The sequence below is a fragment of the Cibotium barometz genome, chromosome 8, assembly GCF_041138505.1.
Source record: "Cibotium barometz isolate CiBa-2024 chromosome 8, ASM4113850v1, whole genome shotgun sequence".
NCBI classification, from domain to species: Eukaryota; Viridiplantae; Streptophyta; class Polypodiopsida; order Cyatheales; family Cibotiaceae; genus Cibotium; species Cibotium barometz.
The window spans coordinates 50931253-51075431 of NC_141053.1; the positions used below are offsets into that span (position 1 = coordinate 50931253).

Genomic DNA, 144179 nt, shown 5'->3' on the forward strand with positions numbered 1-144179 from the left:
AAAAGAGTCAATCGGAGTCAGTTGAGAGGCTAGAGTCAGACTGAGTCAGTTAAGTGTCAAATCTTGTCATCTGTGTGTGTAGAAGGTAAGAACTAATCTTTCTAAGTTGAGTGATATCTATTTGTAGTTTGGTCTGATAGTAAGGACTGTCAGGGCTATCAGTTGTAGTCAGAAGGGCTAGTGGGCTGAAGGTGTTTGTGTGTGGCAGGTGTGAGTCAGTTGCTGTTAGCTAAGGGTTTGTTGTATTGTATCCTCGTGAGTTCTATGGTTCGTGAGGGTTTGGTGATGTTAGAGGAAGGGTGTTGAGTCAGTTTGTCAGCTAGGTCACATTTGGGTCAAAGAAGTGTCAGAGCTGAGGGTAGCTAACTGCTTCAAAGAGGCTCTGAGGGTGAGAGCTTGAGGTTATATGATGTTTGAGGAAGGTTGGAGAGCCTAGAGAACCTTTACCTGACTAGAAATCAAGGTCAACATTCTAAGTCAGAATTCAGACAGTTGTGGATATCAGATGGGGTGAATCCAGGTAAAATGGTCAACAAGGAATCAGCAGAGGAGAGATGGCAAGGTGGGTGAAGCTCTGGAGAAAGGTTTTGAGGCTAGCTGACATTGGAAGTTTGTAGAGGAGCCTTGAGGATAATTTTCTGTCTAGGGACAAGTCTCAAGCTTTCGAAGGTAGAATCAGATAGTTCTATGTCAACTGGGAGTTATTTTGGTCAACTAGATGTCATGTGAGGTCAAAAGAGGCTCATAGGTGGAAGATCAAAGCTTTTGGAGGTCTGAGCTAACTTGAACTGAGAGGACAGCATGAGGAGGTAGCTGGATGAGATAGAGAGGTTGGGAGGGTGTTAAGGTGTCCCCTTGAGTCAAAGGGTTGGGAACAGCTGAGTAGATTGGTGCCCTTGGAGCTAGGATTCTAGTGTCCCTCAGTTTTGATCCCATTGTGTCTTCTTCTTGTGTGCCTATTGGTGGTGTAGTAGAGGGCCATCACCCAGCCACCACACATGTTTTGGTGCCCCCACTGAGGATCAAAAAGCTCTTATTAAAGGCTGGGATCAACAAGTTGGAATCCATTCGCTGATCAACTCAAGACCAATGGCTTGTTTTAGATATGATGTGTTCAGAGGTGAGAAAAGTGAGGATGTCACCCAGTTTCTGAGGAGTGTTGAGCTGGGTGCTCTAAAGAACAATAGGGAGAATGATTCCTACAAGCTAAAGATGGTGAGCCCATTGCTAGAGGATGCAGCCATGGATTGGTTTGAATATGAGGCTATAGACATTGAAAGAGGAAGCTAGTTTGGATAGAGAGAAGCCGTGAAGAGGAAATATGGGAGAGTCGACAATCCTAAGGACTTGCGAAAAGAGTTGGGTAGGCTGACCCAAAGACAAGATGGAGTGTTAGATTTTGTGGAAAGATTTGAAGCTGCATGGAGGAGAATGTTGAAGACCTTGGGAGAGAACTAGGTACCTCCTGACTTTTTGAAGAAGGAGAAATTTATTGAATTGCTGTGACTGAGAGGATCATAGAGAAAGTGGAGGTGAAAGACCCACTCACTTTTGTTGAAGAAATAAAGACTATTATGTATCATGAAAAGAAGATGAGGTGGAGGGCTGGTATGTGTATGCCACCCTCTAGGCCAAGTAAAGTGGCCATGTTTGATTTGTTTGATGTAAGTAATTCTAAGGGAAGTTTTTAGGTTGAAGATTACTGTGTGAGTGTTGTGTCAGAAACTACACCGACAGCGGAATAATGTGCTTGCAAAGCTAAAGAGAATGTAGTTTGCATGTCTGTGGACTTAGAGGAGATAGTAGATGCTGACAAAGTGGTGGAAGATTTCTCAGATGTTGGTGAGACTATTATGGAAGGGAAGGTGATCCCTAGTGTGTTAAAGGTGCCATAGGTACCTGAATTTAGGTTTGCTTCATTAGAGGATGCCGGGCTGGAGGTTGCAGGTTTGATTGATGATGTAGTGGATTATGATGCAGGGAGTCTATCAGAGTTGCCATTATATGTTGGTTCAGGAGATGATGATGCTAGCATGCTTTGGGCAGTCTTATGTGCTTGAAAGTATGAATAGTGGCGTGGATAAGGATGCTTGGTCAGATGATGCCTTGGAGGGTTTTTTTTTTTGTTTGAAGAATCGGTGGATCTAGGGATGGTGAGCAGGTTGATACTTGTGTGTGAATGATGAAGAGTGTGTTGATGATGATGAGCTACTGTGGATGCTGTGAGAAAACTGTGGGATAAGAAAGTTGATGCTTTGGCAAGGAGACACAGCAAGTTGCTGATTTGGGCTTTTTGCTTGATGAAGTTCAGTCAGGATAGTTTGGTTGGGACATTTTAGCTATCATTCATCAAAGTGGACATAGAGAGGACATAGACTAGTCCCCTTGAGCCCTCAGGCACGAAAATGGCTCATTACAAGAGCCATTTTCTACACCTCTCACTAGATGATTTTAGCACCCGCCCGGCGTACATGGATGTACACCTATCACATGGGATACATTGTGCCATTGGACAGATCCGGACCTCATCACACCAGCCTGCGGATTGAGACAGGGCGATATGTGCATCAGATATATGTTTCATGGTTTGGGATTTTTTGCCCTATGGGACTAGATTAAGCAGTATCTAATAAAAAAATTCTACATCGGCCGCTTTATAGTTGCAAGCTTGTTGTTGCAGAGCTAATGAATGCCCTTATGGATTCCTTGGGTTTGAGATAATCTTGGGTGTTTACTATTTACCCTTCCTTGCATTCCATATTCCTCATCTAAATGGTGAAGAACTAGAATTGGAACCTGGTTCCATGGTGAAGAAGCTTTTATAATGGGCTACTTGACATGGTGGGACTTATGTTTACATTATATGTGTTTGTTGTTGTGTTTTTTATGGAATAATACTTGTACCTAATGGTACACTGCTTTGGTTAGCTTGGGATAAAACCACCTTAAGATAAACCACCTTAAGATTGACATAAAATGTTTGAAATAATACTTGTACCTAATGGTACACTGCTTGGGCTGTGGTTAGCTTGGGATAAAACCACCTTAAGATTGACACAAAATGTTTGAAATATGGTGGCATTTGACATGGTTTATCCACATCCTGAGGGAGAAAATCTTGAGGTTTCTAGTCCTGCTTTCATGGTCCCTCATTGAAGTTTCGTCCCCAAAGATAAGGCAATTTCATACCCTTTTTGTGCAGTTCATAGTGCTACTTAGATCCAGGTCGTAAATTTGGGGCTCAGACGACTGTGTGGTGGCATCTGTTTCTAGGGATTTCTCCACTCATGTCTATGTTTAGTTAGATCATCTTGTTTAAAAGCTCCTCATTTACAAAGGAGTCTTTCCTTCTAAGGGGAGCACTCTATTAAGTGTTGGTTGTTGGTTTGCTGGGATTGAAAGTGGATAATATTATACTTAATGTCCCAATAATTGTAAAGGATAATAATATTCCTTGAAAAGCATAGATTGTATGATAAGGAAATCCTTAAAGGACATAAGTAGATATGTCCTTACAATTCTCCAAGACAATTATGATTGGTTAGTACAATATTAGGTATACCTACTATCTAGGCTCACGTATGTTGAAACACATCAATTGAATCACATCTATTGTGACTCATACCTCTAGGCTCATGGCTCATGTGTCCAAACGCATAGCTCACGTGTCAAGGCTCATGACTAACATATCCAAACTCACGTATGTTGACTCACATCATTTTTCTTCAGGACTGTGAGCTCACATCTCCCAAACCTGAGAGCAAATTTGGCATGGTTTTGGAGTTTTTAAAGTTTTGAAAGCTTTTTGGACTTAATACGAGGTGATTAAAGTTTTTAGTCCTTGTTAATGGTGATTTTACAAGTGATTAAGTTTTTAAATTGTTTTTTGTTGATTTTGCATGCTCTACGCTATCGATTTCAACAAAGCACTGAAAATTTATGAAAGGCGTGAACAAAACTTAACTATCTCACTCTAATCCACTCTTGAGGGAGCTTAATGCTTATGTTTTCAGAGTGGATTCTACTCCTAATCACATTTACAAAGCTATTTCTTGATTCAATGCAATGCAATTTAAGCCTTGTGGGTTCCAAAATCATACAAATCACTAAGAAACCAAGGTCCCCCTTCAAAAAACAATATACTAACACATACAAAGCTCCAAACCCATACATTTTTGGAGTGTGATTGCCTAATCAATATTGAGTAATATTGGGTAATACTAATAGCTTGGAATGGATGGAAGAATAGAGCTAAGCCCTACGCTACTCCCCGTCTTGACGGTGCCAAATATGTTCTAGTCAAGTGCTTACCTTAGCTTTGCCAAATCATGTAGCATTGGGTCTTGCCTTCGAGCTATTAAATGTCACTCCTTGATGTGGGTTTGTTCGTTGCATCCTCACTCTATTACATTATAGTGGGACCCCGCCTCCCCAAGTGATAGAGCATGATGGAAGCTTTGGGATACTTTGGGTAAGGTGGCAAGGACATGTACTTCACTTGATGATCCCTGCTCTAGTGAGGAATTCAAGCAAGCACTCCATGCATTACCTCAGGTGTCCAAGGGATGATGCCCTTTCACCCTCCTTTTTCGAGAAATCTTAGAATAACTTTGGAGAACATGACAGTATGACCCTTTAGGAGATGTGGAACACATAGAGTATGCATTCATCTCTTATTGAGAATCTCATTCACCAACCTATGCTTTTTGAGTTCCTCAAAGACTTTGGTCAAATGCTCCCGATGCTAAGGCAGTAAGCATGGTTGCATCTAGTATTCTACTATGTTACTCATGATATGCAAAATGGGCTCCTTCAAGGAAGAAGCATCTTTGATAATATCTTCTTTTTTTGGGAGGCGGTTGAATGGGCTAAGCAAAGCAACCAACCCCTAGCCATCTTAGTGCTAGACCTTGATAATGCACATGATAGAGTTGATTAGAATTGCCTTGAAGGAGCCCTGATTTTGTCAAGACTGGATCAGAGGTGTTTATGCTTATATCCGGATGCTCACAATATTGTACTCGCATATGGTGGTAGAGATGTTCTAGCCCCTAGCCATCTTCTTGCTAGACTCTGAGAATGCATATGATAGAGTATCTTGAAGGAGCCGTTAGATGCAAGGAAGTTTCTCAATGGGATTTTTTCAAGACTAGATTAGAAGTGTTTATGCTCGTAGTATCTAGATGCTCACAATAGTGTGCTCGCATATGGTGGTAGAGGTGATCACTTCCAGATCTCTTGCTATGCTTGTTATCAAGTCTATAAGTATATTTCTCTACTCCATTGGTGGAATATTTGAGTCTGCCTTTGTGCATTGAGGACAAGATTTTGGACTCTAAGCGTACTAAAGATATTGCTATGGTCCTCGTTTCCTCACACACATGTTTATGTTCATCAATCTCTCACACAAATGTTATTTTTGGATTGCATTTTTGGATCACATTGGAGGAGTTTTGCCTAAATGTAGGAGCTCTCATTAATTGGCATAAGGTCTTTGGATTAATGACTCGCAAAGAGTCAATTGGGATGCAAAGCTCAGATCTGCTTGGATTGACAGAGAGGTTTGTACTACCAAATATTTGGGGTGTCAAGTTGGGGTTGATATATGGCTTGCACATTAGTTTCACCAAATACCCATTATGAGCATATAAGGAAGAAACTTCTTTATTGGTGTTCTACAAGATTTGGGGTGTCGAGTTGGGGTTGAAGCACATCAGTTTCACCAATACCCATTATGAGCATATAAGGAAGAAACTTCTTCATCGGAGTTCTGCTAGTATCTAGATCCATTATGAGCATATAAGGAAGAAACTTCTTCATTGGAGTCCTACAAGATTGGATCTAGTCTCTGGAGCCTTGGCCATCAAGACCCGCTCCCCCGCACCCCCCAAGTTGCCTAGCTCCCCTTTCAAATGTGGGGATGCTTGTCAAGGCTCTTGTCAAGTGAAAGTTCAAGATGGATGCATGGCACAAAGATGTCTTAGTTGCATGCAATATATGAAGGTATGAGCTACTACTAACTATAGAGATGGTCCGTAACTTTCTTTAGTCAAGTTTGGATGGTACACTTGTTGGAGATTGATGAGATGTCATATGCTCAGGGAAGCACTGGCATATTGACTCCCTCCTAATACTTTGACCCATGGGTCTTGGTGTTTATGGTCGTATGGTGGATGTTTTATCAAATATCTTCATTGGGATCCTACCAAATAAGTGGGAGTGGATTGATGCATTGAACCTTTTTTTAGCTACATTGTTGGTGATTGCCACGGTCCTTCTACTTGGACAAGTTCAGAGGACTCCTACACTCAGGCCACACTAGAAGACTTGTGACATTACCATATTGATTCAAAAGATATTTTAGCACAAACATTAACACTCATACAAGAGAAGCCAGATGTCCCAGTCTTTTGGTTATTTTTACATGGTGGCCTTCCCATTAATCAATGGAGGGATATTTTTAATGCAAACCCCTCTTGGCCCAAATGCCTGACAATTTATGAGGCAATACAACATTACATATGGGGATATAGAGCTACTCAAAGGATTTGGGGCTCTATAGCTCAACCTATGTGAGTAGATTGAGGAGACTTATCTTACTCCGAGTGCTATTGCTTTTGGCACATTTAGTCTAGTCCACATGTTTTTTCGAGAACAAGGATTTCAACAGCACCATAATGATATGGGAATTCTATTTCAACCGAAAAATATAGATGCCCAAGAGGTGGTCAATGAGGTTATGTCTCACAACCAACCCTTTGCATTCTAGGTTCATGAGCAAATTCAGACCTATGTGGAGATTGTTGATATGATGAGTCGGACTCATGAACTTATGCAACTAGACTCCTTGCAGCATACGATAATTAGCATATTAGTATTGATTTGCTAAGGTGTTTCCCAACATTGCATGCTACTAGATATTCCTAGGATTGATACTCCTTGGGAGATCATTGCCAAAATCACAGCTTAGTAAATTTGGAGGCCAAATGCATAGAGGTTTTGGAGGACATTTAAATATACAACACTCTCAGTGCATTTGTTCTATATGGGGAGATATTATTCACACTCTTATGGGGCTACATGGCCTCGTATACAAGGACTATCCAAATCTAAGCAAGCGAAAGCACATTGTTTTCATGGAGGAGGGGAATCTAGGATGATGATTTTTTGTTCTGGCTTCTAGCCATGATTTTGTATGGACTCTTCATACTTAATATAAGTCTCTTTCATTTAACAAAAATCTCTAAGTCAACCATCAAAATATGACTAACAATACACCTCCTTCAAATGTCGAGTCTCTATGTAGACCTAATTAAAAAATTAGCTCCCATGCACTTAGATTTGTGCACTTAGATGATAACATACCTTTTTTTCTCAATGACAACTCTAGGTCACATGCTTGAAGAAGCTTGATATATTACAAAGTTGGACCAAAAAAATCTATCATAGTGTACCACTACATATCCTGATTTATTTGTTTCCTCCATCATTCGAATAATAATGATATGTATAAGCTTTTTTCACCTTAAATATTATATATATATTTGTGTGATAGGTTGTAATTTCACATGTTAGAGCTACTCTACGAGTCAACAAGTAATAACAAACATCACCATGTTGTCAGATCCATGTTTGCATGGAACGGCCTGACCATTCCACACAAATTCAAGGTTCAATCTTGACTTTCTTAGATAAATCTCATGTACAAACCATCACCAACTCGATCAATGCGTCACAAAGGGTCTGACCTTCTACTTTATGTTCACTAGTTATTGCATTGTTCACTTATAAAAGGATCCACCATCCTACCTTTTACTACAGACAAGAGGTGTAAGAAAGTAGCAAATCAGTATATTTTGAGAGAGAATGGATCCAATACGAGAATACCTGCAAGAGGTGCAAAGGGTTGAAGGAGCTAATCGTACAATACAAAGGGTCTTTGACCTTGTACTTCACATTCACTTGTTATTTCATTGTTCGCTTTATAAAGGATCCACCAACCTACCTTTTACTACAGGCAAAAGGGGTAAGAATGTAACAAATCACTTGAAGAGTGAATGGCTCCAATACGAGAATCCCTGCAAGTCACCCGGTGCAAAGAGTTGAAGGAGCTAATCATACATTACCTGTAAAGATTGCTTGCATTGTGGATCAGACCACTATTTTCTTTTGGTAGAGCTTGAAGACACTCTAAACGTGTGAGACTGTAAGATATCCCAATTCCCCCTCTCTACATTCCAGGTCTAGCAGAAGCTACGAGCTAACAGAGTGCTCTGCTAGCTTTCTAACAACTATGCTGCGCGTTGATATGCATGGGCATAAAAGGTGCAAGAGCCTCCCTCTAATAGCAATAGCATACTTGCATGCACTGCAAACAAACCATGTTCATGAAGCGAACACGGACAAGAGAGATGCCCAATTCAAGGAAGATGATCCGATAAGAAAGGCATTTGACATGACACACTCCTGCAGCCCAAATCTAACAGTGCTGGGGTGGTGGTTGCACTTACTGTTGCATTCCCTTTTTCTGTCACAAATTGATCTTGAACACCATAGGTCTTATGACATTGGGATATCATGTTTGTCCTATTTGCTGGTTTTGAAGAGTAATGACCATTCAGCTAATTGACTCATTACTCTTCAAAACCAACAAATAGGACATCTTAATCAAAATATCGACCCTACCTTTTTAAGTAATTACTTATGGTATGATCAGATGAAACTCAGGGTTGCATGGCTCTGTAACATCATACTTACATGCATTGTCAACCGGTGGGACCAAGGAGGTACTAATCTCACCAAGTCTGACATAACCATCAATATACAGTGCTCGAACATCAGACAGCAATCACGTTCATGTAATGCTTTTTCACCGGAGTCCTGACTAGAGGACTAGAAACTGTCGTTTATGGCAAGCAAACAAAACCAATCACGATGGTCATTAAAGAGTATTGTTACTGAGCTGGCTGGCTGGCTGATTCTACTGGAGCATTTGTGCTATTGCAGCATCAAATGACAGTAAATGAGTTTTACATTTCGCTTTCTCATCCCTCTCTGGCCAGTATCGAGAAGCTGCTTGAGAGTTCCACGTTTTCCGACATTTGGTTCACCGGACTACATGATGTCTGGACACAGTTTCCAATCATGCTGTTCACGAGAGTCCCAGTATTTTCCATTATAGATCCAGGTTGGCTCTGCAACACCACCATCTACTATAGTCTTGACCTGTGTCACACCAGCAACTCTCTGTACAACAAACTCATCAGAGAATGCATTTGCAGATCTAAACAGACTTTTATGACCCTAATCAGATAGGGATGTGTTCACTTACTGGCTGAAACCACATGCATTTCCACTCCTGTCCTTGCTCTTTCCGTCTCTTGCACGCCTCGCGTTGTTTCTCTTCAAGGCGGAGCTTCTCTGCTGTAGCCTTTTCGAAATCCCCATCCTCCTGAGTCCACACAATGCTTATTACTACTTGGCATGGTGAGTTAGCAATCAGCTACTTCCATGGATACCACTTACATCATCGCCCACAACATGTCATCTAGCTAGCTCAGTCCAGGACAGACTCATGACCAATTCTACTTCTCAAATTAAAAAGAATTGTAGCTTAGTCAAGCAACTTACAAAGCTTCAGAGCTCAAAGAGCACTCCCATTGTTGAAAAACATTATTGCAGCCAGGGCACATAGGGAAAATACATACCAAAGCACGCTGGTCTGGTCTAAAGCGTGAGTCAGTGGGAGGTAAGGCGTCCCTCAGCTTCGGTGTCAACTCTGTTGGAAGCATGAAAACAATGGTAAGCGTTAATTACACAAAAAAAAAAAACCCAAATAACCTTAATCCTCTTCCCACATGAGTTGCAACTTGCAATACCCAAATCTTAAACCCACGCAATTCATGAATCACTGGACTTGCAGCTTACCATTAAGGCCAATGGTAAACCGGGAAAAACAGTACTGTTGCTCATAGTCCTCCGGAGGATCTGGGCATCTCCAAATGCATTTTGTCTCCCCATATGCATCCTTCCCAATCCAAGACGGCTCCGGAGATATACATATCTCCTTCATGTAATTGCCATGGATGGAACACTGTGGAACCCCTTGTCTATCGAAAATCTGCAAATAGAATTTCAAAATTTGCCTAGAAATTCATATCCCCAGCCTACTAAAATAAGAGCTCTATTAAAAAAATAGGAATAAAAAATGATTTTTTCACCTTTCCACTAAGACGGCCCTGCTCCCTGCTGGTGGCTTTGTGGATTCGAATGCGGCTAGTCTCCCCCGTTGAATTATTTCTAATTGTAAGTTCTCCATAATTGTCAATCCATAACTTCCCCACAACAACATTATGGATACATGTGTTTATTTTGCTCCATGTGAAGTGATCCCCAAACCTTGGTATGTGCAAATGCACAACACCAGCTGGAACAACCTATGCACAGAGAAGAGAATGTGCTTCTCATTGATGCAAACTCGCAGTTTCAATAATTCACGAAATTTTTCCTCTCTCTCTCTCTCTCTCTCTCTCTCTCTCTCTCTCTCTCAGGGCGTTCATCACTCGCCTTCTCTCTGTTTTGCAGACGCAAGCATTACAGAAATGACATCCTCACCACCCGAAACACGGAACAGTAAGCAACAAGGGGAAAGGGGCCCTGCACAACCTCAAATCATTCAGTAATACAGCGAAATCTTCCCTCAATAAAAGATAAAGGGATGTATAAGCTTACTCAAAGACATTGTGTATCAACAGGAAAATAATTTGCACAGCTGCAGAAACAGATAGAAGAGGGCCATTCAGCTCTCAAGGCTGCAGAAAGAGATAGAAGAGGGCCATTCAGCCCTCAAGGCTAAATTCCAAGCCCAATGGAAACGAGAAATCTCCCAATGCAAGAAAGATTTAAGGATTTTGTCAGAGAGAAGGTTTTGGCATGAGACATTGACCTTGTTTATGTCAGCACACAGGATCAGGTCGCTGACATCTTCACCAAAGCGTTGGGTATAGAGAAGCTCCGCAGATTCAGGGCTTCGCTTGGTGTACATGAGATGGAGTTGAGCTGGAGGGGGAGTGTTGAGATATCGAGCTCATCTATTGAGGCGGTGGACACTGATGACCCACGTGGGGGATAGGCCCCACACTTACACCACTGGCATGGTTGGTGAGATCATGGGTGATATACGGCCAGTGGGATGACAGGCTGTGTGACAGCCATTCTAGAGACTGGCATAGTTATAGCGCCAGCTCATTTAGTTGGGTTCACACTATAGAGAACCCTAGTATGTATTTGGTTGAGTACCTTTTCATATGTGTGTACTCTTATCTTCGTATATGGTGTGTTGAGTGTTGAGTGAAGAAGAAGAAGATTTTCAGCCTCTCACATTGTGTGTTCTCTTTTAGGGTTTTGTGAGTGTGTGTGTGCTTGCAAGAGCTCAAGCTCTCTTCTCCCCTGCATCTTTTCAAAAAGATCATGAGGATCTACACACGGAACATTACGGACACCACATATTGGCTCCCATTCTTGCAAATCTTTTTAACAAACTACTGAAGGCTTCCCCTCTCTTGGACCACCAACACCTATCCACAAAGCAAAAGATCCATAGACCCAGGTAACTATAGGACTTTCATGATTGGCCACATAATGGCCAAAATTGATGGAGCAGTACGCCCTTGGTGTAGACATCACTAATCAGTCCCCTACCATAAGGTGTGAGTCCACATGGCCTTGGAATATGGGCACTACGATCTGGGCCAATGGTGATAGACTGAAAGGTGAGAGTGGGCAGCCGTGGTGCTTAACCCCAATAGTGCTTTATATGTCCTCCGAAAGTCCACCGGGTGCATGTACTCGGCTATGTACTTCCTCATATAGTGCCATCACACCCCATACCATATCATGTGAGAATTGAAGCTTCAGTAGGCATCCTGTCAAACGAGCATTGGGGACAAAGTCAAAGGCTTTGCGGCCAATGTCCGGAGTCAAAGGCTTTGCAGAACTCCACGAAGCAACAATACACGTCTCTTTCGTGACTTAGCCTCCTCTATGACAGCCTGTAAAGTAAAGATATGGTCTATATGGGAAAAGTTTCTCCTGAAGCCTACATGGCCTGATGCTTTGTTTCTAATCCTATGCCATAGAGCTCTCACCATGTCCTCTAGTAGGCTAGATATGAGAGGCTGGTATTTTGCTCCAATAGCCTAACTGGAATCACTGAAAGCATGCAACTGAATACCACCCCCCTTAGCATAGAGCAGGCCAAGGGACTGAGTGCCCTGTATGTATTTGAGTACTCGCTTGGCAACCTGCCAATGCTTACTTCTGAGACTACGCATAAACCTGCTGAACTGGGAGAACCCAAACTGAATGTTTGGCCTCGTATTACATAGATAGATGAGGCATCCAACAACCTGTTGATAAAGCAATGCATCAAACAGTTCACTTGTATCCTGGAGACTAAGCCTAGCACCTCTCTCTATTGGTGTAGCAACAGACCAAACCATGTAAGCAACCGCTGTATGTAATTTAATTGTAACACCACAATACCATCATCACACTGCATAAACTCTATGCCCAAACAATAATGCAATGAGCCCAAATCTATCGTCTCAAATGAAACATGTAAGTCAGCCTAAAAAGCTGCTCAACAAAATATTGCGCCAATTTAGTTGCTTTCACTGATCCTTTTGTAGGTTTGGCTCTGATACCAACTACTATAAATTCCTTCCCCAAGATCTTCCCTAAACATAGCTGAAAACAGGGTTAGTGTAAAAACCCCATAGATCTCCTCGTAGAACGCTCCTAGTACGAGACTCAAAACCTGCAAACAAACAAACAAACAAGAAGGGGGTGCAGGCCTGACTCACCTCCCAACCACGACAGCCGTGGGCAAGCCCACAGACTTGGCTGTCCCCACCGAGCCACGAGCAGAGCTAACTAGGTTGACGTACCGACCAATCTCTACCTCGCGACGTCCCATACCGCCACGAAGCTACCCTCGCGGGCCTTGAGACTGCTGCCGGCCTCGACTGCGTAAAGTAGGTGCACGTCTGCACAAGATCCAGGCTCCAGACCATAGAGCTATCACAAAACATGCGAGACTCTACATGACTAATGACTAACCTTGGCCACCCTTTTATAGGCTCTTGGCCGGTCATCGGGCATCCACACTTGGGTGCCCGCTCGTCCATACTTGGGTGTCCGCCCGTTAGTCTATCCCTAACTCAGCTCGCCAATCAGCCTGCTGTTGGAATTAGGGTTGCAGGAATGCACACACAACTTCAAGAAGATGAGGAAGCTTGAGCACAACACTGTAGTGTATTATGAGTGCCAAAAATGAAAGATCACCAACCCTAAAAGATAATGGGCGTATATACAATGCACGGGGGAAAAAACCTCCTAGTGAGGGAAAAAGTGCCCCGGCGGTCCTAAGTGTGTTCACACACATCACTACTATAATATGGTAACAAATCCCCCCTGGAGTGATGCGGTGAACAAGAGCTAGCACTCATGTATAGGGAAGTGTCTAGCTATGTGGACGAATCCACAAAAGGGAGTAAGCCCAAAGCTTTGCGAAAAGCTTCGAACTTTTCACGAGGCAGAGCCTTTGTGAAAAGGTCTGCAAGGTTATCCTGTGTTGGCACATAAGCCAAACTGATCTCTCCTGCAGAGAGTCTCTCCCTGACATAATGGTACTGCACCTCAATGTGCTTCGTACGAGCATGGAACACTGGGTTCCGCGCAACTGCCAATGCGCTCTGACTGTCAGTGAAGATGGTGGTGGCAGATGGCTGCCCAACACCCAAATCAGCCATAAGGTGTCTGAGCCACACACACTCAACCGTAGCTGTGAAAGCTGCCCTGTACTCAGCTTCACAACTAGAAGTGGCCACAGTAGGCTGCTTCTTGCTCAACCATGATATGCATGAGCTTCCAAGCATGAAGCAAAAACCACTCGTGGACACGCGTGTGTCATAACAACCAGCCCAGTCAGAATCTGAAAAAGCATGTAAATCTGGCGGCAATGATCCCCCCTTGGGATAAAACAACCCAAGATGCCGAGTACCACTCAAATAGCGAAAGATACGCTTCACTGCCTGCCAATGCTTAATGCCTGGGCTATGCATAAATCTGCTCACCTGTGAGACTGCAAACTGAATGTCTGGCCTCGTAATGCATACATAAATGAGGCAACCAACAGCTGTCTGATAGAGTGTGACATCAAAGTGATCTCCAGCATCATGAAGACTCAACTTCAAACCTGTCTCCATTGGAGTAGCAATAGGCTTGCAGTCTTCAAGGCCAAATCTCCGCAACAATGTTTCAATATACTTTGTCTGACACAAAGCAATACCTCCATCACACTGCTTAAATTGTATCCCCAAATAATGATGCAAATGCCCCAAATCTGACATCTCAAAAGAGGCATTCAAATCAGCCTTAAAATCAGCAATATGACTCTCATTTGGTCCTGTGAGCAGCATGTCATCGACATAGAGAGCAATGATTAGATGTACACCATCCACACGTTTAACATACAAAGTGCTTTCTGTTGGACTATTCTGAAACCCATGTGCAGTCAAATATGCATGTATTTTTTCATACCAAGCTCGTGGAGCTTGCTTTAAACCATATAAAGCCTTTTTTAACCTGCACACTTTGTTTTCCTGCCCTCTTTGAACAAAACCACGAGGCTGCGATACATACACCTCCTCATGCAAATCTCCATTTAAGAACGCAGTCTTTATGTCCAGCTGATGTACATTCCAACCATTATGAGCTGCTAATGCACAGATGCTACGAACAGTGGTCATACGACATGTGGGAGCAAAAGTCTCATCAAAATCAATGCCCTTCTCTTGAGCATAACCTTTTGCAACAAGCCTAGCCTTATGGCGATCCACTGTGCCATCAGGCTTACGCTTCAATTTGTATACCCACTTAGTGCCAATGGCCTTCTTGCCAGGGGGCAAGTCACATAAAGACCATGTACCATTCTTCATAATAGCATCGTATTCTGCTTGCATAGCAGCCATCCAATTTTCTGAACTTTGTGCCTCATCAAATGAAACAGGCTCACTTTCATCGCACATACTAGAAACAGCCAATGCATAACAATCTGACGCATAAGAGGCACCATGAGAGCCAGAACGAGTGCGACTAGACAAAGGGGCATCCAACTTGCTGTCACGCAAAGTCTGCACCAGCCATCTAGGCATATTCCTAGAGCCCTCAATCTCTTGTCTCTCATCCTCAAGTGCATCATGCACATCTGCATCAGATATAGGCTGATCTGTGCCATCATTTAAAACCTGCATAGGCTGAAAAACTGCCTCATGAGGTATTGCACTTGACTGTGCACCACTGAAAAGAGGCAACAATGTATCATAGACATCACGTGAGCTGATATCTGTCTCCTTAGTACATGAAACCAAGGGCTGAACTGCATCTTCCACAAATACAACATCACGGCTAACCAAAATGCGCTTTGTCTGTGGATGATACAAACGATAGCCTTTGCTCTCAGCACTATATCCAACAAAAATACATTTGACAGCTTTGTCATCCAATTTTCTGCGATGTTGCACAGGCACTAATGCATATGCCAGGCAACCAAAAACACGTAAATGGCCAACAGATGGCTTGCGGCTATGCCAAGCCTCATATGGAGTGACAACCTGTAATGCTTTGGTGGGACACCTGTTTAGTACATAAGTGGCACACATGACAGCCTCAAGCCAAAAACCATGTGGTAGACTTTGACTCTTAACCATACATCTTGCCATTTCCATGAGAGACCTGTTTTTTCTCTCAGCCACACCATTTTGCTGTGGTGTATACGGCACTGTACATTGGTGTTTTATCCCACGCTCAGCCAGAAATGCATTCAATTCTGAAGACATATACTCCCCCCCTCGATCTGAACGGAGGGTGCCCATCTTACTTTCTGACACATTTTCAGCCATAACCAAAAACTGTTTGAAGCACAAAAACACTTCGGACTTTGCCTTCAAAGGATATACCCATGCATGCCTGGTAAAATCATCAATGAAAGTCACGAAGTAAAGGTAGTTTCCAAATGATGGAGTTTGCATGGGACCACAAACATCACTGTGAACAAGCTGCAATCTGCGTTCAGCTCTCACTGATCCATCTTTGGGAAAGGAAGCACGCTGCATTTTACCCAATATGCAGCCCTCACAAACATGCTTGACAGGTGCCTCAAGCTTAGGCAAAGAAGACACCATTTCAGATTTCTGCAGGCGCAGCAAACTTGCAAAATTCAGATGACCAAAACGTGCATGCCACAGTTTTGCATCTGAAATAGCCTGCGTATCCATAATAGCACATGCTGAATCCTCTACACATTTGCCATCCATATTGAGCTTATACAGCCCTCGACATAGTGAACCAGATGCTACAATGATGTCACCACAAGAGAGATCATGAACAGTACATCTGTCATCCACAAATTTTACAACCAAACCTGTTTTGGCAAATGCGGAGACTGACAGCAGATTCTTTTTGATCCCTGGCACATACAATGCATGAAAAAGTGTAAAGGTGTTGCCATTTGCAACATTCAGCACAATCTGTCCAACTCCTTCAACGGGATAAGAGGAGTTATTGGCACAAGTGACAGTATTCCCTGTGGGAGCAGACTCAAGGAAAGTGAATAAACTGCGCTGCGAGGTGATATGCTTAGTGGCACCACTGTCAAAGTACCATACATCTGAATCTACTGCAGACATACATGTGTCATGCAAAGATGGGTCATAACTGCACTGCGCATTGAATGCCCATTCTGTATCTAGCACAACATTAGCAGATTCATTGTTAGAAGGAGAGGCATCTGCAACAACCATACCAGCCTCTTTCTTCTTAGCCTCTTTCGCAGCCAGCTTAGGACACGCTTTGATGACATGATCATTTCCCTTACAGTACTTGCAAAATGTCTTCTGTTTGTCACCCTTCTTCTCATCTTTGTCTTCCTTCTTTGGTTGCGCAGCATTTGCAGATTTCTGCTTACTAGAAGAAAAGCCAGCTTTACCTTTCCCGCTTCTCTGACTAGCAACGAAAGCTTGATCTGCGACACGCATAATATTCCTGTTTTGCCTTGACTGGTCTTCTTGCAGCAAAACAGAAACTAACTCCTCAAATGATAAGGCATTGGGATTGCCTTTCATCATCAAGCGAAGAGTGGAAGCAAAACCCTGATAAGAATCTGGTAGACCATTCAAAACAGTCTGCACAAGTGAACTGTCTGACAGGATTTCATCTGCAGAAATGAGCTGCTCTTTGAAATCCTTGATCTTTGTCAAAAAGCTATCCATAGAATCACCTTCGTTCATATGCTCACTCTCCAACTGTTTTCGGAGATAAGCAACACGAGCCTCATTTCTTGCCTGATACAATGTGGCAAGTACATCCCAAGCATCCTTAGAAGTCCTGCAGGAGCGAATATGTGGGATAATGGTACGTTTGACAGACAGCGCAATCAAGGCATGAGCCTGCGCATCTCTACCATCCCAACGAATCTGCTCTGCTGAAAGTGGTGGTTCTCGAACAGCTGCTACAGCACTTGTGCCTGCACCATCATCAACAGTACCTGTTTCTGATGTGTTTGCAGCATTCCCAGCCACAATAGGACGTGCATCAATACCCTGCACAATGTTCCATAACCCCTTTGCTACCAATACATGTCGCATCATATATGCCCACAATGGATAGTTGGTGCCATCCAACTTATCCTCAGCAGCCAACATGCGGAATACATCATTGTTGTCAGCCATGGCCAATGACTGTACTACTAGATGTAAATGCTGTCTGTAAGAGGTAAACCTGTATAAAATCGACCTGTGCTATGTAGCACAGCCCAAAACAGACGAATGGGCACCTGTCCTGCAGATTTTAATCTTGACAGAAAATCTGCACAGTAGGACGATTTTGCCTGCGCAGTACTTGGAATGCAAAAACGGAGGGCGAAATGACTTCAGATCAAAATTCTGAAACGAACAAGCCCTATGGGCTTTCCCACGGCATATACTAACCTGCAGACGCTCGTGAAACCTCGTTGCAATCGGAGGAGATGAAGCGGCAGGTGCCGGTGATGCTGCCCGGGAGGAGGAAGCCTGCTCTGATACCAATTGTTGGAATTAGGGTTGCAGGAATGCACACACAACTTCAAGAAGATGAGGAAGCTTGAGCACAACACTGTAGTGTATTATGAGTGCCAAAAATGAAAGATCACCAACCCTAAAAGATAATGGGCGTATATACAATGCACGGGGGAAAAAACCTCCTAGTGAGGGAAAAAGTGCCCCGGCGGTCCTAAGTGTGTTCACACACATCACTACTATAATATGGTAACACCTGCTTAGCTCCAAGCTTCCCCAAACCTCAAAGCTAGTCTTGCGTGCGTGTAGCACACGGTAGATACACACTGTGCACATGACAATTAGTACTAAACCAAATCATGAGGTAGCAAGCTAGCTCACTTCCCAACCATGACTGGCATCCACCAATCTCCCCCAAGCCAAAGCCACAGCTCATGCACAATCCCATAAGCACATGTCTAACTCCGACGTCCCATACCACCAAAGCTGAAGGCCTTCGACACGCCAACCTACGTACTCGCCGTGTGCACGGCGTGAGCACAGTGTCTAATCCCTTTACAAAATGATTAGTGCTTAACTCATTATAGACACTCCCAAAACATAGTGAACAGAATGTAGTGTGATTTGGAGTGAATAGATGAAGCATCAAATCAAGAGGAAAATTAGATTTAGAGTGATAGAACCTTGTAGCAGAACCCTAATGGCATGAATGAACCCCCAATTGCATAGAAATGCTGAGATTAAGCCCAATTAATCTCTGATTAGTGGAGATATTTTACTGTTTACTGTGCAGAAACAGAGCATTAGTGGAGGATGATTATGATAAAGTCATGCTTTCTCATTGCCAAAATGCTTCAAGGCTGCCATAGAGCTATGAGTCTAGATGATTGTGAAACCAATAATCACAGAATTAGAGAAAGTATCAAGTGATTAATTCTGTTTTTTACCAGACTGCCTTTCTGAGACGTGTCCAGGCCTGAATCTGATAGTAGAAGGCCTCCATTGCAAAAATTGACAACACCAGCGTTTGGGAGGGCTCGAAAACCTCTGTATCTTAGAGGAATTAGTCGGGGATGCAGCGACAAAGGCGAAATCTGGATTTTTCTCAGAAAAAAAGGCGCCGACTGCACGCGAAAATTCTGGCATTGGGCAAGCTTGTTGGAGAGGGTTTTCTGGTGCAGCCTGGGCGTATCAACCTGGCTTTAAGATGGTGAAGCTGGCTCACTCAATGGTGTTGTGTGGGAGGTGATTTCCACACTCCAATGAGCAGTTGTCTCTAGGAGGAGCATAAAAGAGCGTAATACTTAATTTTGAGATTAAGCAAGAGATTTAATTGGTAATGATACTGATGATAAGAGTAACTAGGCTCTAATACCACATGTTGGAAATCATGGAGGCTCATATGTGACAAGGAAACTCATGATTAATCATAATGATGAAAGGTATTAGTCCTAAACCTAGATGATTAAGTTAATCACACACAATAGCAAAAAGCTTAGCATAAGTTGCACATAATCACATCGTCATAGAGCGAGGGCTATCACGTATCATTCACGAGAGAAAGCCTCTTAAATAAGCTGAGTACAAACTATCAGATGTGTCATGTTACATGTATGATGTCAGCTAGCTCCTCAATCAACTCCTACATTCCCTCTAGTGATTCCCCTAGAATCTCTCAACAAAAGTCAACAAGGGTGGATTCATAAATGCTTGGAGGTAGGCGCTTGATTCTAGATGAATGTGAGCTCTTTTACATGAGTAAAGCCATGATGGTAAGTCCCCTAAATAACCTTAGCCCATTGGCATGGATCTTGGGTGTATTTTCCACGGAGGCAAGTTCCTTAAAAAGAGGATAGCGATTTAGGAACGAACGATCTGCTGAACTGAGTGCTTGCGCTGCTGCCGTCTTCTGCTGAACTCGCCTCCTGATTTGTCTTTGCTGCCCCTTGTTCTCACACCTTTGCCCATTGTGCTTCTGCAGCCCCCCTTCTGTTTCCGCCCTTGCCTCTGCTCCCGCTGCCCCCCCTCTTCTCCCACTTCAGCTCCATCTGCTCCCGCTCCACCCCCTTTTTCTGCTTCCTCCCCTGCTTCTGCTCCTGCTGCCCCCCCTTCTTCTCCGGCCTCTGCCGCTTCTGCTCCCGCTGCCCTCCACTCTTCTCCTGTTTTTTCCTTTGCCATCTCTGTCCCTCCTGCTCCCTCTGCCCCCCGCCTGCATTCGCCCTGCTGCTCCCGCTTGCTTCCGCCCCCGCCACTTCCTCTTCCTTGCTCTCAGCGGCCTCTTCCCCTCCCCCGCCTCTTTCATTCAGCAGCAATCTTTTATTTAGATTCAAGTCGGTCACCCACTATCGATTGGCTCTATGGCTTCTGCCACAGCCAATCTTTCGTCCACCCCACCAGCGGGAGAATCATTAATTTTTTGCAAGACGAGCTCGCCTCTCTTCAGAACGATATTGACATTGAGGTCCAGACCACCCTTGTTGCGAGAGTTTATGCTTCCCATCCCTCTCGTTCGCAAGCTCGTGAATGGATTCTAGCAACTCTCCCTTCAGAGCTGATTGTGCACTTCTAGGACACTCGTTTGCTTGGTCGAGGCTTCTTCCAGGTGGACTTTCATCCTCCAGAAGCTACTTCTCAGGTTTTGGCTGGCAGCCCCTTCCCTCTTGGCCCCAGGAAGACTTTCTTTTTTCAGTACCAGGTGGGCTTTGATCCAGCTTTGATCCAGTGGCGGAGGATCACCGCCTTACCCCGGTCTCACTGCGGCTCCCTGCTCTTCCTCGGAAATATTGGGAGCTTTTAGCTTCCATAGGGGCATCCTTTGGCCAGGTTCTAGAGGTACCGGCCCTTCGCGGCTCTCCCGCCTCGGCATCCGTAGTTGTTACCGCCACTTCTGATGGTGTACCCTAGGTCCTTGTGCTTGTTCTTGATCCACTGATTTTGACAACCATATTATGCTTCAGAGACCTGACAGCTCTCATTTCCGCCAGAGGATGGACATTGCAGGAAGACCTGACCAATGTCGGATTTGTCATCCATAGGGCCACATTGCTAGAGATTGTCCCAGATCGAGGAGCCATGCTAGGAAGCGGCGTCATCCCACCCATCAGATGCCTTCTACAGTTGCCCAGACTCCAGTTGATCCTATGCCACAGCAAACCACACAACGTTGGGACCCCCGTACCTGCCCCTTCACCCACACCCCTAGTGGAGCACCCCAACCCTTATGCAGCTCTTGCCTCACAAGATGTTGATCCTTCTTTGGAGGATGAGGCTCTGCAAGCACAAGATTTGGATCCCTCACAAGAGCATGCTGCATTACAGTTACAATATGATTGTACCCTTGAGGATGATGTTGCGCAATTGCATTGTCATGGTACCTCTCCAGTTTTGAGGACTAGCCTTGGCTTTTCCCCGGAGTGGGAAGGAGAGGTAAGGTTTACATCGTCAAATTTTCCCTCCCTTACCTATGCGAGACGTACTTCCGTCTCTAAAGGGGGTCCTTCCTCGACCACGAGATCAGGTCGTTCCTAGTTCTTATGAGGATTGTCTCTTGGAACATTCAGGGTCTTGGGGGCTTTTTTCCGAGTCGGCAGAAACAAATTGTCAAAACTTAGCTTCATTGTGTAGTTACAGGTGGACCTATGGATGTATTGCTCTTGCAAGAGCATAAACTGGATGCTAGCCAGTGTGGGAGATCAGGCAAGCTTCTCTCGAGACACACCTTTTGGTCACCAGCTATTGGTACCAAAGGTGGTGTCGGTATCTCTGTTTCATCTTTGATCTTGCCTTGCATCATTGGACATGGTGTCATTTTGCCTGCGAGAGTGCAGTGGATGCTCTTTATGCAAGGTACTACATGCATTGGTATTCTCAACCTCTATGCTCCTAACCATAGAGGTGAGAGGATTGTCTTCACTACGCTAATGCCTCTTGCCGACCACTAGATTATTGGTGGGGATTTTAACATGGTTGAGATGCCAATGGATAAAAGAGGTGGACATGAGGGCTTGGTGTATCCTCTTAAAAGAGCGCCTTGGGAGAGGTTTATACTCTCCATTCATGGCAGAGATTGCTGGCATGAGGATGACATTTCAAGGAGACCATCCGCTCTTCTTTATTCATGGTCTAACAGGAGAAGGGATGCAGGATGTATTTATGCATGGTTAGACAGATTTTGTGTGGATGATTGGGTGCAAGACAGAGAGGGGCATACTCTTATTTCTACAGGCACCTCTCAATCGGATCATTGCCAAGTGGTTTTATGCAATAGAGATCTGAGTCGTCATGGATCAGCACCCCATGTATGCATCCCTGATCATTTGTTCTCAGATGCAAAGCTATCACGTCGTATGCTTGGTATTTGGAGATCTCATGATTTCTCGCAGGCCTCACAAAGTTTGGCCTCTACTCTTTGTGATATTAGTGGACTTTTATCGCACATGTGCTTTGTCTAAGAGGCAAGAGGCCTTGGATTTAGAAAGGGCTATTAGACGTAGACTGGTTGCTTTACAGAGAGAGCATGAGAAACGTCCTCATGCTGAATGGGTTGCAGATTCTTTATGTACTGTTAGGGCAAAACTTTGTCACTCTCTTGAGCAGCGTGCAGAGTACCGTCAACATGCCCGGAAATCCTTTTGGACTTAGATAGGTGGCAGATGCAACAAACATTTCTTTGCTACTCACGGTCCATCTCATGCCAGAGATAGTGTCAGGCAGTTGCAGAATTCACATGGCACTCTTCAATCAGATCCTCTTACGGTTAGACACATTACCACTAATTTCTATCGCCAACTTCTTAGTGCTGAGCCGCATTCTAATTTGAGACACGTGGCACAAAGGAAGGTTTGGAATACACTCCCACATTTGATTGCCCCTTTTTCTATGCAGGAGTTCTGTCATGCTCTTCATGCCTTACCTCATGGTAAGTGTCTAGGGGAGAATGGTCTCTCTCATGTTTTTTTCATTACTTTTGGGATGAGATTGGAGCTGAGATCACATCCGCTCTCTAGGAGATGTGGGACACAGGTTCTATGCCTTCTTCTCTCACTGAGAGGCCTATCTATCTTATCCCTAAGAGTGGGGATAAGACATTGATTGGCCAGTGGAGACCTATCACTTTACTTGGGATTGCATATTAGATTCTTGCTAAGGCTGTGAGCATCAGATTGCAGCCAATTTTGCAGGATGTCATTCATGATACTCAAAATGGATTCTTACACGGAAGGAGTATCTTTGATAACATTTTCTCATTTTGGGAGGCCGTGGAATGGACCAAAGTGAGCAATCAACCTTTAACCATTCTACTCTTGGATTTTGAGAAGGCCTATGATAGAGTGGATTGGGATTTCCTTGAGGATACTCTTAGCCATATGAGTTTCTCTCAAAGATGGATCAAGGGAGTTTCATGCATGTATCGTGATGCCCACAGTAGTGTGCCCGCTTGCAGTGATAGAGGAGAACGGTTTCAAATTTCTCGCTCAGTACGGTAAGGTTGCCCTTCAGCCCCATTATTATATGTCAATAGTCGCAGAGGCCACGAGCATCTTCCTTCGCTCCACTGCTGGTATTTCCGGATTGAGGTTGCCTCTTTGTAGTCAAGAGGAGCTTGTTGACTCTGAGTTAGTTGAGGACATAGCCATGTTCTTGGAGGCATCACACATATGCTTGTGTTTCTTTCGGGTAGCACTGGAAACTTTTGTTTGGCAGCAAGGGCACTCATTAATTGGCACAAATCTGTTGGTTTTTGGACTAGTGACTCACAGAGAGTTGCTTGGGGTGCTGAGGTTGGTTTTACTTGGATCAGTAGAGGATGTACTGCTAGATATTTGGGATGCCAGGTTGGGGTTGATTTTACTCTTGCACAACAGTTTGCTCAGGTACTTATGAGCATCTGGAAGAAGCTTCTTCATTGGAGCTCCAGGAGATTAGATTTAGGAGATTAGATTTTGGGTGGCTAATCAAGTATTGCTTGCCTCGGCTTGGTTTATTGCCTCTTGTTGGTGCTTCTCTCGTGCGTGCATTGGTCAGCTGCGGAGATTGATCCACAATTTTCTTTGGTTGGGTTTGGATGGCACCACAGACACTCGTGCCAAGGTAGCTTGGCTCACAGTTATTCAGCCCACAAGCGAGAGGGGGGACTGAATATTATTGATCCGGATGTTCAGTGCAGGGCATTGCTCTGCAAACTTGTGGTCAAAGGTTTCCTACTAGGCACTGAACCTTGGAAGGATTTTTTCTTGTCTCAGATTTCCGAATGTACACCCCGTGTTGGGAGAGACTGACTGCGCAGCACACGGTTTTTGTTCACAGAGGCTAATATTAGGACACCATCTTCCCTACTTATTGCAGCCATTGTCAGAGCATGGAGAAGCATGAGACCATTTTTGTGACAAAGGCTTCCTAGGTCTTTGGATGAGGCTGACCAACAACCTATTATGTGGAACGAGTTCATCAGGCTACTTGGTGCATCTCATTGTGGTCAGGATGGGAAGGATGTGCATACACAGTTTTTGCTTGGAAGACCTTTAAGTGTCTTCCGGAGGATCAGAGAACTGCATCCATTCAGCATCTTAGGGGCTCTCGCATACGTATTGATCAGATTGATGCAGCTATTCCGCATGAGGGACCTTTCATGGAGACTACTATCCAAGTTGGCTGGGAGTCTTTTCGAGGATAAGCATACCTCTACAGGTCATTGCTCTCCCGAGCCAGGAGGATTCAAATTGCATTATCTACTCTATCATGCCTAGAGGGAGATGGAGGAGATGTAGTATGGAGGGGATCATCCTAGATACTAGGCTTAGTCCAGTGAGGATTGTTGGTCGTTCACGGAAGCATTGGTTCATTGACCCTTCTCCACAAATAGTGACTCATGGCTCTTGGTGTTTGTGGCTATATGGTGGTAGTCCTATCAGATATCTTCAGTGGGATCCAAGAGAGTGGGAGTGGATTGATGCTTTTTCAATCCATTGAAAAGCCTTCCCTTTTTCAATTTCACGATCCAAGATGCCAGGCTTCTCCTCACTCGACAGATGCATAGGATCCCTACTCTCATGCCTCATTGGGAGAGTTATGATATCTCTCCAATGATACAGCGCAGATATTGGCATAGGCTTTGCCATTCATACAGAAGGAGCCAGACATCTCATTTCTTTTGATTATTTTTACATGGTGGTCTCCCCACCAATCACTGGAGATCGGTTTTCAGTGCAGCACCTACCTGCCCTAGATGTGCGGCAGATTCTGAGACTGTACAATATTGTTTATGGGAATGCAACATTGCACAACAGATTTGGGTTTCTATAGCCCAACTTATGGGCGAATTGAGTGGCCGAGCCATGCACGTGACTTGGGGGAGGGGGGAGCAGTTGCTACGTATCTTTTGTTATGTAGTAAAGCATAGATTTTCAACATACCCCTCTTAGACATCATGATCAAAGTTTGATGGGCCCACAAGCATAGGAGATCCCTTTTTATATCAACAATTCTCAAAAGAAGATGTTAGATGGCTACATAAACTTACACCACTCTCTAATAGATGATAGACCCCTTCATCTCACGGGAGAGTGTAGTAATTTTATTGTTTCCTATTCTTTTAAATATATTGTACTAAAAATTTTGAGATGCCTTGTGCATCTTCTATCACAATACCACAACTCATCACCATATCAAAAAACAAAAAACCCTTGTTATAAATCATAAAGGAATTCTGATAGTATAGAAGATCACCTCAACACTCTTTCCCCAAAACTTGTTCTTTATCTCCACTTCTCCATAGATGGAGTAGTCACCAAGAGTGTTCTCACATTGGTAAGCCAATACAGGCGGATGATGACTTACCTGCACATTTTTCCACCATTCAACTCAGATAGCTTTAGATAAAAAGGAAGCGGAGCCAAAATATAATTTTGCAACTAATTGAATAGCCTCTAATTCATGATTATAAAAATATCTTCATGAGATTACACAAATATCCTCTGATTATGATTTTAATGAAATCTTAAAGTGTAAAGGAAGCTCTGATAAATCGCACACCTGTTCTGCGATAAAACGTGATTTACCATCCAATGCCTGCCACTCATATGTTTCTCCCAGTAATGGGTTGAAAGGCTTTGCATCTCTATGAGGGGAACCATGATATACTGCACATGCAAACACGGATACCCAAACCAGACGCTCAATTGAATCATCAAACTGTGAAGCCTTTTCAAGCAGGTGTCTGCAAGAAAATATGAACAGAAAAAGTAAATTAAATCCATCTTGATCATCAAAAAGCAGTCATCCTGAAACAAACAGTTAGATTTTTTCTCACCCAAATTGTAGCTCTTCTGCACAGCGCTGAAGTACCGAAAGTGGCTCATTTATAGTGGCAGGCATAGTGATGTGATTTAAGTCCTTACCAATGGCATTCTTCAAGACACTCCAGAGGCTAAAGCCTCTTGACAAAGGCCTAGGAGTAGGCAACCTGGTGGAAAACAGTGCATTTACAAGGAATTCAGAAGAACAAATGGTCCCCTTACAAAGTCAAACCACCCCCCCCCCCCAAACAACAACAACAAAAAAAAAACAAAAAAAACAAAAAAAACAAAAAAAAAATCATAACCATAATAGCAAAGTACATGTGTAGCAGATTGAGAGTTTTGCTCACACATGTTGCTACATGCCTGGAAGTCTTTGGACATTCTTGTTAGTTTGCATATAGAACATTTAATTATTTTCATGCAAGAAAAGGAGAGAAAGATAGATATATTGCACAATGCACTAGATTGGGTCCCAATTACCCACTAAAGGGCCCCCACCACAGATGGTGTAGTTGCTTTATTGTTGCATATGGAGGAGTACAGCCTTCCCAGAAAAGGAATCAACAAGGCCGTGTACTAGGCCCAGGACAATCTGCCAAATCATGAACCTTTTGAAGCATTGCATTTTTAGACATGGTATTTGTGATCTCAGACTGCCCTTGGAGTTCCCAAGCACGTGCCGAAGGGTAATGACCATCCCATGGCGAGATGACCTCACCCTTCAAACCAAACACAAGAGGCAAATGTTGTTGTGCTTCTTTTGTTAGGCGACTTCTAATAGGATAGCGTTCTACTCTATCCACCCCAAGAGCCCCTGTACCCTGAGAAACTTGGCCTCCCAATCCTGGTCTGTTTTGCTGGGCACCTGAACCCAAAGGGCAACGAGCATATGTATGTAAGGGCCCCTGATGAGTACGCAAAGGCCCCCGCCAAACAGCATCTGAGAAATCCCCCCCGCGGGGCAACAAATCGTGTCTTTTTACCACGTACTTCCACCCATGGCTGCTCAACCTCATTCTGAACATCCACATGTACATCCATGTGCTGGGCATCATGTAAAGGAGCATCATGCTCATCTTCCACGAGCAACTGCCCATCAACGATATCCTTGGTAGCAACAACTTGTTCTTTCTTAGGACATTCGGAGACAAAGTGGCCATCTCACCACATTTGAAACAGTGGCCAGCAAATGTATCCCACCTCAATTCATACATTAAAGGTTGCAGCCCAGCCATATTGACACGCAAATGTGTCGGCCTAGGTCTCCCAGTATCCCACAACATGCATTGACGATCTCGGTTTCTAGATGTCATTCGAGGCACCACCAAGACATCACCAATACCTCGCATGAGACCTGGTAAAACACGCCAAAACATTGGTGGGAATTGTTTCACTTCAACCCAAACTGGGCAAGCCTGGCGCAACATATCTTGGTACTCTGCCATATGCTTCCACGGAACCACATGAACCAGCTGCCCATCCAAAAAGAGTGGCACCTGCTCCAACACTGCCGTACGGGCTTCCGAAGTGCAAAAAAGTATTTCATAAAAGCCTCTCGGACCATCATAAATCTCCTCAAGTACCTCAGGCGACACCAAGCGGCCCAACCATGCTCTAAGACGAGGCAACAACGGAATACGCCCAGTAAAGAAGAAGATAGCAGCACGATCATGAAAATCTGCTAGCTGTTGTAGCAACAAAGGAGTCTCCATGCATACATCAGCCACACCACCGTTATCTATTGCAGCCATTTGCACGCTATTTGCCTTCACATATTCTTGCAAAAGCTTACCAGTGATCTGCAGCAAACGTGCAAACTCCGGAGAAGGTACCTGAGAACTTTCCTCTGCATTCTCTCCAACATTCACCGGAGTGTAGCTTGCATCAACATCAAGCCTTTGACGTTTTTGTTGCTCCGAGGCATCTGAAGCATAACCCACATCCTTCTCAATCATCTCCTCAATAAGATCCATGTTAAGGCTATTGGTAGCCATGCCACCAATAGCAGCAGCGAGGTCATCCAAATCCATGTACAAAAGCAAAGAAAACCCGTTCTCTCAAACCCTAATTCAGCACCTGAAAACCCTATTTCAGCAGCTGCAAACCCTAAATCAGTAGCTGCAAACCCTAAATCAGCACCATGACAATACTCTTGAGTGGGAGCCTTGAACTTTATGCAGATATACGCGTTCACCTCCCCGTCTGCTCGCCACCGACTTCAGCCCGTCTCCTACTGTACCTCGCCGTCTGCTACCGGCTACCAAAGTCACTACCTGGAGGTCGACTACGTTGTGGCTGGGTCGCTTTCTTTGTCCGCCTGTGCAGTCATCCTTACGCCGGTCACAGGAGATGAAAAAGCCTCTTCTCTCTCTCTCTCTCTCTCTCTCTCTCTCCGTGTAATCTCTCTCTCTCTCTCTGCCGGCCCCCTCTGTGCCCTCTCCCGCCAGCCCCTCACCTCCCTCTGCGCCCCCTCCCGCCAGCCCCTCGCCCCCCTCTGCCCCCCCTCCCGCCAGCAACCCCCTCTGCGCCCCCTCCCACCAGCCCCCTCTGCGCCCTCCCTCCCGCCAGCCCCTCGCCCCCCTCTGCGCCAGCCCCCCTCTGCGCCCCCTCCCACCAGCCCCTCGCCCCCCTTTGCGCCAGCCCCCTCTGCACCCTCCCTCCCACCCTCTCTCCCGCCAACAACCCCCTCTGCGCCAGCCCTCCCTCCCGCCCTCTCTCCCGCCAGCCCCCTTGCCCTCTCTCTCTCCCTCCCACCTGCACATCCCCTCCCACCTCTCTCTCCCCCCGCTGCCACCTCTCTCTCCCTCTCTCTCTCTCTCCCCCGTCGCCTTCGCATCTCTCTCCTCGTCGCCTCTCTCTCTTTCTCTCCCCGTCGCCTGCGCTTTCTCTGTCCCCGTCACCTGTGCATCCCCTCCCCGTCGCTTCGTTTTGGTCGCCGCCTGTGCTGCTGCTGCCGACATGTGAAGCCCCAGCCCAATCCACCCACCCTTGCTCCCCTTTCCCCACCCACCCTTGCTCCCCTTTCCTCACCCACCGTTGCTCAGGCCTCCAAGGCAGCAACATATGTGTTAGGGTTCTATCGCTCCGAGGTACATCGACATGGCCAAGGGTGCAAGCAAAGAGGAGATAGTCAAAATGGAGGATAAGCTGAACATCTCCATCAGAGAAAACAAGAAGACGGCGGACTCCGCCATCAACAACATCATCAACCGACTTTCCACCAAAATCGAGAAGGAGATCAAAGCTTTACAAAAAGAGAAGGAAGCTTGGAAAAGGAAGGAGACTTGGGAGAAGGAGAGGGAGAAAGAGAAGGAAGGAGGGAAGAAGGAGAAAGAAGCATGGAAAGAGGAGAAAGAGGGATGGAAGAAGGAACGGGACACTATGAAGGAGAAAATCGACATCCTCAAAGCGGAGTGATCTCTCTAGGGGACCGACCACCATGGGAGGAGGGGGAGATTGTGGAAGTTGACAAAGAGGCCATCAAAGAGGAACTCACCAAGAAAATCACCAAGAGCCTAGAAGGTAAGATGGAGGCAACAAGAAAGGGTTGGGTAGAAGTGGTGAAGAGGAACATCAAAAAGGAAGTGAAAGAGGATGCCCAAAAAGAAGGGCTCCAAATTGTCAACACCACCATTGAGGAGGAGCAAATGCGACATGCTCGTAGACTCAATGTGAGAGTCATGGGGATTCCCGGGTAGCCGACTCTACCCCTGAGGGGGATGGGCGGACACTATGCACACAACTTGGATACTCACATGAGGGACCCCCCCCCCCCCCTTCCTCAAAGCTTGGAGGGCCGGGAAAGACATGACAAAGAAGAGAGCTCTCATCATACAGTTTCGGGATGTGGAGGCACGCACCATCTTCATGAGGAAGAGGGTCATACTACGAGGCTTAGAGGGAGCTCCTATTTTCTTGGATGATGATCTCATGAGGATGCAGCTAGAGCATAGGAGAGCTTGCACGCCACGAGTCTTACACACGAGGAGAGAAGGCAAGAAGGCCTTCTATCGAGATGGTCGGGTCATCATTGATGGCCGGCCCATGGATTAGCGGTTTGGGGCCTATGGGACACAAACCAAGCCACTGACAAAGATACACATGGCAGTATGGAACTGTAATGGTTCACTATGGGTGCAGCCTGGACGGCTGGAGCATGTTATGGTGAGGAGAGACATCATACTTCTGACAGAGACACAACCGTGCCCAAAGAGAGGGCTACCTCGAGTAGAGGGATTCCAGTGGGAGTCAACATACAGGAGGACCACACGCCAGGGTACCTCGAGAGGGTCGGGGGAAGTAGCAGTTCTATTCAGACGAGAGCTACAGGGGAGACTGAGAGTGGTAGCACAGGATCTAGAGGCCAGATACATGTGGATCAACTTACAGCTCTCACAGGACAGGATTATATACATAGCCCTATGTTACTTTCCTCCATCAGGATCCTCCTACGTCATTACAGCGGACATGCCACAGGAGGAGGAGACAGGAGCCTCACCATACACTTGTCTGTCAGAGGAGATTATGCATTTTCTACACTAGGGGAAGGTATTTCTTACGGGTGACTTCAATGCCCACACACAAAGCAGAGAGTGTGAGGTGTATGACTATGATGACATGGAGATCCTCCAACCTGTGGATCCACAGGAGATAGGGGCTAGTCGGGCATCAAAGGACACTGGACCAGACAGAGGACATTATGGGCACCACTTACTAGAGTTGGGAGCCACGCATCGTCTCGTTGTTTATAGCGGGATGCTACAGTGGCCGGGATCAGGAGGGCTAACATGCTTCCCACATGGGGGTCATACACGGACCGGAGGCACGGTGGTAGACTACATGATGGGGTCTTTGGAGGCATCACAGCTTGTCACCTCATTCTCCATCCCACCTCATCCTATTGGGGCAGATCATACATACTTGGCATTTTCACTAGCCGGATCACCAGTATCACCAGCCCCCCACATACTGACGCCACACACTAACATCTACTTCACACATGACATGGCAGACATATACATTGGCAGAGTAGAGGATGGGCTCCTACTCATGGATCCCCTAGCACCTATGGATACAATTACAGCCCAGCTGGCATCACTCCTACACACGGCTGCATTACAAAGCTTCCCACATCGTGTCCACTCAAGAGAGCCTGCGAGATTTGGGACTATGCCCCAGAACAGATGGTATGATAACGAGTGCAGAGCCCTATACTCACGGCTCCGCATACAGAGAGCCTTGGGAGCCATCACAGAGCAAGAGTCCAGGAGAGAGATGAGGAGACTTACTTGCCGCAAAAGACAGGCCTTCGCAGAGATACAGGAGCTAGAGATTTTCCATTTCTTCATGAGTAGAGATAGCCCTATCTCATGGTGGCACTTTAGAGAGCCCCGAACACCGACACCCATTGCAGACATGGCACACATATGCAGAGGGCCTATACCACGCCCCACAACAGCCACCTATACCTCAGCCAACAGGAGCCTCGACCTACCATAGCTAGCTTCTTTACCCACTTGATTGTAAACGAAGCTATCCGCCGCCTACAGCATCGACGGGCTGCCGACCATATGGGCCTACAAGGTGAGCATCTCATATATGCAGTAGATTCTTTGGCTCCTTTTCTTGCACACCTGTTTAACAGGGCGCTAGCACAGGGTTTGCCTGCGGAGTGGACGATGCACACCAATGAGCCGATCAACATAACAGGAGATATGCTCGATCCGAGCAACTACAGCACGGTTATGGTTGGCCAAGTGCAGTGTTGGAGTAAGAGCTTAGCTTATATGCTGAGAGAGCAGGTTTACGCTCATCAGGGCAGGCAGGCTTCAAGAGAGCTTTCTCTACCACTGACCATGTATTCACTTTGAGATGTATGATTGATCAGGCCAGAGTGCGGAAGAGAAAGCTCTATTGCTACTTTGTGGATTTCCATAAGGCATTTGACACAATACCACGAGAGAGGCTCTCTTGGCATACCAGCAGATATGACATGGGGCATCTATGCATTATATGAGCAGGTTTTTGGGCGAGTCAGATGCCCAGGAGGTATGTCCGAGACTATTGCTAGCACCATTGGTGTGAAGCAAGGATGCCCACTTTCCCCCACGCTATTTGGGTTATACATTGATGAGGTGGCTGACTTCATTACACGGGCAGGCAGAGATGGAGTTGATCTAGCACGTACCTCAGTACATATTATGTTTTATGCTGATGATATTGTATTAGTGTCTAAGTCTCCAGGAGGGCTACAACAGCATCTACATGCACTCGATGATTTCTACACACAGAGGGGTCTTACTGTGAACCTTGGGAAAACCAAGGTTATGGTCTTTCATACATCGAGACAAGGCAGGAGTCAGCTGACATTCACTCTCGCAGGACGCCAGGTGGAGGTGGTGACATCATACGTGTACCAGCCACGCGCTTCACCATGGGTTCAGCAGCCAGAGCTAGATTGACACAGGGATATGCAACATTGGCTATGCTAGACAGACAGTGCCACCAGGCGCATTTTCAGGAGCCCCGAACGAAGGGGTGGCACTGGCTATTTGACACATTAGTCACACCGGCACTGATGTATGGAGCAGCGGTATGGGCGCCACGCCTTGCTACCCATTGGTGGACACAGATAGAGAGACCACAGGCCCTCATGATGGCACGCATGATATGCAGCAAACCGTCAGTACCTCATGGACATTATCCGAGCAGAGTTTGTTGCGCCTCCTATGATGGTAGAGGCCATATTCCAGACTATATGCCTGCTACACAAATTCAGAGAGATGCCACAGGACAGATTGTCATACAGAGCTTTGGAGGCATCTAGACAGCTGGCTGAGGCAGGAGACAGAGGATCATGGTATGCACAGGTCACACATTGGTCCTCACAACATGGCCTAGACATGGATCATCTACCACCATTCCAGTATGACAGGGATGCACGACATATCCGTCTCTCTCATAGTGACAGGAACAGAGTATTGAGACAGGACCTATGGCAGCTCTATACACGAGAGACATGGATATCGCCTACACAGCCTCTTCCACCGAAGATGCTGTACTACAGAGATCACTTCATGAGTATCACTAATGATGGATTTATAGAGAGGCCAGATACATGGAGGGCTTTTTACCACACGGGTCCCGAGTAGCTATTGGTCAGCTTAGAGTCTCATCACATCGATTGGAGATCGAGACTGGCAGAGCAACACGGATCCCTGGAGAGGAGAGGGTATGCAGAGTGTGCAAAGAGGAGGTGGAGAGTGAGGAGCATTATGTATGCAGATGCAGAGCATATACAGCCATCAGAGAGAGAGATCCCATTTTATTCAAAGAGCCACATTCCCTACGCCAACTCTTTGAGGCAACAGACCAGCGCATACTGGGGAGATTTATTCTAGACATACAGCGTCACAGAGAGACATCATTACAGGCTCAGACAGCTCCAGAGGGGGGACGACAGACACAGATTACTACATTTTTTCAGAGACCCACCCCACTCCCAGCCCCTACATAGCAGGGAATTACTCTCCAGAGAGCAGAGACACTCAGAGCCCGCAGGAGAGAGAGGACACCTAGCTTTCGGACACCACGCCTATACCAGAGAGAGATGACAGAGATCAGAGCTCAGTTTCACAGCGACTGGTTCGCTTCAGAGCAGACCCATGCATGTTCTTCAGGGAGCTGTGGACACCCCCTTCATTGATGTATACCATTTTATACCCCAAGTATGGTACAGGATGGAGCTAGCTAGGTTGCACATCATGATTGTATACTCCATGCATATAGCTTTGCATTCTCCTAGTAGTAGAGCTCCATCCCCTCCCCCACTCATTGTACTTATCCTTTTTAGTTCAGTACTTTTTCATTTTGTTGGGATGACAGAGGATACCCCACACAGGTACACTGATTTGTCTCATAGGCCGAGTTTGGTCTTTTGGAACACGTTAATAAAATCTCTCTCTCTCTCTCTCTCTCTCTCTCTCTCTCTCTCTCTCCCCCCCCCCCCCCAGACTACATCAGAGGGAGATCACAGAGATACGGGCTCAACATCAGCATCATATCCAAGAGCCGCTAGCTCACTTACACTCACACCCAGAGATCATGCTCCGAGGTAATTTTGCCTCGCCATCGCCTATGTATCACCTTATGTATCACATATTACACCGCCATTATGGTACTGGTTGGAGCTAGACAGATCTGCATTGCATTCTTGTATACCCTACGCATATAGGTTGCATACTGAGCCTCTAGCAGTAGTGCTCCATCCATCACACCCCCCCACTAGCTCAATACTTTCATACTTTATTTCATGTTCATTTTGTCCTTTTTTTTTCTCGACATCCAGAAGACATTGACAGTTGTACATTGATTTGTCTCATAGGTTGAGTTCAGCCTCTAGTAGACGTTAATATAGCTTTCTTTCTTTCTTTCTTTCTCTCTCTTCCTGCTTGAGCTCCACAAACACAGGGACACCTTCTTAAGACACAGGCCCCCGCCACCCCGCCCCCTCCCTCCGCAACCAACCATCACCAGTTTCTTCCAGACCCAGGAGGTGAAGGACACCAACATAGTGGATCTTGTGGACCCTCCACGAGCTGCTCTGGACCTACCTCACCGAGGAGTTACCTCAAACCGAGCCTCTGCACTCCAGCGTGCCCAATGCCCTTGACCCCCCCGTCAGCCACGATCACCTCATAAGCTCCAGATCTAGGACATAGTCCACCGCCATCAAGCTACCTTTCCACGTGACATAGCTGAGGGAGACCTCTCGGCCATACTCGTCAACCCCATGCTTGACATTTTGGAGAGTGGTATACCATCTACTCGGAGCTGATGGTGCTCCCATGTTTTTATGTTCTTAATATTCCATGACGAGTTTCCATGGACAATTTTGTATCACCCCAGTGAGATAGCTATGTTTATGTTTTCATTCTGTTTTATTTTCCATTCCATGATGAGATATGCCATGGACATTATTGTACCACTTTGGTCTCATAGGCCCATTGGGTCTTTTGTAGACGCTTAATATATCTTTCTTTCTTACTCTCTCTGTCTCTCTCTCTCTGCGCTTCGAACCTGCGCTCCCTCTTCCCTTCGCTTCAAACCTGCGCCTCCTCTCTCTTCGCTGCGTCCCCTCAAACCTACGCCCCCTCTTCCCTTCGCTTCGAACCTGCACCGCCTCCTCTCCCTTTGCTGCCTTCGCTTCAAACCTGCGCCTCCTCTCTCTTCGCTGCCCCCTCTTTCCCTTCTCTGTCTTCGCTGTCCAACCTGCGCCTCCTCTTGTTGCATGTACTTGCATCCCCACTTGCAGCTGGCCACTTATGGGGGCCACCAACTGAGGAACAGAATCAATACTAGAAGGGGAACCCCTAACAGAATCAATACTAGAAGGGGAACCCCTTCAGTCATGGACGAAGAGGAGATTGTCGCCGAACTCAGAGGAGCCGCCGATGCTGCGTTTCATACACCGGTAAAGTCCCCTTCTGTTAAGAAGTTTTATGTGAGAAAAGGTAGGGAACGTACACTCTCCCCGGGGTCAAAACGACTGGGGAAGACATGCAAGAGAATCGATGAAGCAATGTATGATGAGATACACATATTGGTCAGGGCAGAGATGCGCCTCTTGCATGAGGAAGTTTAGCAACAAATGCAGCAAGAAACACATGCCTGTTTGGCTGAAACGTATGCAGACATGCATGCAAAGATGAAGGGCGAGATGCAAGCCCAAGTACGAGCAGAACTGCAAGTTGAACAAACTTTTATGCAGGCTGAAATCAGAAAAGAATTGCAAGAGGAAATGCATTCAATGATTGAAGGGAAAGACAATATGATCTTGGAATTAAGGGCAGAGCTGAATGCATGCAAGGAAAAGTTAGACCATCAAAATGAGGGACAAGGCATGGCTGCAGCACCTCAAATGTAGGAGGAAATAAAAGAACTAAAAATACAGGTGGAGAAGGAGATAAAAACATTCGCCGAGGTTGCACAGCGCACCAAGGCGGAGGTGGAAGAAAATGCTAAGTGGATTGATGTGGTAAAAAAGCGCAAGGGAATGCCTGACAATAAAGTGGAGGTGATAAATGCAACCCTCAAAGAAGAGGCTAAACGCTGAGCCAAAGCCGTACATGTACAGGTTACAGGGTGGGGGGAGAAAGGTACTCCTCAAGAAGATGCTAAGACACTGAGTACAAAGATAGGAGCCACAGAGATTCCTATAGCAGAGGTCTAGAGAGTGGGAAAGGATGCCACCAGAGCACGAGCATTGATATTGAAATTTGCAAATATGGATAAGAAGGCGGCCTTTCTCGCCAAGAGGGCCACACTTAAGGGAGAGAAAATTTATCTAGATGAGGATCTTACGCCGGCCCAGGTAGCACACCGGAAGGAAAACATGCCTCGAGTGTTCGAAGCACATAAAAAAGGGGAAGTGGGCTGTATATAGAGATGGGCAAGTATTCATCCGGGAGCGCCAGTCATCCTGCGGGGCGCGGCCTATGGGACCTTGAAGTTATCGGTGTGGAACTGCAATGGAGCCCTACGGGTAGATGCAAGGTACTTCGAGGACACTTTCAAAGGCCGAGATATTGCCATGTATACAAAGACACACCAATGTGCAGGGAGTAAATTACCTGGGTATAGATGGGAATCAGTATGTCGACCCCAACCACACATGGCAGGGGGGACTAGATGAAGTGGGGGGGTAGCAACACTATTAAGGGAGGACTTACGAGAGGCAATACATGTGATGCATAGAGGTGCAAACGCACGCTACATGTGGATCAAAGTTAGCACAAATAGACCTCGGGACATTTACATTGCAATATGCTACTTCCCACGGGCACATTCCTATGCCGGGAGAATCACCATATATGCCGCTGTATAAGGACATCATGAGATTTGCGAGCTTGGGAGATGTACTACTAACGGGAGACTTTAATGCACGTACAGGCCGAGAACAATCAGCTCTCTATACGACAGATGAGCCCATGTACCGCGAACTAGCAGCAGATAAGATAGGGATGCAAAGATCTGCCGAGGACACGAGAGGTGACAGAATATGGGAGACACTTCCCAGCTTTGGGGAGTGCACATGGGCTAGTTATCTATAATGGCCTATCCCGTTGTCAAGGTTCAGATGCTCTCACATGCTGGAACAAAAAGGGAGGAACTAGTACAGTGGATTACCTGATGGGCTCACCTACCTTGATACATGATATACAGGATCTCCCCATTTCGGGCAGACCCATTGGGATAGCAGCAGACCATGCATATTTGACATTTTCTGTGACTTGTGAATATGTTAGAGGCACACCACCCTCTAGTCATACCAGATACCCAAGATAGCACTTTACTCGAGAGACCTCTAGGGTATATGGCAGTGCAGTATATGATGGTCTGTTCGCTCTTGACCTGAGCAGTCCACTTGATGAGCTTACGAAAGAGTTGGCAAATGTATTACATGGTTCAGCAGCATATGCTTTCCCGTAGACCCCCCCTCTTTCTACCCCTCCTCGCCATACGGCCCCACAGAATGGTTGGTACGATGATGAATGTCGAGACTCGTGACCGCTTGCAACGGGAGATCACCCTTGGCATCCACACACATAAACAGGCTAGAACGCTCTTCAAACGCCTTAAGCGGAAGAAGAAGCGGGATTACCTGGCCAAGCTTGAGATGGAGATATACCAACTATTTTTGGGGCAGGACAACAAGAGGGCGTGGAAGATGTTCCATGAGCGACAGCCACCCACACCTATCACAGCACCTGAGGCATGGCATGAATATGCAAGAACTTTATATGAAGTACCAGGGGAGCCCCTCATCCGTCAGCGACTCGCCCGGATCATATTACTTTTGTCACCATTCGGATGGTTTTGGATGCTATTGACAGACTACGTAATGGAAGAGCCCAAGACCAGGATGGTCTGGTGGGCAGAACATTTTCACATGCCAGAGATGTATTAGCATCGTTGCTAGTACACATGTTTAACAGGGCCATTTGCAAAGGTTTCCCAAACAGTTGGTCGGCACATACTATGTACCTCTATTTAAGAGTGGTGACCCCATGATACCAGGGAACTACAGAACCATCATGATTGGCCATTGCTTGGCCAAGATATTCGGATCTATTTTGGATCGAGAGCTGAGTAGATGGGCTGAGACACACGGACTCAGAGCACCTGGGCAGGCAAGTTTCAGACGAGGTTTCACGACTTCGGATCGCATATTTACCCTCAGGGCTCTCATTGAGGAGGGACAAGCACGGGGGAAGAGGATATATTGCTGCTTTGTGGATTTCCGCAAAGCCTTTGACACGGTGCCACGTGCCAGACTCATGAGGAGATTGCATGACATTGGTGTTCCCGAGGTGATGCAGTGGGGCATTTATGCATTATATGAGGCAGTGATAGGCAGAGTACGGACTCCCGGAGGCATGTCGGATACAGTGACTAGCACCATTGGGGTGAAGCAAGGATGCCCACTGTCACCCACCCTTTTTGGACTTTACATTGATCAGATATCCGACTACATTGACAGGATGGGGGGCAGGGGGCCACTCTGGCAGGGGTTTGGATACCCATACTGCTATATGCCGATGACATTGTACTTATTCAGACTCCCCTGTGGGTTTGCAACAGCATTTGGATGCTTTGCAATCGTTTTGTGCAGATAGGGACCTCACAATGAACCTTGGGAAGACTAAGATTATGGTCTTCAATACCGCACAAGCCTGGGTGACTAGATCCGACCATCAATTCACTTTTAGAGGTGAATCAGTGGAGTACACCAGATCATATGTGTACCTAGGAGTCACATTCAGCGGACCACAAATCTCTATGAGGCAGGCATAAGAGGCTAGATTGGCACATGGATATGCAGCCCTAGGGGCACTAGAGAGACAATGTGCCTACATTCAGTTCCAGGAGCCGCGCACCAAACTCTGGTTGTTTGACACATTGGTCACACCTACACTCTTATATGGCTCACCCATATGGGGACCCAGCCACCTCTACCACACGAGGAGGGAGCCACTGGTCGACTAGGTCGGACCAGAGAGATTTCTATGATGGATGGTAGGTACTAGAGAAACCACTGGTGACTATGATCGCATGCATGATTCGGAGAGCAAACCATTGGTACCTCATAAGATTGTCAAAGCAGAGATAGGAGCCGCACCAGTGGTTACCGAAGCCCTGTTCTAGTTAGTGACATTTTGCAGAGGATATGGGAGCTCCCCAAATAGAGATACCCACACCTAGCACTTATCTCTTCCAGGCAGTTAGCAACAGACTGCGATACACGATGTTGGTTCGCCCAGATGTGTATCTGGCTGAGATTACATGGCATGACGATTGATGCACTCCCTCCATTTGATTACAACCTGGACTGCCCCTTCTTGGACCTTAGTCGCTCTCAGCAGAATAGGGTGATCAGGATGGACATCGTGAGCCTAGATGCAAAAAGGACATGGTGCAGCCCCCCCCCCCCCCCCCCCTACCACTAGACACAAAGATGGCCCACTACCGGGACCATTTTCTACATCTCTCCCCAGATGGCTTTGTGACACAATCTACATACATGGACACCCATCTCTCACATGGCATTCGCAATGCCATTGGATAGATCCGGACTTCATCACATCAGCTGAGGGTAGAGACTGGCAGATACGAGGGGATGAAGCCAAAAGACTGCATTCATCAGTTATGTCACCAAGAAGTGGAGTCAGAGGAGCACTACGTATGCCGATGTACTCTGTACTATGAGATACGAGGGAGATACTGGTCTCTCTTCCAAGAGGGTTTTGGACCATTACGACATGTGGAGTTTGAGGATAAGAGGTGTTTGGGGCTTTTCTTATTGGAGCTCACATGCCATTGAGAGGCTCTCCTACGAGCCAGGACCCACCCCGCCAGCAAGCCATGACATATTTTTTCAAGGCCAAGACCGCCCCGACAGATACGACCAGGACCTCCACTACCCCCTCGGCGAGCCAGGCGTCCCATAGACGTCCTTCAAGAGGAGTCACCCTTGACAGAGCCATAGCACTTTGTCGAGCGAGACGCCCACGCTTACCAGGACCTCGTCCATGGCTGCTTCATCACCGGTGGATTAGAGCCATCATCACCCGCCACAGGAGACGACTGCCCCGCCACTTTAGTTTCTCTATCTTTTACAGCACCCCATGAGAGAGATACTGAGATGAGTAGATTACACCAGTCTTATGCTAGTTGTAGATATTATATACTTTTGTACCTCAGTAGGAGTATTTTCCTTTCATAGCTGTTTAGGACTGTTTTTAGGACTTTTTTAGTCCTTTTTGTCTTACTTTTGATGAGACACCATTAGTTGTGTACTATGTTTTGGTCTCATAGGCCACTTTGGCCTTTCGCAGATGTTAATATATCTTTCTTTCTCTCTCTCTCTCTCTCATACCAGCATTTCCTTGGGTTTTTTCTCCTCGAGCTGCGGAGACACCGAGACCACATCCTATGCTCCAGACAGCAGAGACATGTCCGAGACAGAGCCACTGAGTTATGCAAAGCTCGACGCCCCATACCCCATGGCCCTCGCCCACCGCCATGCCACCACACGAAGATCCGGGCCCATCTCCCATCATCGCAGGACCTTCTCGTGCCAGCTCAGTTTTACCACCTTGAGCACCATGTCACAGTGGCCCATGAGGGATGTGTTAGGGTGATATGAGAGCTCTCTGCTCATGTACCTAGATCCGATTTTAAAGTTCTAGATTTTTTGTTCTCTTTCTTTATTACTATTTTGTACCCAGGATGATGTACCTCATGGATATGATGTAGCCTTTTGGTCTCATAGGTCATTTTGGCCTTTGAAGACGTTAACACACACATGGGCAAGAGACAGTGGAGTATGTTGACTCATACACTTATCTTGGAGTGGTGTTCACTAGGCCCACATTTTCCATGAGGGGGGCAACGGAGGCCAGACTGACTAGAGGATATGCAGCACTAGGAGGTCTAGAGAGGATGTGCTCACAGGTTCAGTTTCAAGAGCCACGCACTAAGCTGTGGCGTTTTGACACGCTGGTCACATCGGCGATGCTATATGGAGTACAAATCTGGGGGCCTAGCCTAGATCGTCACAGTCAATCAGGACGCACATACGATGGATGGAGATCGATGGAGAGACCGCTTGTGTCCATGATCTCCAAGATGATTCGGGCCAAGGCCTCGGTACCCCATGAGATTATCAGAGCCGAGATGGGAGCACCACCGATCGTAGTCGAGGCTCTTGCTAGACCAGTGTACTTCATTCATAGCACCTAGGAGCTTCCCCAACACCGGTATGCACGACTTGCTTTAGAGTCCTCTCATCAGCTAGCCATGGAGGGAGACACTTCATGTTGGTATGCGCAGATAGCATCCTGGTCTGAGCTCCATGGGTTCAGTTTAGACAAACTTCCACCCTTCCAGTACTCTCTGGAGGCACCCTCTCTCACCTTGACACATTCTGAGATTAGTAGTCATCAGACAGGACCTCATTTAGTTGTACACTAGGATGGTTTTATACTTAGACCGAGCTACATGGATACCCATCTGTCTCATGGATTGAGGTGCGCCATTGGGCAGATCCGCACCTCTTCACATCAGTTAGAGATAGAGACAGGCAGATTTAGAGGCATACCTCCAGGGGACAGGATTTGTCAGATTTGTTGCATAGAACCAGAGACGGAGGAGCACTACATCTACGTTGCACAACATATTATGAGATTCGAGGGCGCTACCATTGCCTTTTCAGAGAGGGATTTGGACCACTGGCTAGAGTCATGGACTATTGTGATCAGCGATGCTTGGGTTTTTATCTCTTGGAGATCCGCAAGCTCAGAGAGTCCATTAGTAGGAGCAAACGCCCGACTGGCAGGGAGTCCACACAGAGACAGATTACTGACTTCTTTGGAGGGACTACCCAGGAGGACACACAGCCGATAGTCGAGCAGCAGGCACCCCGTGGGACTCTAGTTGAGAGAGCTATCCAGTTGGGCACATCTAGACGCCCGAGGGTTCGCGGATCCTCACATCGGAGACCGTGCCTACACCGGAGGATTCAAAGCATCATTGCGAGGCATCGGGCTCGTCCGACCAGGCATCTCACTATTGCAGATATCCAGGCCATCCGGCAAAGACCCATGCTAGAGCTCCTAGGATGATTACCACTCCAGCCATATACTGTTGTACTCACTGTCACTTTTGTACTCCCCCATATTCATGTATTCATGTATTCATGTATCCATGTACTCATGTACCCCATTTTGACTAGTAGCATTAGCTTCCCACTCTCCCTAGTTGCTCCTTCCAGATGCTCCCTCCTGATGTATTGTAGGCCTAGATACTTACCTTCAGTTCTTTCTTTTCTTTTCCAGACAATGTATCAGATGTCACATGGTTGTAACTTTGGTCTCATAGGTCACTTTGGCCTTTTGAAGACATTAATATAACAGTCCACCTCCATGATGAGGCATTTTTCTCATTAGAAGATGTGAAGGAAGGTTTAAAGAAAATGGCTAATGGAAAGGCCGCTGATACACTACACCTCAATGCTGAGCTAATCAAATGGACAGAAGAGAACACACAAAAATGTATTGCCCGCCTATTGAATGATGCAATTGTTAATTGTTTTCCACCAGATTGGCAAGAGAACTGGATTAAACCTATATATAAAGGAGGAGATCGAAAGCAGCTTACCAACTATAGAACCATAATGGTTGGATCCACTATGGCGAAGCTATTTAGCACAATAGTTGAGAGCAAACTCAGTTTGTGGACAGAAATGCACAAAAAAAGAGCCATTGGACAAGCTGGTTTCCGAAAAGACCACAATACTGCGGATCATCTGGTCACAATACGAGTTCTCATGGAGGAGAGCCGCTTGCAAGGAAAGCCCCTCTTCTGTTGCTTTATAGACTTCAAGAAAGCATTTGACACAGTGCCAAGAAATAGTTTGTGGGAGAGAATGGTACACTTAGGGGTGCCAAACGACATGAGAGTGGCAGTAAATAAATTGTATGAGAAGGTGGTGTGTCAACTTAAAGCCACAAATGGGATGTCGTCCATTTTCCACAGCAACATGGGTGTTAAACAGGGCTGCCCGGACGAAGGGGTGGCTATTTGACACATTAGTCACACCGGCATTGATGTATGGAGCAGCGGTATGGGCGCCAAGCCTTGCTACCCATTGGTGGACACAGATAGAGAGACCACAGGCCCTCATGATGGCACGCATGATACGCAGCAAACCGTCAGTACCTCATGACATTATCCGTGTAGAGTTTGCTGCGCCTCCTATGATGGTAGAGGCCATATTTCAGACTATATGCCTGCTAGACAGATTCAGAGAGATGCCACGGGATAGATTGTCATACAGAGCTTTTGAGGCATCTAGACAGCTGGCTGAGGCAGGAGACAGAGGATCATGGTATGCACAGGTCACACATTGGTTCTCACAGCATGGCCTAGACATGGATCATCTACCACCATTCCAGTATGACAGGGATGCACCACATATCTGTCTCTCTCATAGTGAGAGGAACAGAGTATTGAGACAGGATCTATGGCAGCTCTATACACGAGAGACATGGATATCGCCTACACAGCCTCTTCCACCGAAGATGCTATACTACAGAGATCACTTCATGAGTATCACTGATGATGGATTTATAGAGAGGCCTAGATACATGGAGGGCTTTTTACCACACGGCTCCCGAGTGGCTATTGGTCAGCTTAGAGTTTCATCACACCGATTGGAGATTGAGACTAGCAGAGCAGCACGGATCCCCCGAGAGGAGAGGGTATGCAGATTGTGCAGAGAGGAGGTGGAGAGTGAGGAGCATTATGTATGCAGATGCAGAGCATATACAGCCATCAGAGAGAGATATCCCATTTTATTCAGAGAGCCACATTCCCTACGCCAGATCTTTGAGGCAGCAGACCAGCACATACTGGGGAGATTCATTCTAGACATACAGCGCCACAGAGAGACATCATTACAAGCTCAGATTGCTCCAGAGGGGGGACGACAGACACAGATTACTACATTTTTTCAGAGACCCATCCCACTCCCAGCCCCTACACGGCACGGAATTACTCTCCAGAGAGCAGAGACACTCAGAGCCCGCAGGAGACAGAGAACACCTGGCTTTCGAACACCACGCCTATACCAGAGAGAGATGACAGATATCAGAGCTCAGTTTCACAGAGAGGGTGCGGAGCGACTGGCTCGCTTCAGAGCACACCCAGGCATGTTCTTCAGGGAGCTGTGGACACCCCCTTCATTGATGTATACCATTTTATACCCCCAGTATGGTACAGGATGGAGCTAGCTAGGTTGCATATCATGATTGTATACTCCATGCATATAGCTTTGCATTCTCCTAGTAGTAGAGCTCCATCCCCTTCACCACTCATTGTACTTATTGCACACCCAGATTCAGCTTTTAGTTCAGTACTTTTTCATTTTGTTGGGATGACAGAGGATACCCCATACAGGTACACCAATTTGTCTCATAGGCCGAGTTCGGTCTTTTGGAAGACGTTAATAAAATCTTTCTTTCTTTCTTTCTTTCTCTCTCCCACCTGCTTCCCTCTCCCGCCTGCTGCCTAACTTCTCTCTCTTCGCAACAGCCCCCTCTGGCTTCTCTCTCTCTGTGGGAAGCGCTGCAGACACGCACAGAGCTCTTCCTATGGCCAAGGGTTAATTAATTTTTAACCCAAAACCAGCCTTTTTCAGCCCAAGACAAGATGGAGAGGATCAACATTGAAGACCTGATCAAGGCAACCATCCAACAACACAAGAAAAAGACGGACAATGCAATTAATATGGTCAACCGGAGCCTTCTTGACAAAGTCAAGAAGCTTGAAGCGTGGATAGCAGCCCAAGATGCAGAGATCGCAAGTCTCAAGAAGGAGATAGAAGAAGCACGTGCTCAACATAAGCTCGAGGAAGGTGAAATTCAGCCCGTCATGATGGAGGAGCTGAACACCATCAAGGCCCAAGTGAGAACACTTCAAGAGGGAGAAGAAAAGAAGGCCCGGGAGACCTCCTCGTGGGTGGAGGTGCTCACGAAGACGCAAAAGCAAGTAGATGAAACGGAGAAATGGATAGAAGTGGTCAAGAAAGGTAAGAACAAGGAGGCCGAAAGCACATCTACCTCGAAGATTATCAACCTAACCATTGAGGAGGAACAAAGAAGAAAGACAAGGGAACTTCATGTGTGGATCACGGGTCTTAAGGACGGTGACAATGTAGAGGAGGAAGCCAAAGATTTATACACACGCATGGGCATTTCGAGGCCTACACACACGGGGGCTTGGAGAGTGGGCAAGAAAGACAAGAATGGAGGAGAGAGCTCTCATTTTACGCTTTCCCACCTTGGAGGCCAAGAAGGATTTCTTGGCCAAGCGCTCCGCCCTTAAGAAAACGGGCATCTTTTTAGGAGATGACCTTACCTTGGCACAGCTAGCACATATGAGGGAGTGCATGCCGGAGATTAGGGCAGCCAGAGAAAAAGGGAAGCTAGCATTTTACAGAGGAGGCAGAGTGGTGATACTAGAGAGACGCACCACCTGACCGTGCGAGACCTATGGGACCAGTCTGAGACTTGCAGTATGGAACTACAACGGAGCATTGAGACTGGATGTGGGGGCCTTTGAGGACAGCTTCAGAGATAGGGACATCATCTTCTACTCGGAGACACATCAGGCCCCAGGCAGCACATTACCGAGAGTGGCGAGATACAGATGGGAGACGACTTGTAGACAGGAGGCCTGTTCGAAGCATGGTGGTCGCGGATCTGGAGGAGTTGCAGTTCTTTATAGAGAGGAGCTTCAGCCACTCATCCATGTTATGCGCCGTGATGAGAGCGCGAGGTACACGTGGGTCAGAGTGAGGGCAGATGAGGTAGACCCCTATAAATTGCTATATGTTACTTTCCACCCAGCACATCTCATTATGCAGCGCCCAAGGGGCAATCTCCATATATGATTCTAGATGAGGACATATGGAAGTTCTCCAGGGAGGGAGATGTTATCATACTTGGGGACTTTAATGCTCGAACGGCTCAGTACCAGACCTCCTTCTTTGACACTTCGGAGGAGATGTTGAGAGAGATAGATGTCGAGGAGATGTGTTTGACCCGGAGATCACAGGATGAGGTGGAGTGTACTGAGTATGGGAGATACCTCTTGGAGATGGGGACTGCACATGGGCTGGCCATTTTAAATGACCTAGAGAGGTATCCACTTGCCAGTGGCTTTACTTGCTTTCCACACAGACATGGGGCCAGCACAGTGGATTATGTTTTAGCCTCGCCTGTTGGGTGTTGGACTCACACACTCACACACACAAACCTGCAAATTAGGGTTGAACTGCCAAGAAAAAAACAATTCCCACTGGTGGATTGCCTGGTATCATAATCACCAGCCCAATCAGAATCACTGTATGCATAAAGCTGCAAGCTGCCCCCCCTGGGATAGAACAAACCAAGATCCAGGGTACCCTTAAGATAAGGAAAAATGTGTTTGACTGCTTGCCAATCCTTTGTGCCTGGGCTGTGCATGAATTTGCTCAACAAAGACACCCGAAAAGATATGTCTGGCCTCGTGTTACACAAGTAAATGAGGCATCCCACTGCCTGGCTGTAAATGCCGGCCTCAAAAGGCTCTCCAATATCATGCATAGTAAGCCGTACACCTGGTTCTACCGCAGTAGAAATGGGCTTACATTCATCCATGTGAAACCTTTTTAGCAAACTTTTTATGTACTTAGTTTGCTGCATAACAATGCCATCATCTGTATGCATAAACTGTATGCCGAGATAGTAGTGTAAAGGCCCCAAATCTGACATATCAAATTCAGCTTTCAAATCAACTTTGAAATCTGAAATTTGTGCTTTGCTAGTACCTGTAATGAGCATGTCATCTACATACAAGATGACTATGAGAATATCGGCATCGGTTTTCTTCACATACAAAGTGCTTTCAACCGGACTATTCTCATAACCTTGGCTGGTTAGATGAGCATGTATCTTATCATACCAAGCTCTTGGAGCTTGCTTTAACCCATACAATGCTTTGTGTAACCTGCATACTTTATGTTCCTCGCCAAGAACTACAAAACCAATGGGCTGATTTACATATACTTCCTCCTGTAAATCCCCATTTAAGAATGCAGTTTTGATGTCCAATTGATGCACTATCCATCCTTTATGTGCAGCCAATGCAATCACTGATCTTATTGTGGTCATTCTCGAAGTAGGAGCAAAAGTCTCTTCATAATCTATTCCCTTTTTCTGGGAGTATCCTTTAGCCACAAGTCTTGCTTTGTACCTGTCAATAGTACCATCAGACTTTCTTTTGACTTTGTACACCCACTTTGTTCCAATGACATGCTTGCCTTTAGGCAATTCCACAAGATCCCATGTATTGTTCTTCATGATAGAAGAAATTTCAGCTTGCATAGCTTGCAACCAATGCTCATTCTCATGTGCTTCTTCATAAGAAGAAGGCTCTTCTGAATCAAAGAGACCACCCAGTGCTAATGCAGACTCCCCACGATGTATATTCAAAGCATGGCTGGAACTAGCCCTTGTTCTACCTGTGAGTGGAGCTGCAAGTTTGCTTTCTTGCAAAGTTTTCAGCAACCATCTTGGCATTGACTTGGCTCTGTGTATGGCTGTTTGCTCTTCCCTGACAAGATCTTCCACTTCTTCCATAGAAGGGGGCTGAATGGCTGGCTGTTCCACATGTTCTACATGAGGATTTTCTTGTGCTAGGGCTGGCTGATTTGAATCCCCCCTAATTAATGGGTAAAAGTCCATCAAACATGTCCTGTATGCCTGTATCATTGCTTTTATACAAGCTGTACATGGGCTGTTCTGAATTTTCAGCAAATACCACATCTCTACTGACAAAAATCCTTCGTGTAGTTGGATTATAAAGACGGTATCCTTTGCTTTCATTGCTGTAGCCCACAAAAATGCATTTAATTGCTTTGTCATCTAGCTTTGTTCGGAGTTGTTCTGGCACATGTGCATATGCCAAACACCCAAATGTACGCATATAATCCACTGTTGGCTTTCGGCTATACCAAGCCTCAAATGGTGTTATGGTTTTCAAAGCTTTTGTTGGACACCTGTTCAACACATGAGTTGCACACATTATAGCTTCCATCCAAAATTTGTGAGGCAACTTTTGTGCTTTCACCATGCATCTTGCCATCTCCATGAGAGATGAAACCGGCCTCTGGTAGAAACCAAAGTGCGGTAGACTAGCAGTCACCCTTCCAATTGTAGTCCAAATAAATAACAAAATTAACAGGAGCTAGAATGCCCCAGAACTGAAAGGAAATCGACACCTGTTGGCACCCCTTTCGGTATTTCTTTATTCAAATTCAATGAAATGTATAACTGAGTACAACAAAGCCAGTCCAAGAAAGTAAACCTGCATGTCCAATCTGGCAGCCCTCAAGACCTCTTAGCACAGAGGATTCACACACAGATCTGTGTCGCACAAAAGCAACACACTGTGCTTCCCTCTAATCAACCAAGACAATTCAACAGGACAGCCTTGAGCACACATCCGGCTATTCCATGAACATGGTTTCAACTCAGTTCAAATACACATCCACTGTCCAATCTCTGTTTCCACCCTTCAAACTGTCATACCCCTCCTCTCACAAGGGGCCAGATGAAACAACTCTGCAACACACATAAGCCAATGGAAAGAAAGAAAGACTAATATGTTCAGAGCTTACCAATTTTAATGCGCGGTTCTGCACCAGAGGGATTGACCGTACCAGTCTGTACTTGCAACAGCCTGTCTGTACTTTTCTCCCTGCAACCGCCTGACTGATGCACCAACTATACTCTAATAAAGCGCCGCCTGCCTGCAGCTGAAGATACGCCGCCTGCAACTGTTCAGGACTGAACAGAACTGTAGCCGCCTGTACCTGTCCATACAGGTCTGTAGTACCCGACTGTACCTGTCCATACAGGACTGTACTTGCAGTCGCTTGAACCTGCAGCCGCCTGCTGTCCGTACCCTGGTTGCCAGCGCCGCGTGAACCAATCGGTGTGCAGTAGCCTGTACCTGCTGTCGTACAACAACCGCCGCCTGCACTAGCTGTACGGAACTGCAGCCACCTGCTCTGTCCGTATAGTATTGCCCGTACTGTTTCCGCCGCCTATACCTGCTGGACAGGGTTGTCCTTGTCAGCCTGCTCTGTACGGCCTGCAACCACCAGCTCTGTACGGCCTGCAGCCACGTGGTCTGTACGGCCAATTCTGTACGGCCAATTCTGTACGCAGCAAAACCAGCAAAAATACACCCTCTGCAGCTAGCTTCCACGACTCCTCCAAAAGCAAGAGTGGGAGAGAGAAGAGAGGCGTGTAACTCCCAAAGTGGAGTTGCCCCTTTTCCCCAAAAATATCCTAGTGGCCCCTTTCTAAAGTTTATCAAACTTACTTTCAGGGCCAGCTCCCAGCTCCCAGCTCTGATACCAATTGTTGGGTGTACTCACACACTCACACACACAAACTTGCAAATTAGGGTTAGGTGCAGGATAGAGAAGCTCACACAAAAATATCACACAGATCCTAACAGAGGCTTTACATACAGCTGCAGCGAGGCCTTCCCACACACGCAGCCCACAGTACGACCACGTCCTGGGAGCATGCCCCAGAATAGTTGGTATGATGATGACTGTAGGGAGCTCTAAGCCCGGCTACAGAGAGAGGTGGCCCCAGGTGTTACTACATATAGACACTCACGCATCATCTTCCGATCCCTCATTCGGCGGAAGAAGAGAGCATTCTTAGCTCGACTGGAGAGAGACATCTATCAGTTGTTTTTGAGTCAGGATTCTGGGGAGGCCTGGAGATTGCTTAGAGAGCACCCCCCGCCTCCGACCATTACCTCTCTAGATACATGGGGCGAGTATGCAGCCTCCCTCTACATAGTACCAGAGCAGCCACCACTACCGAACCCTCCAGAGCCTTGTCCACCCACTTCTACCTTCTTCACAGCAGAGATGGTGGCAGAGATGGTGAGGAGGGCCATCAACAGATTGCATACAGGGAGGGCACAGGATCATGAGGGCATTGAAGACGAGCATTTCATACATGCTAGAGATATGATTGTAGACTTGCTAGCTCTCATGTTTAATAGAGCCATGTGTGAGGGGTTTCCTGGGACTTGCAGTACTTCCACGATTGTGCCGGTACTCAAGTCTGGAGATCCGAGCCTGCCGACTAACTACTGCACCATTATGATTGGTCACTCGCCGTTCGCTGGCCAAGCTATATGCCTCTATTCTTGAGCAGGAGTTGAGCAGATGGGCAGAGAGACAAGGGGTCCGAGCTCAGGGACAGGCCGGTTTCAAGAGGAGATTCTCTACTTTGGATCATATCTTTACCCTCAGGGCTATCATTGAGGAGGGCAGAGCACATGGGAGGAGGATCTACTGTGGCTTTGTGGATTTCCGCAAGGCCTTTGACACAGTGCCCAGAACTAGACTGATGTGTAGGCTGCAAGACTTGGGGGTTCCATGTGAGCTCATTTGGGGTATTATGGCACTTTATGAGACAGTAGTTGGGCAGGTGCGGACTTCAGAGGGTCTCTCCTAGCCAGTACACTCCACTATAGGGGTGAAACAGGGCTGCCCGCTCTCTCCGACTCTATTTGGACTATACATTGATGAGATCTTTGATTATATTGGGACACGAGGGGACAGAGGAGCCCAGTTGGCTAGCACTTGGATACCTCTGCTCTTATATGCTGATGATATAGTGCTTTTAGCAGACTCACCAGAGGGTATGCAGAGGCACTTGGATACTTTACATGCTTATGCATAGGACAGTGGGCTCTCAGTTAACCTTGGTAAGACCAAGGTTATGGTGTTTTAACACTACAGCTCAGTGGGTTTGAAGATCAGCGCCTATTTTCACATATGGGCAGGAGACAGTGGAGTATGTTGACTCATACACATATCTTGGAGTGGTGTTCACTGGGCCCACATTTTCCATGAGGGAGGCAGCAGAGGCCAGATTGACTAGAGGATATGCAGCACTAGGAGGTCTAGAGAGGATGTGCTCACAAGTACAGTTTCAGGAGCCACGCACTAAGCTGTGGCTTTTTGACACGCTGGTCACATCGGCTATGCTATATGGAGTAAAAATCTGGGGGCCTAGCCTAGATCGTCACAGTCGATCAGGATGCACATACGATGGATGGAGATCGATGGAGAGACCGCTTGTGTCCATGATCTCCAGGATGATTCGGGCTAAGGCCTCGATACCCCATGAGATTATTAGAGCCGAGATGGGAGCACCACCGATCGTAGTCGAGGCTCTTGCCAGATCAGTGTCCTTCATTCATAGCACCCGGGAGCTTCCCCGACACCGATATGCACAACTTCCTTTAGAGTCCTCTCATCAGCTAGCCATGGTGGGAGACACTTCATGTTAGTATGCGCAGATAGCATCCTGGTTTGAGCTCCACGGGTTCAATTTAGACAAACTTCCACCCTTCCAGTACTCTCTGGAGGCACCCTCTCTCACCTTGACACATTTTGAGATTAGTAGTCATCAGACAGGACCTCATTCAGTTGGACACTAGGAGGACATGGCTAGAGCCCTCACAAGAGTTGGGGACGAAGATGGCTTTCTATAGAGACCATCTTCTCCGCACCACTGAGGATGGCTTTATACTTAGACCGAGCTACATGGATACCCATTTGTTTCATGGATTGAGGTGCGCCATTGGGCAGATCCGCACCTCTTCACATCAGTTAGAGATAGAGACAGGTAGATTTAGAGGCATACCTCCAGGGGACAGGATTTGTCAGATTTGTTGCATAGAACCAGAGACGGAGGAGCACTACATCTACGCTGCACAACATATTATGAGATTCGAGGGCGCTACCATTGCCTTTTCAGAGAGGGATTTGGACCACTGGCTAGAGTCATGGACTATTGTGATCAGCGATGCTTGGGTTTTTATCTCTTGGAGATCCGCAAGCTCAGAGAGTCCATTAGTAGGAGCAAACGCCCGACTGGCAGGGAGTCCACACAGAGATAGATTACTGACTTCTTTGGAGGGAATACCCAGGAGGACACACAACCGAGAGTCGAGCAGCAGGCACCCCGTGGGACTCTAGTTGAGAGAGCTATCCAGTTGGGCACATCTAGACGCCCGAGGGTTCGCGGATCCTCACATCGGAGACCGTGCCTACACCGGAGGATTCAAAGCATCATTGCGAGGCATCGGGCTCGTCCGACCAGGCATCTCACTATGGCAGATATCCAGGCCATCCGGCAGAGACCCATGCTAGAGCTCCTAGGATGATTACCACTCCAGCCATATACTGTTGTACTCACTGTCACTTTTGTACTCCCCCATATTCATGTATTCATGTATTCATGTATCCATGTACTCATGTACCCCATTTTGACTAGTAGCATTAGCTTCCCACTCTCCCTAGTTGCTGCTTTCGGATGCCCTCTACTGATGTATTGTGGGGCTAGATACTTACCTTCAGTTCTTTCTTTTCTTTTCCAGACAGTGTATCAGATGTCACATGGTTGTAACTTTGGTCTCATAGGTCACTTTGGCCTTTTGAAGACGTTAATATAACATTTCATTTCATTTCTCTCTCTCAGAGGCTGCGCGCGCTGCTAGCCCTGCTTCCGCCTGCGCCCTTGCCCCGCCTCCCTTGTCAGGCTGCGCCTGTTCATACACTGTGTGCGTGTCCCTTTTCCCACCTGTTCATACACTGTGTGTGCGTGTCCCTTTTCGCGCCCGCCCTTGCTCAGGCCCCCAAGGCAGCAACTAGGGGAAATATTACAGGAGCTGGAGGCATACATCAAGACAGTGCAGGACAACACCAAGAAAATACTGGGCGAACAAAGAAGGTGCTGGACAGGTTTCTGAACCAACATGAAAAACAGTTGGAAGGCCTCTGCAAGGAGATACAAGGAAAGAACAACAAGATTGAAGAACTGACAGCCCAAGTGAACCACCAGGAAGAGGTGATTCAGATGTTGAAAGAGACCCAACTGCAACAAACAGGAATGCCAGAAGCTGCCCCAATGATAGGGGAACTCCGGGCAGAAATGGAAGCCCTAAAGGCTACGGTCAAGGACCACACAGTGGAGGAAGGGGAACTGAATATTCAGGAGGGTTTAAGGACTGACTTGGAGCAGTTGAAAGCTGCAAGTGATAAACTGCGGGAAGAACTGCAGACCACGAAGAAAGATTGGGTGGAGGTGGTGAAGAAGCACAAACCCCCGTAGAGCATCATACATGAGACTCTGGAGGAGGAGAAACGCAGGAAGGATAGGGCCCTCCATGTGCGAGTACGGGGGCTGGCGGGGGCTTCCCCAAAGGAGGATGCCACGACACTTTGCCAGATGCTAGGAGTGGACGGGATCGCCCCCCCCTTTGCAGACACATGGAGGGCAGGAAAGGATGACACGAGAGCGACCCCTCATCATTAGATTCCCTGATGCGACCAGCAGACAGGCCTTCTTAGACAGGAGGGCTGCCCTCAAGGGCACACATGTGTACATGGGAGATGATCTCACTCCAGCACAGGTGGCACACCGGCGTGAGGCAATGGTGACTGTTCATAAGGCCCACACAGCAAGCAAGTGGGCTATCTACAAGGATGGTAGAGTCTTTATCACTGAGCGCCGTCCCAAATAGGGACGCGGGGTCTATGAGACCAAACACCTGGGGTTGGCAGTATGGAACTGCAATGGCATGCTGTGGTCGAATCCAGGAGGCTTGAGCGAGATTCTCACAGGCAGGGATGTCATTTTTTTTACAGAGACTCATCAGAGCCCTAAGAGGGGCTTACCATACATAGCCGGGTATGAGTGGGAGTCAGCTTTTCGAGGCAAGACCCGCACATCAGGAGGAGTATGTGGCTCTGGGGGGGTAGATGTCCTTTTTAGATCCCATCTCTGACAGTATGTGGCTCTGCGGGGGTAGCTGTCCTTTTTAGATCCCATCTCCGACAGATTCTCAGCATCGTCCGAAAGGACGAGGTTGCACGATATCTTTGGGTGCGGCTACAGCTTAGCAGTGACAGAGCCATCCACATTGCTGTGTGTTATTTTGCACCACGCCACTCCCCTTACGCCGCACAGCATGGCCAGTCACCGTACTTACCATTATATGAGGATATCATGGAGTTCTCACAACTGGGGGAAGTCCTCCTACTCGGGGATTTCAACGCCACGACGGGAAGTCAGCAAGTCCCACTACTCGATCTAGACGACCCTATCAGACTACAGGAGCTGAACATCACTGACACAGGGCTGCAGCGATCATCACAGGACCGTGAGGAGGTCACAGTGTCCAGGAGATATTTCTTAGAGCTGGGAGCTGCACATGGTCTCGTTATCTATAACGGGATGTCCCGATGGCCCTCCTCCGGCGCCCTCACCTCCTTCCCTCACTCAGGAGGTACTAGCACTGTGAACTACCTTATGGGATCTCCGGCTTTGGCACACCTTATCCCCGACTTCTCCATTCCGCCACCCCCTTTTGAAGCTGACCATGCCTACCTCTCTTTCACTCTTACCTGCACACCACCCGTCCCTCCACCTCCCCCCATCTCACATTACACTCAGGTCCTCTTTGATCACGAGCTTGACCTTGTTTACTCCAACCACATCTACCGCCAACTCCAGGATGTGGAACCTATTGTCCCCCTATCCACCCTCACAACACAACTCACCACCATACTCCACACATCCGCCACAGCTTCTTTCATATGCACACGGCGGTCTACCGCCAAGCCACCTTGCAGTTCCATGCCCCACAACTGTTGGTATGATGACAAATGTCAGGCCACACACTCCCATCTTAAGCATGAGGTACGGATTGGGCAAATCACGAAGCGCCAAGCGCAACGGATTTCTCAACGGCTCACCCGACGCAAGAAACGGGAGTTCTATGCTCGGAAAGAGGATGAGTTATACCGACTTTTCTTAGGGCCGAACTACAAAGAGGCATGGAGGAAACTCCGAGAACATCGCCCTCCCACACCTATCACCTGCCCAAACACATGGCACTCCTATGCACGCTCCCTCTATCATATCCCCCATCAACCACCCCTACCCCCACCACTAGACCCCCGCCCCACCACCTCCACCTTCTTCACAAAGGGCATGGTCCTCAAGGCCATTCATAGACTACGCAATGGGCGAGCCCAAGATCATGAGGGACTCACTGCTGAGTACATCTCGCATGCCCATGATACCCTAGCGCCCCTACTAGCCTACATGTTCAATAGAGCCCTTTGTGAAGGATTTCCACCCTCTTGGTCCACCAACACCATCACCCCCATCCTCAAAGCCGCAGATCCACTTGATCCTAATAACTACAGGACGATCATGATTGGCCACACATTGGCCAAGCTCTATGGATCAGTGCTAGAGGCGGAGCTCAGTTCATTTGTAGAGAGCCAGGGATGCAGAGCCTCAGGACAGGCTGGCTTTCGGATGAGCTACTCTACCCTTGACCACATCTTCACCCTCCGTGCCATCATCGAGGAGGGTAGAGCACGACACCAAAGGATTTATTGCTGCTTTCAAGCTCTATGGATCAGTGCTTAAGGCGGAGCTCAGTTCATTTGCAGAGAGCCAGGGATGCAAAGCCTCAGGACAGGCTGGCTTTCGGAGGAGCTACTCTACCCTTGACCACATCTTCACCCTCCGTGCCATCATCGAGGAGGGTAGAGCACGACACCAGAGGATTTATTGCTGCTTTGTGGATTTCCGCAAAGCTTTTGATACTGTACCCTGAGCCCACCTCTTACACCGTCTACAAGAGATCGGAGTCCCATCTGACATGGTTTGGAGCATCATTGCCCTCTATGAGTCCGTCACCGGACGAGAGCGAGAGCCCCAAGAGGTACATCACAGGAGATTTCCAGCACCATTGGGGTGAAATAGGGCTGCCCTCTATCACCCACTCTTTTCGGCCTCTACATTGATGAGATCTTGAGCTTCATTGATGGATTAGGCGGGGCTGGTCCCACACTTGCAGGCATATTGATCCCCATACTACTTTATGCAGATGACATCGTCCTCCTCTCAGACTCAGCTGAAGGGCTTCAGAGACAGTTGGATGCCTTACATGACTTTTGCACTCAGCGGGACCTCTCTGTTAACCTTGGTAAAACCAAGGTAATGGTCTTCAATACCTCTCCGCCCGTCACATCCAGATTGAGCTTCACATATAGAGGGGATCCTGTGGAGATTGTCTCATCCTATGTCCACCTTGGTGTCACTTTCAGTGGCCCACGCTTTACCATGCTTCCCGCAGCACATGCCAGAGTGACGCGGGGATATGCAGCCATGAGCTTACTTGAGCGGCAGTGCTTCCAGGCCCATTTCCAGGAGCCCAAGACGAAGGGCTGGCTTTTTGACACCCTCGTCACACCAGCCTTGATGTATGGAGCAGCCTTCTGGGGGCCAAATTTATCCGATGAGGATTGGCAACGAGTTGAGAGGCCCAAGGTCATGATGTTCTCCCGTATGATCCGCAGCAAACCATCAGTCCCACACCAAATTATCCAAGCAGAGTTTACTGCAGCCCCGATGGTAGTGGAGGCACTCTTCCAGACAGTCACGTACCTTCATCGCATCAGTCACATGGATCCCCACAGGTACCCGAGGCTTGCCCTGGAGTCCTCCAAACAACTAGCACTTGAGGGGCACACTGGAGTATGGTATGCATTGGTTTCCACTTGGTTCTTAGTATACAAGCTCTGCATGGACCGCCTATCCCCCCTTCAGTACAATTTGGACTCCCCTTTTTTTCGGCTGTCTCACGAGGATACCAACCGGGTTATCCGGTCAGATCTTCTTAGCCTCTACGCATTGCACATGGATCACACCCCCGAAGCTCCCCACGAAGATGCACTTTTACAGAGACTTCCTCACACTCACTAAGGATGGATTCATCCAGTAGCCGAGCTACTTGAGTGTTCACATGTCCCATGCCATGTGGATTGTGATTGGCCAAATACAAGTTTCTTCCCAGCCTCTCAGAGTGGAGACAGGTAGAGCTGAGCGCATCTTCAAAGCCGGGAAGCTCGTACAGACACCCAGAGAGGAGAGGATCTGCCAACTATGCCACACAGAGGTTGAGACGGAGGAGCATTACATATGCCGCTGCCCAGTATACTATGAGATCTGCGGGAGATCTGCGTGAGGGATTCGGTCCACTCTCCAGGATCATTGACTTCTAGGACCAACGTTGCCTGGGCCTCTTCCTACTTGAGCTCCACAGACACAGGGACACCTTCTTGAGACACAGGCCCCAGCCACCCCGCCCCCTCCCTCAGCAGTCAACCATCACCAGTTTCTTCCGGACCCAGGAGGTGGAGGACATCGACATAGTGGATCTTGTGGACCCTCCACGAGCTGCTCTGGACCTACCTCGCCTGAGAGGAGTTACCTCGGACCGAGCCTCTGCACTCCAGCGTGTCCGACGCCCTCGACCCCCCCATCGGCCACGATCACCTCATCAGCTGCTCCAGATCCAGGACATGCTCCACCGCCATCGAGCTACCTTTCCACATGACATAGCTGAGGGAGACCTCTCGGCCATACTCGTCAACCCCATGCTTGACATTTTGGAGAGTGGTATACCATCTACTCGGAGCTGATGTTGCTCCCATGTTTTTATGTTCTTAGTATTCCATGACGAGTTTCCATGGACAGTTTCGTATCACCCCAGTGAGATAGCTATATTTATGTTTTCATTCTGTTTTATTTTCCATTCCATGATGAGATATGCCATGGACATTATTGTACCTCTTTGGTCTCATAGATTGGGTCTCTAGTAGACGCTTAATATCTTTCTTTCTTTCTTCTCTTGGTGTGAATGTGTATTTTGGGCTGTGTTCTGTGTATCTGGATGGTTGGACAAGGGTAGAGAGTTGTTTGAACTCTTAATTGTGAGGATCTTGAGATTGTGAGCATGTGAGTTTCCCTTTTCCAGCTTTAGTAAAAGCTGGTGGTGCCCCTGTTTTGTTCTTTGAGTGTGTTCCGGCATGTGTGGGTGGGTGCTGCTATAGAGGACTGCCCTTTTCCTTTTGCCCCACAACGTAACACAACACACTGAAAAATGTTGAGAGCTCTTGCCCCCACTATTTAGGAAAACCACATGCCTCCCCTCAGCACAAATTGGAGAACATACATCCTCCCCTCAAATACACAGTTTTGAGAGAATGACCTGTCTCTCACAAAAATGCAAACCCAATTGTCAACACTCATGTTTTTATGTCTCAATGCTTTATTTTCTCATGGATATAGATACCTTTAAATTCTATGATTTTCCAACATATAAGCCTTGTAGCCAAGGAATTTGCAACTCTATTCAATGTCATCATATCCTTAAAGTCTTCAGTTGTTTAATGGTTGCTAGTATGATTGCTCTCTTATTGTTGTTAATTTGGGTTCTAATAATTCATTTTAAAAAAAAGTGGAATTGAAGATTTTGCATCACATCGCTATAGTTGAAACACTCCATTATACTGCTTCAATCCAAAAGTATGAATTCAGGAATAAGGCTTTATAAAAGATAAGTCACCCATTATAACCTGCTTCTGGGCTGCTCGTAATCCTCTCCTTCAACTTCAGACAATTCACCTTCCTCTGGAGGCTCTTGAGTACATTCAGCCCTTTCAGCGAGAATCTCCAGCTCCTCTGATGATGTTGCCTTTGTTATAAACTCATGTTGATTCAGTACTTCCAAGGCCTCAAAATAGTCCTTCAAAACATGACACACATTCAATACAAAAAGATCATCTGATCAGATACTTTTACTTCGCTAGAGGGTTCCAAACACACCTCATTAGTAACCTCAGAGTGAACCAAAGAGATGTCATCCTCCATGTCTTCATCGTCATCGTACTCTCCATTAATATCTCCGTCTACTTCTATACCAGTGGTTGCACATGATTTTTCTCTTTGCAGCTAAAAAGGAAGAAGAAGAGGTTAATTACACAATCCATTTATCAGTTTGAAAGCATGCCAAAGAACCTGGCCATCATAATATCCTGAATGAAGTTTGACATAACAAGTGAATATATAACAGATGCGAAGCTTGACTAGCACCAAGAAGTTGAATTTTAAAACAATCACGTAGCACTTTTGATTCATTTACCCAGATAGATTAAGGTCTTCACAGACAACTCCCCCGCCCACCAGACAGGTCAGGCAGCTGGGCTCTCCCGGGGGGTTATGATTCTGAGAGTTAAAAGCAAGCCTCGATCTGCTACTGCTGTTAGCAAGAACTAGGAAGTCCAAATGGATGCACGGCATTCACCATTGTGGCAACTAAGACCTCCATATTAGTTACAAAACATACAGACATACTCCTTAATGGAACCCCAGCATTTTATGTGCAAACTGAAAGAAACTAAATTTACGCAGTTGTGTGTTTTTGTTGCTTTTACAACTTTTCATTTGCAAGCATTTGTTCACTATCCTTAGTCCCATCACAAGCTGCCCATGCCTGGCTTATTTTGTGTGCTGCTGCTCAAAACCAGCCCCTAATCACCTGTTCTGCATCCTTCTAATCCATATACGAATCCAAAAACTCACACTGCACACAGCAAGCTTTTTCCTCTCTCTATTTGGACACTCACCTCGTCGTTAGGGAGTTCACTTATGCCCTAACCCCTCTGATGTAACCACTGAAATCTATGATACCACTATTGTAACCACCACAACAGACGAAAATTTGACTAAGCCCCCATAGGACTAAGGGGTTACATATAGATTGGAACTGCATCCAAAGCATGAAACCAATGCACATGCAAGCTAATAGACAAATGTAACGGTGGAACAGAGCATTTGAGGATTCTACGTGAACCCCAAGTTTGTGGACTTAAATCCATGTGATAGTGAAACAAAGTGTTTGAGGATGATTAAGTTTGTGTCGATTCAAAATGTGTTATAGCTTCCAGTAACACGTCACTTGGTGACTACGATAGTTATGCCTGTTCTCTCCATGATCTTTCTTTGTATTCTTTACATTCATACGACAACAAAACCAAGGTCAGGCTAAATTCATACACCCAAATACAAGCATGAGAAGGCCAGCATCAGACACCACCAAGTTGTCCCATAAGATCATTAGTTTCCTATAAACATTGTTCAGCAATCCCCTTTTTTTAATGTGCTAGAATCAAATTACTTGCCTCCAAGTACAGTAGGTGCAGTTGGAGATTTCGCATACATAATTTTATGGACAAGTTAATACATAGCTTTGCACCAAAGAGGATACAAATTTGGTGAATCAAGTCATCCAAAGGGGTCTCAAGGAAATCTAGTTGTAGTTCAACAAGCCTGACCTGCATTCCCTTTTTTAGATCCAATAGGTCTCTGTGGTCCTGCTGGAGTTGTGGCAACAACGCCAAAGACTGCTGTAAAACAGCATTTTCTGCCTCCAAGTCAATCACTCTGTGAATTTCTTCCTTAAGAATCTGAAACCCAAGCCCGCACTGGTTTCTTAATACTACCTAAACAAGTTTGGTTGTTTGAAAGACCTTGAACATCCCAACAAGCTAGAGAGAACATCAACCTGATCTAAATAATTGGTTACCTCAGCGAATGTGTCCTGCATGGCATTCCAAGCTGCATGAAGTTGTCCTTGAGTAGAATAACATGTCGGGTTTGATGATATTGTGAAAGGTGGTTGACACACTGAAGAGTTTGTCTTTTCCTGCTTACTGGGGTTGTGAGCATCCACATCATTTGTGGGTCCCACAACTATGCGCTTATCAGGAAGATCATCAGAAGTACTCAAATGACATCTGTCTACCATAGGCAGCATCTGTCGCTCAGCCTGTTGAAGTTTAACTCTGCCATTCATGGCCTTGCCACCAGCAGACACAGGCGGTCTCTTTAACTTGCTTGAGCTCCACACTTCAGTATCAGAAGAATGCCCTTTTTCCAAAGAGCTTGCTCCATTGCGTCGACGTCGAAAGAGATCTCTCCCTATGCAGTTCACATGTTCCGACTGAAAATCGTACTGCAAAACACTGAAAGGTTCTTCACTGCCGTATTGTTGGCCCTTTGATCTCTGTCCTTCCACCACATTCACACTCTTTTCAGTGTAAATGCCAGACATTGGCTCTGAGAACGAACACATAAGACCCACTTGATTCTCACTTTCTCCGCGCGTCCTTGAATTGTGTATTATTCCATTTCGAGGTGGCAACCTTCCTTGAAACTTCATTAGAGAGGGGCTCTCGTGTGATTTGTGCACAGATAATTCTGAGATTACAGGAGATGAGCACAGCTGTAGAGCTTCCTTTTCTAAGTGCTTTGTTAATGTGGTCGTAGATTCCAATCTTCTGCTATGGTTTGTAAAACCAAGAGCTCCAGATATAAGAGAAAGGGAGTGTTGCAGTGCTTGCAGTTGCTGTAAAAACGCTGCACTAAACGGAAATCATTTGCATATATATGATTATGGTATAGGCTAAACAAATCAGACACTTACTCTCAATCAATGAGGAAGAGAAACCTCTAGCTATGTTACCTTGCTTCATAGGTTCAACTTCCTGCATTCTTTCTGCAAGCCTACGGTTAAGCTCTCTCTCCTGTTCTTTCCACTCCTCTGCTAAATGCTGCACACAAACGATTTGATGAGTCATTCCTCAACAAACAGACTAGTAGACTTGCTACGAGCAGAGTTCACCAACTAGCCAAAACACTGGCTTACCGATGGCATGGATTGCTGCAATGCCACCGACACTCCTGGCTTTGCCCCAGCCTTTTTCCAAGACTTTTCATACATGTTGATTGAATTATTGATTGTCTCCAACCATGCCTGAATCCGCGACAATCAAAAGGGAGACAAAAAGCCTTATCTATGTAAGACAATATAAATGCAGCTTCACAAAGACACCATCCATTCTAAACTACTATAAAACACATGTCGGGGTGTCTTCTGAATGCGGGTGGAGAGAGAGAGAGAGAGAGAGAGATATTAAGCATCTACTAAAGACCCAATGGACCTATGAGACCAAAGTGATACAATAATGTCCATGGCATATCTCATCATGGAATGGAAAATAAAATAGAAAGAAACATAAATGTAGCTATCTCACTGGGGTGATACAAAACCGTCCATGGAAACTTATCCTAGAATACTGAGAACATAGAAACATGAGAGCAACATCGGCTCCGAGTAGATGGTATACCACTCTCCAAAATATCAAGCATGGGGCTAATGAGGATGGCCGAGAGGTCTCCCTCGGCTACATGGAAAGGTAGCTCGATGGTGGTGGAGCATGTCCTAGATCTGGAGCTGATGAGGTGATCATGGCTGACCGAAGAAGGGGGGGGGGGGGGGGGGGGGGGGGGGGGGGGGTGCTCGGTCCAAGGTAACTCCTCTCAGGCGAGGTAGGTCCGGAGCAGCTCGTGGAGGGTCTACAAGATCCACTATATCAGTGTCCACCACCTCGTGGGTCGGAAGAAACTGGTGATGGTTGGCTGCTGAGGGAGGGGGCGGGGTGGCTGGGGCCAAAGCTCTCTCAAGAAGGTGTCCCTGTGTCTGTGGAGCTCAAGCAGGAAGAGGCCTAGGCAACACTGGTCCTGGAAGTCAATGATCCTGAAGAGTGGACCAAATCCCTCACGAAATAGAGAGTGAAACCTCCCGCAGATCTCATAGTATATTGGGCAACGGCATATGTAATGCTCCTCCATCTCCACCTCTATGTGGCATAATCGGTAGATCCTCTCCTCTACGGAAGACCCCAAGGGCCTATGAGACCAAAAGTAATACAATGGTACCATGGATATACCGAGCCATGGAAAATTAACGTCTACGGAAGACCCCAAGGGCCTATGAGACCAAAAGTAATACAATGGTACCATGGATATACCGAGCCATGGAAAATTGAAAGAAAAAATAAAATGAAAACATCTAACAGTACATGTGATCAACAAATGATCCTGTGTAGAGTGAGATATGTTGTGATCAGCTAACAACGGTACCCGCCTCGGCCAAAACCGATCTGATGGTGGAGTGAATGTCAACCCTCTGTGATGGCAGCATGTGATGTCAACAGAGAACCTCGCGAATCCCTCTCTGTGTGATGGAGGGTCCTGATGCTCTTGGTCGGCGTCTAGCTCGCAGAATGGAACGAGCTCTCTCGCTAAGAACTCCTCTGGGGGGCGTCGAGCTGGAGCGTGGATTCAAGTGGTGGGCTCTAATGTCGTAGTAGAGAAACTGTTGTGGGTAGTGGATTCCAGTGTGGATGTGTGTACCACAAAGAAATCTGTGATGGCTCTCTGAGGTGTCCTGTCGGAGCCAGGGCTGTCTCTCAACCTGCTGCCTCAACACTACATCCATGTGTCGTCTGAGCTCCATCAAGTACATGCCCAAGCACCTCTGATCCTCAAACTGTATCACCCATGTAAGTGGTCCGAATCCCTCTCAGAAGAGGCAGTGGAATCTCCCCCGTATCTCATAGTAGCCGGGCAACTAAACATATAATGGGCCTCATCCTCTGCTCCTATGGTGCATGTTGTGCATGTCCTCTCCTCATGTGGGATATCCTCAGCTTTGCCAGTCTCTACTCTGAGATGGTGGGAGAATACCCTAAGCTGGCCAATCGTGATACGCATAGCATGTGACAGGTGTATTTGTATGTATCCCGAGATCTCAAAGAATCCATCCTCGACGAGTCTCAAGAAGTGATCTCTGTAGAGTTCACTATTCTTACCAATCTCTGACAGAGACACCCATGTCTGATGTATGTGTAGCCCGAGTAGATCTAACCGGATGATCCGATTGATCTCCTATCGTGAGAGATCACGGTAGGGGGAATCAAGGCTATACTGAAACAGCGGGGGGAGACGGTCCATCTATATGCCATGTGCATGAAACCACTCGACTACCTCTAAGTACCATGCATCTATAGGTAATGGTGGCGGCCGTGTCGCTGAGGAGAAGGGCAGTCCAGCTCGTCTCAATCGCTCCCTCTCCCTCTCGCAATATGATTGCATAGAGGAATCTAGTGCTAGTCGTGGGAGGCAATCTCTGTCAATCGTGTATACATGTTGAATATAAGTGACAGTCTGAAAAAGGACATTTGTAACCAGTGGGGCCACCCCAAACTCTGCATGTAGAATATCATGTGGTACAGATGGCTTACTTCTGATCATGCGTGACAACATCATAACCTCTAGCATCTCTATGCTCCTCCAGTGATCCTTCCCTAGGCTTGGCCCCCAAAAGGCTGCACCATACATAGCCATTGGTCGTACTAGAGTATCAAAGAGCCAGCACTTAGTGCGAGGTTCTTGAAAATGTGCCTGGAAACACTGTCTCTCCATACGGGCTAGGGAGGAATGTCCCCTCACAAGTCGATCTGTGGCAGATGTGGTCATGCAGAACAAAGGACACGTAAAAGTGTCTCCTAGATATATTAAGCGTCTACTAAAGACCCAATGGTCCTATGAGACCAAAGTGATACAATAATGTCCATGGCATATCTCATCATGGAATGGAAAATAAAACAGAAACAAAACATAAACATAGCTATCTCACTGGGGTGATACAAAACTGTCACTAGAAACTCATCATGGAATACTAGAGAGAGAGAGAGAGAGAGAGTATTACGGGTCTATGAGACCAAAGGTACTACAATGAGTTCATGAAGTCACGGTGTCATGGAAAGAAAAAAGACAAACTAAACTATCTAGATAAGCAACCGATCACATAAACAATCATGTGAGTGACGGGGTTACAAGGTAGCACTATGAGAGAGAGAGAAAGAAAGAAAGTTATATTAAACGTCTTCAAAAGACCATGAGGTCTATGAGACATAAGGCATTACAAAGATTATTTGTTACAAAAAACTGGTAAAAACAGACGCAAAAGACAAAATAATGCTACCTAGCTAAAGCCCCAAGGCTTTGGGCCATGGGGCATGTGTACATCATGTAGCAAGTGTGTCCATGCCATCCACATCTACATCTATGAGGTGAGAGGCATCCAGTACTAGGGGGGGCGGTTCCGATACCGCTCAAATATCTCCCGGATCTAGAGCTGCTGTGTCAAGGGTCTGCACCTGGGTGGGCGTGGATGTCGGGCCCGTCGGATCTAGCATGCTCTCTCAATGGTGACCCCTCGTTAATGGGTCTTCTGGGTAGGACGCTAGCAAGTCTGCCTAAGTTGGGACGACTCCTGCTCACGGGTATGACGTTTGGTCACCTCGAGGGTTGTCTCGGCAAAAAACTGTGAGGACTCTCTGTGATGTGTCCTGTCCTGGTCTTTGTGCCCTGAATAGTCTATCTCTAAAGGTGACACATCTCCAGCAGAAATAGGCCTAGGCAACGCTGGTCCTTGTAATCCATCACCCTGGAGAGTGGGCAAAATCCTTCCCTGAATAGGCAATGGTATCGGTCCCGAATCTCATAGTATATTGGACATCTACAAATATAGTGCTCCTCTGTCTCTACCTTCCCAGTGGTACACATCTGACAAATCCTCTGCCCCTCCTGTATGCCCTACCAGTGTGATGAGACTCAGATCTAGCCAATCTCCATCCTCATGGCATAGGGGTAGTGTGGCCGCTCTATGAAACCATCTGGTGTGAGCTTGAGGAAATGCTCACTGTAGAACCGAGATGGTGGGCAGCTCCTGAGGGTCTAGCCATGTAATACGGATGTCTAATTGAGTGCGATCTGTGCGGATGAGGTGGTTGATCTCTTGGTGCATGAGGGGCAAGAGAGGGGCATCAAGCTATATACTGGAAGGTGGTAGACCATCAATGCTTAGGAAGTGAAAGGCGAACCATCTCCTGGCACGAGCATACCATGAACAAACTGCTCCCTGTGTCTCCAGTCTCATCAAGGACTCTAGGGCTAATCTGGCGAGGCGGTCTCTACCTAGTGCGTATACCAGTGTAAGTATATCACTAGTGACCTGGAAAAGGGCATCCACTACCAAGGGGGTAGCTCCAAACTCTGCTGTGATGATCTCATGGGGTATTGATGCTTTGCTCTGGATCATCCTGAACAACATCAAGATTTGTATCCTCTCAAACTTTTGCCAGTCTTTTTGCCCTAAATCTAGTCTCCAAAAAGCTGTCCCATAAGATACTGTGGAAGTGACCAAGGTATCAAAGAGCCACATCTTTGTGCTAGAAGTGGGCCTGGAAACATTCTCTCTCGAGCCTAGCCAAAGCTACATGCCCTCGTGCCATCCGTGTATGTGGTGCTGGCGGCTGGCCTCATTGTGAAGATCAGTCCTGAGAAAGTAATACCCAAATATAGGTATGATGAGACTATCTCTACCACTCCGCCACCATATGTAAACCAAATTCTCTTTGTTGCCCTATATGTGTTGAAAATCACGACTTTGGTTTTTCCCAGGTTCACCTTGAGGTCATGCTCCTAACAAAAAGCCCCCAAAGCATCCAAATGCCTGTGCAGTCCCTCCTTTGAATTTGAAATTAGGACAATGTCATCCGCATAGAGGAGTGTATCAGCCAGTGTAGATCCAGCCCATCCCAATCTGTCAATGAAGTTCTCAATCTCATCAACATAGACTCCAAAGAAAGAGTGGGTAGTACTCTTGATCTCCTCTTAACATACCTACAAGTGCATGTACTCTCCCTGTCACCAACTCATATAGTGTTAGTATTCCCATATCATATCCGTTGGGATCTCAAGCTCTTGGAGTATCCTAAAAAGAAGAGCCCTTGGGACTCTATCAAAAGCTTCGAGGAAATCCACAAAGCATCAGTACACCTGTCTTCCCTTATGCTTGGCTTCCTCAATAATGGCCCTTAGAGTGAAGATGTGATCTAAGGTGGAGGAGGACCTCCTGAATCCCGTCTGTCCCTTGGCTCTTGGCCATGCCTCTACATGATTGCTGATTTCTGCTTCTAGGACTGAACCAAAAAGCTTGGCTAGGATGTGCCCTATCATGATAGTATGGTAGTTGTTTGTGTCGAGGGTATCCCCAGCTTCACATATGGCAGTGTTGAAAAAAAAGCTCAGCCAGGAAGGGTGCAAGGCATGTATGATGTGTCCAGCTTGGAGATCCTCATGATCCCTAGTCTTCCCACTCTTAAGCTTATGTATGGCCCTTGTGACATTGGCCATTGTGAAGAGCAAAGATATGGCTGGCCGGTGGATCTGTGACGTATCAAAGGTGGGCTGATCTGGGGCATCATAGAGCCTTGGGCATACCCATCCCATGTGACTGGGTCGGTGATGGGGGTGGGGGGCCGCCTCTCCTCTAGCATCCACCATGCCTCGGAGTTGTCTGCACTCAAGAAACACCTGTAGAACTCAGCCAAGAATTCTTGCTTCTTGCACCTAGTAAATCGCCTAGATCTCCGTTGTGATTGTCGTGCCATGATAATGCCCCTTGCTTGGTCTTGGTGAAGCTGCACACAGTAGGCTTTGCACTCCTGATAGCTGTTTTGGGATATGGATCCATTAGAGGTTCAGCTTTGCTGACGGATGGTGCACAGGTAGGTGGCTTGAGCTGACTCATGTAGGATAGCTAAGAGCTGGGTGGTGGCATTGGCAAGGGGGGTGGTATGTAAGTCAATGGCTGAGAGGTGAGTCACAATGTCCTTGTAGTTGTTGTCGAGATCATGGTGGAAGTGCACCGTCGTGCAGGGGGAGGGTTGTGTGGGATATGGCACCAAACGCGGGAGATTTGAGATGGTGAAGGCAAGATATGTATGATCAGCTTCGATTGGGGGAGGGGGTATGATGAAATTCTGTATGTAAGGGGTAAAGGCTGGAGAGGCCATCACTGTACTACTTCCTCCTCCATGTGGAAAGCATGTGAATCCTCCAAATTCTGGCCATCTAGACATGCAGTTATATATAATAAGTTATGTGCAGCGCCCCCGTCTAATAATGCTCTCCCTGTTGCTATGAGTCCCATATCCTTTGAGGTCCTGCTAGTGTCCATCTCTGTAGGGTCAAGCTCATACATGATGGCTGAATCACGGTTGAAGTCATATGGCTGAGACTGGGGGCTCCATGTCCTCGCATCGAAGTCACCTACAAGGAGAATGTCTCCTTGTGTGGAGAACTCCGTGATCTCGTAAAGTGGCATGAATGGGGAGGAGTTTCGTGAAAATAATCTCAATGTATCAAGCTGAGCCTGTCTGACCCACATGAACCTGGCTTCCTCATCCTTCTTCATCACTGTGATCATAGGGCTGAGATAGTCTCTGAACAGTATCGCTACTCCACCTGATCCTCTAACCCCTCTCCATTATTCCTGGATTCTCCTCAATAAGCTGACTTCCACATGTATCCAGTGACCATTGGAAGACCTCTTTCCGGACTCTCATATATCTCAGTATAATAAACCAGCTGCCTCCCACTGTATGTCTCCATGAAGCTTCCTGAGTAAGACCACAGTGTCCCGTTGCAGTTCCACACGGCTACTATGACTGTATCCTTTATCCCATAGACCTCGCACCGTCATGGGGATCGTTTATCTATGATGATGATTTTGCCACTGCAATAAACCACCCATTTGCCTGCCTTATGTGCTTCAATGACTTGGGCCATGCTAGTTTTGCAGTGTTCTACTTGTATCTGTGTCAAGTCATCTCACAAGTAGATGGTACTAGCAGGGCTCAGAAGACATCCGTTTGGGCATAGATGGTCAGCCAGATTTACAGCAGCCTCTGAAGGGTGTCGGCCAATATTTTATTTATGGATTGGTCTTTGCTATTGTGACATGTGGAAGCTCTGTGTGTCTTCTTTCAGCCCTAAACTGAATAGGAACCTTGATGCAAATCACCAACACGACAGAGAGAGAATAGAGAGCTGTATTTTCAGTATATTATGTAGTACATAAAACTGTCAAAGATGACTATACAAGACTGTGATCTTTGGCCTTCCAAAAGGAATAAACCTGACTAGACTCTTCACCTGCCCCCAACTATGGCTGGTTTTCCTTGATTAGGCAACAGATAAATAGTAGATTAGGGCACAAGCAGGGCTCAGAAGACACCATCATAGTTGGGGGCAAGTCGAGTCCTGTTAGGGGTCTTTAGATTTATTCCTTTTGGAAGGCCAAAGGCCATAGTCTTGTACATTCATCTTAATATATTGAAAATACAACTATTTCTCTCTCCTCTCTCTGTCTTGTTGGTGCTTTGCATCAAGGTTCCTATTCAGTTGCTTAGGGCTGAAAAAAGACACACAAAGCTTCCACGTGTTACATCCTCCTCCTTTTCAATGCGGAAATATCCACTGCTTTTGATGGTACATCTCTATGGCATCTAAGGGTGTCCTATATCTGCGGTCGGTCTAGATCTCTAGGCACAAGGGTTTGTGAGAATATGTGAATATGAATTGGAAGCAAATAGAGATCACACAAGAGAGAGTAGACAACCACAGAGAGATCCAACACTTGAGCTAGAGACTGAAATATTGAATGTATTGAATGAATGTTGAATGAAATATGAAGGCACAATGGCCATGCTTATATACATCTCATGTAGAGCAGTCGGCCAGTAGCACTTGAGGACAAATGTCCACAACTGATAAAAATGCCTAAAATAAGCTATGTGAAAAAATATGGGAAAATTATCAAATATATGGATTAAATAGGGATTAAATGGAGTAAAGATGACATGTCCAACACCTCCTCTCAGCTCCAGCACGGAAGTCTGACTCCCATACGGGTAAGGAGCTGATTCTCGAGGAAGAGGTTTAGTGAAGAGATCAACAATGTTGTCCTGAGAAGCACAATACTCCATTGTAATGATGTCATCGGAGACCAGCTCACGAACAAAGTGAAAGTGAACCTCAATATGTTTGGTCCTGCCATGGAAGGATGAAGTTTGAGCCAATGCCAAGGCACTTTGGCTGTCCGTAAGGATATGGATCGGAGAATCCGAGAGTACATCAAGATTACTCAACATCTGGAACAACCATAAAAGCTCACAACAGGTGTCTAGATAAGCACGGTACTCAGCCTCAATAGTAGATAATGAAACAGCATTCTGCTTCTTGGATCTCCAGGAAATAAGGCCAAAACCATGAGTGAAGCAATAACCAAAAGTGGATTGTCGAGTATCCTGATCACCTACCCAATCAGCATCATAGTATCCAACAAGCTAATTGCCTCCTCTGAAAGAGAGACCATAGTTCAAGGTACCGGATAAGTATCGGAGAACCCTCAAAGCGGCCTGCCAATGAAAATGTAGAGTGGAAGAAAACTGACTGAGAACACTGACACTGTAAGAAATGTCAGGCCTGGTGTAACTGGCTGTAGAAGAAAGTTTCCTCATAATCCACATCCTCACTCTAAGAGTACCCCTTCGCAAACCAATCTAGCTTTGTGTTTGTCCAGAGATCCATCAACATGAATCTTTCCTCTCAATGGAATCAATCTCAGCCTCCATGGCTACCCAGTTGTAGTAGGCTCATATGACTGTATCATTGTACTAAACACGGCGAGGTTACAAGAATGACGAAGCTGTTGTAATCTCCGTGCCCGTATCAAAGATTGTGCTAAAGAATCAGCAAGGTGATGAAGTTCCATATCGAAGAGATGAGAATCACAAACAACGGTTTCCAGCCATCGTGGAATCTTGGGGGCAATCCTCCGTTGCACAGGAGGACGAGGAGGAGAAGGAGCCAGGGAAGGAGGGGGTGGAGAGACAAGGGGTAAAGAAGATCATGGTGGAGTCAGTACCTTAATCTTCATAAACATGTAAGGCATTTAGTTGCATCAAGTCGGGGTTGTTAGCACCAGCCGACAGCACTTTACGACCAGCCAACAGCATGTAATGACCAGCCAACAGCATGTAATGACCAGCCGACAGCAGTTAGGCATTTATGGCAAGTCGTGAGCATCTGGGGGGCTGGCCGACCAGCAGCCAGGTTCACATATATATAGAAGCGCATCCATTCAGTCCATCAGATCTCAGTTCAGCAACGCATAGATCATCCATCTCCTCAGCGTTTCCTTCCCAGGTAACTAGGAGAGCATCAGTTCAATTACATCAACGTTTCAGCATACAGACAGCGTCGCATCAGTCCCAAGTATTCCCTTCAGCGTTTTCCTTCCCATGAGACAAGGGAAAGTCAGTGGGACAGCAGTTCATCCAACAGATAGTCATCAAATCAGCATATTCGGCATCATAGGTAGCACATCATTCCTACCTCCTACATAGAGGGAAGCCGGCATCGAAGGGTGGACCTCAGCATTGGAGCAAGGAACAGTCCTCATCTTCAGCATTCAGCCCATCCTCTCATCCCGAGAAGGATCTTCATCTAGGACAGCATCATAGATCTATTTAGATCTCATTGTAAACCCATTCATCTAATATAGCTGCATTGCATTGCATTGACACTATTTGTCTATCTCTTAAGCATCATTAAGTGCAATCTCTCACATGTCACACCAGGGTAGGGACCGAATACAAAATTAGAAGAGGAGAGAGGGCTGGGAAAAAAAACGCAGTAGAGTGCTGTTGTAGCAAAAACGCTGATTTGTGCAATGAAGTAAATCGCCGAAAACACAGGCGCCACCAAGGGAGCAGAGGAGGAAAAACGCAAGCTGAAAACTCTTCTTGTTGATATGTGGAAGCGCAAGAGCACTGATACCATCTAAGAATATGTGAATATGAAGCGGAAGCAAATAGAGATCACACAAGAGAGTAGACAACCATAGAGAGATCCAACACTTGAGCTAGAGGTTGAAACATTGAATGTATTGTATGACTGTTGAATGAAAAAAGAAGGCACAATGGCCATGCTGATATCCATCTCATGTAGAGCCGTCTCAACGAGTAGTACTTGTGGACAAATTTCCACAACTGATAAAATGCCTAAAATAAGAAATAAAAATAGTGGGAAAATTCCCTTAAAATATCATATAAATATATGGATAAAAAGGGGATAAAATGGAGTAAAAGAGAGCTGGAGATGACATGCCCGACAAGATGTCGGGCTCTCTGCAGACACTGTGCCCTCTCTCTAGCGTAGTGCTAGAAGGTCATAGGCTCAGTTGCATCGTCTAGGCTCTCTCCCCTCGAAGATTATGGGTGGTGTGCATCATGATCACCTGATGGGAACCAAAAAAGTTATGTGATGAAAGTTTGAGAGGCATCCACCTCCTCTTGGCTCTCTCTCATCCTTTGGACAAGTGGGTATCATGATTGCCTCATGGGAGGCACCAAAAATATCTGTGATGAAAGTTTGAGAGGTGTCTGGCACATCATGCCTCCCTGAGTGTTGCCTCACCAGAGTCTCCCGATGATGGCAAAGCTCCATCGAGTACAAACAAGAGCAAACACCTATGATCTCTATATTGCATCAACTGTAAGAGGGGGCCAAAGCCATCTCGAAAGAGGCAATGAAATCTCCTTCAAAGTAGACTGGCCATTTGCATATATAATGCTCCTTTGTCTCAATCTCTCCAATCCTACAAAACTTGCATACCCATGGGATGCCCTCTACTCTCCCAGACTCAATCCTGAGGCGGTGGGAGGACATTCTCAGCTGACCAATGGCAATCCCCATCGCGTGTGACATGTGTCCGTCAAAATACTCTGGTGCCTCAGTGAAGCCATCCTCTGAAACCCTCAAGAAGTGCTTGGTGGAAAGCTATGGTGATGATACCCAAGTACATAAGTGGGTGGTTCACACACATAAACACATAAGTGGGTGTTTACTCCTTTGCTAAAGAATGTTCACACACACACATATTCAAGCTTAGTTGTCACCAACCTGGACATTTCCCAGTCTGAAAGGGGTCTGGTGGACTCCAGGATGTCTGAATATTTGGAAAGTACAAGCTTTGGGAATGGGGGATTATCCTAGAATACAAAGAACCACACTCCTAAAATTTAGGAGAGTTGCTATTTTTGGCCCGACTCCGATCGAAATTCTGTTCGCGTCATTACATCTGGAATTGAGCAAATACCAAGAGTTGGCAAAGTGCCTATGACAGAATGTCTACCAGTTGGGATATTTTTAGAGATAAAGATTATGGAAGGACCCATCTCTTAGATTGGGACATGTGGCAAGAAAGTGGACCAAAGTGAGACAAGTGGCCTGACACTTGTTAGAAAAAGGGATCAAAGTGAGACAAGTGGCCTCACACTTGTCACTTCAGCTATTGTGTGGCTCTCCACTTGTCATCGTAGCCTTCTCTTGCCATTTTAGCTCATGGGAGGCCCAAATCTATAAATTGGAGCCCTCTCTCTTCATTAATGGAGGCTCTCTTGCTGCACACTAGCCTCTACCACCGTTACAGGCTGCCCTAATGATGGCTACTATCTTTCTCTCTCTCTTGAAGGCTGCCCATGAAGAATACCGGCTGTTGGGGACTGTTTTGGAGGCTTCCATCGCGAAGAAATACCAAAGGCAAGGGTATTTAATCATTTATTATGATTTCTAGCCATTGTACTTGTTGCACCACCATTTGTACTTGCTGTACGTGCTGTACCAACCATCATACCAACTGTACCAGCTGCTGTACCAACCACTGTACCTGCTGTACCAACCATCATACCGGCTATACCAACCACTGTACCTACTGTACCAACATTTGTACTTGTTGTACCTGCTATACCAGCCACCGTACCGGCTGTACCAGCCACTGTACCTGCTGTACCAGCCATTGTACTTGCTGTACCAACCATTGTACCTGCTGTACTGGCTGAATGGAGAGTTGTACTTGCTGTACCAGCTCTATTGCATGAAGACCCGTGGTTTTTGGGGAAGAATCAGTACCCACACGGAGGTATATGGATTATATTGTTGGCTCGGCATTTCTACAGCCTATGTTCCAGCTTGGTAGCCTTGTGTTGGGCTGTGTTATGGCATTTGTATATGGATAATCCGGCATCTCCCGTGGGGAGAGTAAGGCCCTCAAACCTTGTACATGATATTATTCTCCTTGGGTAATAAAATACTCCAAGGGGGGGGTCGGCCCATTCCGTCCTCTATGCGGTGTCACACGTGCAAGCTCCATTTTCAGCATTTGTGGATGTTTTGTCTAGCTTTATGTTTTATGCAAAGTGATGATGGATATGTGTTAAGGCTGTGGCCATGTTTAAATGTTTTAATATGCATTGATGGTATCAACAAGTGTGTCAAAGGCCCTAGTCCCCCGGGCACCCGCCGCGAGTTTCATTGGTATCAGAGCATAGACTTTCTTGGAAGCGGAGGCTTCCTTCTATCAATAAGGAAGAGAAAAGATCTCAAGTGGAGACCACACTTACCATCATTGCTATTAAGCATGGCCAGCCACTTCAGAGCCTATGAAGCAAGAGCATGAGCAATAGACAGCTTGGTCTAAGGATTTATAAATTCACAAAATTTATCTTGGAAGTATGGAGTTGGCTTTATGTGCACACGTTTAGCACTCTTTCCATATGAATATTGTGGATTATATTATCAAGCTTACAGGCAAGCTATATGGAGATGTATCTCAGGATATCTGAGATATATCTCGTCACCATATCTGAAGGATATGGTGACGAGATATTTCTTTTGGCTTCATGACCAACCTGGCAAAGAAAAGCTAAGTATACTTTGAGTTTGCAAAGTTAGTGCTTTTGCTATGAAGTGTTTTTGATGTTCACTAACCCTTGTATAGCTATGCAAGGAGAAAGGTGTTGTTGTTTGCCTTGAGATGGTTTCAGGGAAACATTGTTTATGGCTCCCTTTAATGGGATGAATTCTTTTCATGGCTCCCTTTATTGGGATGGATTATATCTATGGAGATTTCTTTCTTAGACGAGATTTATATAGATATTGGGCTTCACAAGCAATTTCTATGGACGAATCTGTCCGAGTTTATAGAGAAGAAATCTTTGGATATCTCATGGATATGATACTTTTATGGATAAAGTCCACCTCTACTCCAAGGTGTGTGGTTAGCACGGAGTATGTGGTAAGAGTTATGGTATACAGGGATTATGGTATACAGGTCTATAGATTCCTGGACTTCTTTTCTAGGGATTTGGATCCATCCTCAGGTTTATGGATTATGTTTATGACTCCCTTTTACTGGGATGGATTATTCTTTTTGGCTCCCTTTATTTGGGATGCATTGGACTTATGAAACTCATGGTTCACATACCTTGTGTAGTGTTCTCTTGTCCTACATGCTCTCTTGAAGATTGTTTCTACCATGTGTGGGTGGAACAATAGAGAGCAGATGGAAGGGAACATGGGCACTTCAAAGGGTAGTGACAAGCACAATATACCCTGTGTAGTGTTCTCTTGTCCTACGTGCTCTCTTGAAGTTTGTTTCTACCATGTGTGGGTGGAACAATAGAGAGCGGATGGAAGGGAACATGGGCACCTGAGAGGGTAGTGTGAGTTGGTGGCCGAAATGCCTACAAACTATTAGTGGCCAAAATGCCTATTAACTATGTGTAGCAGAAATGCTTATGGAACACCAGGTTATCTATGCCTGCGAGTGATTGTTTTATCTTGTTACTTGAGCCCACCTCTCATCCAAGGTGTGTGGTCAGAGTACCAACACGGAGTGCAAGTGGTAAAGTGGACATGACGGGACTTATGTCTATGCCAAGGGTCATGTGGACCGATGTCTTGTTGGGGCAGGAGACTTATTTTGTCTCGCCCATTTACTTGGGACATGGATTATGATATCTGGACTTATGGGACTGATTTGTCTCGCCCATTTACTTGGGACATGGATTATGATATCTGGACTTACGGGACTGATTTGTCTCGCCCATTTATCTTGGGACATGGATTATGATATCTGGACTTATGGGACTGATTTGTCTCGCCCATTTACTTGGGACATCATTATGATATCTGGACTTATGGGACTGTTTTTTGTCTCGCCCATTTATCTTGGGACATGATTTTGATATTGGTATTATGGAGACTTATTTAGTCTCGCCCATTTCTTTGGGACATGGATTCTTCAGTTATATTGGATTTTTGGGACTGTCTCGTCTCGCCCAATCGATGGGACATGATTATATCTTGAATATATGGCTTGAAGCTTAAAGTTGCGGACAACTTTTAAGAAGCTGGGGAGGATGTCACCAGCCTGGACATTTCCCAGTCTAAAAGGGGTCTGGTGGACTCCAGGATGTCTGAATATTTGGAAAGTACAAGCTTTGGGAATGGGGGATTATCCTAGAATACAAAGAACCACACTTGCTATTTTTGGCCCGACTCCGATCGAAATTCTGTTCGCGTCATTACATCTGGAATTGAGCAAATACCAAGAGTTGGCAAAGTGCCTATGACAGAATGTCTACCAGTTGGGATATTTTCAAAGATAAGATTATGGAAGGACCCATCTCTTAGATTGGGACATGTGGCAAGAAAGTGGACCAAAGTGAGACAAGTGGCCTGACACTTGTTAGAAAAAGGGATCAAAGTGAGACAAGTGGCCTCACACTTGTCACTTCAGCTATTGTGTGGCTCTCCACTTGTCATCGTAGCCTTCTCTTGCCATTTTAGCTCATGGGAGGCCCAAATCTATAAATTGGAGCCCTCTCTCTTCATTAATGGAGGCTCTCTTGCTGCACACTAGCCTCTACCACTGTTATAGGCTGCCCTAATGATGGCTACTCTCTTTCTCTCTCTCTTGAAGGCTGCCCATGAAGAATACCGGCTATTGGGGACTGTTTTGGAGGCTTCCATCGCGAAGAAATACCGAAGGCAAGGGTATTTAATCATTTATTATGATTTCTAGCCATTGTACTTGTTGCACCACCATTTGTACTTGCTGTACGTGCTGTACCAGCCATCATACCGACTGTACCAGCCGCTGTACCAGCCACTGTACCTGCTGTACCAACCATCATACCAACTGTACCAGCCACTGTACCTGCTGTACTAGTCATTGTACCTACTGTACCAGCATTTGTACTTGTTGTACCTGTTGTACCAACCACCGTACCGGCTATACCAGCCACTGTACCTACTGTACCAACCATTGTACTTGCTGTACCAACCATTGTACCTGATCTACCGACTGAATGGAGAGTTGTACTTGCTGTACCAGCTCTATTGCATGAAGACCCGTGGTTTTCGGGAAAGAATCAGTACCCACACGGAGGTATATGGATTATATTGTTGGCTCGGCATTTCTACAGCCTATGTTCCGGCTTGGTGGCCTTGTGTTGGGCTGTGTTATGGCATTTGTATATGGATAATCCGGCATCTCCCGTGGGGAGAGTAAGGCCCTCAAACCTTGTACATGATATTATTCTCCTTGGGTAATAAAATACACCAAGGGGGGGGTCGGCCCATTCCGTCCTCTATGCGGTGTCACACGTGCAAGCTCCATTTTCAGCATTTGTGGATGTTTTGTCCAGCTTTATGTTTTATGCAAAGTGATGATGGATATGTGTTAAGGCTGTGGCCATGTTTAAATGTTTGAATATGCATTGATGGTATCAACAAGTGTGTCAAAGGCCCTAGTCCCCCGGGCACCCGCCGCGAGTTTCATTAGTAGCCATTCACACACAAACATACTACCACACACAAAGGTAAGACCTTGAATCCCAACAATCCCCTCCTCAGGGGATAACCTCATACTATGTCAAGGATAATCTAGGCTCATGGCTCTAGTTTCTCATGCCAGTTATGGGATCCCTTGGGTAAAGTACACATAGGATCGGGTCAGACACGGACACACTTATACACAATGTTGACCAAGTACACACACAACACGGCCTAGCAGCCATTCCGACACACACTTAGCCATAGAGATAAGGCCTTTCTTCCAACAAACCTCCCAAGGGATCCCTTGGGTAAAGTACACATAGGATCGGGTCACACACGGACACACTTATACACAATGTTGACCAAGTACACACACAACACGGCCTAGCAGCCATTCCCACACACACTTAGATCAAGTACACACTAATCATAACAACCATAGAGATAAGGTCTTTCTTCCAACAAACCTCCCAAGGGATATCTCTCCTGCTATTGTAAGGATAAATCAGGACTCATAGTCCTGTTTCACTCGTGACACATAGGGCTTCTTCTGCATAATCTTGACCCTTGATAGTGCCCTAAGCCTACTATTTATATGCTGCCCAAATCAAGGATTAGCCTAGAGATTAGCCATGTCTATGTGTGCACATGAAAATCCCCTCCTGCTATGTGCCTGCTTTTTGTAAGCCCGTTCCTGTTGGTCGAATGCCCGGTCTCGACAGCTTTGCGATTTGGCTTGATCGCTCTGCAAGTGATTGCACTTTAGTCGTGGTTCCGGGCCCCGGGGGGATCTTTCTCCACCAAGTCGAATGAAGGCTTGGTATTTTCTAGTGATTGAATCAGATCATTGCCTCCTCCATTCGTCGAAGTGGCTGAAATCCTTAGTGTCGACTGGCTGAAGCGGTCGAACTTGATGATGGGATTCCAACCTTTGATCTTGGATGCCTATCATCATCCGGGATCCCTTTGTCTCTTCATGTACTCCCAGACTTGTCATCCTTCCTTCCTGGCAACCTTGTCACTGAAAACCTTGCCATGTATCTGATTCCACTCCAAATCTGGTGTTGAGATCTGTGCATCTATTCCACTTTGTCCCCTTGCATGCCCTGTCCCTGAACACTATAATGGTCTCCTTCCCAAGGTTGATCATGGCATCCTTGCTCCACCCCCTTGGAACCATTTTCCCGAGAGCCTTCCTTGGTATGCCCCAAATGGCATCCAACCCTCGGGGCTGTCGTTCCCTTGGGTTTTGCTGACCCCGACCAGCCCCATGGGATTTCTACCCTGGCTGTGTTACTCTCCTTGGACCTATGCACCTTCTTGGGACACCTTCAACACTTAGCTTTGCTGAACCTGATGCTCTAATAGCAATGGCACATGCACAGAAGCTGTGTTTCTTCTTTCAGCATTAAGTATACTGAATAGGAACCTTGATACCAGGCACCAACAAAGACAGAGGAGAGAGAGAGAGTTGTATTTTCAGTATACTATATGGTGCAAAAGATGTCAAAAGACTGTACAAAATCTGTGGCCTTTCGCCTTCCAAAAGGGGGATCTAAAGACCTCTAAGGCCTGACTGCCCCAAAGGGGTCAAATGCTCTTCTACCTTCTTGGCCTAGCCTTTATTTAGGCTCTTCACATGTCTATAAACTGGCCGACCTGCTGTCAGCCAGCAGCAAGGACAAAATCCATCAATAAGCATAATCCCCACTTCATTTGCATGTCCTTGTCTACCCTTGTCTTGACCTAAAAGAGCTTATTTTGCATAATCTTGAGCCTCGCTAGTGCCCTAAGCCTACTGTTTATCTATTGCCTCACGGATTAACCTGGAGATTAGCCATGTCCATAAGTGTACGTGACATTTGAGGTGTCTGGCACGTCATGTCTCCTGAGTGCTACATCAAGAGTCTCCCAATGATGGAAAAGCCTCCATCAAGTACAAGCCCAAACACCTCTTCTCCTACCCATCGGAGGGGGCCAAAGCCATCTTGGAATAGGCAGTGAAATCTCCTGTGTGTCTCGTAGTAGACTGGCCATCTACATATGTAATGCTCCTTTGTCTCAATCTCCCCAATCCTGCATAACCTGCATACCCACGCCTCCCATGGAATGCCCTCAGCTATCCCAAACTCAATCCTACGGTGGTCAGAGGACACTCTCAGCTGACCAATAGCAGTCCCCATCGCATGTGACGTGTCTATGAAAATACTCTGGCATCTCAATGATAAAGCCATCCTTGGAAACCGTCAAGAAGTGCTCTCTGTAGCTTGGTGGGAAGCTCTGGCGGTGATACCCATGTCCGACTCATGTGAAGCCAAGTCAAATCCAAGCGGATGATGCAGTTGACCCCAATGGTTCTACGAACCTCACCTAACATGCCACCTGGAGCCTAAATCTTGCCCATCTCTTGACTCATGCAATGCCAATAGCCCCCACATCATCTCTCGCGGAGCACACAACCATCAAGACAAGAAAGTACTTGATGAGGCAGAATGCCTGCTCCAAGCTGGCATATCAAGTGGTAAAAAACCGACCACTTTGGGGTTCATGCTAGAGCCGAACCAATGCCAACACCCACAAATGTTAGATACCCATTTCTTGTGCTTTTTCATGGCTACATCAAACTACATCATGGTGCCAACGATGTGAGAGTTTTACAGTTGGTAGAGTTGGACCTTGAAAGGATGCAAGCCCTGCAGCCGGAATCTAAGAAAGGAATAAAAGGGAGGCAGCAGCACAAGACAAACCAAAGTGATTTTTTGAGACCTTTACCTGTCGGTTCTCCTTGTTGAGTGTTCTCAAATGATAAACCCTGGAGCCTTTTCTGATCTTGAAGTGCTTCTCCTTTCCTGTTGTCAGTGCCACATCTGCTCCCTGGGGAATAGAAAATCTTGATCAGGAAAAACTGCAACATCATCAACACTTTGCATAAGCTTATCTTCCAAAATAAGGTGCAGATCATACAGACACCCATCATAAATACATGTTCACAATGAGGGCGTACCTGCAAGTTAATGCAACCTGGTCGCCCGAGTTGGTCCGAATTCTTGTAGTAAAGAAGAAGTCCAGGTGAGTGAGCCACAAACCAGCGACGCCTCCAGCGTTTAAACCGGCCAGCCCAGACAAGGACCCATCCTGCTGGAGGCTGACCTCCATCAGAACTCCTTTTATCAATTTGTTTGTGGCTATGCCATCGTCGTGGATCGTACAAACGTCTATTACCGGATGGTCCAGATGCATGCAGTGAAGGGTACTTTGGGGACCGCCCGGTGCGGTGTCTTCTTCTCTGAGACTGTTGTAGAGACTGCTGTTGCTGCTGCTGCTGCTGCTGCTGGCCTGACATTTGGACTGACCAAGCAGTTCAAAGGCAGAAGGAAGGGTGCATCATCAAATGGGCAATGAGGGTGGCCCTGGGCTTGACTAACGAGCACAGTCAATGTGGAGAAGTTGGATTAGCAGCGAGGGGAGGATATTTTGGTGGATACGCTAGTTGTTTTGTGATGGAGAGAGGCGAAACCAGGCTATGAAGCAGAAATGGGTGTGACATTAGAGAAACACATAAGCTACCAAAGCATAAAGGGATGCTGGCTATGGTTTTCTCTGCGTTGGTGATGAGAGAAACCATTCAATGGGTAGTGAGCAAGAACTAGAGGAAACATGTGTATGGAAGGCTTTAGCTATGGCAGCAAAAGGGTTTAGTAGCTTTAAAAATCTTGGCCGGCTATGGCAGATTCCTAATTCTGATGCTGATTCCGATTCTGTTTCGGATGTTATCAAAGCCATCATATTTTTTTAACACTGTCTGCTTTTCTTTAAAATTGCTTTCTTGTGTGCCTCTTCACCATCGCCACTTCCTTTCTGCTCAACCATATCAGCACCCAATTCATCAGTTTTAAATCCGCCCAAACACGCACGTTTAATCAACGGCAAAAGCTATTCAATTCTCAATTGAATGCGCAAAATCAGAGGCAATAATTGCACATTTTTTAACGGACAATTATGTCACCGAAATCAGAACAATTACATCGCCCAAATCCATTTTCACGATAATCACAACTCCTAAATCCGATAACTAAGTCGCCCAAGTCCTTTTACTTACCAACACCCAAGTCCAGCTTTACGGATCTCCAAACCTGCAAAAACAGTTAGTTTGAGAGAGAGAGAGAGACAGAGACAGAGAGACAGAGACAGACCTGCCATTGCCTTAATGGGCTCTCTTTAGCTTAATTAAGCTTAATTTGTATGTTTAACAGCTCCGTATTGCGCTTATGTACTTCTTTTGATGAATCCAGGCCACAGAGAGATCGACTGAAAAACTTACTGCTTCACTATCCATTTATCTGCGAGGAAATCCCGTATCTGTCCATCGACTCCCATGCAAAACTCGCATCAACGTGAAAAGATTTTATAAAGAAATTCAATGTTTTAGCCCCCTTTGCACGCTTGAAAAAAATTTTAAAACTCCCCCAATCCCAAAAGGAACCCATTGCAAAATGTGCACCATTTTTCCCCCTCCTCTTCAAAGGACGCAACTTCCTAAAACCACCACCTAACCATTTTTACACGCACATGCTCTCTCTTTAATGCTTTCACTTGAATGGCCCCCCTCTTGTGCCCCCTCATCTACCCCTATGTTCACATGCATCCGTTCTCAAAAGGGTGTGAATGACTTCCAAACCAGCAATAGGGTGTATATTTTCTCACTATTGCCCCCCCACAAACTTCAATGCCTCTCCAATCTCTATTTCCAACTAGCTCAAAAAAGAGCTCAGAGCTCATACACTTTTTTCAAACACTAGTGTGGATTAGATAAGTTCCTATACCACAAGGAACTATTCCCCTCATGGCATTTACACACCAAAGCTCCTCATCAAAAAGATGATGAAAATTGGCTTGCACGCACGACTAAGAGTCTCCCTTCTCCTAATCCTTATTGGTCCTAATAAGATCTCATGCGCAGAAATTCTTATTTACATCCATAGTAAAATGGGTTGGGGGATGAGGACACTCTCCATTTGCACAAGTCATGGATCATATTCTATTATATTTTGGAGTCTATGATGCTAAGGGACATAATATATGTCGGTCCTCCAAAGTTGCATGACTAGGTGACTAGTTAATGTGAAGACTAGTCAATAACCATCTTTAAAGGATAAATTTTTTAAAGTCTATGATGCTAAGTTACTACATAGGGTAGAAGGACCCATACTGCAACACCTTTATTTTGATCACAATACTCTAGCAACTTTTTTTCCATATCTTGTACAAAAATAATTTGATGCATCTTTCCTTTTTTGGGGGGATGTGTTTGTGTTTGTGTGTGTGTGTGTGTGTGTGTGTTACCTTATTGAAAACAAACTACACCGACATCGGATTACAACCTAGCCAATAGTGATAAGTTAGATTTTGACTCAACCCAATAATCCATAATCAAAATACAAACTAGCTAACTGTGACAGCATCCACCTGAAACTCTAACACCCTAATGACAGAGGACAAAGCATTCCTAGGGTAATATTTAATACATCATGATCTAAAAATAGGATTGTGGGGAGCAAGGGTTTCATACTCTGGTAGAAGAAAATGTGATTTCCCTCTATTAGATTTTAAGCATGTCAAATTGCTTTCTCAAAAAGTAGGTTCATTAGAAGAAAAGCCATCCTTTGAGTGTGTATGTGTTGGTGGTGTGGGGGTTGGCAGGGGGGTGTGTGTTTGGAAGAGGGTGTTGGCACCTACCTTATTATACACATGCATACTCTAGTAGCAGGCAAGGATTATGTGATGGCATGCATATTATCAGAGCTGAATAACTTTTTACACGTATATATTTTTAAAGCCTTATAGCTTTTTTAGCTTTGTATTAAAGCCAACAATGATTATCAATGCATGGTGGGCCACGTCATAAAAGTGTCTTTACTTTTATCAAAATAATTATTCATTTAATATATGGTGGGGTCATGCTTTTTAGAGTTGCTTACTTCTTTAACATCATCTCTCTCTCTCTCTCTCTCTCTCTCTCTCTCTCTCTCTCTCTCTCTCTCCAGATAAGATCACACAAGCTTAAGATTGAAAGAGGAGCATGGCAGAAGGTGCCAAGGCAGGAAAGAATCTGCAAATTTTGTAACATGAAGGCCATGGAGACAGAAGAACATATGGGCATGGTTTGTCCTTGATATACATATATTCGAGGCGGTTTCAACAAACTCCTTGAAGGCCACACACAACTGCCATAAGTATTGCTTACAGCCACACACAACTACCACAAGTATTGCTTACAGCCACACTCACTATTTTGGGGGCATTCATCACTCGACTCTTCAAACATAGAGAGGAGCTTGAGTCACATTATGCCACACACTAGCTTGAATCACATTATGCCACACACTAGCTTGCTAGTTTTACCCTTCATAGTAATAGAAGGAGACTTTTTTTTTGTCTTGTACTAGTTTGTTGGTCCCATGGGTCATATTTGGCCTCGAGTGAACGATAATACAATCTCTCCTCTCTCTCTCTCTCTCTCTCTCTCTCTCTCCACCAATCATAAACCTCTTTTTCCCTCCCACCTCTCCTACCTCCCCTTTTCCTACAACTAGATCTACAACACCAAAGTAATACACCACCAACAATGTTATATGCATGTGTAATATCACGTTGAAAAGTTCTAGTGTTTTCTTTTGGTAACCATGGTGTGAGGTGAAAAAAAGAAAAAAGACCATGCCTCTATAGCCCTTCACCTCCCAAACTTTGAAAATACTAACACGAACGGGGGCACCACCAGCCACTGGCTGGAACACTTCTCACAGTTCACCACCCACCCACACCAAGAAGATAGCTCAAAACCACGATAGACAAATGATCATCCAACAAAAACATATACAGCACCATCCATACCATAAACTTTGGGAAATCCAATCCCATTTTCACCACACTTCAAACAAACTCAGCAATTACACCAAAAACCAAGACTCTGGCTTGGATTTACTGCCAAAGGAATTCACCCTTGCGTCTGACAACCAAGCCTCTCTCCCGGTCTCTGCTTCTCTTGGCAAAACTGCTGTCCCTCCTTCACGGTTTCACTGCCAGCCACCTCGGAGTCACTGCCTCCAGCTCTGCACAGCCAGGTGTCATAGGCGAGCCCCACCTGTCTCCAGCCCAAGTTGGCACCTCTACTGTCTTCGCCTGCCAGTAGCAGCCACAGCTCCTTCAACGTCGCTAGCCACCGCTAGCCATCAACCACTTGCATCAACTCTCTCTCTCTTCAGAGGGCGCCCCACCAACAACCCTCCCTCACTTCCAACTTCCCTTTTCAGCTGTCTTCAGTCAGCTCTGCGCATCCAGCTTCTCTCCACGGCACTCTCTGGTCTTCGCCCTGCATCCGGCCATCCACCAGTATGCCTGCACATCCAGCCACCCAGTGCCTCTCAGGAGTGGCAACCACACCTTTTGTCACCTTCTCTGGTCGCTACCATCGACGACCCCCAAAACCATCGCCAGCCTGCGCATCACCTCCAGCCCTCTAAGCTCTTATGGTACCAGCCCTTCGCACCTGTCTTCAGCACTACCATCCACCTCTGCAGCAAAAACCTTTACACCTGCTTTACGTGCCAATCACCGTTACTTCCCGCACCAGAGCCATAGCTCCTCTAGCGGACCAAACAAGCGCAAGGCGGCAACCACCTTTTCCACGCTCAGTGTCTGTCTCTATAGAATCACCCGAGAGCCACCCCGGTACATCACACGGCGGCAACCTTTCTACCCCAACCTGACTCACCACTCTTCGCCAACCTTCTAGCATCTGCGCTGGCAGCAAACAAAGCTTCCACGTGGTCTCCTTCAAGCTGGCCACATCGATATTATATTTTTTTTATTTTTTCTAAGGCCTCAAGGATGGCTACAATCACTCTTTCCCCTAGCTTTCAGCATTCTCGATCAGCTGCACCTCGACTTACCAAACATGTCAATTCCCCATGCTCCAAAGGCGGCCTCTCTTTCGAATCGGTCGGTGCCCTGCATTTGGCAACCACCCGCACACCATACTGCTGCAATAAAAAAACTTCCAACCTCAAGCACCTGCTCCAAAAAAAAACAACACGCATGTACTAGCTCACTGCAAAGTCATTCAGTCTGTACACCTGGCAGGGCATTCAGGGCAAAGTTTTATTGCATACCATGCATCCCATATGTACACAAGCCTAAAACACTTCTCAGATTTTTGCCTGACATACTTTGCCAACCCCCCAGCCTGTTAGAGCATTCATGCTCAGCAGAAAACAAGAACTTGCATTCATATTCCTGGATCAAACGGCCAAAGTTGTATCACCCAACTTAACATCATAGCATACCACATCCACCCACCTGGGTCAAAGAGCATCCTTTTAAATTCACCATGCCAGCATAAAGGCTCTTGAAAGAACAAGGACTGATCAATACACTGCCACCACTTGAGAAGATAAGCACCCTCAACATCTGCATGTAAACCATGTCCAAAACGCATAGACCACCATTCAACTTTAACATCCAAGAGTACTTGTTTTGACCATATATCCATCTTTTTCATTGAAAGCTTCTCCTTTATCACCACACCATTCTCACCCATAGCAGCTAAAAACCCCTTTGTAACATCCTCATCACACATCCTGTCCTCTTGTCCAAAACTTTGGTCGATTCCTGCTTCAAAGCATCACATAAGTGATAACCCACAATGCATAGACTCATCTGTCTAACCTGTTGTATGGCAGCACTCATCATCAAATTCAAGACCACTTGTGAACACCATCCTCTAACCAAAGCATACAAGGGAGCATCATCTTTCCTGTCCAAAGTCACATCAAAGCAATCATCCATAACATTCTTGTCTATGCCCATCCAGGTTTCATCTTCTTGCATAAGATCCATATCACTTGGCTCATCAGACAAGGAAACATCCATAGCATCAATCACATTCTCACAATCATAAACATGCTCATCCACCAAGAAGTCCGCAATGACCTGCTCCTCTTCATTCTTCAAAGTAATCAGCTCATGGTCCACATCTTGTCCACACATATAAGCACTCACATCATCATCCTCAAGTGAAAATCTCTCTACCCTGTCCTCCTTGGTAATGGTTTGTATAGAAGAATCATCAAAACAAATATCATTATAAAAAGCATCTTTTTCGTTGGCCAAAAGAACCTGCTTATCCTCCCACATGGGTGTGTCATCAGACATATGTTCAACATCCGCAGCCACAATCAAGTCATCACCAAAAGAGCATTCCAAATCACTTTCCACAATAGCATCGACATATGATTGCAAGGACATCTCTTCCTCTACACAAATTGGCACCTCCATCTCTTCATTCAGCATAATAACGTCTTTGCCCCGCTTTCCAAAAACGATGGCTTCTCTTCAAGACCTGTCAAGCACTCCTTTTGCTTTGGCTTTTTAACCTGTATGGAATCCTCATTCGGACACCTTTTCAACCACGAAAAGAACCCTGACGGCTTATCAAGCATACATTTATTCACCTGCTTTGGCCTTGAAGGCATTCCTTCCAGCAAAAAAACATTTGGCATCCTTTCCAGCATTAAAGAGATCCTCATGCACACCCTCTAAATGCATACCGAGCTCTGCCATCTTCTTCATCTTCCACTCCTTGTCCCTTGCAATCTGCACAGTATCCTCAAACGTTTTGGGTTTCTTCCCTTCGACCTTGAGCTTCAACGCAGGAAGCAAACCACTTACAAACAATCCTTTCTTCACAAACATTGGGGGAGCCTCACTCCGCAAAGAAAAGCACCATCGATCCCACAACCCTATGAACACATGCAAAAAATCATCCACGTTTTGTCATTGTCCCTGTCGCAAATCATTGAGTTCCTGCCATAGCACACTCGAGTCTTCAACTCGCTCGAACTGCTCCAAAAGAGCCTCTGTCAACCTGTCTAATGTCAAAACACTAGGTGGTGCAGCCTTAGCTTCCTTTGCTTCAAAACCTTTGAGCCAATCTCTAGCATCGCTCTTCAAAAAGATCCTCAAAAGTTTCAACACCCGCTCTTCATTATCAACAAGGTTGCTAATGCACACAACCTCGAACCTCTCAAGAAAATCTGCTACATCTTCATTAGAACCACCAAAATGTTGGAATTAGGGTTGCAGGAATGCACACACAACTTCAAGAAGATGAGGAAGCTTGAGCACAACACAGTAGTGTATTATGAGTGCCAAAAATGAAAGATAACCAGCCCTAGAAGATAATGGGCATATATACAATGCACGGGGGAAAAAACCTCCTAGTGAGGGAAAAAGTGCCCCGACGGTCCTAAGTGTGTTCACACACATCACTACTATAATATGGTAACAAATCCCCCCTGGAGTGATGCGGTGAACAAGAGCTAGCACTCATGTATAGGGAAGTGTCTAGCTATGTGGACGAATCCACAAAAGGGAGTAAGCCCAAAGCTTTGCGAAAAGCTTCGAACTTCTCACGAGGCAGAGCCTTTGTGAAAAGGTCTGCAAGGTTATCCTGTGTTGGCACATAAGCCAAACTGATCTCTCCTGCAGAGAGTCTCTCCCTGACATAATGGTAGTGCACCTCAATGTGCTTCGTACGAGCATGGAACACTGGGTTCCGCGCAACTGCCAATGCGCTCTGACTGTCAGTGAAGATGGTGGTGGCAGATGGCTGCCCAACACCCAAATCAGCCATAAGGCGTCTGAGCCACACACACTCAACCGTAGCTGTGAAAGCTGCCCTGTACTCAGCTTCACAACTAGAAGTGGCCACAGTAGGCTGCTTCTTGCTCAACCATGATATGCATGAGCTTCCAAGCATGAAGCAAAAACCACTCGTGGACACGCGTGTGTCATAACAACCAGCCCAGTCAGAATCTGAAAAAGCATGTAAATCTGGCGGCAATGATCCCCCCTTGGGATAAAACAACCCAAGATGCCGAGTACCACTCAAATAGCGAAAGATACGCTTCACTGCCTGCCAATGCTTAATGCCTGGGCTATGCATAAATCTGCTCACCTGTGAGACTGCAAACTGAATGTCTGGCCTCGTAATGCATACATAAATGAGGCAACCAACAGCTGTCTGATAGAGTGTGACATCAAAGTGATCTCCAGCATCATGAAGACTCAACTTCAAACCTGTCTCCATTGGAGTAGCAATAGGCTTGCAGTCTTCAAGGCCAAATCTCCGCAACAATGTTTCAATATACTTTGTCTGACACAAAGCAATACCTCCATCACACTGCTTAAATTGTATCCCCAAATAATGATGCAAATGCCCCAAATCTGACATCTCAAAAGAGGCATTCAAATCAGCCTTAAAATCAGCAATATGACTCTCATTTGGTCCTGTGAGCAGCATGTCATCGACATAGAGAGCAATGATTAGATGTACACCATCCACACGTTTAACATACAAAGTGCTTTCTGTTGGACTATTCTGAAACCCATGTGCAGTCAAATATGCATGTATTTTTTCATACCAAGCTCGTGGAGCTTGCTTTAAACCATATAAAGCCTTTTTTAACCTGCACACTTTGTTTTCCTGCCCTCTTTGAACAAAACCACGAGGCTGCGATACATACACCTCCTCATGCAAATCTCCATTTAAGAACGCAGTCTTTATGTCCAGCTGATGTACATTCCAACCATTATGAGCTGCTAATGCACAGATGCTACGAACAGTGGTCATACGACATGTGGGAGCAAAAGTCTCATCAAAATCAATGCCCTTCTCTTGAGCATAACCTTTTGCAACAAGCCTAGCCTTATGGCGATCCACTGTGCCATCAGGCTTACGCTTCAATTTGTATACCCACTTAGTGCCAATGGCCTTCTTGCCAGGGGGCAAGTCACATAAAGACCATGTACCATTCTTCATAATAGCATCGTATTCTGCTTGCATAGCAGCCATCCAATTTTCTGAACTTTGTGCCTCATCAAATGAAACAGGCTCACTTTCATCGCACATACTAGAAACAGCCAATGCATAACAATCTGACGCATAAGAGGCACCATGAGAGCCAGAACGAGTGCGACTAGACAAAGGGGCATCCAACTTGCTGTCACGCAAAGTCTGCACCAGCCATCTAGGCATATTCCTAGAGCCCTCAATCTCTTGTCTCTCATCCTCAAGTGCATCATGCACATCTGCATCAGATATAGGCTGATCTGTGCCATCATTTAAAACCTGCATAGGCTGAAAAACTGCCTCATGAGGTATTGCACTTGACTGTGCACCACTGAAAAGAGGCAACAATGTATCATAGACATCACGTGAGCTGATATCTGTCTCCTTAGTACATGAAACCAAGGGCTGAACTGCATCTTCCACAAATACAACATCACGGCTAACCAAAATGCGCTTTGTCTGTGGATGATACAAACGATAGCCTTTGCTCTCAGCACTATATCCAACAAAAATACATTTGACAGCTTTGTCATCCAATTTTCTGCGATGTTGCACAGGCACTAATGCATATGCCAGGCAACCAAAAACACGTAAATGGCCAACAGATGGCTTGCGGCTATGCCAAGCCTCATATGGAGTGACAACCTGTAATGCTTTGGTGGGACACCTGTTTAGTACATAAGTGGCACACATGACAGCCTCAAGCCAAAAACCATGTGGTAGACTTTGACTCTTAACCATACATCTTGCCATTTCCATGAGAGACCTGTTTTTTCTCTCAGCCACACCATTTTGCTGTGGTGTATACGGCACTGTACATTGGTGTTTTATCCCACGCTCAGCCAGAAATGCATTCAATTCTGAAGACATATACTCCCCCCCTCGATCTGAACGGAGGGTGCCCATCTTACTTTCTGACACATTTTCAGCCATAACCAAAAACTGTTTGAAGCACAAAAACACTTCGGACTTTGCCTTCAAAGGATATACCCATGCATGCCTGGTAAAATCATCAATGAAAGTCACGAAGTAAAGGTAGTTTCCAAATGATGGAGTTTGCATGGGACCACAAACATCACTGTGAACAAGCTGCAATCTGCGTTCAGCTCTCACTGATCCATCTTTGGGAAAGGAAGCACGCTGCATTTTACCCAATATGCAGCCCTCACAAACATGCTTGATAGGTGCCTCAAGCTTAGGCAAAGAAGACACCATTTCAGATTTCTGCAGGCGCAGCAAACTTGCAAAATTCAGATGACCAAAACGTGCATGCCACAGTTTTGCATCTGAAATAGCCTGCGTATCCATAATAGCACATGCTGAATCCTCTACACATTTGCCATCCATATTGAGCTTATACAGCCCTCGACATAGTGAACCAGATGCTACAATGATGTCACCACAAGAGAGATCATGAACAGTACATCTGTCATCCACAAATTTTACAACCAAACCTGTTTTGGCAAATGCGGAGACTGACAGCAGATTCTTTTTGATCCCTGGCACATACAATGCATCAAAAAGTGTAAAGGTGTTGCCATTTGCAACATTCAGCACAATCTGTCCAACTCCTTCAACGGGATAAGAGGAGTTATTGGCACAAGTGACAGTATTCCCTGTGGGAGCAGACTCAAGGAAAGTGAATAAACTGCGCTGCGAGGTGATATGCTTAGTGGCACCACTGTCAAAGTACCATACATCTGAATCTACTGCAGACATACATGTGTCATGCAAAGATGGGTCATAACTGCACTGCGCATTGAATGCCCATTCTGTATCTAGCACAACATTAGCAGATTCATTGTTAGAAGGAGAGGCATCTGCAAAAACAGCCATACCAGCCTCTTTCTTCTTAGCCTCTTTCGCAGCCAGCTTAGGACACGCTTTGATGACATGATCATTTCTCTTACAGTACTTGCAAAATGTCTTCTGTTTGTCACCCTTCTTCTCATCTTTGTCTTCCTTCTTTGGTTGCACAGCATTTGCAGATTTCTGCTTACTAGAAGAAAAGCCAGCTTTACCTTTCCCGCTTCTCTGACTAGCAACGAAAGCTTGATCTGCGACACGCATAATATTCCTGTTTTGCCTTGACTGGTCTTCTTGCAGCAAAACAGAAACTAACTCCTCAAATGATAAGGCATTGGGATTGCCTTTCATCATCAAGCGAAGAGTGGAAGCAAAACCCTGATAAGAATCTGGTAGACCATTCAAAACAGTCTGCACAAGTGAACTGTCTGACAGGATTTCATCTGCAGAAATGAGCTGCTCTTTGAAATCCTTGATCTTTGTCAAAAAGCTATCCATAGAATCACCTTCGTTCATATGCTCACTCTCCAACTGTTTTCGGAGATAAGCAACACGAGCCTCATTTCTTGCCTGATACAATGTGGCAAGTACATCCCAAGCATCCTTAGAAGTCCTGCAGGAGCGAATATGTGGGATAATGGTACGTTTGACAGACAGCGCAATCAAGGCATGAGCCTGCGCATCTCTACCATCCCAACGAATCTGCTCTGCTGAAAGTGGTGGTTCTCGAACAGCTGCTACAGCACTTGTGCCTGCACCATCATCAACAGTACCTGTTTCTGATGTGTTTGCAGCATTCCCAGCCACAATAGGACGTGCATCAATACCCTGCACAATGTTCCATAACCCCTTTGCTACCAATACATGTCGCATCATATATGCCCACAATGGATAGTTGGTGCCATCCAACTTATCCTCAGCAGCCAACATGCGGAATACATCATTGTTGTCAGCCATGGCCAATGACTGTACTACTAGATGTAAATGCTGTCTGTAAGAGGTAAACCTGTATAAAATCGACCTGTGCTATGTAGCACAACCCAAAACAGACAAATGGGCACCTGTCCAGCAGATTTTAATCTTGACAGAAAATCTGCACAGTAGGACGATTTTGCCTGCGCAGTACTTGGAATGCAAAAACGGAGGGCGAAATGACTTCAGATCAAAATTCTGAAACGAACAAGCCCTATGGGCTTTCCCACGGCATATACTAACCTGCAGACGCTCGTGAAACCTCGTCGCAATCGGAGGAGATGAAGCGGCAGGTGCCGGTGATGCTGCCCGGGAGGAGGAAGCCTGCTCTGATACCAATTGTTGGAATTAGGGTTGCAGGAATGCACACACAACTTCAAGAAGATGAGGAAGCTTGAGCACAACACAGTAGTGTATTATGAGTGCCAAAAATGAAAGATAACCAGCCCTAGAAGATAATGGGCGTATATACAATGCACGGGGGAAAAAACCTCCTAGTGAGGGAAAAAGTGCCCCGGCGGTCCTAAGTGTGTTCACACACATCACTACTATAATATGGTAACAAATCCCAAAAAACTCCGGATACGACATCATTTTTATCCCCAAGCTTCACCTTCAGACCAAGAAAAACACTGGAAACACCTTCCTTCAATCTCTTACTCTGGGGCATACACCCTCGTACTGCTGCAATAAAAAAACTTCCAATCTCAAGCACCTGCTCCAAAAAAAAAAACAACACGCATGTACTAGCTCACTGCAAAGCCATTCAGTCTGTACACCTGGCAGGGCATTCAGGGCAAAGTTTTATTGCATACCATGCATCCCATATGTACACAAGCCCAAAACACTTCTCAGATTTTTGCCTGACACATGGCAAGCAATGTTGAGTTTTGGTTAGCATCCTTTTAATGCCTTCTACTTTTCTCCACCACTTAAATCCATCTCTCTCTTGTTGTCCCTCCCTTTCAAAGGACATATCTCTCAAATCATAGCTAGGATTAAGGTGCTCCAAAGAGCAATAGTTTTTCAGTACTAAGCAATCACCTGCTTTGTGATGATGTTAACATGGTGCCTTAAATTAATCGTGTCCATTAATGACATGGCACCTTGTTGACATCATCAAAGGATAGATGACATGGCACCTTGTTAACATCATCAAAGAGTAGATGACTTCGTACTTTTACTTTTTAAATCTCCTTGATCTAAGCAATAGTTTGAGAGAGGGATTGTGTAAATAGGGTAGAGTTTTAATAATCTTGTCATCATGACAACGAAATTATTGGGAGCCTAGAGAGCTCAACCGTTAGATAAGGCACGGGCGGGGTTTAGGGGAGCCAATATGACCGGTTACGACTCAAGAGTGGTCGGGCACTAATAAGAGTGGCCAGGCACATGTGAAGAGCATATAGCTATTAAAAGTGTGAGTCCAGATATAGGAATCGTGTAGTTTTTGGCTGTGGTTGGCAGGTGAACCAAGGAGCTCTCAGCACCCACGTTTGGAAAAGAAGATCGTGTAGCTATGGCTTCCTTGATATTAGGGGAGCCAATATGACCAATTTTACGAACTCAAGAATGTTATAAAAAAAGAAACAAAAAGAAAGAAATCAAATTCATTAACTCTTTCAAAGGTTTTTAACCTTTGAACCTTGGAGGCTATTCCCACGGAGGACTTGTCTGAGTTTTGGGATTGTTTTTATGAAGATTGGCAGGAGCTTCTCACCGACAACTCTCAGATTTTTATATTGCACCGATGATCTCACTTCGAGCTAACAATCCAATCGATTTCCAAGAGCTTGGACTTCAAGTTAGTACTTGTGTTCGTTCTCTTGCATCGCATTTACAGGGTCCATATGGAATCTAATAATCCTAATGAGTCTATAAGTGGAGATCCTAATCGTTTGTCGGACACGAAAAAGGTAGTAACCAATCCTGATGTCACGACGATGACAGACGATGACCTTCTTGATGATAATTTAGTCAGCACTAAATAGTTTAAGGTTCTAGAGTCCCGTACTTTGGACATTGAGGCTAAGTACGATAAGATACTTCTCTTTCTTCAAGAGTTAAAGGATAATATGCAAGCTTCTACCACTATGAGTGCTTTAGTGGGAGGGATGCCAGTTGCTCACGCCCAAGGGGGCAACATGAATATAAGTGCATCTCACGCCCAAGGGGGCAACATGAATGTAAGTGCATCTCACTCTAGAGATGTTGCTGCTATTCTAAAAGATCTGAAATCTCTAACTTTTAATGGGGTCAAGAAGGAACGCAATAAGGATGTGATCAATACTTTTTTACAAAAGTGGCAAGATTTGCATTGATTGCATCAAACTCCAAAGGAGATACGCGCACTTAAAGCGATAAGGATGTGATCAATACTTTTTTACAAAAGTGGCAAGATTTGCATTGATTGCGTCAAACTCCAAAGGAGATACGCGCACTTAAAGCGAGCTTAACTTTAGGAGGTAAAGCATACAAGTGGTGAATGAGGTTGGAGTCCAGAACCCCCGACCTACTACGTGGGCTGAATTTGAAAATGCATTCATGAAATAATTTCTTCTTGAGAATGAGATGGATCGTAATTGGTGGGAAGCGTGGGACAACTATGAGATGAGAAATCTCACATTGACTCAGTATATCTCCAATTATAGAGAAATCATTCTCAAGTTGAAAGGTATGGATGACTTTCAAGTAATTCGTGGATTTATTCGCGACGGATTAGACTCGAACTATAAGAATCAAGTTAAGCCGAAAACGTTAGAAGAAGCAATTCAGTTTGCTTAGAGCTTCGACGACACTATTGAAAAGAAAAAGCGTACGCAGGATGCATAACAGATATCTAGTGTGTCCGAGGGTTCCAAGCAGCAAGGTTAAAATAAAAGAAAGGGACCTAACTAAAAGAATGACCAATCTAAGAAGTCTGAACGACCACACAAATTTCTGAAGCATGAAGATTTTGAAGGAGCTAAAAAAGAAAATTTATGTTTTCACTGCATGGGAAAGGGTCATCGGTAAGCTACAGTGTCCTAAACTTAAAGAAAATGAGAAGAATCAGGGTGATTAAAGAAGAATCAGGGTGATCAAAGTAAAGAAAAGCAAGTGCACACTATTCAAGTGCTCCCTCTAGAGACTTCTCGTAATTTTAAAGAGGTTCAAGTTTATCATGCTAATTCTACTCATGCATGTTATATCATGTCATCAATGTGGGTGCCAACATTTGGACCACATGAGTTAGTTCGAATGTATGGTCACATTAAGGGTCACAAGGCACGAGTTATGATTGATAGTGTCACGCACAATTTCTTGAACTATACTTTAGTCAAGAAATTAAATTTGCCGATAAGTCCAAGTGACCATATGTATGTGGTTTCTTTGATGCTTTGACAATTTCGAATGTATGGTCACATTAAGGGTCACAAGGTACGAGTTGTGATTGATGATAGTGCCACACACAATTTCTTGAACTATACTTTAGTCAAGAAATTAAATTTGCCGGTAAGCCCAAGTGACCATAAGTATGTGGTTTCTTTGATGCTATGATAAAGATGTTTAGGATACAGTAGTTCGTGATGTCCCATTAGTAATTCAAGGTCATGAGATGAATTTGGGTTTTCAAGTTATGCATATCACTCGAGCGGATGTTATTCTATGTCGTGAGTGGCTATACAACATTGGTCCATCTTTGTCTAGAAGTTATTTGCATAATTCTTTTGAGTTTGAAGTAGATGGTAAGAAAGTGTGTTTGTAAGGTGAACATGATGTACCCTCCTCACCTCTTATATGCTCTATGGAACTTAATCACCTTGTACAAGCTAATGAAGTACACAGCATCTTTTTGTGCTACATGATTCTTGATGATGTCATTTCCTTTTTCGCATGTGAAAACATAAGTGGTTTGAGTGAACACAGTGTTTACATCACTTCTTTTTAATTAAAGCATGTTAACAATAAAAAAGTTAATAAATCTTTTACAACAATTTAAAGATGTGTTTCTAAATGAATTACCAGAAGGATTATCTCCTGTCCACGAGGTTGAGTATCCAATCGCAGTAATACCTGGCTCAAAGCCAGTAAGTAAGCCTCCTTATCGGCTTAGTTTTAAGGAAGCACACGAAGTAGACCAAAAACTAAAGGAATACCTTAAAAGTGGATTAATTTGACCAAGGACTTTGCCATGGGCTTCACCAATTCTCTTGGTGAAGCAAAAAGATGGATCTATGCGACTAGCGTAGACTACCGTGGTTTGAACACAATCACGATTAAGAATAAGTATCCTTTGCCACAAATAGATGAGTTGTTTGATCAAATCCAAGGGGTACTTTAAGAAAATTGATTTAAGACCCGGATATCATCAAGTGAGAATTCGAGAAGCGGATATCCAAAAGACTACTTTTCGAACTAAGTTTGATCGCTATGAGTTTTTAGTCATGCCCTTCGGTTTGACTTATGCTCCGGCCACATTTATGACACTCATGGATAGTGTCTTGAAACCTTATTTAGGAAAATTTGTCATGGTTTTTCTAGACGATATCTTGATCTATAGTCATACTAAGAAAGAACATCTCAAACACTTACGGCAATTATTTGAGTTACTTAAGAAGCATTCACTTTATGACAAAGAGACTAAATGTGAATTCTTCATAAAAGAAATCCAATACTTAGGCCACATAATCTCGGAAGATGGCATTTGTATGGATCCAACAAAAGTTGAAGCCATATTGAAATGGCCACATCCCACAAACTTAGGATAATTACAAATTTTCCTTGGTTTGTTTGGATTCTATAGAAAGTATGTTCGAGATTATGCTAAGATAGCTGTTCCAATGACAGATCAGCTTAAAGGAAAGGGAAAGACCTTCATTTAGGGGGATTCCCAGCAAATAAATTTTGAATAACTTAAGGTAGCTATAGCTATAACTCCCATTCTCCAAGTTGTTAATCGAATCAACCCTTTGTGGTAGCGACGGATGCTAGTAATGATGCAGTAGGAGAAGTCCTCTTACAAGGGGGAAAACCTATTTGAAAGTAAAAAGTTGGACAAAGCTCAACAAAATTATTAGCTTATGAAAGGAAGTTATATGCTATAATTCATGCCTTAAAGAAGTGGAGGCATTATTTATATGGTGCCAGATTTGAGATAGTCTTTGATCATGAGAGCATCAAATGGCTATCTAGTCCAAAAGAGTTGAAAGGATGCAAAGCTCCATGTGAAAGAAAGTAACAGGGGTGGGTTAGTCCCTCACCAAGGGAGTGGCTCATGAAGGAGTCACCACTTAGCATCTCACGGGAGAAGCTCACCATTGATTCTTGGAACACATAACATTATCATGAATGAGCCATAATCCCATTTACATTGGTATTTATACTCCACCCAAGAGTTCACACCTACTTACTAGTTGTCCATGGCCTTGGGCCCATAATGCGCTTTCTTACAAACCATCCCTTCCCCAATGGTTTCTTCCTCGAAACCTCAAATGAATACCTGAAATTCGGAGAAGAATGTTCCATGTGGCTGAATTTACACCAACCCATATTGCTCTATCAATGCTTCATATCCCTCCAATGCTGAAATAGGTTGCCATGAAGCTTCTTCCTTAGGTAAATCTTTCCATTGAACAAGATACTCCACCAAGGTACGAGTGCGAAGTACCTTTTTCCTTGTACCCAAGATAGCTTCTGGAATGTATTCAATCATTCCCTCTTCATTCATTGGAGGTAACTCATCAACCATTTGATCGATCATACCCACATATCCTTTCAAGTGAGAGACATGAAACACATCATGAATCTTTGTTGTAGATGGAAGTAAGAGTTGATATGCAACCTCCCCAACTCTTCGTGTCACTTGATAAGGACCATAATAGCGATGAGCTAGCTTGGTGTTGGTGCTTCCCTTCAAAGACCCATATCTTGACTTTGGTATTCTCAAAAGAACCCAATCTCCCACTTTGAATTCCAATGGTCTTCGATGAACATTGGCATATTGTCTCATTTTCTCTTGTGCAACCTTCAAATTACTTTTGCATTGTTGCAACAAAGCTTGCATCCTTTCAGCTTCCTCCTTGGCATTATGGTTAGAAGTCTCATATGTACCCACCAACATAGGCAAATTGACCTTGTAACCATATAAAGCCTCAAAGGGTGACATGCCAATGCTCACATGATATGTTGAGTTGTAAGCAAACTCAGCCAAAGGTAACCAATCATCCCATGTGCTTTGAGTATCATGACAATAGTGGCGTAGATATGTTTCCACCCATTTGTTTACTCTTTCTGTTTGACCATCGGTTTCGGGATGATAGGCGGTGCTTGGAGTAAGCTTGGTTCCCATATATTCAAACAATGTTCTCCAAAAAGTGCTCATGAATTTGACATCACGATCACTCACAATTTGTGATGGCATACCATGCAACTTGAAAACCCCATCAACAAATTGCTTGGCAACATTTTGGGCTGAATATGTGACCTTGGAAGGAATGAAATGGGCCACTTTGGTCAATCTATCCACCACAACATACAAGCTGTCCCACCCTTTCTTTGTGCGCGGAAGGTTAGTAATGAAATCCATTGATATATGACTCCATTTGCCTTCGGGAATGGGCAATGGCTGAAGCAAACCTCCCGCTTTATGTGTAGGATCCTTGTTCAATTGACATGACCGGCACCCACTTACATAAGCATGAATGCTCTTCCACATCCCCTTCCAAAAGAAACTTTTCCTTATTGCATCAAAGGTTTTGTAGACACCCAAATGACCAGCCATAGGAGTACAATGCATCTCTTCCATGATCTTCTTGATAAATGATGAAGTAGGAACCAAGTAGACTTTTCCTTTGTAGTAGAGGAGACCATTTTTCAGCTCATAATGGGGTAACTCTTCACATACACCTTGCTGTAATTTTTGCACTATTTGTGAGGTTTCTTCATCAAACAAGTACTCTTCTTGTATCTCCATGATCCAATATTTATGCACCTCAGAAATAGCATACAATGTGCAGGCCCACATACGAGACAAGGAATCGGCAACCACATTTTCTTTGCCCTTTGTGTATGTGATTTCAAAATCATAGTTTTGTAGTGTTGCTACCCACCTTCTTTGCTTAGGAGACAAATTGGGTTGTGTGAGGAAATACTTCAGCACCCTATGATCACTCCTCACATAAAAATGACTCCCATATAAGTAATGGTGCCATTTCTTGATAGCATGGAGTATAGCAATCATCTCTTGCTTATACACATGGAGTTCTCTTTCTTTGTCATTCAACTTTCTACTTTCATAAGCAATGACTCCATGGTCTTGGTAAAGTACCGCACCAATCCCTCTTCCACTTGCATCCGCCCTTATTGTGAAAGGTTTGGTGAAGTCTGGACATACCAAAATAGGTGCTGATGTGAGCATCTTCTTCATATCTTCAAAGCTTTTGTTGGCAATGGCATCCCAAAAGAAGGTTTCCTTCTTCAATTTGTCCGTCACTCATTGGGGCTGCAATTTCTGCATAGTGGGCAATAAAGCGCCTATAGAATGAAGATAACCCCAAAAATCCCCTCAATTGAGTAGTGTTTGAAGGAACCGGCCAATTCCTAATACATTCCACCTTCTTTGGATCCACACAAATGCCATCCTTGCTCACAATGTGACCCAAATATTCCACCTCATGTGCCATGAAGGTACATTTTGTCTCCTTAACATACAACTTGTTTTGCCTCAAGACCTCCAAAACCTCTTTCACGTGCTTCAAATGCACTTCCTCATCTTTGCTATAGATAAGTATGCCATCGAAAAAGACCAATACAAACTTGTAGAGGAAAGGTTGAAGCACTTTGTTCATCAATGCTTGAAAAGTTGCCGGTGCATTGCATAATCCAAACGGCATAACCATGAATTGGTAAAGACCCCTTTCCATACGAAATGCTGTTTTGAACTCATCACCACTTTTCATCCTTATTTGATGGTATCCGGAACGCAAATCAATCTTTGAAAAGCATGTGGCACCCTTCAACTCATCCAAAAGATCATCCACCCTTGGTATTGGAAATCGATTTTTGATGGTGATCTTATTCAAATCACGGTAATCAATGCACATGCGAAAAGTACCATCCTTTTTCTTCACAAGTAGGACCGGAGAAGCAAAAGGAGATTGACTTGGTTCAACCCATCCCATGTCAATGAGTTCTTTGACTTGCTTTGCCACCTCTTCCTTTTCAACCTTTGACAAACGATAGGGAGGCTTGTTTGCTTGGTTTGGCATTTGGTTCCAAATCAATAGCGTGATCAACACTCCTCTTTGGCGGCATTGATTTTGGCATGGTAAACACATCTTCATAATCCTTGAGTAGCTTAACCATGTCCACATTTTCGATGAAATCCTTTTTGCTGTTATCTTCCTCTTTGCAAAGCTGTAGTACATAAACATAGCCCTCTTTCTTGAACTCTTTCTTCATTTGAGTAGCATTGATCATGAAGAGCTTGGACCCTTGCATTCCATTCAATGTAATAACCCCTCCATGATGCACAAAACTCATGAAACTTTTCTGTAAGCTCATGGTAAAAGAGTTCAAAGTGGATAGCCAATCACATCCAAGTACTATGTCAATTGGTCCCAACTCAATCACCAAAAGATCAACTTTGCAAGAGTAGTTCTTGGACAACTCCAATTCTGTACTTTGACACTTCATATTGCAACCCATTGAATCACCATTGGCCACTTGCACCATGTGCTTGTTTGGTAAAGAAGTTGGTTGCATTTTGAGAGTGTTCAAAGACCTTTTATTGACAAAACTATGCGTGCTTCCAGTATCAATGAGTGCATATGCTGTTCTTCCATTCACCTTGATCTTCAATCTCAATGTGTTGGCACCCTTACTTCCCGCATAAGCATCATGAGAGATTGTACACAAGGTAGTATGTGCACTATTGTTTTCATCCCACACGCATAGAGGCATCCCATCATCCATTTTGTCATGAGCAAACTTTAGTTTCCCACCCGGATCAAAAGGAAACTCGGGATTTTCTTCATCAAAACCATCATCATGAGAACCTCCACCCTCATGAGGATCTCCCCATCCTAAGGCATCATTGCATTCAAGGAATTCCTCCTCCTCATGATTAGCATTGTCCTCAGTGATAATGTAGCTTATGGAAATATCCTTGGATTTGCATACTTTGAAGTGATCCTTGTTCCATTTTTCTCCACATTTGAAACATAGACCTTTGAGCCTCATTTCATGCAAACGGTCCTCCTTGATAACCTTGCTTTTTGAACCCCCATTTGCTGGCTTGGACTCATTGTATGTAGCTTTGTTGGACATAAATGGTGGTTTAAATGGAAGTCTATTAGACCCTCTACCATACACGGTAGGAAATCTTGGAAGATTAGGTCTTGTGTTTGCATGAGAACCCATTTCAGTCCTTGTGATCACTTCCCCTTTGATATTCCCTTTGCTAGCCCACTTTGTCAAGTACTTCTCTTCATGAATTTCTGCAAGCATCATTGCCTTCTTCAAAGTGGCGGGTTCATGAGACTTGACATCACCACCAATAGGAGCTTTCAAGCCCCTTATATACTTGACAACAAGATAATGCTCATTAAAGTCGTCCAAGTATAATAGAAGCTTTAGAAACTTGTGAGAATATTCCTTCACGGTAGTGATTTGCTCTAGCTTGTCCCATTCCACAATGTGATTGTCCCTTTGCATGCGAGAAGTAAACTCTTCTGCCATGTCATTCTTGAATTCTTCCCAAGTAGTGATGACATAACCATGAGATTGCTTCCTCCTCCACCAAGTGTGAGCAAAACCTTCAAGATGAAGTGAGGCGAAGTAGACTTTGGCAATCTCGCTCCTTGGGCTGATTTCGAAGTAGAGATCCATCTTGTTTGCCCACTCTTCAAAGTCTTCGATAGAATTTGATTCTCCTTTGAACTTATTAAATATGATTTTGTCCTTCACAGCATTGTCAAAATCACCATGCATTCTTGAACCCCTCTGCCGTGCTCTTGGATCATCAAATCCTCTTCCTTCACCCAAGTGTCTATGCATTTGCTCATCTTCCAATTGCCAATCACCTGCATCTTTAAATCCCTTATGTTCATACCCTCTTCTTGCATCTTGCATAAAGGATGAAGTTCTTGGAATATTGGCATTGGATCTCTCATAAGAAGCATCACCCATAGGTCTCTTGCCCTTGTCCATGTAAGAAGAATGTGGCATCATTTGAGGTGGCATCATTTGTCTTACTTTGTTCTCTTCTGGCATAGAAGGCTTTCCATCATGTTTGGCATCATAATGTACACCATCCATTGCATTCATATCGGCTTCTTGGTTGAGCTTGAGAGGAGCCAATTCACTAATGGCTTTCTCCAAGTCTTTTAACCCTCTTTGCATCACGTCATCCAGGTAGTGGTGTCGCTTGTCGAACCGTTCCATGAGGTGTTTACCAAATTGTTGTTGCCGATTTGTTTGGTTATTTTCAATCCTTTACCTCCATCTGTATGTCATCCACTTGCATCATGTTGGCACTTGACTGATTTTGTTTGAGCTCCATTAATTCCGCCTGCCTTTCTTCATCATGTTTTTTCTTCATGGCACATTCTGCCTTAGTGTACCCAAGCTATTAAAAATAGTAGCATGTGAAGGTTGTAGAACCACTAGCATGTCCTTGGCTTCTTCTTTCTGAGTAATTTCTGCAGCCTTTGCTCCCATACCTTCCCATCCCTAGGGGTCTTCTTTCCTCTCCTTCCATACTGTTCACCATGGGAGCTCTATTTTTCAAGTTGTACCTGTAGCTCCATGTACTATGATTGTACAAGTTACAAATGGTACATGTTGGTGGCACTTTGCATTCCTCCTTGAGGTGGACTTCCTATTTTCATTGAGAGTAGAACACATTTTCACGGAGTTCTGAGTTTTTACTCTTTTTTGTCTCTTGCATAAGCTACTTCACCTGTAACACAAGTTCTCCGGGGCTCATTTGTGCCCTCACGATTTTCTTCTTTTTGTCCTTCCTTTTCTTTACTGCCACTGGAGTGTCATGTGAGGTGTCGCGAATCCTCCTCCTCAATTATGACACTTTTCCTGGGCTTTCTCTTTTGTCTTCTTTCTTGACTTCTTTTTTATGGCATTTTGGCTAGCTCGACCAATTCCTCAAACTCCTCTTTAGTTTTTGCCTACTTTGTGCTAGCTGCTACATGGATGTCCGACTTAAGCCCTTGGAAAAACTAATCTACAACTATTTGCATTGAGGTTCAGGTTCGTTTCACCACTCTCTACCTCAAGCTCAATAGTTTTGTTGCATAGGCCTCTACATCCATGTCTTGTCAGAGTTCTCTCATTTGACTTTATCTTGAGGAATCTCCCCAGAAAAGCAATCATGACCTCTTCAAAAGTATGGAAATGGTTGTCTTGGTATCTTGACACCTACTCTATGGCTTTGTCTTTGAAGGTGTTCATGAAAGAATCTCTGCAGATTTCACTCATCAGCTCTGGTTCTTCCATATCCCAAGGTCTGGCCACTTTCTAGTATTTCTCAAACCTCCTTACATGCAGATCTGTATCTTCCCCTTTCTCTCCCGAGAACACCAAGGTATTTTTGGCTAATGATGCCATGGCTCCCTTGAACCTTTTCTAGGGGTTTTGTTGTTGTGGTTATTCTTCCTGGTTTTGTTGTTCCACCCTTCTTAGGCTTTCTAGACCTGGACTGTGCACAACTTCTAGCTCTTGGCACTCCTTTTCTTGGTCTAAATTGTGATTGAAATCTGACGTCCCTCTTGTTTGTGTGGGGTTGTAGAAGTTTCTGCACTATCTTCGTGATTAGAACGATGCAAGACATTCCCAGCTACTACGAGCTTCCTAGAGGGTTTCTTGGAGGGCATTACTTTTCTCCATGAACTCTGGTTCACAATCATGCGGAAGGCATGCTTGACTCCATTTTTGCTAGTTGGGTTGTGTCGTGGAAGGTTCTCCGAACTGACTTGCCGAGAAAATCCCCTCCATGCTATGGCTTCTCTGCAGACTTGTTTTAGGGATCTAAATCTAGCAAGATTGATTAACCAGGTTAATGATTTACATGGTACCAATAAGAAGATGAAGACAATGCTCAATAGGATCAGGAAAGTAAAGACTCTCAAAATGACGTGCGAGTCTCACTCTACTTACTCGGGTCGTAGAGCAAATTTGATGAGGTGCTCGAATGCAAAGGCTATCATATCCTGACTCTGGGAGAGTTCAAGAATGCCAGATAGATTCGGGGTAACCATCTATAAATTTCCAATTTAATTTATGAGTTTTCAATTTTTGAAGTTCATTCAACATAATATTAACAAGTGAAAACATTATTTCCCAGATTTAGTTTAAAATTTTAAGCAATTTTTGTTGCTATTACATAAATTTACAATAGCACTCTGATACCAATTGTGAGATCCCACTACCCCCTTCACACACTGGTTGGATTCTCGGTAGAGCTGGCAGCAGAGCGGAAGCAGTTCCCTCATGTGTGGGGCAGGGTTTCCCACTTGGGGCCAATGTCTCGACACGAGACTCAGCTAGTGGTCATTCCGAAAACCAAAACCGGAGAAATTTCCCATGCTCGAAAAACGGGGACGATTCTACCATTTTGAATTCCTTAATGAATTTTTCTAACGAGGTCAAGATACTGAACTAGCCCTCATCTGATTAAACCAGATAGAAGGAAAACTATTATAACCTTATCTTGAAGGAATCAATGCTTTTTTCCTAATTGAATCAGGCACAACCGTTGATCTATTCATTAGAGAAGTCTTCAGGCTTTTATTAACTACTCGAGTTTTAAGCGTATTCCTATTAATAAATTTTATTATTAAAACTCTACTGATTCCAGCCTAACCCCATCCGGCCCATGGGTTAGCCACTGCCCAACCACTGGAATTAGTAGAACCAGACAAGTACTCACCAACCCATAATTAAATGCCTTTCTTAACTTTTGCTTTAGAATACAGATACATACACACTCCTCTTTAAACTTTAACTTTTAAAAACAATCCATTGATAAACAATTATTGGTTACAGATATCATAACTCAAAATTTCCATTCAATCCTTGTTTCTCACAAAACAGTATCACTCTGGACTCTCCGTTGAGACCAATAGGTCAGCAACGAGATCCAAAAACAGATTACAATAATTTTCTCGTCATCATACATATATATATCTTCCACGACATACGCATGGGTGTCCTAAGCACCGCGAGCCCGTGCATTGCCTGGTCAGAACCCTCCAGGATCCTCCTTAGATGTCCTGGCACTTCACTCAGGGAATGCTTCGTCGACCCTTGCCCATCGTACAAGAAGCACATCATTTTTCACCATACCAAGGCTGGTTAAGACCTGGGCAGGTTTTTGCCGCGTGAGCTGTCCTTTGAACACTCCCCGCTAGCTCTTGCAAACGAACTTCCCTTAGAAAAACACATATACCAAATGCTCCTTCCACAGCATTCTGGTATAAGACAGTCCTTACTAAATTAATCAGGATGACTAGGCAAGATGTTAGGATCCACTGCTCTATTCATGAGAGTTAGACTAACACGTTCTAACTTCTAACCTTTGATAACCTCCCTTTCATGAAGCTTCAAAATAAATTTGAGCTTGCTTCCACATTTTACAATAGGTATAATGTAAAATTTTACCATTAGAGATTGTAACTTGCATACATCTAATACAAAATTGTTATTTGTGTGCATTTGCAAATGAAGGAAGTTTAGCGATATGGTCTCTACACAGGGCATGGAACGATCTCATTGCTGTAATTTTTTGTTAATCAAGTATTACTCTACTAAACCAAAATGGCTTTCACATAGAGCTTGTAAACCAATGTGATATATCACCCATAATCTCACTAACTATAACCATAATATTAAATGATTTTATGTGTGAGAGTATATGCATACTTGTGTGTGAATAGTTGTGTTATTTTTAAAAATCTATGGGAGGGAAAGAAATTTAAATCTATCAATTTCATAGGAATTTTGGGTCTTAAATTTTTTGTCCAAGAAGAGAGGAAGAGTGTGAGTAAGACATGCTATGTCTTAACAAGTAATGTTTACAAAAATGACACCTTCAAACTGTTAGCACTACCTTACTTCGTGGTGTTCTCTCATTTTGAGAGTCTTTGGTGGTGAATTAAAAAGCTTCTCAACAAATCTTTAGGTGGAGAAATCGAGATCTATGTGAGCCTTGAGACAGTTGCAAAAGTACAAGCTGTTTTTGAGCATCGGAGCAACAGTTGTGCAAGAAGCCAATCCCTGTGGGCTAGGAGGTATAAGTGGTAACATCAAGGTGGTCGCTATGAGGCAAAAGGTGCAACGACCAAGTTTGTAGAGAAATCATCAAATCTTTGGAAGTGGGCACTTCACCAAACTATTTGTAAAACAGTTGTTGGTGTTCTCTGGTTATCTGTCATTGCAACCTCACTGGATGAGCATACGAGATTAGATCTATGCTCTGCAGCACAAAATCTCCTTGACCTGGCAAATGGTGGTCTTCTATGCAGGTGGTGGCTAATCTCATCTTCTTCTCCATAGCATACTTGCATAGCTAGTGAAGAATTTCTGACGGCTGCGCCAACAACCAAGCTTCTGAGCAGCATTAGCACTCGATGTGAAGTCCTCTTTGTTGTATAAAGGATTTCATGGAGAAAAATAATGGTATCCTCATGTGAATCTACAAGTGTGGTAAAACCAAAAGAGATATCTAGGAGCAAGCACTTATCAAAGAGCCTTGTCACTAAGGGGAATAAAGTTCCATCTTATTATATTGCAGTCACGTTATCAGGCAAAAATTTGAAAGATGTCTAGGAGCAAGCACTTATCAAAGAGCCTTGTCACTAAGGGGAATAAAGTTCCATCTTATTATATTGCAGTCACGTTGTCAGGCAAAAATTTGAAAGATGTTTTGAGTCTGTGTACATATGGGATGCGTGGTGTGTGAATAAACTTTGCCCTGAATGCCCTAGCAAATGTATAGAGTGAATGGTTTTGCAGTGAGCTAGTACATGCGTGTCGTTTTTTTTGGGAGCAGATGCTGGAGGTTTGGGAGTTTTTATTGCAACAGTATGGTGTGCGGGTGGTTACCAAATGCAGGGCACCGACTGCAATTGTCTTGCTTGGTAATAATGATGCTGATGATTCAAAGCCGGGGGCAGCTCTTGTATTGGAAAGTTGTGGGCACGGCGTGGTGATCCAAAGCATAAGGAAGGAGGGGCTCTTTTAGCATTAGTGTGTGGCCATCTAAAATAAATAAAAAATATAACACACATGGCCAATAATTTTAATGACCATGTGGAAGATGTTGTAGGCCGCCAGCGTGATCATTTACAGGCTGGCGAAGATTCGAAAGCTGGCGCCTTGTAGAAATGGGATGCTCGCCTGTGTAAAGAAGAGGCCGACGTGAAGAGAAGATCGCCAGGCGCAAAGGCGCAGCAACAGGCCTAGAGGGCCGCCGTGTGAGAGAAAGGAAGTTGCAGGCGACTAGAGAGTGGCTGGGAAGCAGCCGCCTGATGTGAAGGGAGCGCAGTGCAAACAGCCATCTAGGTACAAGGGCTAATCGTCAGCAATGGTGAAAGCGAGGGTGCTCTGGGGAGCGTGGAGCATAGCCGTGGGTGCAGGCGAAGAGCTGCAGCCTGGAAGAGAGGGGGTCGCCGGTGGTAGCGACCAAAAGGCGTTGCTTTCTTTGCTTGTGTATGGTTGGTGCAGCGACTGGCAGCTGCGCCGGTGGTAGCGACCAAAAGGCATTGCTTTCTTTGCTTGTGTATGGTTGGTGCAGCGACGACTGGCAGCTATAGACGTGGAAGAAGGGTGGAGAAGCGGCCTTATTTGCGAAGGACGACTGGCTGGCGACTCTGGTGATATGGCCCCCTTGTGAACAGAGAGAAGGTGGCAGCGGCCTTATTTGCGAAGGACGACTGGCTGGCGACTCTGATGATATGGCCCCCTTGTGAACAGAGAGAAGGTGGCTGCAGGTGAAGACAGAGGAGCGCACTGAAGTGGCTACAGAGGAAGTTGATGGGCTAGAGGGTGCCGTGTGGGTGAGTGCCTTGGGTGGTTGGCACAGCTGAGAGCAGCAGAGAGAGAAGAGCTACAGGCAGCACTGTAGAGATGCTGAAGGTAGCCACCTTGTGTACAGGGAAGTGGAGTAGACAGGCTGGTGTGGGCCTTGGGTGATGTGGCTTTGGCTGGATGTAAGAGAAGGTGATGCTGCGTTGAGCAGTTGGCATTGGTGCTAAAGAGATTGTGCAGAGGCTCTGTGGGGTTGGCGAAGCTACTGGTCACGACACACAGAGAGTGGGAGCTGCTGAGTTGAGGGTTAGCTGGTGTGGGCGCCTTCTGAAGAGTGGAGTGGCTGGTTTTGTGTGGGCGATGATTGCAGGCAGAGAGTGGATGCTGACCAGAGAGAGAGCCTTGGTTTTTTGTGTGTCTTGGCTACAGTAGAGGTGCTGATGTGTGGGCTGGAGACAGTGGGGCTCGCCTACGACACTTGGCAGGTAGCAGCTGGACAGAGAGTAGCCGGGCTACAGAGGAAGTGAAGTGAGGGTTGCTGGTGGAGGTCCCTCTGGAGAGTGCAGAGACCGGGAGACAGAGGCTTGGTTGTCAGACACAAGGGTGAATTCCCTTGGCAGTAAATCCTGGCCAGAGTCCTGGTTTTTGGTGTAATTGCTGAGTTTGTACAGTGTGGTTGATGCTGTGTATCTTTTTGCTGGATAATCAACTGTTTATCGGGGTTTTGAGCTATCTTTCTGGTGTGGGTGGGTGGTGAAGTGTGGAAAGTGTTCCAGCCGGTGGTGCCTCCGTTCGTGTGTTGTATTCCAAGTTTGGGAGGTGAAGGGCTATAGAGGCAGGTTCTTTTTTTCTTTTTTTCACCTCGCATTCTTCTGGTGCCCCCACTGAGGATAACTCTGGTGATGTTCTTTGCCTAGAAGGGCGTATGTTCCACTGCTGAGGAGAGCTCAGGGATTGTTACCAGTTTTCAGGATGTGGTCTTATCCTGAATTTCATGGCAGGAAGGGTGAGGATGTGTGTGAATTTTTGGAGCAAATGGAGTTGGCATGCATTAGTAATCATGTTACAGATGAAGAGTAGGTTTTGAGGCTGATAAAGATTTTCTTGAAGGGAGATGCCCGAAGTTGGCTTAAGGATTTTGAAGTACCAGATACGGCATATGAGCTACATGGTGTTTTGACCTTAGACAGGTTGAAAGAAGGCCTTTTGGAGCATTTTCAGCAAGTGGAGGATTCTAGTGTGCTTTGGCACGAGTTGAGCATCTTGAAGCAGGTCCATGGGCAATCGCTGGATGATTTTGTGAAGGTATTTACATGTTTGTGGAGTAAGTGGTGTATGACATTGAAGCAGGAAGTTCCTCCAATGTTTCTGAAGAAGAGCTTGTTTATTGATGGTTTATTACCCCATTTGAAGGTCAGGGTTGAGTTGAAGAATCCTGTCATTTGGATGATGCAGTTAAGGTTGCTAGGGAAAAGGAAGGCAAGATTTTGAAGCAGATGGAGATGGGTATTTATCCGTATGAAGGTGTTGTGTCTGCAAGGGATATGCAGGTAAATTTGGTTGAGGGGGGTAAGAGTCCTATGCAAAGTTTGATTAGACAGGAGCCTCAAAGGCCTATACAAGTACAAAGGGGGATGTTTTATATGCCTTCTGATTTTTTCTCAAAGTCTTTAAAGCAGGTGAAGGTGGATGAGAAGATTGATGATGCGATTGAAGCTAAGGATGTGCAGGTTGAAAAGCAAGATAAGAAGGTGGATGAGAAGATTGATGATGCGATTGAAGCTAAGGATGTGCAAGTTGAAATGCAAGATAAGGAGTTGCCAGTGGATTCTTCTTTGGATTTGGACGTCGTGGCTGTACATGACAGTGATTTGGATGATATGCATGCACATGGAAACAAAGAGGATGATGCCTTGGGATTAGCTGATGATAAGAAGGAAAAGGAGCTAGATACAGGATGCTTTGAGGAAGATTCTTTGCCAGATTCTATAAGGGAGGAGGATGGGGTAGAGACTTGTGATGAAGTGAAGATGGCTTGTGATGCGGATATGGAGAGCATGGAGGAAGATCCTATTATTATGGATTTTCTTGGACAGCTTGATGATGATATGGTACCTGCGCGATGAGTGATGTGGATGTTTTTCCACTTGATGCATTGTGTGCTGGGGGGTCTTTGGACGAGGATACCAGGGGCGTTGGCAAAGTTCAGGAAGGTATGCATGTAGATTTGGCTGATGAAGAGCGTTGTGATGAGAGTATTGTGCTTGAGGATGATGTGTGGGAAGTTGCTAGCCTTGATGAGTAGGAGCCAGAGATGGACATGGATGCAGATATGGTTGAGAGTGTAGCTAAGGCTTCTTTGCGTGTTGCTGAAATGCTAAAGACAAAGTCCATGGATGACAAGGATTCTGAACCAGCTGAGTCGTATGGTTGTGAAGAGATGCCTGTTTTACAAGAGCTGGAAGTGCTTGTGGACACTGCTGTTGGAAAGGATGTGGATTTTTGTGTGGATAAAGGTCAAAATGCTGGAACCTGGCCTTCACTGGTGTTGATGAATTGGATGCCTAATGTTGCAATGCCACAGGTTTTGAAGACGAGGAGGTTTGTTGTGGGTGAAATGGATGGAAATGATGTTGTGGCACATATGGTTGATGTTTGGTATGTAGTGATGCAGCCATGGTGTTTCACAGATATTGGGGAATCGGATGGTGAGCTGCTGTTTCCTTTTGATCCTGGTGGATAGCTACTGGACTTTATCTTTTGCTGTTGAGCATGAATGCTCTAGCAGATGGGGGGGTTGGCAAAGTATGTCAGGCATTTTTCTAAAAGGTGTTCTAGGCCTGTGTATATATGGATGCATGGCATATGTGAAGGTTTTGTTTGGAATGCGTTGCCAGGTGTATATGGTGGACGGTTTGGTTTTGGGCTTGTGGGCAGGCCTGTCCGGAACGAGGTTCGCTGGGGTTGATTTCAGCTATTCGGCCGCTTGAAATGTGTGCGCGTCCAAGAGATAATTGGGCACTGAAGGTTGCAATTTAAGAAGGCATGAGAGCATGGGCAGTTAAAGGTGAAAAGGGCCAAGGTTGCCTTGGACATGGTGTGAAAAGGAATGTTGAGGCGGCCATCTTGTAGGCCTTAAAAGAAATAAAAAAATAATATTGACGTGGAGGTCCACGTGGAGGCTAGAGTAGAGGCTTTAAAAGAAATAAAAAATAATATTGACGTGGCCAGTTGTAGGTCCACGTGGAGGCTAGAGTAGAGGCCAGCGCGTGAATGGCGAGTTCGAGAAGGTGGCGGGTGATGTTGGTTTGGGGGCTCTTGGGCACAACAGCAGGCATTGCAGAGGAAGGAGTAGCTGGTGCAACGTGTGGGAGATACGCTGGGGTGCGGTCGCATACGACTGAGGGCCCGGGTCAGTCTGCAGAGAGAGACGCCTTTGGGTGTGTGGCCATCGTGTAGAGGCTGGGGGCCCCCTTGTGAAGTGCAGTCTTTGAAGAGGCGCTAAGTGCGCAAGGTAGCTGGTGTGGAGGGCGCAGCTGCTGCTGCAGGTTCTAGCTGGTGGAAGCCGATAGGCTGGCGACAGAAGGGCTGCTGTGGTCGACTGGGCTGACGGGCACACTAAAAAGGGTTTGGGCCGCCTTGTTTGTTTTGGGGCTCTTGGGCGTGTGCAGCCGCCGCCCGCAGGCACACAGTGAGGAGGCTTCTTCGGTGAGCTGCAACCAGGCGGACAGAGCCGACATGAAGTGGAGTGGAAGCCTTGAGACTGGACACGGGGGGGGCCTCCCTTGTGAAGTGTAGGGATCGCCTTGGTCAAGGGTGACGGGCTGGCATTACAGTGGAGGGCGCCGGCTGTGAAAGGAAGGCAGGGGTGGAGTGAGGCACTACAGTTGGCGCAGCTGCTGGTGGACAAGGCCGACAGGCTGGCGAAGAAGATGAGTGTTTGATGATTGTCTGCGAGTGTGAAAGCAAGACAAGGGCTAGCATGGCTAGGCAGAGAGCAGGTGTGAGCAGAGGATGCACGGGAGATGCTGGCGCAGAGCTGTTGGGAGGCCGTCTTTGAGGTGTTGGCACAAAGAGTGTGGGCAGCGTAGGTGAAGCCGGAAGTGGAAGCACAGATGGGTGCTGAAGACAAGGTGGCAAAGAGGGAGCAGTGAAGAGGACACGTGTGGCCGTAAAAAGGATCGCGCAGAGGCTGGTGGGGCCGAAAGCACTGCAGATAAGCTGCAAGAGGAAGTGAGGAAGTGGCTGGCAGAGGATCAGCACACAGATTGAGAGAGAGAGAGAGAGAGAGATGTTTGGGTAGCTGCTGCTGGCGACACACAGAAGTGATGGGTCGCAGAGGAGTTGAGGGTTAGCTAGTGGGGCGCCCTGTGAAGAGAGTGAGTGGCCGGGTTCTTTCTGGTGTGATTGGCACAACAGGCAGGCGAGAGGTTCGCGGTGATTGAGGATGTGGTGTATCCTCGGCAGTGATGACAGGTCTGAGTGTTAGCCTTTGTGGTGTATTCCTTTGGAGACAAATAGAGAAGTGAGCCTTTGTGGCAACAATACTCTAGTCATTGTCTCTTGCTTATGCAAGCTTCATTCTCTTGTGTGAGTAATCATCTATTCTAGAGGAAAGCCTTCTATGCGTGTTCTCTTTACGAATAGATTGGGAATACTCCTTGTTAACATTTTTGTTGCTTTTGTAATAAAGGAGTATTATATTTATTATTTGCTTAATGATATTTTCTAACCACCCTTTTAACAATGATTGGCACCTGGTTGAAGTTGCTTTGATGCAAATTCTAGTACATATCCATTTGATTTATCTGGCAAAACTCTGATGGGCAGCCTAGAGTATCAGCATCAGGGTCTACAAGATGCTTTGAATAATGTTTTTGTAGGTCCAAAGCTAGCCACCAGGTAGAGGTTTCTATAAGACTTTAGGCACTATCATCCGATACACTAAGGAGCACTTCATGACAAGTAATCCTAAGGCTAAGGACTATCCCTAGTGGCATAGGCCTTGAAGGATTTTTACAATAGGTATCTTGAGTGTCTAGAATATTATGTCTGATAAGATGTTATGTAATAATCAAACATTGTACATGTTTCATTTGTAATGAAGGATATATCCTTACTCAACATTACTATGTATCTTTGTACCAACTTTATTTATTTAAATGTTAGTTAGTCGTTTAAAGGCATTTATTATTATGTTTATATGTACCTTGTTTATGAATAATACCATTGGAATTCTACATCTTTTGTAAATGTGAAGATTTGAAATTGTTGGTATTGGCACATTATACGAAGGGACATTAGTAAAAAATATGTATGCTATGTTGGTAAATATATATTTGACAGTTTTTTACATGGGACCATACAATCAATTAAAGGTGTTTGCCACTATGTTTATCTATACCAAGTTTATCTACCTAGAAATAGTAGTAGTAGACTTTCTTTGTGTACATATTCAATTGAATAGCCCCATGAAGCTTGGAAGCTTGTAATCTATTATTCAAAAGGAACAATGTGCAAAGTTACTAAAAAGGAACATTTCTCTAAAGTTTTTAAATGCGAAGAAGGGAAGTTATATTAATACAATTGAAAGATTAAGTCAAAATTAGCATAAAGCTATCTTTCTTGATCATATTAGCAGCAATGTTCAAAACCTTAATCTCTCTCATTTCTTCAACTCTAAGTAAAAAATTGTGATCTTGAGCATGGGATTGAAAGGGGAAATGAAATTCCCTCCAAGATCCTCAACCACAAAACATACAAGGAAATTCTTTGCAAAATCTTATTGTGCACTTCGAGCGGAACAATACATTTGTAAGTTCTTTCTTATTGAAACCTAAGACAGAGTGCAAGGAATGAGTACCCTTGATAGTTTGGTAGTCCTAGGCCTTTGAACAATCAACATCACCCACCTTTACCTCGACAAATTACCTCATCTTCACTAAATCTTCTCCCATTTTTCATTTTAGTCACTCTACAACATCATGAGCATTTTATAGCTTTACACCATTTACATCCAATTGCTCATCACAGTCAAAGCACAATTTATGATTGTGCCCACACCATCATATTCTCCTTTTCCATGGCCGAAACCAAAGAAGTTCAACATAATCCGAAGGCCAGTAAAGGAGTAGTACCTAGCATTGCCCAAAAAGTGGAGGTTCATAGCTATGAAAAAAAACCATTCGAGCATGGTACACACAACAATAAGTATTCCTTTCCTTTAATTTTATGATGAAGTAGGGCTTCAGATATTGAAATACACGGAAGCCCACGACTACTGTGCAATGTTCTTTGAAATTTGCATAGGATTCAGCTTATAGAGTCAGCCAAAAACAAGGAGTGATATAAAAATATATATGTTGCTTTGAAGAATTCCATGATTATGAAAAAGAAGGAGTGATATACAAATATATATGTTGATTTGAAGATTCCATGGTTATGAAAGATCTTAACTTGTGCATTCTACTTTGACTAAACTTGTGAGGTCCCTCTGCCCCCTCCGCGCACCGGACTCCCGATATTAGCTGACAATAACGGAAGCAGCCCCCTCATGCGTGGGGTAGGGCTCGGAGGGGTCACTCACAAAAAAATGTGAATATCATGTGCGTCAACAGAAGCATAATTTTAATTTATGAAACTTACAGAAATATATTTACATTTCAAAAAAAATTTACAGATTCATAAAGAAAAGGGATATTATATAGATTAAAAAATTCACAAATAAGGGATTTAAAATATAGGCCTTGAACACACGCGATAGGGATATTTTACATATAGTGACCCCCCCCGAGGGGTAGGGTTTCTCACTCGGGGCCTCGCCCATGAATGTCCGGGCACGAGACTAGGCTGGTGGTCACTCCGAAAACCAAAATCGGGAAAATTTTCCATGCGCGGAAAGCGGGGACGATTCCACCTTTCTGAATTTTCTTAACAAATTTTTCTAACGAGATCAAAACCTAAACTATCCTTCACCTGAATAAACCAGATAGAAGGAAACTATCGCTGATATAATTTGATCATCTGAGCAATTCAACGCTTTTTTCCTAATCAAGATCAGGCACAGCCGTTGATCCACTCAATTGAGAAATTTATCAGGGAATTAACTAACTACTCGAATCCTAGCGTAATCCTAAGATTTTTTAGTTTGATTATTAAAACTCCACTGATTCCAGCCTAACCCCATCCGACCCATGGGTTAGCCACCACCCTACCACTGGAATCGGTAAAACCAAACAAGTACTCACCCACCCATAATTGAATGCCTTTCTTAACTTTAGCTTTAGAAAACAGGTACGCACACACTCCTCTTTAAAACTTTAGTATAAAAAACTCCATTAATAAAACAGATATGGCCACAGATTTCATAACTCAAAATTTCCATTCAATCCCTTGTTTCCAAAAAGAGTACCACTCTAGACTCTACAGATTACAATAATCATTTCGTCAACATTCATATATATCTTCCACGATATACGCATGGGTGTCCTAAGCACCGCGAGCCCGTGCATCGCCTGGTCAGAACCCTCCAGGATCCTCCTTAGTTGTCCTGGTACGTCTCCTGGTACGTCACTCAGGGACCGCTTCGTCAGCCCTCGCTCATCGCACTGGAAGCACACCATTTTTCACCATACCCAGGCTGGTCAAGACCTGGGCAGGTTTTTGCCGCGTGAGCTATCCCTTGAACACTCCCCGCTAGCTGTTGCAACCAAACTTCCCTTAGATAAACACATATGCCAAATGCTCCCTCCAACATTCTGGCGTAAGACAGTCCTTTAAGAAAACAGGGTTTCTATGCAAGTTTTCAGTTTTGATTTTGTTTTTGAATACAATGGTTATATCTTAATTCCGTATCCCAATACTTCTAGATCACAGGTCTGGATTTCCAAGCAGAATTCCTCAAATTCTGTAATCGTGATCCTCATATCAAAATCAAAGGTCTCAACTTAGTTTCAGATTCAATGGCTATGAGGAATAAAATAATCATTTATCTCGATCTCCGACTTTGATAGTTTAATTAAATTTTCTCATTACCATCTTAGTGAATATGAAACGGTAGAATTTTCTCTCACAGATTATCTACTTAATCATTTTTTCAATTTTTACGGAAATCAAACAAAGGATTAAAGAGAACCCTTATTTAAATATAAAAATTTCTATATGCATCTATTTATGCATGAAATCCAATTCTGATGAAAGTCACACTTTTATCATCATAAAAATCATTTATGATGAAAAATCACTCTTTTATCATCATAAAAATCATTTATGATGAAAAATCATTTATGATGAAAAATCACTCTTTTAATATGAAAGAATTTCTTTTATGCATCCATTTATGCATAAAAATCATTTATGATAAAAATCACTCTTATAATATAAAAGAATTTCTTTTATGCATCTATTTATGCATAAAAATCATTCATGATAAAAATCACACTTTTAAAGATATCTTTTATGCATCCATTTATGCATAAAAATCATTTATGATGAAAATTACACTTTTAATATAAAAAATATCTTTAATGCATCCATTTATGCATAAAAATCATTTATGATGAAATATAAAAGAATTTCTTTTATGCATAACATTTATGATGAAAATCATACTTTTAATATTAAAAAATATATTTTATGCATAAAAATCATTTATGATGAAAATCACACTTTTAATATAAAAATTTATCTTTTATGCATACAAATCATTTATGATGAAAATCACTCTTTTAATATAAAAGAATTTCTTTTATGCATCCATTTATGCATAAAAATTATTTATGATGAAAATCACACTTTTAATATAAAACATATCTTTTATGCATATATTTATGCATATAAAGCATTTATGATGATGAAAATCACTCTTTTAATATAAAAGAATTTCTTTTATGCATCCATTTATGGAAAAAAAATCATTTATGATGAAAATCACACTTTTAATATAAAAAATATATCTTTTATGCATACAAATCATTTATGATGAAAATCACTCTTTTAATATAAAAAGAATTTCTTTTATGTATCCATTTATGCATAAAAATCATTTATGATGAAAATCACACTTTTAATATAAAAAAATATCTTTTATGCATATGTTTATTCATATACATCATTTATGATGAAAATCACTCTTTTATGATTTAAAATAAAATTTCAATAAGCTTCCTTCTATACATTGTAGGTATGGCATGGCATTAACTCTAGAGGACTAGGAGCATGTAGAGGCTCCCAGCCACCATCAAATTTTAGTATAAATGACCCCCTTCTAGAGTAGGCTCAAGAAGATAGCGGAGATGATGATGAAATAAAATGACAAAGGTAAAGAGCGCCAAGAAAACCTGCTTTGATATCAATTATTAGAGTGGAGACAAAGGTAGCAACACATACAAAATAAGTGCAAAGATATAGAGCATAACACTCAAAGTAAATTGATGAGAATGAGTGAAGTAAAAGTGAAGTGAAATTATAAGGTCACTTACACGCTCCTCAAAGTAGATTGATGAGAATGCATGAATTAAAAGTTAAGTGACATTATAAGGTCACTTACACACTCGCTCAAAGTAGATTGATGAGAATGCATGAATTAAAAGTGAAGTGACATTAGAAGGTCACTTACATACTCCCTCATAAGATGGTGTACACACTCACTCATAAGAGGGTGTACACATGCTCAGGGGGAAAAACCTTAAAAGGAGGGAAAATTTACCTTGGCCTGGTATTAGCCTACATCCACACATATCAATACTATATAAATGGATACACTCATGAACCCTCCCTTATCTTCAATTAAGAGAGGGGTTTTATGCTAATCTTGATCATAACATTTAACTGTAAACTCTGATGGACCCGTTTCGATGGGGATGGAGTTCTAGGAATCTGAAGAAAATTTCTCATATATATAATACTAAAAACTTACCAATTCTAATTTAATCATAATTCTTGATAAAGGCTTTCTTCATTTACCATCACCTGAGTCTCTTATCACAGCCTGTTTGAAGAATATAAATCTTGTAAAGCTTGTGTAGAAGGGACACCACTACCACAATAGGGTTCCCTCTTATATGGTGGAACAAACAATGGACTCTCCACCACAGAGTACATAATAAGACACTTCCATAAAAGTGATACATGCTTCTCCATAGAGACATGCTAGACTATCCATCGTAGTGGGGGTCCATCTTAGCTCCATAGAGATATGCTAAACTAGCCATCATAGTGGGGTCCTTCTTAGCTCCACATAGACATGCTAAAGTAGCCATGGGGTTTGTCTTGGCTCCACAGAGATCCATCTACCATTCATTTTCAAATAAATTTCAAATAATTTCCTAACCCTAAAAATATTAACGATAGTAAATCAATCAAAACTTGCACCATGAAAATTTGATTTTGATGATACTTAGCTTGTTAAAAAGCTTAAAAGCAGACAAACAAGTTCATAATTGTAAGGTAACGCTAAAATCGGCTTGCAACAAGAACACAAAATTTGCATCACAAGCAGCACTCGTCTTAAACTATGGCCTTTTCTGCCCTTAGAATATGGTTTCTCTTCTATTTTCATGCCTCCCAACCCTTGTTCTAATTTAAGTTTCATTCTCAATCTAAGTGTAAGGTTTATTTTCTATTAACTTCAACTATTTAACTCATCCCAAATTAATCATATTTAATTAGTTTATGCTTATCTTTAACTAAGTGAGTGTTTCCATGGCAATCTTCATTTCATCTCATAACTTTCAAGTGTATACTTCGATTTGGAAACCATCTGGATAGGTGGAGTCATAGAAATCTTGTTGAAAACATTTCTCACATATATCATTTGTGAAAGTATGCTATTTTTGTTGATCTTCATGCTCTCAATATATTTATATACAAACATCATTTTCTTGTACATTGCACCAGTCAATTTGGTATACTCTTAAATGCCTATATGACTGCCCTTTCCTCATCCATAGCATCATCCACAATTCCCTCATGAATAGAATTAACATGAGCATGCCTTGAAAGGGCGATGTGCTATTGGATATCATCTCAATAAGAAAATTTAGGAGCACTTCTTTTAGTGAGTATTTTCTATCAATCAAAATGAAGCTTTGGCAAGCATGAAAATTAACAAATATAGCATACTTTCACAACAAATCTCATTAATCATATTTCTTATTCATTTCATGTAATATCCCCCATTATTATTTTCCAAAAAAACTCTCTTAATGCATTTTTTATAAAAACATCAACTTTTTACAAGTACATTTATTAACTCAAGAAGGCTTTGATAAGATGATATTCTATCGGATCCCATGTCAATAAGAAATAAAGGCACTTAGTTTGGCATGTATTTTTGAACAATCAAAATGACACATTGGCAAGCATCCCATCTTCAACCCCCTCCATCGGGACCCCTACCATTTCCCCTCATTCCCCTATTCTTCTAGTCTCATGTAAGTGCTAACATTGATGTGGTGGAGATCACATGGAAATATGATCCACATTGATCTTTTCATTGGTGAAAGTATCTAACTTTTATTGGTCTCATGTGCAAACCATTGATGTGGTGGAGGAGAGATCACATGAAATGAATAGGAAATATGTTCCATGAGTTTTTCATTTGTGAAAGTAAGCTATTTTTATTAGTAAATTCCTATGTGCAAGCCCTCCCTCCCCCCCCCCCCCCCCAAATTTTCCCAAAAATTGGCCCTCTCAATACATTTATATACAGACATCAAATTTTTATACTTTTAAGAACAATTAACTTGACAAGGCCTTGAAAAAATGATGGTGCTATTGGATATCATCTCAATAATAAATTTTACAGGCACTTCTTTGGCGACTAATTTTTAGCAATAAAAAATGATGCTTTACATAGCGTCGTGAAGACCAACAAAATCATATTTTCACAAATGAAAAGCTCAATGATGGATCATATTTGCTATTCATTTCATGTGATTTATACTTTCCCAAATAAAAAGGACATGGATCGTATTGCTATTCATTTCGTGACACCTCCCCCTTAAATAAGCCCTCTCAATACATTCATATAATGACATAATTTTTTGTACATTTACTCGAGAAGGCCTTGAAAAGACGATGTGCTATCATCTTAGAATGAAAATTTAGGAGAACTTCTTTTTGTGAGTATCTTTAAGCAAATCAAAATGATGCATTGGCAAGCATTCCATCTTCAACCCTAAAATATTGCACCCACCCCCCAACACTTCCCCCCAAATGGTGTCTCTCTAAGATCATGGTTTATAACTTGAATAATAGCTCACCCAATTTTGATTTTTGAGGCTATAGATTTAAGAATTATGACTCCCTAAGATTATATAACTCCTAAAAGGCACCTTAATTTGAGCGAGATTAAGTATTTTCTTTGTATGTAATAGTATATGTTGATATAGGTATCATCGGCAAAACTTGCATAAATGTCAACTTTATTTTTTGTGCTACTCAAGATTTATCAAGGCAGCCATAGCTACACGATCTTCTTCTCCAAACGTGGGTGCTGAGAGCTCCTTGGTTCGCCTCCCAACCACAACAAGAAACTGCACGATTCTTATACCTGGACTCACACTATTTTAATAGCTAAATGCTCTTCACATGTGCCCGGCCACTCTTATTAGTGACCGACCACTCTTATTATAATAGCTATATGCTCTTCACATGTGCCTGGCCACTCTTATTAGTGATCGACCACTCTTGAGTCCGTAACTGGTCATATTGTCTCCCCTAAACCCCGCCCGTGCCTTGTCCGGATGGTTGAGCTCTCTAGGCTCCTAGTAATTCCGTGTCATGACATTACTCCCCCCTTAAGAATTTTTTTTTCCTCGTAAATGAAATTTGGGAACCTCTTTCTAGTGTGCTTACCTTTTCCTAGGTAGAACCTTCTTCTAGTCTATCCTTTCACTTGACTAAACACTCCTGTCATACAGAGTGTCCAGTCCTTTTCTCTTGGAAATCCAAGACCTTTTCTAGTTCGTGTGGTAAGGATGCCCCCAAGGTTCAATAAGTTCTACTAGGATCTCTTGACTGACGAGATTATCATCATCACCCAATTTCTTTTTCAGTCTACTGAAAAACTGGATGAACTTTAGAGCTTTTAAGGTAAAGCTAACTTATAAGCAACACTACATACTTTTTTAAGTATTGTAAATGGACCACAATACCTTGGACATAGCTTCGGACTTCTCCCCATTTTCAAAGATTCGGAGTATTCGAGAACCTTTAAAAACAATTGGTCACCTTCTTCAAAGATGATTTGTCTATGATCTTTGTTTGCATAATGTTTAGCATGGCCCTCTACTCTCTTAACATTATCTTTCGTGATTTTTGTCATCTCTTGGAGATCCTGAAGAAAATCTTTAACTTTTTGTATCTTTTCTTTCTCGAGTCCAATGGCCACAGAAGCTCGTGGTTGAAAACCATACATCAACATAAATGGACTAAATCCCATTGTTGATTGTTTGGCACTGTATAAGTAAATTCAAACATGGGTAAATATTCTTCCCAATTGGTTTGCTTTTTGCTTACATATGCTTGTGGCATATCTTCTAAGATTTGGTTGACTCTCTCGATTTAACCATCTCTTTGAGGATGGTCAGCCATACTCATACTTAGCACGGTGACCAATCTCTTGAACACAGCATGCCAAGAATGACTATTAAACTTTGTATCTCTATCACTAACTATATCGGCAGGTAAGCCATATAGTTGATAGATATTTTCAATGAATAACCTTGCCAACTTAGGCGTATTCACGGTCGTTTTTTGTTGGGATAAACCAACACATTTTTGTCAGCCTATCTACGACCACCCAAACTAAATCGTGGCCTCTGTTTGTTTTAGGTAATCCAACTATAAAGTCCATTAAGATACTCTCCTACTTGCCATTTGGGATCTCTAGTGGACTTAGAACACCACCTACCTTTAGGTGTTTTGCTTTGTTGACCTGGCATTTTAGGACATAGTCCTAGACGTCCTTACTTAAGCCAGACCAATAAAATTGTCTCTTAACTAGTGCATATGTCTTTTGTATTCCAAGATGACCAGCACTTGGACTATCATGACATTCATATAAAATATGGTGCCTAATGTCTGAGTCCGAAGGTATACATACTCTAACTTTGTAAAGTAGGTAACCATTATCGATGGAAAAATTATTCCAACAATTTCTTTCATCTGTAAGTGACATGTCTCCTTGAGAAATCTCTCGAGACTTACTAGTGGAATTGTCTGTCTCATTAACGGGGCTATCTTTATTTCTAGTCAAGGGATCCCTCTTCTCTATGACACTCCACACATGGGCATAATGCGGATCATCAACGCACTTCCCCTTAAGTGATTCCAAAAAATCACTCTTAATTTGAGTAAAACTCAACTCGTTAACCATGGGCATGCAACTCAGTAAATCAGCTATCACATTGTAACGTCCCTTTCTATATCTCAATTGAAAGTCAAAATCCTAGAGCAACTTTGCCCATGGTGTAAGAAAGCGCTTTATGGGCCCAAGGCCATGGACAACTAGTAAGTAGGTGTGAACTCTTGGGTGGAGTATAAATACCAATGTAAATGGGATTATGGCTCATTCATGATAATGTTATCTGTTCCAAGAATCAATGGTGAGCTTCTCCCGTGAGATGCTAAGTGGTGACTCCTTCATGAGCCACTCCCTTGGTGAGGGACTAACCCACCCCTGTTACTTTCTTTCATTGGTATCAGAGCCTGGCTTTTGATCCATGATTTTTAATTTTTCTTTTCTTCTTCTCATTTCGTGAAATTTCTGCTTCATTTGATTCATGGGGGAAGGGGATATGGCTAAGGTAGAGTTTGTGGTTCAAATCTGAGCACATGGACCTATTTTTTTTTGAATGAGTGGACCAAATTGGGGAAAATTTCTAATCTTGATTAGCAGTTGTTAATCAAAAATGTTTTTTTTGGGAGCTTTCTTGCAAACCCTAGCCATGGAATCTCAACATGAGCAAAGGGCATTGAGTCTCTCATGTATCTAGCAATGTTTTATGAAGTATTTCACCTATTTTCCATGAGCAATGGGGCTCCCAATGTGGCTGAAAATCACTACCAAAGCTGCCCACGTTTTTCACCAAAGTGACCCTAATCTTCATCTCCTTCAACAATTTCAAGCATTAAGGCTTCCCGGGTGACATTGGTGAGTTGCTCCATCACTTCCTTACAATTTTGAAGCATTCTTTCAAGCTATGGAGTGAATTAGGGTTTTATTACACATAAAACCCTCATTTTTAGAAATTGGACTTTAATCATGGCCATTCATGCTCTTCTTTATGCATTATGAATGCTTGAATGCTACACATAGCCATTCAATGCTATGCCTTGCATATTGGCATAAGTGAGCATAGCTTTGGGCACATTTGGGGGATTGAATAAAATGTTTTGGGTTGGAAGGCTGCTTTTTGGTGACACCGTTTTCCATTGCCGGTTGCACGTTTTTGGTCATAACTCTCTCATACGAACTCCGTTTTTGGAGTTCTAGTACTCAAAACGACCGGCTCGTCATCCTCTTCGAGACGAGCTATAGGTCTTGAGGTGCAGGATTGAGCAAGTGCTCTTTGTTTTCACTTTTGTACTGGATTTTCTAGTCCCGAGCAGGAACTCGCGCCCAGAACGCGACCCGAGATCACCGCTCCGTGACACTTGGATGTTGTTGATGTATGTGGAAATGTATTGACATTGCCATGAGTGGATGTGATGAAGGAAGCACTATGAACCATGTATTAATCTTGGCAGTCACAAGGGAAAAAAAACATGATGAAGAAAGGCAGGCGGAATTAATGGAGCTCAAACAAAATCAGCCAAGTGCCAACATGATGCAAGTGGATGACATACAGATGGAGGTTCAAGAAATCTTGGCAGTCACAAGGGAAAAAGTAAATGAATATGGTGCAATAATCACTTTGCTAGATAATCAAGACTCACCCATAGCCCACAGCAGCTGTGGACTGGGAACAACAGGAGAAGGTGAGGATCCAAACCACTAAGGAAATCGAAAGAAGGCAAGGCAAGCATAAGGAGGGTGGCTCATGCGAAGTCATCGTAAATCACCCTGAAGCAGGTAGAAATCTGCACAAGATGCGTGCAAAGCATAACAATGAAATCTGTTTGGAAGAAAGTGAGAAGGATGCTGATTGGTTGTGCAAACCAATGTAGTATCAATGCTATTGGGGATAGACAGGTTCTGGTGAGATAAGTGTTGGACTTATGTCCAAGATTCAAGGCTAAAATCTTGATGGCAAGCATTGAAGGACTAAGCAAGGAACTAAAGCACTCACAAGAAGAAGAAGCCCCAGAATGCAGTAGAGTGCAAGCTGAGGAACTCCTAGTATCCAGAGATGATGAAGTGGCCAAAGTCATAATCCAACTGAACAACATGCTCATCATCAATGATGCAGAACTAGATGGTGGATCCATAGTAAATGACATTACTGAGGAAATCTACTTTGAAGAAAGCAAGAAGGATGCTGATTGGTTACAAACCAATGTAGTATCAATGCTATTGGATAGACAGGTTCTGCTGAGACAAGTGCTGGACTTATGTCCAATATTCAAGGCTTAAATCTTGATGGCAGGCATTGAAGGACTAAGTAAGGAACTGAAGCACTCACAAGAAGAAGAGGCCCCAGAATGTAGTAGAGTGCAAGCTGAGGAACTCCTAGCATCCACAGAGATGATGAAGTGGCCAAAGTCATAATCCAACTGAACAACGTGCTCATCAATGATGCAGTACTAGATGGTGGATCCATAGTAAATGTCATTATCGAGGAAATCTACTTTGAAGAAAGCAAGAAGGATGCTGATTGGTTGAAACCAATGTGGTATCAATGCTATTGGATAAACAAGTTCTGTTGAGACAAGTGCTGGACTTATGTCCAAGATTCAAGGCTTAAATCTTGATGGTAGGCATTGTGAAGGACTAAGGAAGGAACTGAAGCACTTAGAAGAAGAAGAAACCCCAGAATGCAGCAAAGTGCAAGCTGAGGAACTCCTAGCATCTAGAGATGATGAAGTGGCCAAAGTCACAATCCAACTGAACAACGTGCTCATCAAAACGACACAGTACCGAATGGTGGATCCATAGTAAATATCATTATTGAGGAAACTGCAATGGGATTGGGTCTCAAATGGGAGCCCACTCCATTCAACATAAGAATGACAGATAATAGAATGGTGGTTCCTAAAGGAATTATCAAGAATGTCCAAATTAAAATCAAACAAGTAGACTTCAAGGCCACCACTAAAAACCACATTGGGTCTCTTACCAGGTGTTATTGGGGAAGGCCCTGGCTAAGACATGGCAAAGTAAATTAGGACTAGGGTAGAAATAGAATCTCTATTAGAAAAGGGAAGTGGAAAGTTCATGTTGATTTTTCCAATGTAAAGGGATCAGTAACACCTGCTCGAAGGCCAATTCATGTGGAGACATTCAATATGTCAAAAAGGCTTCAATGATGATGAAGAAGATAGAATATTCGAGAACATCCTGACTTGGTGCCCTTCTACCAAAGCAACAGCTGGCTTTAGCTTCTTACGCAATCCACGAACATACCATTCCCCCATCAAAGCTCTAGTAGGCCGATATGCAGGATCCACCCAACTCCAAAGAGTACTAAAACAGGCCCCATAATCCTTCATAGCTTCTATTCCAACCAATGGAGCTTATCCAACACCTGAGAAGAGATCTTGTCTTTCTGAAAACAATGAAGGAAAGCATCCCACCAAAGGGCCTCAAAGGTAAGAAAATGATTGGGACCATATTAAGCATGCCAATTGGTTACTTCACCCCATCAAAAGTGGCACTGAAAGTATTCCATTTGGGTAAGTGTGAGTGGCATACCATTAGCGTGCTAGATATTCTTAAAATTGGTGACACAGCATCCGGATCCTCCTTTTTCTTGCCATTGAACTTCAAATACTTTAAGGAAATTGGATGAGCCATTCTGAGAGGGGGTAATGCTACACTACTAAGTGTTGAGATATCGAGCTCATCTAGTGAGGCGGTGGACACTGATGACTCGCCTGGGGGATAGGCCCCACACTTACACCACTGGCATGGTTGGTGAGATCATGGGTGATATGCGGCCAGTGGGATGACAGGCTGTGTGACAGCCATTCTAGAGACTAGCATAGTTATAGCACCAGCTCATTTAGTTGGGTACAATTGTCAGGAGCTCTACGGGAGGCACCGGCAAAACGATCTCTGGTTGAGGAGCTTTCTTTGGGAGTAAAGCTATAGGAGGGCAACTATACTGTCCTATATTGGACTTTATTTTTCGGGCCAAAAACGTGTTTCGAGCGCGTTACAACCTCCGTTTTTTAGAAAGCAGGCGATTTCGAGCACTGCACGGCGGGTAAGTCATCGATTCTTTGCAGAACTCTATTTTAAGAACTGCAGGAAGACAGATTAGTTGTGCAGACATTGTGTGTGCTGCAAGGAGTTAACAGTTGCCATTGGGTGTATGTATGCACATTGAGGTCACTGGTTGTGACATTTGAGTGTACTATAGTACCGCTGCAAAAAATACAGCAGTTTGTGCAGGACAAACTAGAGTGCTGTTTCTGGTAAATTTGTGTGTCAGGCAATATGTCAAATGATGGCATAAACCAGATTGTTGCTGAGAAGCTTGATAAGAACAACTTCCATCCTTGGAGGTTCAGGCTGACAAATTTTCTGATGGGAAAGGGTTATTGGGACTATATAGAAGGTGAGGCATGAAGAGGCACCGAAGATATCGGAGATCAATCTGACTGCTGCTGGAGATGTGAAAGAGTTCAAGGATTGGAACCAAGGAGCCATAAAAGTTATGTATTGGCTCTCTATCAGTATACAAGACACCATGATTGGGCACATACAGGATGCCAAGTCCCCCAAGGAGGCGTGGGACACCTTGGTAAAACTCTATGAAACAAATACCAAGGCATGAAAGATACAGTTGAAGAATGAACTTCATACTGTGGAGAAAAAGAGTATGTCTGTGAATGACTATGCATTGTAGATCAAGGGTATTGCGGAATCCCTTGCATCTATTGGCGTTTCAGTAGATGATGATGATAAGGTGGAAGTCTGTCTACGTGGTCTCGGGCCACAATACAAGGCATTCAAGACGTCTATTCAGACTTGGGAAAACATTCCCAATTTCACAGATTTTGTGTCTATGTTGATTATAGAAGAGAAGAGCTTGGGTGAAGATCAACAGTCTTCACAAAACAATAACAATTATAGTCTTGAGAGCAACAGGCCTTCTACACAAGTTCAGGATGAAGATGAGGTAGAGGAGGCCGTGGACGCGGCCAAGGAGGTGGCCGAATAGGTAATCAGAATTATGGCCAGCAAAAGCAGCAACAACAAGAGTCCCAGAATTCACAAACAACAACAACACGCAAGTGGAAGAGGCCAATTCAGAGGCAAGGGGAGTCAAAGAGGTCGTGGAAATTGGCAAAGGTAGTATAATGATAAACGTGGATGCTTTTATTGTGGTAAGCCTAGACATGTGCAGGCAGATTATTATTAGAAGCAGGCTGACATGCAAAATGAAAAATTGCAGCAAAATAACTATGCATCCTCGAGGAGAAACAATGAGGATAATGAAAGGTTGTTTGTTATGCAGCATGTTGTTAATGCCATGTCTAAAAATGTTGAAGCAGCACATAAAGATGATGTATGGTACGTTGATTTAGGTGCTTCGAACCACATGACAAGTCATGGGGAGTGGTTCAAGGAGATGAAAAACCTTGAAAGACCAGGTTTTGTGGGGGGAGTAAACATGCCTAAAGTAAGTGCTGCGATGTTTGCAAATGGTTCAGGAATTGTTGCAGACACAGACATTTGGCATAAAAGAATTGGACATGTGAATGTGGAGAGAATGAAGTCTATGCAAACTAAAGGAATTGTGACAAGGCTATCAAAGTTTAAAGTTGAAGGTATGCAGAAAATATGTGAAGCATGCCAATCTGCAAAGCAAACAAAGCATGTATTTCCATGTGACAGAAATGTGAGCAGAAATGCACTAGATGTTGTGTATTCAGATGTATGGGATCCTACGAAGACCATGTCTATGGGAGGTTGCAGGTATTATGTGACATTTATTATTGATGACCACACAAGGAAAGTGTGGGTATACTTCATGAAGGAGAAGGGTGAGGTGTTCAGTCATTTTCAGAATTTCAGAGTTATGGCTGAAAGGCAAATAGGAAAATATGTAAAGTGCCTAAGGTTAGATGGATGGGGAGAGTACTTCTCCAATAAGTTCTCTGAATTTTTGCAAAAGAATGGTATTCGGAGACAGTTTACATGATGCAGATACACTCCGCAACAAAATGGAGTTGCTGAGTGAAAAAACAGGCACATTGCTGAGATTGTGCGAGCATTAATGGGAGAGAAGAATATGTCGCATAGCTATTGGGCTGAGGCTATTTCTACAGTAGTTTACATCATGAACAGGACTCCAACTCTGCAGCCATACATGATGTAACTCCAGAGGAGAGGTTTACTGGCAGAAAACCTGCTGATTTGTCTCATCTGAAAGTCTTTGGGATGCATTGCATATGTGCATGTGCCAGATGAGCTGAGAACTAAGCTGGATCCAAAAGCTCAAAAATGTGTGTTTATTGGGTATTCCCTTGAGCAAAAGGGATACAGGTGTTATAACCCTGCTACATGTGAGTTGAGGGTAAGTAGGGATGTTGTTTTTTATGAGATAAGCAGCTGGTATGCTACTAAACAAGAAGCTATTGGGGCTGATGTGAGTGCAAATGTGGTTGCACAGAGTGCAAGTCAGCAATCACAGTCTTTGAGTGGACCAGGAGAGTCCTTATCTAGTGGTTCAGTTGATAGACCATGGATTGGCAGGCTACGTCATAATACCAATCCTGCAAATGTGATTTGTACATCACATAAAGGCAAAGAGAAAGTGGTTGAGTCCCTTAATATGCCTGACATTTCTGCAGGGCATTCTCATGTTGATGGAGAGTCTAGTGGCTCAAAGATGAGTCTTGATGAGGATCTTGGGATACTAGCTATGAGAACACCTGGTGTAAAGAAGGCTATGGAAGCCATGAATGCAAAGCTACGAAGATCTAGGAGAGTGAAGAATCCTGTGCAGAGGTTTACCTATGATGGTTATGTGGCACATCACTATGCATATATGGCAAAAGTTGTACAGGTTGTAGATCCCACATGCATTGATGAGGCTATTGGAAATGTGTGTTGGGAGAAAGCTATGGATGAGGAGATGGATGCACTATATGGAAATGAGACTTGGGATTTAGTGCAATTGCCTGAAGGCAAGAAAGCCATTGGATGCAAGTGGGTGTACAAAGTAAAACATCACAGTGATGGAAGCATAAGCAGGTACAAGGCTAGATTGGTAGCCAAAGGATATGCGCAGAAATATGGCACTGATTATGAGGAAACTTTCAGCCCAGTTGCCAAGATGGCAACAGTGAGAGTTATGATAGCAGTGGCTGCATCAAAGCAATGGTATTTACATCAGATGGATGTAAAGAATGCATTCTTGCATGGGGATTTGCAGGAAGAGGTGTATATGTTGCAACCACCCTAGTTATGAGGATGTGAGTCAAAAAGAAACCCCGAGCATGTTTGCAAGTTGAAGAAAGTCTTGTATCGCTTAAAACAAGCACCAAGAGCATGGTCTGACAAGATTTTTGAATATCTTGTCACTATTGGCTTTCATGTAGCCAATGCAGATTTCTCGTTGTATGTGAGACACAGTGATAGAGGGGTTGTGCTTGTTGTCATCTATGTAGATGACCTGATCATTACGGGGGACCATGATGCAGAGATCTTTGATGTAAAGATCTTGCTTAGATAGAAGTTTGAGATGAAGGATCTGGGGGAGCTCAGATATTTCTTAGGCATTGAGGTGATTAGGTCACCACATGGTATTAGATTACCTGCAGAGATAGTATGGCTTGGACATGTTGTCCAAGTATGCTATGACAGACTGCAAGCCTATCTCAGTGCCATTGGATCAGAATGGCAAGTTGAGTGTAGATTCAGGAGAGATTTTGGTGGAGGATCCTACTATGTATAGGCGCATAGTAGGAAGCTTGATCTACATGACGATCACCAGGCCAGATTTGAGCTATGCTATTGGGTTGGTGAGTCAGTTTATGTAGGTTCCTCGAAAGCCGCATTTGGATGCATTGAGATGCATACTGAGGTATGTGAGGTCTACTTTGCATTGTGGGGACTATTTTATGAAACTGGGAAGAGATATGTGTACATGGGTACACAGATGTTGATTGGGCTGGTAGTATCTCAGATAGAAGATCTACTAGTGGCTTCATGTTTTCTTTGGGGAGTGCTGCTGTGACTTGGAGCAGCAAGAAGCAGCCTACGGTTGCTCTATCCAGTACTACAGAGGCCGAGTACAGAGGTGCTGCTATGGCAGCATGTGAGGTAGCTTGGTGGCTAGGAACCTAGTTTTTCATGCTCGCACGAAGCATATAGAGGTCCACTACCATTTTGTCAGAGAGAAGGTTTTGGCAAGAGACATTGACCTTGTTTATGTCAGCACACACAGGATCAGGTCGCTGACATCTTCACCAAAGAGTTGGGTACAGAGAAGCTCCACAGATTCAAGGCTTCGCTTGTTGGTGTACATGAGATGGAGCTGAGCTCGAGAGGGGGAGTGTTGAGACATCGAGCTCATCTAGTGAGGCGGTGGACACTGATGACCCGCCCCTAGGGGATAGGCCCCACACTTACACCACGGGCATGGTTGGTGAGATTATGGGTGATATGTGGCCACCAGTGGGATGACATGCTATGTGACAGCCATTCTAGAGACTGGCAGAGTTATAGCGCTAGCTCATTTAGTTGGGTTCACACTATAGAGAACCCTAGTATGTATTTGGTTGAGTATCTTTTCATATTGTGTACTCTTATCTTTATATATGTTGTGTTGAGTGTTGAGTGAAGAAGAAGAAGATTTTCAACCTCTCACCTGTGTGTGCTCTTTTAGGGTTTTGTGAGTGTGTATGTGCTTGCAAGAGCTCAAGCTCTCTTCTCCCCTGCATCTTTTCACTAAGGCCCAACAGAACCGAAGCAATAGTAGCGGTGTCAAGAGCAGCGAGGAGGAGAATGAAGACTAATAAGTTCCATGCACGAACAAGGCCATTCGGATGTTCGGGATCACTGGTAGATTCTTCATCAATGGAGTTCTCCTCCCATGCATCTTTGTCATCAGCAACATGGTGAGGCAAAGTCTCTCCTAGAGCGAGAGCAGTGTAACATTGCTCATTGTTAGTCATGCAGTCCACGATGATCAAGAATCATACCCCTAGTCTTTCTAGAGAGTTTCTAGATCATCCAGTTCTTATTTAGTATCCGGATCAAAGAGCACAAGCACGCCACTCAGTAATGGAAAAAACTGATGAAAATCATCAAACCACATGGCACAATGAATGCAATGTAAAAATTGATGGCAATAATAACCCGACCATTGGAAAAATGAATGGTTTTGAATTCAATGCGATAAAAAATGCCCCAATGACTAGCTTTAAATGGCAGTGAATTCAGCAGGATAGTGGTCAACATATGACAGTGTGTAGGCATGGACAACCATAATCTAGACATAAACGGGGAATTCAGCGGGATAGTGATCAATGTATGATAGTGTGTAGGCATCGACAACCAGGGACAGAACCCAACGATGCCACATTGCACTAGATGATTTCAACATTTTCGGTCTCTAAAAGGCTAGAAACAATCGCACGCTTCGCTGGAAGAGGTAATCCCTCAACCAGATAAATCCATGCCGGCAAAATATCATGCTAACAAACAATTAAAACCAAGAGAATCAAAAGGTGATGATGAGAGTGATGTTGACCTTGGTAGTCACGATGATGGATATGGATATTATTTGTTGTCTCTTACATATCTCTAACCCAACACTTGGTGATCCTTCTAGGTTTCTGCCTTTATGGCTAATTAGGAGAGCGGACCCAAGAGAGTGCAGGCTAGCACATTGCAAGCTTCAAGGTGGTGGGTTTGGTCATGCAAATGTCATCTACGATGGTTTGAGTTGATCCGACACAGAGAAGTTCCACAATGGATGTTATCCGGACTAGTAGCGGATCAATCCCATAGAGGTCATTGAGACGGATCCAAGGGTGCAAATAGGGGCAGATTAGCAAACTAGATGGGAACTCTAGTAGCCAAACCGACACCGCAATAGAAGGCGATCCTCTCCACAAATTAGACATTGCACGACATTGGCAAAGGCACCCCTAAATAGTACACAATCATTACGGCATGCATGAATTCGAGTGTAATCCATACCAAGCTTGGAAAATATTTTTCAAGCATCACTTCTTCTTACAGGCATCAAATTGTTTGTTGGGAGCATCTTCTTTAATAATCGAAGTAGGTTATTCACACTATTATCGCTCCATCCATTGAAGATAATGCAAAGAAGCAATACATTCTAAGTGTAGTGAAGATAGAGTTTCCTATGCACCACTCCCACTTAGATTAATGACCTTAAGATGTTGGATCGTGTGCGGGGACATGTGAGTCATAGGAAATCATTGATTCCTAAGGCCATCAAGCGTGGTGGCATCAAGCCGCCAAGAGAATCAAATAAATATTGGAAGAAGGCCAACAAGAAATACCAAGAAAATCCTGATCTATTCAAGTAACAAAGAGAAGCAGCCCGAGTACACATGCATAAAAGACGGGCTTCTCATCTTGTATCAGGTGGAAGGCCATCTTTCCTCGCTTAGCCTTTGTAAGTATTTGAACCCTTAACATTTTGTATTCAGAACTTTGGTTTCCAAATAATTAAAACTTATATAAATTGTTCTTTTGTAATGTGTGTTTAACGTAGGAAATTGTGGTGGGCCATTCTCCTTCTCGTGAGTGAGGAGTATGACTTTACTTATCGCAATGGGATCTCGGCCACATTTTAATGGTTGTAACAACAGAGTGTTGCTTTGAACTATAAAGCTATGCTTGCTATAAGTTACCTGTTTGAACAAGTTTTAAAAGTTCAAATTCATTTGGTTTTATAAGCTTTTAGAAATTTATCTAATTTGTGTTTTAATATTACTTAATCTTATGTGATATAGGAAGATGACAAAGAGGAAATATGTGAGGAGGAGGAGAAGGATGATGATGATGATGAGGAGGAGGAGGAGGAGGAGGAGGATGATGAGTAGAGACCGGGCTATTATGTTTTATGTTGTGCAACTCCATACTCGATGTAGTGCTCACCTTTTATACCATTTTGGATATAACTTGCCTTTTATGGCATTTTGGATTTAATACAAATAAGATTTCGAGAGTTACTGTGTTTCAAATGTATTTTCATATGTCGATATGTTTGTTTATACAAATTTGAACTGTCTTCAATATATTGAATTAATTTTTTTGGGGGAAAAATTGGGGCATTATCTGCTCGAAAAAAAATGTCAATGCCACTAAGTGGTGGAAATAGTGATGCTATTGTTTTTTATCAGTGCCACTGAGCAACGAAAATAGCGGTACTATCAATTTTTATTAGTGCCACTCAACGGTGAAAATAACATGGGAAATATTGCCACTTATACTGTGGGATATAGCGACACTTATACCGTGGGATATAGCGACACTTATACCACGGGATATAGCGTCGCTTATAGCATTACTTACAACAACGCTTATGCCCCAACAAAGCCACGCTATAAATGCTACTAGCCCCTCTTTTTATTGTAGTACAACATCTTAGTGGCTTGTGGATCTCAGGAGTCAATTCAAAGAAGGTGGTATTCAAGGTTTATCTAGTCCAACGAGCAGCTGGAAGGGATGCATAAGCTATGGAGCCATAGTTTGAACCAAAAGATCGGAAGGCTATTCTTCGGGATCCTTAACAAATATTTGGAAGCCTTCATATCCTCATCTGAAATCTGGCCTAGTAGTATCCCAACGGAGCGAGATCAACCTGGATGGAGGCTTGATCCAGACGGTGATCATGTCCCAGTAGATTCGCAGATCGTGGGGGGGTGGCCGAAAGGATGGCTAAGGAGACAAAAGGAGGAGGTCTAGATCTGCTACCAAAAATTCTGGAAGTGGAGCTGGAGGGCTTGCAAATGCATGCGGATATATAACAGTCCACCCAAGGGAAGCAGCCTTGCTAATCCATCAATCTCATAGACAGGGTCATTTTTGGGCTATGTGTCCAAACCGCATGTGATTATGCAGCAACTGCATGTTCCCCTCCATCGAGACAAGTTTTAATAAACAAATCAAGGAATAATCGCTATTCTAGACGACCTAATCAACCTTTTTAAATCTAATCGATATCAACTTGTGAAGATAAAGAGACTTGAATATGATGCAATGGGGCCAATCTTGAATGCATGCAATTATGAAGTCCATGTGCAAGGTGGGCTAATACTTTCCCCATCATGGTGAAGGTGTGCTGCCATTGTGGGGATGATGGGAACCCTCTAAGCCTGAATCTTTTGTGCTCTTGATGTAAGATTCCTCCCTCCAACCCTCATGATGTCCAGTATCTTCCCCTGTAATTCATTCCCCTCTTCAGAAATATAAAAGATTTTGTTTCTACCTGTTTTGGCCTAGAGAGAGAAAATATTCTAGAGAGATAATATTTAGATTTTAAATATTTTAGATAGAAAAATACCTCATCTTATTAAAATAAGTTCCCCTGAAACAGAAGTTCAAAAAGATTTTCAGAAGGTGCATTAGAAATTAAGTATAATCTGTTCAAGAGGCATTATCCTGGGGGTGAAGATTTTTTCAAAATTTTAAATTAAGGTTCCTATGGACCAATAAGATTCATCCAAATGTAGGGAGGAGATAAATAGAAGAATAAAAGAAAAATCCCCCAAAAATGAGTAAATACTCACATAAGATGAAGAGTTGACTAAGAAAACAAGGTTAATAGTTAAAAAAGAGAGATATTTAGGTGAAATGATGCATTTTTGACACCTCTGCATGGGGGAATTCCCCTCATGAAGAGGGCACCTATTTCACATGCTTGAATGAGTTTTAAACTCCCAAATAATGAGATATTTTCATCTCTTCTCTCTCCTATTTCAACTAGATCCAAAAAGTGACCAAAACTGACCCAAAAATGGTTAAAAATTGACCAAACTGATCTGGAAAATTCTAGAATCATTTGGCTTGGTTAGAGGCTCACTTTTTCCTATAAATAGAAGCCCTCTCCTTTGTTGAAACTTAATAGTATTTTATGCACTGTTACTCTGCTCCTCCCAAGCCAAGAACTGTGAATTTATTAATAACTCACTAGTTTTTGACATTTCTCTCTTCCAAAGATTGGTGGCCACTCTTGTTACAAACAAGAGTTGAACCCTCAAACCATCAAGCCAAAGGAAAGCTCCAACAAGAAATTATGTAAGTAGAGATTCTTGTATTTTTCTTTATTGATTTTATGTTTTTCTAATGTTTATGTGAAGTGATAAATGGATGTTATGCCTTGATCGAAAGGCTTTTTCCCTCCCTCTTCTTAGAATCAACCCTTCTTTATCCTAATTAAGTGAAAATTGTTGGAACTAAACTTTTTATAATGTTTTCTCTTTTATAAGTGAATTTTGATTAGTATAGATTACTTTAAATCAATTAGAGTTAATTTTTAAGACAAAATTAAGTAGAAAAATTTAAAAAATGGTCAGCCATACAAAGGAGGTTATGGCAAAATTTTTGAAAATAAGAATTATCTTTTATTATGCTAAAAGAGTAATTCCTATCAATTCTATACTCTAAAAGTGTCATTTTCATGCATAGAAGATGCATATTGATTATTATTATTCTTATGCATAAAGGAATAATTTTCTTTTATTATGAAAGTGTTACTTTCATCAAAATAGATTTTTATGCATAAAGAAATAATTTTCTTTTATTATGAAAGTGTTACTTTCATCAAAATGGATTTTTAGGCATAAAAGATTATTATTTTATTGTAAAAGTGTTACTTTTATCATATTTGATTTTCATGCATAGAGGTATGCATAAAAGATTATTATTTTATTGTAAAAGTGTTACTTTTATCATAATTGATTTTCATGCATAGAGGTATGCATAAAAGATTATTATTTTATTGTAAAAGTGTTACTTTTATCATAATTGATTTTCATGCATAGAGGTATGCGTAAAAGATTATTATTTTATTATAAAAGTTACTTTTATCATATTTGATTTTCATGCATAGAGGTATGCATAAAAGATTATTATTTTATTGTAAAAGTGTTACTTTTATCATATTTGATTTTCATGTATAGAGGTATGCATAAAAGATTATTATTTTATTGTAAAAGTATTACTTTTATCATATTTGATTTTATGCATAAATAGGATGCATAAGAAAAATTCTTTTATTCTAAAAGTGTAATTCCTACTAAATTGGATTTATGCATGGAAAGATGCATAAAGAAATCTATTTTTAGTTCAAAAGAGTTATTTTCGTCAATTTTGATTTTATGCATAGGAAGATGCATTAAAGATTTGATTTTCTATTCAAAAGTGTCACTCTCATTTAAAATGAATTTATGCATAGGAAGATGCATAAAAGATTGATTTTTATTTCGAAAGTGTTAGTCTCCTTAAATTGGAATTTATGCAAAAATAAATGCATAAAGAAATCTTATATCGAAAATAAGAATTCTCTTGTATTCTATAAATAGATATGAGGATGTGAAACGAATCAATTAGATGAAAATGAACGAGGAATAGATGGAGATGTATGTATGTGAAAGAATAGATGTAGTTATATGTATGTGAAAGAAATGATGTAGATGTGGAATGTGGATATGGATGTATGGATGAGAATGTGAATGTGAATGTGGATGTGGATGTATGTGAATGTGAATGTGGATGTGTGAATGTGGATATGGATGTCTGGATGTGAATGGAATGTGGATGTGGATGTATGTAAATGTGAATAAGGATGTGGAATGTGGATATGGATGTCTAGATGTGAATGTGAATGTGGATGTATGTGAATGTGAATGTGGATGTGTGAATGGGGATATGGATGTAGATATGGAATGTGAATGTGGATGCATGTGAATATGAATGTGGATGTGTGAATGGGGATATGGATGTAGATATGGATTAGCACTCCCGAATTCGTTGCACGGTGGGGATAGGGATCTCACAGTTGGTATCAGAGCTATTTGGCTAATGAGGATCAACCGAGAAGCCAATTATGTCAAAAATTTATCAAGAGGCACTAAAAGGTTGTAATTGTGTGATAAAATTCATACAATTTGATATTCAAACTGAAATTCATAAATTGGTAATTGGGTCTTTAGATGGAAGTACCGCAATTGTATGGAATCCCTGACTTGCTTGAGGCCTAGACATGATGGTATTTACCTTATAGTTCCAAGAACCATGACTACCGGTATATACCGAGGGTATAACTGCAGCTCTTTACTGGCTGTATATACGAGTAAATCTAAGACTTAAAATTATAAGCATTAATGCTATCTAGTTGATGAATTCGAATGTGGTTGATATGATTTTTAAATTCTGGTTGAGAACTGATGAGTTGATTTGGATTCTGATTGAAAATGATGATCCCTGAAAATTGGTTGAAATGTAATAAGCTGAGCGAAACCACAATGAGGATGAATGGGACGAGTCCCTGTGAGATAATGTTCATAGTTGGAATGACGTTAATGACTTCAGCCAATCACTATGAGATTAGTGGATTGTGCTGGCAGATTGCTACTGTTAACTTTTGATCAGTGGATCAAGTTAAGGGATGATAAATTAAAAATCTAAAAAATTGAAATCTCCATGGAGGACTGTTCAGATGGAAAAATTTAGTCTAATGGACCATTATTGTGATAAAGATATTAATGAGATATTCTAAATGATTTGTTATCTGATAATTAATGCGTTCTATATGAGTATCTTTATCCCTTGATTCTGTGGGGAGCCGACCTATTTAGAGATATTCTAAATGATTTGTTATCTGATAATGCGTTCTATATGAGTATCTTTATCCCTTGATTCTGTGGGGAGCCGACCTATTTAGAGAACCCCGGAATCAGTTGAATCAAAATTCGGATTGAATCATAAATAAAGAGACTTAACAAGAATTTTCGTATTGATAGGAACATGGACCGAGGTCGTCGTGGTAGAAATGTTAACTCCCAACTCGATGAAGAAGAGCTCGACCTGGATGTTCGTAAAACTCTGCATAGTTCGCAGCCTGGACCTTTCAAGGGTGAAGGGGAAAACTTGGGTGAGACTGTGTAGAAGTGGATCGAATCAATGGAAGAATACTTCGATGTCACCGGCGGGTACAATGAGAAGAGCAAAATGGCTCTTGCAAGGCTAAAGATAGTGGAGACAGCTAGAGTGGCGTGGAGAAACCATTGCGAGACAAACCGTCTCGACCGAAATACCCAAACTTGGACCGATCTCAAGGCTTACCTCTGAAAGAGGTTTTGTCCCCCAGGCTTTCTTGAAATTAAGATGAATGAGTTCTTGGAACTAAAACAAGAAACCTGAAAAATTGAAGAGTACCATCAGGCTTTTGCCCTTCTTCTTAAATATTCCCCTCAATTGGATGAAGAGCATGCCAGGTTCATTCGGGGAATGAACGAGCCATTAGATACTTTAGTCAAGAATGCCAAACCTATTTCCATGGCCGAAGCAGTTCGGATGGCAAAGGATTTCGCCAAAGCCTTTGATGTCAAAGTCCCGCCAAAGCCAGCACCATCGCCTTTCAAAAGATTTTTATTTCCAGAAGGTGATTCCAGCCTTCCTCCACCTAAGAGATATCAGGGTCAAACCCAGGATATGGGAAGTTCCAAAATAGAAGAAATGTCCTTTTCTCGAAACTCAATCCCCTAGAATTCAACTTCAGAAGTTCCACCCTTGAGCAAGAGAGTGAAATGCTATAACTGTCAAGGATTTGAATATCGCAGTATGGATTGCCCAACTCCTTTTGGATCAAGGTTTTCAGGGCAAGAATATCAGGGATCAAGATTCCAGACTCCAACCCCTTCCGTCGAGAGTAATCACGGTTCTATCCGCCAAAATCAAGGAAGTCCCAAAGGTAGACCCTCGATCCAACCTGCAGTTTCAACCCAAAGTAATACAAGACCTCCACCTCAAAATAGGGGAAGTCAAAGAGAGTTGTTCCTAAATCGGCCGTCCACTTCCAAAGCAGTAACACTGGAAGTGATTGAAGAAGAAGAAGAAGATGAAAAACATCATACCCCACCTGCAAGATGAGGACATCTCGCGTTTTTTAAGTGGGATAGAATGTAAGATTCCTCCCCCCAGCCCTCATGATGTCCAGTATCTTCCCCTGTAATTCATCTCCTCCCTACATTTGGATGAATCTTATTGGTCCATAGGAACCTTAATTTGAAATTTCGAAAAAATCTTCACCCCCAAGATAATGCCTCTTGAACAAATTATACGTAATTTCTAATGCACCTTCTGAAAATGTTTTTGAACTTTTGTTTCAAGGAAACTTATCTCTCTAGAATATTTTCTTTTTCTAGGCCAAAATAGGTAGAAACAAGATCTTTTATATAATAAAAGGAAAATCCCCCAAAAATGAGTAAATACTCACATAAGATGAAGAGTTGACTAAGGACAAGGTTAATAGTTAAAAAAGAGAGATATTTAGGTGAAATGATGCATTTTTGACACCTCTGCATGGGGGAATTCCCCTCATGAAGAGGGCGCCTATTTCACATGCTTGAATGAGTTTTAAACTCCCAAATAATGAGATATTTTCATCTCTCCTCTCTTCTATTTCAACTAGATCCAAAAAGTGACCAAAACTGACCCAAAAATGGTCAAAAATTGACCAAACTGATCTGAAAAATTCTAAAATTAGTTGGCTTGGTTAGAGGCTCACTTTTTCCTATAAATAGAAGCCCTCCCCTTTGTTGAAACTTAATAGTGTTTAATGCACTGTTACTCTCCTCCTCCCAAGCCAAGAACTGTGAATTTATTAATAATTCACTAGTTTTTGACATTTCCCTCTTCCAAAGATTGGTGGCCACTCTTGTTACAAACAAGAGTTGAACCCTCAAACCATCAAGCCAAAGGAAAGCTCCAAGAAATTATGTAAGTAGAGATTCTTGTATTTTTCTTTATTGATTTTATGTTTTTCTAATGTTTATGATTGTTTGAAGTGATAAATGGATGTTATGCCTTGATCGAAAGGCTTTTTCCCTCTCTCTTCTTAGAATCAACCCTTCTTTATCCTAGTTAAGTGAAAATTGTTGGAACTAAACTTTTTATAATGTTTTCTCTTTTATAGGTGAATTTTGATTAGTATAAATTACTTTAAATCAATTAGAGTTAATTTTTAAGACAAAATTAAGTAAAAAAAAATAAAAATGGTCAGCCAATTCCTATCAATTCTATACACTAAAAGTGTCATTTTCATGCATAGAAGATGCATATTGATTATTATTATTCTTATGCATAAAGGAATAATTTTCTTTTATTATGAAAGTGTTACTTTCATCAAAATAGATTTTTATGCATAAAGAAATAGTTTTCTTTTATTATAAAAGTGTTACTTTCATCAAAATGGATTTTTAGGCATAAAAGATTATTATTTTATTGTAAAAGTGTTACTTTTATCATAATTGATTTTCATGCATAGAGGTATGCATAAAAGATTATTATTTTATTATAAAAGTTACTTTTATCATATTTGATTTTCATGCATAGAGGTATGCATAAAAGATTATTATTTTATTATAAAAGTTACTTTTATCATATTTGATTTTCATGCATAGAGGTATGCATAAAAGATTATTATTTTATTGTAAAAGTGTTACTTTTATCATATTTGATTTTCATGCGTAGAGGTATGCATAAAAGATTATTATTTTATTGTAAAAGTGTTACTTTTATCATATTTGATTTTCATGCGTAGAGGTATGCATAAAAGATTATTATTTTATTATAACAGTGTTACTTTTATCATATTTGATTTTATGAATAAATAGGATGCATAAGAAAAATTCTTCTATTCTAAGCGTGTAATTCCTACTAAATTGGATTTATGCATGGAAAGATGCATAAATAAATCTATTTTTAGTTCAAAAGAGTTATTTTCGTCAATTTTGATTTTATGCATAGGAAATTGCATTAAAGATTTGATTTTCTATTCAAAAGTGTCACTCTCATTTAAAATGAATTTATGCATAGGAAGATGCATAAAAGATTGATTTTTATTTCGAAAGTTTTAGTCTCCTTAAATTGGAATTTATGCAAAAATAAATGCATAAAGAAATCTTATATCGAAAATAAGAATTCTCTTGTATTCTATAAATAGATATGAGGATGTGAAACGAATCAATTAGATGAAAATGAACGAGGAATAGATGGAGATGTATGTATGTGAAAGAATAGATGTAGTTATGTGTATGTGAAAGAAATGATGTAGATGTGGAATGTGGATATGGATGTATGGATGAGAATGTGAATGTGAATGTGGATGTATGTGAATGTGAATGTGGATGTGTGAATGTGGACATGGATGTAGCTATGGAATGTGGATGTGGATGTATGTGAATGTGAATGTGGATGTGTGAATGTGGATGTGGATGTGTGAATGTGGACATGGATGTAGCTATGGAATGTGGATGTGGATGTATGTGAATGTGAATAAGGATGTGGAATGTGGATATGGATGTATGTGAATGTGAATGTGGATGTGGAATGTGGATATGGATGTATGTGAATAAGGATGTGGATGTATGTGAATGTGAATAAGGATGTGGAATGTGGATATGGATGTCTGGATATGAATGGAATGTGGATGTGGATGTATGTAAATGTGAATAAGGATGTGGAATGTGGATATGGATGTCTGGATGTGAATGTGAATGTGAATGTGGATGTGGATGTATGTGAATGTGAATGTGGATGTGTGAATGGGGATATGGATGTAGATATGGAATGTGAATGTGGATGCATGTGAATATGAATGTGGATGTGTGAATGGGGATATGGATGTAGATATGGAATGTGGATGTGGATGTATGTGAATGTGAATGAGGATGAGGATGTGGAATGTGGATATGGATGTATGGATGTGAATGTGAATGTGAATGTGAATGTGGATGTATGAATGTAGATGTGGATGTGGATGTATGAATGTGGATTTGGATGTGGATGTATGAATGTGGATGTGAAAATGGATGTGTAAATGTAGATGTGAATGTGGATGTACGAATGTGGATGTGTGTGTGGAATAATGAATGCAAATATGAATGTGAATGGATATGAAGTCGATATGAGCGAATGGATGAGATGAGATGTCATGTGAATCAGAATGTGAATGAATAATATAAGATCTGAACGAATGAGATATAATGAGAAATGGATGTGAGGAGACGTAATGTAAATTAAGAAAGATAGGAATGGATGTTATGTGAAGTGAATGAATCCTATGTGATGGGATAGAAAATGATGTATCTGGTCAAGAATGGATACACATATGAATTGGAATTGGATTAAATAATATGGATTAATGTGGAATAATGTGGAAAGACGAGAGTTCAATATAGAAACTGTATTTGTGACCTGTTTGTAAATGACTGTTTTATGTCAAGAATGTTGGGGAAGCATTTTGACCATCTTCTGATTAAGGTCGTGGAGACCTAACTGATAAAGTTGCAACTGCTGACGGAGAATCAATGGAGGACATCTCGCCGCGTAGCAAGGTCAGCCGAGGTCTTGACCAGCCTCGGTTCGATTTAAATGGTGAGCTTCTGGTACGGTGGATGAAGGACCAAGGAAGTGGCCTATGAGTGAAGCGCTAGGTGACTTGCGAAGGATCCTAGAGGGTGCTGACCATACGGTGCTCGGGCTCTGGGTCGCCGAAGATACCCACACGTGCATCATGGAAGATATTGGAACAAGGAGTAAGAGTTGTTTTCTGAAACCGGGCATGGATCTGGTTGATCGACCTTGCTGGTCCTCAACGGATGAGTCCATGGCTCTCTTATATGGATCTGTTGATTGATCTTGCTAATCTTCAACGAGGATTCCATCTTGATTTTTATATGTGAAAATATTGTCGAGTACTATGAGCTAGGAACTATTGAAAAGGCCCCTGAGTGAACACGTGGTGAGCGTTCTGGTTGCCAATGATGCCATAAGTGCACCGATGAATGTATGATTGGAAATATGGATTCAACCAGAGATTTTGAGGATTGTCATCAGTGACATAATGGTTCGAGTGTGGGACCCTACCCTGCGCAAGAAGTGCTACTTCCACTACTAGCACCGCCGAATCCGTTGCACGGTGGAGATAGGGATCTCACACTTGATGTGGGATAGGTGGCCACATCGGGAAGGATTGCCTATTCTTTTATTGCAATGAATGTGATGCGATAGGGCACAAAGAAAAGTATTGTCCCGATGTGCTCAGTTTCCTACCTCAAGTGGTCTATCATATGGCATGGGATTGTGCAGAAGATACATTAGACCGGTATGGTACAAATCTTATCAAGGCAAGTACATGGAATGAGAAGCATGGGTAGCATT

At 43.9% G+C, this 144179-nt stretch overlaps 1 protein-coding gene and 1 pseudogene across 7 annotated transcripts; one reads left to right on the forward strand and one right to left on the reverse strand.

Moving 5' to 3' along the window:
- Positions 1–8707: 8707 nt before the first annotated feature.
- Positions 8708–82453, reverse strand: LOC147636377 (oxysterol-binding protein homolog 1-like). 7 transcript variants are annotated; one of them, XM_086801807.1, is made up of 18 exons: positions 82244–82453; positions 82022–82055; positions 80927–81780; positions 80695–80796; positions 62189–62296; positions 62006–62093; positions 61067–61899; positions 60816–60947; positions 59308–59433; positions 59058–59227; positions 26422–26574; positions 26145–26328; positions 25839–25949; positions 10221–10436; positions 9928–10120; positions 9708–9778; positions 9332–9451; positions 8708–9246 (listed from the first exon to the last, which is right to left on the reverse strand). In XM_086801807.1, the coding sequence occupies exons 3-18, from the start codon at positions 81263–81265 to the stop codon at positions 9115–9117; spliced, it is 3078 nt and encodes a 1025-aa protein (XP_086657933.1). In that variant the 5' UTR covers positions 81266–81780; positions 82022–82055; positions 82244–82453; the 3' UTR covers positions 8708–9114. The 7 variants fall into 7 exon arrangements, with proteins under 7 accessions (XP_086657933.1, XP_086657938.1, XP_086657935.1 ...); XM_086801812.1 differs by lacking the exon at positions 60816–60947 and having other exon boundaries at positions 82244–82452; XM_086801809.1 differs by lacking the exon at positions 82022–82055 and having other exon boundaries at positions 82244–82381.
- LOC147636378 (uncharacterized) lies at positions 29792–30473 on the forward strand (annotated as a pseudogene).
- Positions 82454–144179: the final 61726 nt, after the last annotated feature.

What these genes read in the sequence shown, in the direction of transcription:
- LOC147636377 (XM_086801807.1), bottom strand. Translation starts at nt 81,265, where the DNA reads ATGTCAGGCCAGCAGCAGCAGCAGCAGCAGCAACAGCAGTCTCTACAA. An exon ending in CAGGTTGCATTAACTTGCAG is followed by an intron (nt 80,797 to 80,926) that starts GTACGCCCTCAT and finishes TCTATTCCCCAG; the next exon opens with GGAGCAGATGTGGCACTGAC. An exon ending in TCAACAAGGAGAACCGACAG is followed by an intron (nt 62,297 to 80,694) that starts GTAAAGGTCTCA and finishes TCGCGGATTCAG; the next exon opens with GCATGGTTGGAGACAATCAA.